The following is a 131,357-nucleotide window of genomic DNA, read 5'->3' on the forward strand; positions in this document are numbered from 1 at the left end:
TTTCTCCAAAAACTTCACTCGTACTGTCTTTATCCTGACCGTCGGTGCAAGTCTTAGGCTCCGAGAAGTTCACCACACCTACCAGCTCTGATACTTTGACCTCATTCACTTCCATTTCTCCTCCTGCCTCCAGCTCACTCTGCTTACACTTTCTACCATTCTTCTTTAACAAACCATCTCTTTTTTACACCATTTTTAACCGACTCAAGCTCACTGTCTTCCTCCCTCTCTCTCTTAGACCTCCTCTGCCTTTCTTTTTCCCTCCATTCCTCCTCTGTATTCCAGTATATGTCTCCTTATGATAATACTGCACTTCTCCTGACATACATCTGGTTCTTGCTTTCTCAAGGGACGTCATTTAACCAGCTGTCACAATCGCCGTACAATCAGCACAAACCCCTCGGGATCGGCGACCGGAGTATAGCTGCAGAATGGCATTAAAGGCATTGCATGGTCAATCTGATGTCTGAATTGGCCGTGCAGTATTTACGGTGATACGGCCTATGCAGAAGTCAGGGCATTCATCCTACTTGCGCTTCGCGGAGAGCCTCAATTTTCTTGGACTGACGTTCCTTGCCTGCAGTAAAGTTGATAACCATTACTATAAAATGCTAAAAATCCAATCTTACTGAAACATATATCACTTGTTGGCCTATCCCTCTGTACTGGTACAGATCTACTACTCACGCCCCTCCTCTCAGGATCCCTCCCCCTTGATCCATCTTCCTCTAGTTTCTTCACTGCCTCAGCATATGACAAAATCTGCACTACTCTAACCCTGGAAACCTCAACCTGCCTCTCTCGCACGGGACATTTCTTATCCCCAGCTCCATGGGCACCCCTACAATTAGCACATACCACTACTTTCCCCAAAGCTACACATTCCTTTTAGAGAGAAGTTGTCAAGGAAGTGAGTTTGTGTTTATACAGTACCTCCCGCCCCCACCTACCATCAACCAATCATTTCAATGCGGTAATATACGGAGCTATTGTAAGGGGTGCGTAACTGGTGGCAGCGAAGTCAGACGCAGGAGAGCAGAACTAGGTAATAACCGGAGCAGTTTTTTTATATATATTTTAAACTGCTCCGGCATCCAGAATAATAAAGAATGGGTACAAAACCCATTGCGCACCAGACAACAATGTGCACAAGCACTTACAACAAACAATACCACACAAAGACATGGGGGAAACAGAGGGTTAAATACACAACACGTAATGAGGGAATGAAAACCAGGTGTGTGGGAAAACAAGACAAAACAAATGGAAAATGAAAAATGGATCGGCGATGGCTAGAAGACTGGTGACGTCGACTGCCGAACACCGCCAGAACAAGGAGAGGAACCGACTTCGGCAGAAGTCATGACAGCTATACGGAGCCCTCCACATTGTTACAACATTTGGAGCTCAATTTGGCCACGTTTGTTGTTTTTTTTTCATTATAAAAAATCATCAACAAACAACAACTTACATCCCTGCATCAAACATGTCTAACAAAACAAAACACAGGTATAAACAAGAAAATACTAAATACATACAAAAAAAAGAAAAAATTCAAGTGCAATTGTATTCACTCAGAACAAAATCTCATTATAATGATTCAGGAAGATGTTATTCTTTTTGTTATTCACTATGGATAATGTCTTAACAAGATGATTAAATTCAATCTATTTTTTATTTTTTTAATTGGTAGAGAATTCTGGAATTTTTGTTTGTGTATAAAGTATTTGGCAACAAGAATAAAAAAAAAGTACAATCATTTCAATGGTCTTGTTATTTTTGCAATAGTAACATATATCCTTAATGTCAAAAACATGGGTAGTGTTCAAAAAGGTAAATAAGTATTCTGCAAGGTTTTCTCCAAAATCTATCACAGATTTAAATTCATAGAACAAGTGTGCAAGATTTTCACTTTTTTTGCGGAAAACACAGATATCATCAATATCAACAAATTTGAACAACATAGAATTACATAGATATATCTTATATCTTATTCTCTTACCTTACATTTGTTTGGTATACAATATTTGTAAGGCATCAACCAAGCTTTTTTTCCAGACACAACCAAGATTTTCCAGACATTGTCAGGAATAAGCATGTTCCAGAAACATTTTTCCTCTAGGTGTAAGTTGGTTCCGTGAATGGAAAATGTGTCTTATGTATTTGTTACAAGAATTCTCAATTAAGCCCACGCTTTCCAAGCTGAGTTCTGGATAAGTTCTGTGATCATCACCAAAGCTAAAATGAGTTTTCATTAGTGTAGTTAGACCACTGGGAATGGCTTTGATCACAGAAATAATTTCTCTGAAAGGTATTGGAAACTCATTCATTGTTATAAATTGTTCATATGAAAGAAAATTACCCCTGTTGTCGAAAACATCAATAACAAAGTCAATATTCCTCTCATGCCAGGTAGGGTAGAACAATGACTTATTCCTTACAGTTATGTCTGAATTATTCCATAAAATAGCTTTATGTGAGGAAAAGTTGTGCAGGAAACACATTTTCCAGGACATTAAAGCTTGTTGGTGAAACCTAGCCAATTTAGCAGGTAATCTTTCAGGAATATAATTACATTTCAGTAAAAATTGAAGACACCCCAACTTATTACACATTGTTTGGAATTAAATACTAAATTGATTCTTTATTTACCAAACATCTTTTCAACCAATTGATCTTGAAAATGTTATTTATGTCAACAAAATCCAACACTTCCAGACCTCCTTCAGATCTTTTATTTGAGAGGACTGACTTTTTCAGTTTGTGAGATGTATTTTTCCAGATGAAGTCAAGAAGGGTCTTGTTGATCTCTTTACAGGTAGAGGGATTTACAAATAAAGATAATGAGGGGTACAAAAAGCAAGACAGTCCCTCTGCCTTGAACAGAAGCACTCTCCCAAGTATAGATAGACCCCTCTGTAGCCAATTATTGAATATATTCTTGGTTTTCTTAATTTCAGGAGAGAAATTCATACGTTGTCTGACTAAGTGTTTTTTTGATAGATATATTCCTAAATATTTAACACAGTCCTTTACAGGAATAGTTTCTATTTCTTTATCATCAGAGTCATATAAACATAAGATTTCAGATTTAGAAACGCTCAGTAGTATTGTCAGCCAGATGGGACATTTTTATTTCTCTGTTAAAAATGGATAAGCCATGCAGAATTGCATTATTCAGAATTTCTAGAGATAGAGGTTCCACTACCAGAATGAATAAAAAGGGCATCCCTGTTGTACATGTAACATCTGCTTCCAACACACACTATCAAACACATTGATCCCCTGAACCCAGCTATCTCTCCAGATCCCAATCACCTGTTCACACACCTGGATGTCATTTACACACACTATTTAGTTCAGCTCTTTGCGAGGTATTGTTTGTTTTGATACACATTCTATTTGGAGAAAAAATAAATGAATGTTCAATTGTCTCAAAGGCTTTACAGAAGTACAAAAATACAATAACCGCATCTGAGTCAATTGCATCTGAATAATCTAAAAGGTCCAAGACTAAACAAATGTTGGAACTTATGTGACACATATCCTGTTTGAGTCTCATTTATAATGGTATCCATTCCTTTCTTTAATCTTTTGGCACAAACCAGAGCAATCTATTTGTAATCAATATTTAATAAAGTAATTGGTCTCCAACTGTCAATGAGAGAAGGGTCTTTATCAGGCTCGGAATCAGTGAAATAAGGCCCTGTTTCATAGCGGAGACCATTTCACAATTTTCAATTTAAGCTTGAAACATCAAAAAATAAAAAAATAAATAGGGTCTTCTGGCAACTCCCAAAACTCTCTATAGAATTCAACTGACAGGCCATCAGGGCCAGATGATTTTCCCTTTTAATAAAATTCAGAGCCTCCCTAATTTCTTCGATTGACAGGTGATTTGCAAACTGAGTGGAAATTATCCGCAATTACAGGGACATAATTCTGAATGTGGCAAATGTAGCTCTCACAACCATCTTCCTGAAATTGTGAGTTGTAAAGGTTTTCATAAAAGGAATTAACAAATGTTGATATTGTAATGATTCTTTGCATAATACATAATTATCTTTGAGTGCCGTTACAGATTTTCTTCTGTAGTTTCTCTTTTCAAGGGAAAATAAATAACTGTGTTTCTTTCCCCCCTCTTCAATCCATTTTGCTCTTGATCTGACAAAGGCACCCTGTGCCAGATCCGTGTAAAGCTGTTCTAAATCTAGTTGTAAAGATTTAATAAGAGATAGTTTTCTAAAGAAAGATAATCTGTCAAGGTTGCTCATCAAAACATTTTCTCTAAGGTTCTTCAGGTGCTTCAGCTCTTTGGCACGTTTAATGGCTACAGCTCTGACTTTATAATGGAAGAATTCCCCTGACCCAAGTATTTTCTTGCAGAAATATATCTGGCTAACGATTTGATGTTTCCAATGAAAATAGGATCTTTAAGAAGTGTGTTGTTTAATTTCCAATATCCTCGAATACCCTTAGATTTTTTTTAGCAGTTTGTAAATTCAGGGAAATCAAATGGTGATCAGAAAAGGGAGCCAACTGATTATCTACATCTACAACAAATTGTAACAAAAAGAAATTAGGAATAAATCTATTCTAGATTTTTGTGACATAGTTTTGTTGGTCCAGGTATAACCCTTTGCATCTGGACTGAAATAACGCCAGCCATCATCAACAGAGAGATCCTTGCATAATGTTGTGATTATATTGCTATTTTCAGAGCTTTGACTCATTCGAGGAGGAAAACGATCAGCAGTCATCAGGTGTATGGAATCAATATCATGCCAAATGTATTCGCAAATGTAAATCACCAATCCACAAATTATTAGTGACTTACAAAATTTCAACTCATTTTCACACAAATGAGTTCTGAAGAGAGGGTTACTCCGACGGAAAACTACGCTCAACAGTATAACAAACCCTTTTTTTTGTGGTTAGCAAGTTATAGTTCGAACGGTAAATTTACTCTTGGCAGTACTCACAGTTCAAGTGTGGTACAGTCTATGAGTTATACATACTTGTACTTTTTCGTTCCCTTCGCCGGGGAGGCTATTCCATAACACCTTGCAATGCAGTGAACAGTCCCTACATGGAAGAAAATGTTCCAGAGGAATAAGGAATAACTTTGTAAAATGTAAATATTACATTGATTTATTCACCAAATTATGTTAAATTATTCAACAAATGACTTTCATATGAAATCTGAATTCAGATGTTGAGTCACTGCTGTTTATCAACCCGCTAGCCAGCTATTGACGAATGTAGCAAATACTTTTTTTCTTTTTAAAATATTTGTATTCAGGGAGAGATAGCAACTGATGTGTCCATTTCACTCCATGGCATTGGCTTGGCAGGACAAAACAGTCGTGCCCGACTGGTTTGGATGTAAGACATTTGAACAACACCTGATTGGCTAGCCAGCCACGTTATTTGTGCATTCTTACATGATCAGTCAATACATGCATGTTTACCTAACGTCAGCTAACTTTCTTCTTGTCACTTTCCCCTCCCCTTGTGTTTCACCATTGCATATAAATAAAATGCTTTGAATAATAAATAAATCAGTGACAACTTGATCCAGCTTATGCATATTTATTTTACCTTTATTTAACTAGGCAAGTCAGTTAAGAACAAATTCTTATTTTCAATGACGGCCTAGGAACAGTGGGTTAACTGCTTTGTTCAAGGGCAGAACAACAGATTTGTACCTTGTCAGCTCAGGGATTTGATCTTGCAACCTTTCAGTCCAACACTAGTCCAACACTCAAACTAGTCCAACACTCTAACCACTAGGCTAAGCTGCCGCCCCATATGAAACTGCTTACAAAACCATTGCACATTAATAAAGGTAGTTGTGGTTCTCAGCAACTTAAACCAGCACTGAAATGTGAGCAGTGAAGATATCTTCTCCTCCCTTGGCCTTATGTTTACGCTCTGTTCTCCTCAGGTTGAAACACATCCCACCCAATCACCCAGACATGTAAAGAACTTGTGTTCTTTACATGTTGTTGCACCATGTGTATCTTGTACATTCTACAAAAAGAACTTGAAACGTTACTTATTTTGTACAATGACTGGTTCTAAGGATTCATGCACAGATACAGGAAAACCAATAAAAGGGTTAATATGTATTAAAAAAGATAAGTGTTGATGTCTCCCCAAGGTTCTGGTTTTGAGGCTTGGGCATCTGGGGGCTGCAGTTCATCTTTCTTATCCCCTGCAAGGAGAGAGAAAGGCATTAATAATATTACAATGGTGTATTCATTTAATTTAATACACACTGAACACAAATATAAAAGGAACATTTCAAAGATTTTACTGAGTTAGAGTTCATATAAGGAAATCGGTCAATTTAAATAAATTCATTAGGCTCTAATCTATGGATTTCACATAATTGGAAATACCTTAAAAATAAAAAGGTAGGGCCGTGGATCAGAAAACCGTATCAGTATCTTTACAGTGTATATTCCTGTTTGATATGCATGAATATACAATAATTAAATAGGACATGTTCTCCTTTATAATGTGCCAGTGTTTGTTTTGTATACAATGCATTTAGCTTACATTAGGATGAAGTATTCTTCTAATCTAGTTGTATTGCATCATTTTGTCTATCAATATTAGTTATCAATGCATAAGGTGAATATAAAACCAAGCTATCTTGAACATCAGTGTCATTTAATAATATGCATGGGTGTTATAGTTGTATGAATTTATCACAATGCAAGCCTGCTCATTGGAAATTAAACACTAGCAGTCCTATTGCAATGCAATATTAGCTTCACATTGAAACACCACTATTTTGGCTATTTAGCATTCTTCAGCTGTAAGCAAAATTATTTCGTATTTTCATTATTCTTTTTTGATTCAGCCTCTGTACAATGCATGAAAGCTTACCTGTCATACGTCCACAACGATGTAGCAGCTGTCACAACATCCACAGAAGGTGGCGCCTCTCCTCGGTCGAGCGGCGCTCGGCGGTCGTCGTCGCCGGCCTACTAGCTGCCACCGATCTGTGTTTCAGTGTCTATTAGTTATGTCTGTTTTTTGATTGCACCTGTTTTGTGTTTGTCATTAGTGGGGGGGTATTTAGTCTGTCTGTGTTTAGCTAGGATTTGTGCGGGATTGTTCGTTGTTACGTGTGGTGTTACTTCTATTATATAGGCATTAGGGTTGCCGGGCTGCGCCCCGTCTGCCTTTTGAGCGGAGCTTCTTTTAGTAATTTTTTCTGACTGTCATGCTCCCAGCTGTATATGAATCTTGCCCGTGGATTTATTAAATTAAGTTTGTTCCAACGGACCTCAGTCTCCTGCGCTTGACTCACTCCTTCATTCCGCTCGTGACAGAATCCCGCACCACTTATGGAGTCAGCAGGGACAGGAACATTGTCAATGGAGGAACAAGTCTCCCAACATGCCAGCCTCCTCCAGCGACTGGGCACGGCCATGGACCAGGTGCTGACCCGATTGGAGAGCTGGGAGCGAGTCGCTCCATCACCCCCACCAGGACCAATTCATCACCCTGCGCCCCTACCGAATCCAACCGAACCCAGTACAAGCGGGATACGGATAATGGCTCCCAGGGAGTTCGATGGGACGGCCGCTGGGTGCAAGGGGTTTTTGCTCCAGTTGGACCTGTACCTGGCGACCGTCCGGCCCTCTCCCTCCGATGAAGAGAAGGTGAGCGTCCTCGTCTCGTGCCTCACGGGGAGAGCCCTGGAATGGGCCAACGCCGTCTGGGAGGGCCCAGACTCAGCGAAGGACAACTACCCAGAGTTCGCTCGCCGCTTCCGGGCAGTATTCGATCATCCCCCGGAGGGCAAGGCGGCGGGCGAGCGATTATTTCATCTGAGGCAGGAGACGAGGAGCGCTCAGGACTTTGCTCTGGAGTTCCGGACTCTAGCCGCCGGATCGGGGTGGAATGAGCGGGCCCTGATTGACCACTACAGGTGTAGTCTACGTGAGGACGTCCGCCGGGAGCTGGCTTGCCGGGACCATACCACCACTCTGGACCAGTTGATTGATTTGTCCGTCAGGCTGGACAACCTGCTAGCTGCCCGGGGATGTTCCGATTGGGGCCTATTCATTCCACCTCCCATCCCTCCTGCTCCAACGGCCATGGAGCTTGGAGGGACTGCCGCTAGGAGGACCGGAGGGGGGGGCCTCTCCTGCACCCACTGTGGCCGTAGAGGACACACTGCGGACCGGTGCTGGAGAGGTTCTCCCGGGAACTCAGATGGCAGGCAGAGCACTCCATCGACCCCCCAGGTGAGTCAGCACCAGCCTCACCCAGAGCCCCCTGTCGACCACATGTATGTCTCTGTTTTCTTCCCTGAGTTTTCCCCTCACTCCCAGTATAAGGCACTAGTCGATTCAGGCGCAGCTGGGAGTTTCATGGACCGAAGTGTTGCTGATAAGTTAGGGATTCCCCTGGTTAAACTGGACAAACCCTTCCCCGTGCACGCGTTAGATAGTCGACCACTAGGGTCTGGCCAAGTGAGGGAGGAAACAGTGCCACTGGTCATGGTAACGCAGGGGGGTCATGAGGAACGTATCAGCCTGTTCCTTATTGATTCCCCGGCATTTCCGGTGGTGCTGGGACTTCCCTGGCTAGCCTCTCACAATCCTCAGATTTCATGGGGGCACAGGGCTCTTAAGGGGTGGTCGAGGGAGTGCTCAGGTAGGTGTATAGGAGTTTCCATCGGTGCAACCACGGTGGAGAGTCCAGACCAAGTCTCCACTGTACACATTCCCTCTGAATATGCCGATTTGGCTATCGCCTTCAGTAAAACGAAGGCGACTCAATTACCACCCCATCGACAGGGGGATTGTGTGATAAAACTCCAGGCTGGCGCAGCCCTTCCTAAAAGTCACGTGTACCCTCTGTCGCAGGAGGAGACAGTGGCTATGGAGACATACGTCACTGAATCCTTGAGACAGGGATACATTCGGCCATCTAAATCACCCGTCTCCTTGAGTTTCTTTTTTGTGAAGAAGAAGGGGGGAGGCCTGCGCCCGTGCATTGACTATAGAGGTCTAAATTCTATCACAGTGGGGTTCAGTTACCCACTACCTCTCATTGCTTCGGCCGTGGAGTCATTTCACGGGGCGCGTTTTTTCACCAAACTAGATCTCAGGAGCGCGTATAACCTGGTGCGTATCCGAGATGGAGACGAGTGGAAGACCGCATTTAGTACCACATCGGGCCATTATGAGTACCTCGTCATGCCATATGGGTTAAAGAATGCTCCCGCCGTCTTCCAATCCTTTGTGGACGAGGTTCTCAGGGACATGCTCGGGCAGGGGGTGGTGGTGTACATCGATGACATCTTGATCTACTCCGCCACTCGCGCCGCGCATGTGGCTCTGGTGCGTAAAGTGCTTGGGCGGCTGCTGGAGCATGACCTATACGTCAAGGCTGAGAAATGTGAGTTCTTCCAACAAGCCGTTTCTTTTCTGGGATATCGCATTTCCACCACAGGGGTGGTGATGGAAGATGACCGCGTTACGGCTGTGCGTAATTGGCCGACCCCTACCACTGTGAAGGAGGTGCAGCGGTTCTTGGGGTTCGCCAATTATTACCGGAGGTTTATCCGGGGTTTTGGCCAGGTGGCAGCTCCCATTACCTCACTGATGAAGGGGGGTCCGGTGCAATTGCGGTGGTCGGCAGAGGCGGACAGAGCCTTCCGTCGTCTGAAGGTTCTGTTTACCAACGCTCCGGTGCTGGCGCATCCGGATCCCTCTTTGCCATTCATAGTGGAGGTGGACGCGTCCGAGGCTGGGGTGGGAGCTGTGCTTTCGCAGCGTTCGGGCGCTCCTCCGAAGCTCCGCCCCTGCGCATTCTTTTCTAAGAAGCTGAGCCCGGCGGAGCGCAACTATGATGTGGGGGACAGGGAGTTGTTAGCCGTGGTCAAGGCTTTGCCAGTGTGGAGACATTGGCTTGAGGGGGCACGTCATTCTTTTCTCATCTGGACCGACCACCGTAACCTGGAGTACATCCGGGCAGCGAGGAGACTTAATCCTCGTCAAGCCAGGTGGGCCATGTTCTTTATGAGGTTTCAGTTCACCCTTTCGTACATTCCGGGTTCTCGGAACTGGAAGGCCGACGCACTGTCACGTCTCTACGACACCGAGGAGCGGACCATCGATCCCACTCCCATACTCCCTGCTTCCTGTCTGGTGGCACCGGTGGTGTGGGAGGTGGATGCGGACATCGAGCGGGCGGGTCGGTTCGAACCCACTCCACCTCAATGTCCCGCGGGTCGGAAGTTCGTTCCGCTGGGTGTTCGCGATCGCTTGATCCGATGGGCCCACACTCTACCCTCCTCGGGTCAGCCTGGGGTGGAACGGACAGTGCGAGGCCTGAGGGGGAAGTACTGGTGGCCCACCTTGGTAGAGGATGTAACACACTATGTCTCTTCCTGTTCGGTGTGCGCCCAGTGCAAGGCTCCTAGGCACCTGCCTCGAGGGAAATTACAGCCCCTCCCCGTTCCACAACGACCTTGGTCTCACCTCTCGATGGATTTCCTTACGGATCTCCCGCCATCTCAGGGAAATACTACAATCCTGGTTGTTGTGGATCGGTTCTCGAAGTCCTGCCGTCTGCTTCCGTTGCCCGGTCTTCCTACGGCCCTACAGACCGCGGAGGCCCTATTCACCCACGTCTTCCGGCACTACGGGGTGCCCGAGGATATCGTATCTGATTGGGGTCCCCAGTTCACGTCCAGGGTGTGGAGGTCGTTTATGGAGAGGCTGGGCGTCTCGGTCAGCCTGACCTCGGGTTTCCACCCCGAGAGTAATGGGCAGGTAGAGCGCATTAACCAGGATGTAGGCAGGTTTCTGCGGTCATATTGCCAGGACCGGCCAGGGGAGTGGGCGCGGTTCGTACCCTGGGCTGAGATGGCCCAGAATTCTCAGCGCCACTCCTCTACTAACCTGTCACCCTTCCAGGTCGTGTTGGGGTATCAGCCGGTCCTGGTGCCATGGCAACAGAGCCAGACAGAGGCTCCTGCGGTGGAGGAATGGGTCCAGCGCTCTAGGGAGACCTGGAATGCGGTCCAGGAGTGTATAAAGAAGGCTGGAGCACGACACAAAGAGAGCGCTGACCGCCACCACAGTGAAGCCCCCGTGTTTAACCCGGGGGATAGAGTCTGGCTCTCGACCCGGAACCTGCCCCTCTGCCTGCCCTGCCGGAAGCTGGGTCCGCGATTTGTGGGGCCATTCAAAGTCCTGAGGAGAATAAACGAGGTGTGTTATAGGTTACAACTTCCTACATATTACCGTATTAACCCCTCGTTTCATGTGTCTCTCCTCAGGCCGGTGGTAGCTGGTCCGCTGCAGGACGCTGAGGTGCGGGAGGTCCCCCGGCCCCCCCTGGACATCGGAGGGGCCCCGGCGTACACAGTCTGGGCCATCTTGGACTCCCGACGTCGGGTGGGGGGCCTACAGTACCTCGTGGACTGGGAGGGGTACGGTCCGGAGGAGAGGTGCTGGGTCCCGGCGAGGGACATTCTGGATCCAGCCATGTTGCGGAATTTCCACAACCTCCGCCCGGATCGCCCAGCGCCTCGCCCTCCGGGTCGTCCCCGAGGCCGGCGTCGGCGCGCTGCTGGAGCCGCGCGTCAGGGGAGGGGTACTGTCACAACATCCACAGAAGGTGGCACCTCTCCTCGGTCGAGCGGCGCTCGGCGCTCGTCGTCGCCGGCCTACTAGCTGCCACCGATCTGTGTTTCAGTGTCTATTAGTTATGTCTGTTTTTTGATTGCACCTGTTTTGTGTTTGTCATTAGTGGGGGGGTATTTAGTCTGTGTTTAGCTAGGATTTGTGCGGGATTGTTCGTTGTTACGTGTGGTGTTACTTCTATTATATAGGCATTAGGTTTGCTGGGCTGCGCCCCGTCTGCCTTTTGAGCGGAGCTTCTTTTAGTCATTTTTTCTGACTGTCATGCTCCCAGCTGTATATGAATCTTGCCCGTGGATTTATTAAATTAAGTTTGTTCCAACGGACCTCAGTCTCCTGCGCTTGACTCACTCCTTAAACTGTTCATTCCGCTCGTGACAGCAGCAGACAAGCAATTTGGTAGAGGACCCCACATAAAATTATTCTGTCGGTGTCAGCTTAATTCACTAACAGGTACTGAGAAAATCAATTCTGTTACTTATTTATTATTTGTGTTAAATATTCACATTCTGGGATCAGGGGCGGAAATCCCGGGGGGGACGGGGGACACACGACCCCCCCCTATCCTTGGAAAAATATGATTTGTCCCTCCCAATATATCACTGAAACATAACTATGTAATTTAAATAATATAAATAATACGCAATGAAAGCAATTGTGCTGATTATAGACACTTAGTAGCGCGTTTTTAAGTTTCAAAAGATTGCGACCCCCCCACCCTTTGCCTCACAATGTTTTGATCCACTGCCAGTTCCTTAGTTGGCAAGGTAACAGAGGGGTCATATCTACTGTCTGAAAGGCACTCAATGAACGTAACTGAAGTGAGGTTAATCCAGTCAATCGCGCACACACACTAGCTGAATATGCAGAGCTAGCGCGCAAATATTAACTATTAAGCTAGCTAGTACCTATTCCATTTATGTGGCCTCGTCAAAGATGGAATCTTTGCTATCGTCAATTTATTCCAAGATCAGCATGCAGATGATGTAAGTTAGTCGTTCAAAGTCCCTGCGATAAGGTTAGCGATAAACTGAAGTCCAAACTGAACAGAACTACACTCTCTTCTACCATTGTCTTAAATATATTTAATGGTCTCGTTGCAAAAGCTAAATTGTCGCAAGGGAACTTTTATTTCTTTATTTTATTTCACCTTTATTTAACCCGGGTAGCAAAGATTATAGCAAACACCACTGAAACAGAATTGGTGCTCGCTAGCTTTGCGAATTCAGCTATTGTTGGAAGCCAGCCAATATGAAACAAGCTATTAAAATTACAAAAGGTTGCAGCATGTGTTGTGTAAATGGTGAACTCATACAGCTGTCAACTCTTGTCATTTTAATCCGTTTCACATTTGCTAGCTACCTTTTAGATCGAAGCCCAAATAGAATGATAAAAGATAAGATGATAGAAGCCCATCTCCTACTGTAAATAACCTACACACTGTGTGTGTGTAGCCAGCCAGCCAGCCAGGTAGAAAAATGGCAGAAAAATAAAAGACAGACATCAGAGTATTTTTCAGTACACCAAAACGCAAAGTAAGAACCCTAGTAGCCTAATATCTCAAAGACTAGTTGATAAAATGTTCATAAGAAAGAAATTTAATTCTAATGGAAATGTTTCACAATGATGTCATTAGGCAGAGCAGGCAACAGATGGCACACAGACAGCAGAGTTGGGGACAGATATGCAGGGACAGACTGGCAGAGACAGGGAGTCTCAGGTAAGTTTGTTGAGTCTTTTTTTGGCAACATTATGAAAGGTTCTCCATTTTTTTTACTTGTAAAATAGGAACATAATTGGAAAATGCCATGGATACCCCCACTCTCAACTTAAACTGGTGACTGAACTAAGATTTGTTAAAGGCAATGGTATTGCTGTTGTGATTAGTTGTGTAGTTTTGGGTACCGGTAGTTAGGAGTACGGCAAACACCTTATTTCTTTGGTTCCTCAATATACATTTACCATATTACAATGTAGGCTATGTGTTACAGCACTACTTTTGGTGTCCCCCTCAGGAATTGCTCTTGAGACAATGTTATGTAATTGTCCCCTGCAAAGTTGATATCAGATTTTCGCCCCTGTCTGGGATAGTTGTTCACTGAATTGCTAGCACTAGTTGATCATGCTGCTACATTGAGTACAACGCAAACAGACGTAGCTAGCAAGCATAAAAGCCAGCTTGGTTGATTTCGGCTACGTGATGATGCAGTTTCCTGTTTAGGTGAGAAGGGTGCAATTGCGGCCTGCAATTCGGGGAGTTCCTCCATGTGGGCATTCCTGCATCTGCAGAAAGCCCTTTTTATACTTCTGTTGGTACATTTTTAAGCTATTACAGGCGGGAGACGGGATCGCTCCAGTACAGTAGGTGGCGTTAATGCACAATAACGTTGGATGCCAGCCGCCGTTAAACCCCACAGAAGGGGAGGAGGCGGCAATGGTAGCTAACTATATACGTATATACACACACACTGACTGTACAAAATATGACGAACATATTCCTAATATTGAGTTGCAGATGGTGCAGTTGCCATACCAGGCGGTGATACAGCCTGACAGGATGCTCTCAATGGTGTATCTGTCGAACTTTGTGAGGGTCTTAAGTAGGGCAGTTACCGTGGCCATATTACTGTCACACCAGCGGTCACGACTCATGATGTTAGTCAAATTCCACATGATCGTTTAGTCATGCTAATTAGGCATCTCCAAGCTCATTAGTAGCCTACCAAACTTGCTAACTGCCTGGTACTCAGCACTCCATTGTCCCTCTAATCACTCTGACATCAATGCAAATGATATCAAAAATCTAATCAAACACTTCATGAGAGCCCATGAGCTCATGTTGTGCAACATTTCTATAGGCTATGCAATTGTGTGAGAAAACTGAGATGATGGCCTCTATTAGAAAGAGGATCCCATCAGCTTTCTATAGGCTAGGCCTACTATATTTATTTCACAACTTGCCTAATATTAAGCACATTGCTTATCTTTACAACAGGAGTATAGCCTACCTGACTGACATGAAAATGAACCACGGGAAAAGTGTCCTCCATTCGCTATTTAAGTGCATAGATGACATGTATTTTTTCCCTGCTGCCCCTGTTTAGAGACAGGTGCATGATCATGGTCCATTTTAAATCAAAACAAATTTCACACATTATTTAGTATATGTAAAGACAATATTAAATCAAGAATAGTGTGATGTGTGACAATATTAGCCTATCACTTGTGAATTATATATTATCACTTGTGAATAATGCCCAGCTTAAGGAAATGAATAGCCCATGCTTTTTTTGGCGACTTTTTAAAATCATAGACACACACCTCATGTAGCCTAGCGCATAGGCCTATATGTTTTGTATCACAACTAAAGTGGCCAAAGAAATTATTGAAATGAAGCACTATAATTTTCTTTACAATGGGTGTAGAGCCTAACTTATCGGCTCTTAACCAACCATGCTATTTTGTTTGTTTTTCGTGATGAACTGAAAGCATGTATATCCTACCAACGGGACATTAAAAACTGTAATATCTTATGTTTCACCGAGTCGTGGCTGAACAACGACATTAAGAACATACAGCTGGCGGGTTATACACTATCGGCATGACAGCTGCCTCTGGTAAGACACGGGGAGGGGGCCTATGCATATTTGTAAACAATAGCTGGTGCACGATATCTAAGGAAGTCTCAAGGCTTTGCTCGCCTGAGTTAGAGTATCTCATGATAAGTTTTAGACCACACTATCTACCTAGAGAGTTTTCATATGTATTTTTCGTAGCTGTCTACATACCACCACAGACCGAGACTTGTTACGATGAACGAATGGGGGGAACCCAAGAGCGGACTCAGCAGAGGAAGCCAGGATGAATGTACAAAATGTTTATTGAACACAGTGAATGGGGAGTGCAGAACCGGGGCAACTCAGATGAGTAGCAATAACCAGGGGTGTAGAGTGAGGTTGGAGTTGGCAGCATGGAACAGGGGAACAGGTCCTGGGGGAATCCAAGGTAATGGTGGTGAGTATATCCAGAGCAAGGTGGTTGGTGGTGAGATAGGAGACAGGAGACAGAGACAGGACGGTACTTCAAGGAGAGGACAGACAGACAGACAGACAGACAGACAGACAGACAGACAGACAGACAGACAGACAGACAGACAGACAGACAGACAGACAGACAGACAGACAGACAGACAGACAGACAGACAGACAGACAGACAGACTGTTAAATTTCACTGCTATGCGGACGACACACAGCTGTACATTTCAATGAAACATGGTGAAGCCCCAAAATTGCCCTCGCTAGAAGCCTGTGTTTCAGACATAAAGAAGTGGATGGCTGCAAACTTTCTACTTTTAAACTCGGACAAAACAGAGATGCTTGTTCTAGGTCCCAAGAAACAAAGAGATCTTCTGTTGAATCTGACAATTAATCTGGATGGTTGTACAGTCGTCTCAAATAAAACTGTGAAGGACCTCGGCGTTACTCTGGACCCTGATCTCTCTTTTGAAGAACATATCAAGACTGTTTCAAGGACAGCTTTTTTCCATCTACGTAACATTGCAAAAATCAGAAACTTTCTGTCCAAAAATGACGCAGAAAAATTAATCCATGCTTTTGTTACTTCTAGGCTGGACTACTGCAATGCTCTACTTTCCGGCTACCCGGATAAAGCACTAAATAAACTTCAGTTAGTGCTAAATACGGCTGCTAGAATCCTGACTAGAACCAAAAAATTTGATCATATTACTCCAGTGCTAGCCTCCCTACACTGGCTTCCTGTTAAGGCAAGGGCTGATTTCAAGGTTTTACTGCTAACCTACAAAGCATTACATGGGCTTGCTCCTATCTATCTTTCCGATTTGGTCCTGCCGTACATACCTACACGTACGCTACGGTCACAAGACGCAGGCCTCCTAATTGTCCCTAGAATTTCTAAGCAAACGGCTGGAGGTAGGGCTTTCTCCTATAGAGCTCCATTTTTATGGAATGGTCAGCCTACCCATGTGAGAGACGCAGACTCAGTCTCAACCTTTAAGTCTTTACTGAAGACTTATCTCTTCAGTAGGTCCTATGATTAAGTATAGTCTGGCCCAGGAGTGTGAAGGTGAACGGAAAGGCTGGAGCAACGAACCACCCTTGCTGTCTCTGCCTTGCCGGTTCCCCTCTCTCCACTGGGATTCTCTGCCTCTAACCCTATTACAGGGGCTGAGTCACTGGCGTACTGGTGTTCTTCCATGCCGTCCATGGGAGGGGTGCGTCACTTGAGTGGGCTGAGTCACTGACGTGGTCTTCCTGTCTGGGTTGGCGCCCCCCCTTGGGTTGTGCCGTGGCGGAGATCTTTGTGGGCTATACTCGGCCTTGTCTTAGGACGGTAAGTTGGTGGTTGGAGACATCCCTCTAGTGGTGTGGGGGCTGTGCTTTGGCAAAGTGGGTGGGGTTATATCCTGCCTGTTTGGCCCTGTCCGGGGATTTCATCGGATGGGGCCACAGTGTCTCCTGATCCCTCCTGTCTCAGCCTCCAGTATTTATGCTGCAGTAGTTTATGTGTCGGGGGGCTAGGGTCAGTCTGTTACATCTGGAGTATTTCTCTTGTCTTATCCGGTGTCCTGTGTGAATTTAAATATGCTCTCTCTAATTCTCTCTTTCTCTCTTTCTTTCTTTCTCTCGGAGGACCTGAGCCCTAGGACCATGCCTCAGGACTACCTGGCATGATGACTCCTTGCTGTCCCCAGTCCACCTGGCCATGCTGCTGTTCCAGTTTCAACTGTTCTGCCTGCGGCTATGGAACCCTGACCTGTTCACCGGACGTGCTTGTTGCACCCTCGACAACTACTATGATTATTATTATTAGACCATGCTGGTCATTTATGAACATTTTAACATCTTGACCATGTTCTGTTATAATATCCACCCGGCACAGCCAGAAGAGGACTGGCCATCCCTCCTAGCCTGGTTCCTCTCTAGGTTTCTTCCTAGGTTTTTGGCCTTTCTAGGGAGTTTTTCCTAGGGAGTTTTTCCTAGCCACCATGCTTCTTTCACATGCATTGCTTGCTGTTTGGGGTTTTAGGCTGGGTTTCTGTACAGCACTTTGAGATATCAGCTGATGTACGAAGGGCTATATAAATAAATTTGATTTGATTTTGATTTGACAGACAGACAGACAGACAGACAGACAGACAGACAGACAGACAGACAGACAGACAGACAGACAGACAGACAGACAGACAAACTGAAGGTTATGACAACACCGGATGAACACCAGAGGGCGTACTGGGAGCAGATGTGACAAGGCTGGCACTAAAACCACACTCAATGAGCTGTATTCCGCCATAAGCAAACAGGAAAATGCTCATCCAGAGGTGGCGCTCCTAGTGGCCGGGGACAGACAGACAGACAGACAGACAGACAGACAGACAGACAGACAGATAGACAGACAGACAAACTGAAGGTTATGACAACACCGGATGAACACCAGAGGGCGTACTGGGAGCAGATGTGACAAGGCTGGCACTAAAACCACACTCAATGAGCTGTATTCCGCCATAAGCAAACAGGAAAATGCTCATCCAGAGGTGGCGCTCCTAGTGGCCGGGGAGTTTAAACTAAAATCAGTTTCCTCCACACACAGAGACGCTTACAAAGCTCTCCCTCACCCTCCATTTAGCAAATCTGACCATAACTCTATCCTCCTGATTCCTGCTTACAAGCAAAAATTAAAGCAGGAAGCACCAGTGACTCGGTCTATAAAAAAAGTGGTCAGATGAAGCAGATGCTAAACTACAGGACTGTTTTGCTAGCACAGACTGGAACATGTTACGGGATTCTTCCGATGGCATTGAGGAGTACACCACATCAGTCACTGGCTTTATCAATAAGTGCATCGAGGACGTCGTCCCCACAATGACTGTACATACCCCAACCAGAAGCCAAGGATTACAGGCAACATTTGCACTGAGCTAAAGGGTAGAGCTGCCGCATCCAAGGAGTGGGACTCTAAACCGGAAGCTTATAAGAAATCCCGCTATGCCCTCCGACGAACCATCAAACAGGCAAAGCATCAATACAGGACCAAGATGGACTCGTACTACACCGGCTCCAAAGTTCGTTGGATGTGTTAGGGCTTGCAAACTATTACAGACTACAAAGGGAAGCACAGCCGAGAGCTGCCCAGTGACACGAGCCTACCAGACGAGCTAAATAACTTCTAAGCTCGCTTCGAGGCAAGTAACACTGAAACATGCATGAGAGCATCAGCTGTTCCGGACAACTGCGTGATCACGCTCTCCGCAGCATATGTGTGTAAGACCATTAAACAGGTCAACATTCACAAGGCCGCTGGGCCAGATGGATTACCAGGACTTGTACTCCGAACATGCGCTAACCAACTGGCAAGTGTCTTCACTGACATTTTCAACATCTCCCTGTCGGAGTCTGTAATACCAACATGTTTCAAGCAGACCACCATAGTCCCTGTGCCCAAGAACACTAAGGTAACCTGCCTAAATGACTACCGACCCGTAGCACTCACATGTGTAGCCATGAAATGCTTTGAAAGGCTGGTCATAGCTCACATCAACACCATTATCCCAGAAACCCTAGAACCACTCCAATTTGCGTACCGCACCAACAGATCCACAGATGATGCAATCACTATTGCACTCCACACTGCCCTTTCCCACCTGGAAAAAAGGAACACTTATGTGAGAATGCTATTCATTGACTAAAGCTCAGCGTTCAACACCATAGTGCCCTCTAAGCTCATCACTAAGCTAAGGACCCTGGGACTAAACACCTCCCTCTGCAACTGGATCCTGGACTTCCTGACGGGACAGGCCCATGTGTTAAAGGTAGGTAACAACACATCCGCCACGCTGATCCTCAACACAAGGGCCCCTCAGGGGTACGGGCGCAACGTCCTCCTGTACTCCCTGTTCACTCATGACTGCACGGCCAGACATGACTCCAACACCATCATTAAGTTCACTGATGACACAACAATGATCACCGACAACGATGAGACAGCCTATAGGGAGGAGATCAGAGACCTGACCGTGTGGTGCAAGGACAACAACCTCTCCCTCAATGTGATCAAGACAAAAGAGATCATTGTGGACTACAGGAAAAGGAGGACCGAGCACGCCCCCATTCTCATCGACGGGGCTGTAGTGGAGCAGGTTGAGAGCTTCAAGTTCCTTGGCGTCCACATCATCAACAAACTAACATGGTCCAATCACATCAAGACAGTCGTGAAGAGGGCACGACAAAACCTATTCATTTACATTTACATTTACGTCATTTAGCAGACGCTCTTATCCAGAGCGACTTACAAATTGATGCATTCACCTTATGATATCCTAAAAAGATTTGGCATGGGTCCTCAGATCCTCAATAGATTTTACAGCTGCACCATCGAGAGCAGTCTGACGAGTTGCATCACTGCCTGGTATGGCTACTGCCCGGCCTTCGACCGCAAGGCACTAGAGAGGGTAGTGCATAAGGCCCAGTACATCACCGGGGCCAAGCTTCCTGCCATCCAGGACCTCTATACTAGGCATTGTCAGACGAAGGCCCTAAAAATTGTCAAAGACTCCAGCCACCCTAGTCATAGACTGTTCTCTCTGCAACCGCACGGCAAGCAGTACCGGAGCGCCAAGACTAGGTCCAAGAGGCTTCTAAACAGCTTCTGCCCCCAAGCCATAAGACTCCTGAACAGCTAATCAAAGGCTACCTAGACAATTTGCATTGCCCCCCCCCCCCCACGCTGCTGCTACTCTGTTATTATCTATGCATTACCACTTTAATAACTCTACCTACATGAACATAATTACCTCAACACCGGTACCCCCGCACATTGACACATTGACTCTGTACCGGTACCCCCTGTATATAGCCCCGCTATTGTTATTTACTGCTGCTCTTTAATTATTTGTTATTCTTATCTCTTACTTTTTGGGGGGATTTTCTTAAAACTGCATTGTTGGTTAAGGGCTTATAAGTAAGCATTTCACTGTAAGGTTATATTTGGTAGATGTGACGAATAAAATTTGATTTGATACATACACAGCGCGTGAGTTTCAAGTTTGGGGAAGATCATTTTCACCTTAAAAATGCACCTTTATAATAAAAGCATTACATACATAATCACATTTGTGGTCACTTCTGAGAATGGTGTTTTCCTGCTAATGGAACATTTGCGCTTATAGTCTGCTGCTGTGTGCACATTGCCCCACTTATATGTGAAGAAATAGCCTAATAGCCCAGCTAACAAAATTACGTTCCAGGACTTGACCACAAAGTTATTTTATTCCCCACATAAGTCATAATAACGTTATTGTGAAATGTGCCTTCTACGTAGCTGTGTTGTCCGCTGACAAAACTTACGTCCGACCTAAGTCTTTTCAGGACGTAGAAATGTGGTGGATTTTAAACAGCTAAATAACGTTATTCAGTAACGTTATAAGAGACGTCCCTGAATCTTCCTTGAACGTGCACACTTACGTGCCCTGTTGGTACTGTAGGTACCCACTGACGAAAGTTACGTTCCCAGTAGTTACCAGAAACTGTATTTTGTGGGGCTCTCAATGTACATTCTGGCATTTAGCAACATTATGAGGTTGACCTAAAAATAATGTTTTCATATAACGTCTCCTAGATGTACCTGTGGTGTCAGTTGACACAAGTTACGTCCCAAGTCACTTCAGGGCGTTGAAATGAGGGGACCCCTGAATATCTAATGACATTATAAGACACGTCATTTAATCTACCCTGAACATATACACAGTATCCTGTCGGTAGGTGTCCCCTGACGAAATATGTAAAATCCAGAAAATAAGTTTTCATACATTTTTCTTTTTTACTTAAACTCTATCACAATAGATTCGGAAACAAAATCACAGCAATAAGCTCACAAAATAACAAGTCAGTAAAAACATGAGCACTGCACTCCAATCAAGAAGTGTAAATCTGCTTGAAGCTAAAAGTGAATAACTATGTTATGTTTATTCAGGTGCTGCTGCTCCATCCTCATCTATTGTCGCTTCCTCGACCCGCTCCTGGAAGTCACAACAACACAAACTGGTCATTATTTTCAGAAAACAAATTATCTAAACGCCGGTTTAACGTCGACTCCCTACTACATTCCTTATGTACTAGCACAATAATTTAGCTATACTGACCGACTGAATTAAAGTGAAGTAAAAAATAAATAATAAAGTGCTCTTTTTAATCATACCTTTCTCTTACTCTTGAGCCGAGCTGGTGCATGTTTGACAGCGTCTGCTATTTTGTCATCTACCTCTTAGTAGGTAGCCTTGGGGTGTGCTTTCAGAAGAAAAAAAAAATATTATAATAATTATATATATATATATATAAATACAGTTGAAGTCGGAAGATTACATACACTTTAGCCAAATACATTTAAACTCAGTTTTTCACAATTCCTGACATTTAATCTTAGTAAAAATTCCCTGTCTTAGGTCAGTTAGGATCACTACTTTATTTTAAGAATGTGAAATGTCAGTATAATAGTAGAGAGAATGAGATATATATATTTATATATATATATATATATATTTTTTTTAAAACTTTTATTCCTTTCATCACATTCCCAGTGGATCAGAAGTTTACATACAGTCAATTTGTATTCGGTAGCATTGCCTTTAAATTGTTTAACTTGGGTCAAACGTTTCAGGTAGCCTTCCACAAGCTTCCCACAATAAGTTGGGTGAATTTTGACCCATTCCTCCTAACCTCCAGCTGGTGTAACCGAGTCAGGTTTTTAGGGCTCCTTTCTTGCACACACTTTTTCAGTTCTGCCCACAAATGTTCTATGGGATTGAGGTCAAGGCTTTGTGATGGCCACTCCAATACATTGACTTTGTTGTCCTTAAGCCATTTTGCCACAACTTTGGAAGTATGCTTGGGGTCATTTTCCATTTGGAAGACCCATTTGCGACCAAGCTTTAACTTCCTGACTGATGTCTTGAGATGTTGCCTCAATATATCCACATACTTTTCCTACCTCATTATGCCATCTATTTTGTGAAGTGCACCAGTCCCTCCTGCAGCAAAGCACCCCCACAACATGCTGCCACCCCCGTGCTTCACGGTTGGGATGGTGTTCTTCGGCTTGCAAGTCTCCCCCTTTTTCCTCCACACATAATGATGGCCATTATGGCCAACAGTTCTATTTTTGTTTCATCAGGCCAGAGGACATTTCACGAAAAAGTATGATCTTTGTCCCCATGTGCAGTTGCAAACCGTAGTCTGGCTTTTTTATGGCGGTTTTGGAGCAGTGGCATCTTCCTTGCTGAGCGGCCTTTCAGGTTATGTCGATATAGGACTAATTTTACTGTGGATATAGATACTTTTGTACCTGTTTCCAAGAGCATCTTCACAAGGTCCGTTGCGGTTGTTCTTCATTTCATTTTTTTCATTTTAGTCATTTAGCAGACGCTCTTATCCAGAGCGACTTACAGTAGTGAATGCATACATTTCATACATTTTTTTTTTTTTTCCTGTGCTGGCCCCCCGTGTTCTGGGATTGATTTGCACTTTTCGCACCAAAGTACATTAATCTCTAGGAGACAGAACTCGTCTCTGAGAGGCACTGAGTTTGAAGGCAGGCCTTGAAATACATCCACAGGTGCACCTCCAATTGACTTAAATGATGTCAATTAGCCTATCAGAAGCTTCTAAAGCCATGACATCATTATCTGGAATTTTCCAAGCTGCTTAAAGGCACAGTCAACTTAGTGTATGTAAACTTCTGACCCACTGGAATTGTGATACAGTGAATTATAAGTGAAATAATCTGTCTGTAAACAATTGTTGGAAAAAATTACTTGTGTCATGCGCAAAGTAGATGTCCTGACCGACTTGCCAAAACTATCGTTTGTTAACATGAAATTTGTAGAGTGGTTGAAAAACAAGTTTTAATGACTCCAACCTAAGTGTATGTAAACTTCCGACTTCAACTATATATACATTTGCGCTATTTGCGCCCATCTCGGTGAACTAATCCATTGCGGAGGCCTAGACTAAAAACCAATTTATGCTTGATTCTAAAATGTGGTGGGAGGCTCCATATGGAGGGTGTGACACAATTGCGGAGCCTCCAGATGCATGCACAGGCCAAATCCAGCGCTGTACCGCATTGCCATGCTCTGTATAGCTCTGCATTGACATGATTGGTTGATGGTAGGTGGGGGCGGTACATCCTGTATACAGCTCTGCACTGCTTTGCGAAGCGCAAGAAGTATGAATGCCCCGACTTCTACTGAGGCCATACCACCGTAAATGCTGCATGGCCAATGTAGACTTCTGATTGACCATGCGCCCAGATGCACAATGCACATCTCTCTCCAGAATGTGCTCTCTCCCCCCAATTTGTGCACATTCATTGTTTCACAACTTTATTGTGTAAATTATTTGTGTTTGTTAGTGGATATCAATTCCCCATTACATACAGTGGGGCAAAAAAGTATTTAGTCAGCCACCAATTGTGCAAGTTCTCCCACTTAAAAAGATGAGAGGCCTGTAATTTTCATCATAGGTACACGTCAACTATGACAGAGAAAATGAGGAAAAAAATCCTGAAAATCACATTGTAGGATTTTTAATGAATTTATTTGCAAATTATGGTGGAAAATAAGTATTTGGTCACCTACAAACAAGCAAGATTTCTGGATCTCACAGACCTGGAACTTCTTCTTTAAGAGGCTCCTCTGTCCTCCACTCCTTACCTGTATTAATGGCACCTGTTTGAACTTGTTATCAGTATAAAAGACACCTGTCCACAACCTCAAACAGTCACACTGCAAACTCCACTATGGCCAAGACCAAAGAGCTGTCAAAGGACACCAGAAACAAAATTGTAGACCTGCACCAGGCTGGGAAGACTGAATCTGCAATAGGTAAGCAGCTTGGTTTGAAGAAATCAACTGTGGGAGAAATTATTAGGAAATGGAAGACATACAAGACCACTGATAATCTCCCTCGATCTGGGGCTCCACGCAAGAGCTCACCCCCGTGGGGTCAAAATGATCACAAGAACAGTAAGCTAAAATCCCAGAACCACACGGGGGGACCTAGTGAATGACCTGCAGAGAGCTGGGACCAAAGTAACAAAGCCTACCATCAGTAACACACTACGCCGCCAGGGACTCAAATCCTGCAGTGCCAGACGTGTCCCCCTGCTTAAGCCAGTACATGTCCAGGCCCGTCTGAAGTTTGCTAGAGAGCATTTGGATGATCCAGAACAGGATTGGGAGAATGTCAGATGAAACCAAAATATAACTTTTTGGTAAAAACTCAACTCGTCGTGTTTGGAGGACAAAGAATGCTGAGTTGCATCAAAAGAACACCATACCTACTGTGAAGCATGGGGTTGGAAACATCATGCTTTGGGGCTGTTTTTCTGCAAAGGGACCAGGACGACTGATCCGTGTAAAGGAAAGAATGGGGCCATGTATCGTGAGATTTTGAGTGAAAACCTCGTTCCATCAGCAAGGGCATTGAAGATGAAACGTGGCTGGGTCTTTCAGCATGACAATGATCCCAAACACACCGCCCGGGCAACGAAGGAGTGGCTTCGTAAGAAGCATTTCAAGGTCCTGGAGTGGCCTAGCCAGTCTCCAGATCTCAACCCCATAGAAAATCTTTGGAGGGAGTTGAAAGTCTGTGTTGCCCAGCGACAGCCCCAAACCATCACTGCTCTAGAGGAGATCTGCATGGAGGAATGGGCCAAAATACCAGCAACAGTGTGTGAAAACCTTGTGAAGACTTACAGAAAACATTTGACCTGTGTCATTGCCAACAAAGGGTATATAACAAAGTATTGAGATAAACTTTAATTATTGACCAAATACTTATTTTCCAACATAATTTGCAAATAAATTCATTAAAAATCCTACAATGTGATTTTCTGGATTTTTTTTCTCATTTTGTCTGTCATAGTTGACGTGTACCTATGATGAAAATTACAGGCCTCTCTCATCTTTTTAAGTGGGAGAACTTGCACAATTGGTGGCTGACTAAATACTTTTTTGCCCCACTGTATATCACTAGTAGTACAGTCGTGGCCAAAAGTTTTGAGAATGACACAAATGTTAATTTTCACAAAGTCTGCTGCCTCAGTTTGTATGATGGCAATTTGCATATACTCCAGAATGTTATGAAGAGTGATCAGATGAATTGCAATTAATTGCAAAGTCCCTCTTTGCCATGCAAATGAACTGAATCCCCCAAAAACATTTCCACTGCATTTCAGCCCTGCCACAAAAGGACCAGCTGATATCATGTCAGTGATTCTCTCGTTAACACAGGTGTGAGTGTTGACGAGGACAAGGCTGGAGATCACTCTGTCATGCCGATTGAGTTTGAATAACAGGCTGGAAGCTTCAAAAGGAGGGTGGTGCTTGGAATCATTGTTCTTCCTCTGTCAACGATGGTTACCTGCAAGGAAACACATGCCGTCATCATTGCTTTGCACAAAAAGGGCTTCACAGGCAAGGATATTGCTGCCAGTAAGATTACACCTAAATCAACCATTTATCGGATCATCAAGAACTTCAAGGAGAGCGGTTCAATTGTTGTGAAGAAGGCTTCAGGACGCCCAAGAAAGTCCAGCAAGCGCCAGGATCGTCTCCTAAAGTTGATTCAGCTGCAGGATCGGGGCACCACCAGTACAGAGCTTGCTCAGGAATGGCAGCAGGCAGGTGTGAGTGCATCTGCACGCACAGTGAGGTGAACACTTTTGGAGGATGGCCTGGTGTCAAGAAGGGCAGCAAAGAAGCCACTTCTCTCCAGGAAAACATCAGGGAGAGACTGATATTCTGCAAAAGGTACAGGGATTGTACTGCTGAGGACTGGGGTAAAGTCATTTTCTCTGATGAATCCCCTTTCCGATTGTTTGGGGCATCTGGAAAAAAAGCTTGTCCGGAGAAGATAAGGTGAGCGCTACCATCAGTCCTGTGTCATGCCAACAGTAAAGCATCCTGAGACCATTCATGTGTGGGGTTGCTTCTCAGCCAAGGGAGTGGGCTCACTCACAATTTTGCCTAAGAACACAGCCATGAATAAAGAATGGTACCAACACATCCTCCGAGAGAAACTTCTCCCAACCATCCAGGAAGAGTTGTGACGAACAATGCCTTTTCCAGCATGATGGAACACCTTGCTATAAGGCAAAAGTGATAACGAAGCGGCTCAGGGAACAAAACATCGATATTTTGGGTCCATGGCCAGGAAACTCCCCAGACCTTAATCCCATTGAGAACTTGGTCAATCCTCAAGAGGCGGGTGGACAAACAAAAACCCACACATTCTGACAAACTCCAAGCATTGATTATGCAAGAACGGGCTGCCATGAGTCAGGATGTGGCCCAGAAGTTAATTGATAGCATGCCAGGGCGGATTGCAGAGGTCTTGAAAAAGAAGGGACACCACTGCAAATATTGACTCTTTGCATCAACTTCATGTAATTGTCAATAAAAGCCTTTGACACTTATGAAATGCTTGTAATTATACTTCAGTATTCCATAGTAACATCTGACAAAAATATCTTAAGGCACTGAAGCGGAAAACTTTGTGAAAATTAATATTTGTGTCACTCTCAAAACTTTTGGCCACGACTGTACATTTACTGTTAATTCCTTTCATTTCTAATCTACAATGTTTGTTACTTTGGTTACGGTCATTTATTTTAATGCAGTCAATATTATTATTCCAGTCTTCCTGTTCTCATTATCGGAGTGGACACATTGTTTGCAGAGTGCACAACCTATGCTACACTTGGGAGAAACAACTTTTGTTTTATTTAATTCCATTTAGGAGTTCTGTCAATTTAGTAATTATCTTTTGTTTGGAGAGCTCCTGTCAATGTTGAGAAAGGACGAGCATATAGGCTACCTGGCCTGCGTGCAAATGTAGGCATATACAGTGCCTTCGGAAAGTATTCAGACCCCTTGACTTTTTCCACATTTTGTAATGTTACAGCTTTATTCTAAAATTGATTAAATAAAACATTTTCCTCAGCAATCTACACACAATACTTCACAATGACAAAGCAAAAACAGGTTTTTAGACATTTTTGCACATTTATATAAAATAAAAAAAGTATTCAGACCCTTTGCTATGAGACTCGAAATTGAGCTCAAGTGCATCCTGTTCCCATTGATCATCCTTGAGATGTTTATACAACTTGATTGGAGTACACCTGTGGTAAATTCAATTGATTGGACATGATTTGGAAAGACACACACCTGTCTATATAAGGTCCCACAGTTGACAGTGCATGTCAGAGCAAAAACCAAGCCAGGAGGTCAAAGGAATTGTCTGTAGAGCTCCGAGAATGGATTATGTTGAGGCACAGATCTGGGGAAGGGTACCAAAAAATGTCTGCTACATTGAAAGTCCACAAGAACACAGTGGCCTCCATCATTCTTAAATGGAAGAAGTTTTGAAACACCAAGACTCTTCCTAGAGCAAGCTGGACCCAAGTTAATAGTTGATACAATGTTTCAAGTTCGTTGCAGACAGGCCATGTGTAGCCAATGTGATTAATAGGATATTTATTTTTATCAGGATGTTTTCTACCTGCAAGCTGCAATGTTTTTATTTGTTGGCTTTATGTAGGCTATCTTTACATAGTTGGCAATAAAAGTTACTTTTTAGGTTTCTATCATTTTCATGTAGATTTGGATAGAATTTTGATTAACGTCATGACAATGATTTTGAGATATGAAGACGTTATTATAAATTAAATGAAACCGTTTCACAAAAATGTGTATTTGAAAACCATAACTGGCACACAGATCGGTAGAAATTGTAAGATAAATTGACATTCCACATGAGAAAGGTTGTCGACTCCTCGTGTAGCCTATTACCGGCAACTTCAGGAGAGTAATGGCAGAATCTCTGAAAGCCAGCAGGAGCAGGAGGAGAACAGTTGGGTCAGGTTAAGGTTTTTTTCTTCTGGTTATCTAGATCTCTGGCATCAAACCATAAGCTTAAAGCATCAGACAAGCTCAATGTATATAGCTGATTTTATTAAAACACATAGGGTGTGTCTATATGTGGAAAAATACACATTTAAAAATGTAGAGTAATCGAGTGGTCGAAAGAACATAACTTTCGGTCGACAGAGATTTTATTTAGTTGGGGAGAGCCCTATTATATTCAGATGTGTCTCCTTGCCTACCATCTTTATACATCAATGGCTGTTGTTTGCGGTATAAGAAGTGTAACAATAAACATGTCAGACATGTTATTTCCAAAGAAATCTCCCCAGAACAGTTAAAAAATGATGTATCTGTAACCAAGAAAATAAGAAAAAAAATATTTGACTTTCCCTATACCACCCAAGGCCAAAGATAACCATTTTAAAATGATAAATAATATTTATTCATCAAAATAATTTTTAAGATTGAAATTCAATGTAGAGCGTAATTACTGTACATTTTGTCAGAATGACATTGACACTACTGAATATGTTTTATTTTGCTGTGATTATATTACCACTTCCTGGGTAGAGTTACATGATTTATTACTTTCAAAGAATATTAATATTGCCAATTTCACAGCCAATTTCACATACAATGTCATCAAATTTGGTTTATTCCAAGATGATTATAATTTCAATTTCATGGTCAATAATGTAATATTAGCCAAATTCTTTATATACAAATGTAGATTTTTGAAAACTACCTCTTTATTACAGATTTTTGAAAGAGAGCTTGATATTTTTGTGCAATCATAAAGATTTGTTAAAAACAAATGTGCCCCAAAACTCATTGTTGCCTTTGATACATACAAGCTGATATGATATGTATAATTGAATGTACAGTATAAGACCTGTGACATTTAAGTGTTTATATTGTCACAGGCCAGCTCATAGCCTGTGGCAAAAATGAGAGGACATCAACAACCGGTATAGGCCAATTCAAAAAGTTCTTTATTATAAAGCAAAACTATTAATTCTAAACAAAGAAAAAGGAATGAGTTGTGGAAATGTCATAATGTAGGGTGTATGTAGGGTGCATGGATGCGTGAATATGTTTAAACATGACTGAGAGGAAACTAAATACACCAACAACGGAACAAACAAAACAGGATCATACCCAGAGGAGCAGGGAGAGAGAGAGCAAGCCAAGCGAAGACAAGAGAGAGGTTAGTGGAGCAGTTTGTTAAATACCCTGAGCCCAGGTGGCTCCAATCACACCAGGTCCAATCACTAACGACCCTCCTCTGCCTGCAGGAGGAACCGCCCCTGCACTGCAGAGGAGGAGCCATGACAATATATTATATATATATATATATATATATATATATATATATATATATATAAATATATTATATATATATATAAATATATAAATATATATAAATATATTATATATATATAAATATATATATAATATATATATTATATATATATATAAATATATTTATATAATATATTTATATATATATATAATATATTTATATAATATATTTATATATATATATAATATATTTATATAATATATTTATATATATATATAATATATTTATATAATATATTTATATATATATATATATATATATTTATATATATATATATATATAATCATTATTTGTCTCTTTTTTTACCTTTCCTTTTTTTTTTAAACCTGTGTGCTTGGTTATGTTCTTTGCTAAATATGCATTTTGAATGTATAATTCAAGTTTCGTATATGTTTGTACAATTTGAAAAGTTTAATAAAAAAATAAAATACAATAACAGCAACAAAAATTAACAAACAAAAAAACGAATGTTCACATACGACGATTCATGGACCGTCTATATCGAGTTGCATCTGGTATATACCACCCAACATCACATGCGCACTAGCACTCAGTAAGCAGCGGCGAAGTCCACATATCATTCAAAAACATGGCTGGCATTGGATGAATATAAAATGTTAATATCTTCAGCTGTGAGTGATGAAAAATAAATCGTCCTCAGCGACAATTATTTTAAGAATTAAATGGATGTTTTGTGCACAAAGGTGATGAATAAAGCGTCTTCTCAATTTGACTGTGTGCGTGTATGGAAGTTGTCTTTCTGGGCCAAGCGTCAGTTAAACTGCAGTACCGAAGCAAAACTGTAGGAGCAGTTGAAACCGTGCCCCTTAAAGGCGCTACATGGTCAATCTGGTAGTTGCATTGGCCTTGCAGCATTTACTGCCATGCGGCCTCCGCAGAAGTCTGAGCAAACGGTGCAGTGCAGAACTGTTGTGAAGGAAGTTGTCAAGGAAGTGAGATGTGAATCTGGGCGCATGGTCAATCAGAAGTCTGCATTGGCCATGCAGCATTTATGGTGGTATGGCCTCAGTAGAAGTCAGGGCACTCATACTTCTTACGCTTCGTAGAGCAGTGCAGAGCTGTATACAGGACCTCCCGCCCTCACCTACCGTCAACCAATCATGTTAATGCGGAGCTATATAGAGCCCTCTGGATACGGCGATGCGGTACAAAGCTCAATGTGGCCTCTGCATACCTCTGGAGGCATAGCAATTGCGTCACACCATCCATACGGCGCCTCAGACCACATTTTTGGATGAAGCATAAATTGGCTTTTAGACGGTTCATAATTGGCGTATGCGAACGCGAGTAGATTACCTTTAAAACAACAGGTGGAGATGCTGGACACAGTCTCCAGTTCTAACTATACCCAGAGAGGAAGAGGCAAAGAGAGAGGCCTTCCAGCTGGTAGCGTTGTTTTTTGACTCACCAAACGAGTAGTTTTTGTATGGAGGTCATTGAGTGTCGAATATGGTCAACAAAACATGGAATGGCTTATTTGCTAGTGAGGTTTATTTAATCTAATAGAAGTTTCGTAATACTTAAGTAGGACACGTGACATTCCGGCAACTTTGAAAGAACACTTAATATCGGAGTTGTCTCGAGATAGCTATGCATATCCATGATATGAAAGGTAGTAGTATAGCATCTCTCGCCATTTTATACAGGGGGTTGACGTCAACAACCCTCATTGAATATTAAAATCATTAGACGTAACCACCAATCCAAAGAGAGAAATAGGCGGAGCCCACCATGCCGCTTTGTGGACAACGACTCCCATTGTTAGGGCGGGGAGACAAGTATCTTGTCAGTATATCCAAAATCTTTGTTATGCCTTAAGGTTTGAATACGCCCCGGCCGCGCAGTGCAGTCTGGGGCTACGGGCGGTGCTATCTGGGATCCTCGGTACGTCCCTACCTAATTGATGTTGACATTTCAAATGGTTAATGTAAGGGTTTGGGTAAGGTTAGGGACGACTTAAGGATTCTGCATAGCACTGACCGTGAGGCGACTGTCGCAACCATCTACTTGAAATGGTCAGTTTTCAAGAAAGCTTGCATGTAGTTTCTCGGAATATTTTTATATAAAGGAGACGGACGTTTTGGGGAATGTGGTATTATTGAATCAGCAGCCTTATTTTTGGTTTAGTTTACCGAATAACTTGATAGCTAGTTAGATAGCTTTTGCTAGGATAACGCTTTTAGCTAAAGCTAGCTAAAATTAAGTCAGTTTATTGTGGCAAACAACGTAACATTACAAATGTATAGTTAACTACTTTAAGTGGTCATGGCAAGTCTGTGTGGCTAGGCGAGATGCTAGCTAGGTAGTTGTATCAGGCTCAGGCTTTTAGATGACGGGAATCAAGGCTTTTGACCAAACAAACCAAGGCAGGGGTATCAACTAGAGAACGACTGCCGAGGGGGCATTGAGGATTTCAAGTTGAAGGCCGACGGTTGAACTGCACATATTCTTTCCTAAAACAGAATCCCCATTATAGTGAATGGAGAAATGACGATCTTCGTGGTCAATATTCGTGGATATATACAAAAACATCTAACATGATCATTTTTCCAAAAATTGTTTGTATTTCACCAGATGTATGTCATTGCAACGATTACTTTCAAATCACACAGTTAAGTATAATTTAGTTGCTAATTGCAGCCTGTAGTACCTTGTTCGGCCTTCAACGAGATCAAATCAATGTTGTCGCATGCTCCGAATACCTTAACGTTAAATATTTACTTACAAACCCTTAACCAACAATGCAGTTAAGAAAATATTTACTAAATAAGAACGTTTATATACAGGGGGTACCGAGTCAATGTGCATGTAGGTAGGGGTAAAGTGACTCAATGAGGGGGCAGCACTGGGCTAGCTTGCAACATCACTTCCTAGAATAGTTCAAACATTGCATGTGATGTTTCCAAGAACTCTGAGGGCGTGCATCCTAATTGAATACCACAGTATGAGTCATAACCGGGAAATGGTTCCGATTCTTTTTTTCGTTAAGGGTTTTTAGAAATACTTAATATAAGGTGTGTTTCGTGTAAGCTTACCCTGGCGTGACTCTTTGATAACCGTGCAAATCTCTATCGGACAAGGTCACTTAAATTTTTTTTTTTAAAATAAAATAAAATATATATATATATATATATATATATATATATATATGCCTGTAATTACCCCCCAAAAAACGAAATGCTAGTGTGGCTATCCTACTACACATCTTGTCGCAAGCTTTGACGTCAACCAAGGAACATTTCTCCATACATACTCATTAAGTAGCAAGTAACCTAGCAAATAACGTAGATATCGTAGCCTTTTTAGTTTCTCGTGTAAATAATTCATATTGTGCGTATTTTTTATTTTTCAAATTACCTAGCTAACTACCTTAGCATTTAAAAATTATAATTTTTCATTTTACCCTCTGCTTTTGTAGCGAACCTTTGGTCTCTCGGTCGATCAGAAGCATCTGTACAGGATTGTAACCACTATTCCAATAAGCATACATGCATTTTTTTTTAATCGTTTTCCGACCTCTAAGTGAAAGGAGTCGCTGGAGCCATGTGATAAGGTAAGCCCTGTTTGCTAGCTACTAACAAGCAATTTTGGTTAAATCAAAGATGTGTTTAGCTAGGTGCTTGTGAAAATTTGCTAGATAACCACCGACTGTAACGTTAGTTACTTGTACAATGCACGTTACCTTCATTACAAGTTAAAAATAAAACCAGCATAGGCTAGCATAATGACTGTTGTGACCATTTTATTGACATGTCTTTAGTGAGCTAGCCAGCTACTTTTTTTCACGTGGTGACATGCTAGCTAGCGTTAGTCCACAAGGGAAGGGATATTCAGCTAGCTGAGTCTTGAATTCACCGTTCATGTAGTTAGACTTTCTAGTTAACGGTAGGCCGGCACCGTGGCAAGAATAGTTGCTTAGCTAGCATATCACCACTTAAAACACTGCCTACATGAACAGTAAACTGTTAACTATCTAGCTAAATATCGCCTGGTGGGCTAGCTAGTTGGTAGGCACCTGGTTGGCTACAGGGCCTAAAAGTAACTTTTTGGTCCCCCAGCTACTGTGGCAGGTAGATTAAAAATAATGGTTTTGTTGCCATAATTACATAAAAACGAATGACCATGCTATTTAAAGTTTCTAAAACAATATGTATAATAGTAAGAAGTAATGTGGTATATAGCTCAATTTCATTTTTTTTGTCACCTGAGTCTTTTAATCAAAATAGCAGACAACGTTATGCTGCCCATTTTAAGGGCGGGAGGTTACCGTGGTAACGAGGCCACTCAACAAGTCACGTGTGAGTTTTGGGATCTACACTCTTTTGAAGCAGCAGATTCAAACTAATGTTGAAAAACGACCAAGCTTGTGAACAAAATAATGTAATTAGCCGAGAAACACGATGACAGTCTCACTTTGTAGACTTTTGAGTAAATTAGACCAACTTTTTCTCTGTGTGCAGCGCCTCCCAAAAATGAATCAATCAGTACTTCACTCATTGCGCACAGCTCCCCTGCCCGGCAATGATTTAGGATTCTTTGTGCAATTTGCAATTTGCAGCTATTAAAGAAAACAGCAGAAATACTTAAAACAGCTACTGCAGCGTTTTTCTAACCCTAAAACTCACACGTGCTCATACTTTTCTTTATTCGCTAATGTAGAGCCCTATTTTCACTGTAGAGCCCTGCAAATTGAACACCCGCCAACGTGGATGGTGAAATAGACATTCTTACCTGCCAATACTTAACTTTACCCGCATTTGGTGGGTGGACAGTTTTTAATTTTACGCTCTAGTAAGCTAGTTAGCTCCATTAGCTAACGTTGGCTGGCTGGCTCACAAATTACTTGTGACCTCAATGTTTTCACCATACGAAACACAAACGGTTTTGTTCAACGAGTGCATCTGCTGTACATGACTAATCATATTGCTTGTGAAGTCAGTTAAATGTCAGCAGGGATGGAAATTAAGCTAGCCCAATGCTATTACTTTTCAGACTGGGTAGTAGACAATGTGCCAAACTAGCCTGACACAGCAGTGACATTTTTCCTTTACAAACATCACATGCCACAGATTTAGGCCCTGAATGTAGAAATCACAGCTGGCCAGTGCCCAAAATCCTTATGTTCCATCCCTCAATGTCAGTCCCTTTTAGATGATCCCCCTATCACTGTTAGTCCTCCTTAGTGACTGTACGGCTGAGGGTTTTAACTTGCCTCTTGAGAATTACAATCACGCATACAGCCCTATAACTCATCGCAATACTTCACCTCTTCGGGCAAATAGTACCATAGACTGTCCTGATCATCTAGTTGAGCATTCCAGATAATTCCTCCATCCCAGTAGAAATGTCCCATCCACATAGTAGGATTTTAGATGTCCAGATAGACCAAAGCCCAGTCTATTTTAGTGTAACTATAGTCAAGTCTGGGTTATGGTATTTTAATATACACTACATCACCAAAAGTATGTGGACACCTTCTCATTGAACATCTCATTCCAAAGTCATCAGCATTAATATGGAGTTGGTCCCCCCCCCTTGCTGCTATAATAGCCTCCACTCTTCTGGGAAGGATTTCCCCTAGATGTTGGAACATTGCTGCAGGGATTTGCTTCCATTCAGCCATGAGCATTAGTGCAGTCAGGCACTGATGTTGGACGATTAGGCCTGGCTCGCATTCAGCGTTCCAATTCATTCCAAAGGCCTTCGATAAAGTCCAATTGGTAGTAGCTAATACAGTGAAAGAATGCCATGCTATTGTTTGAGAGTGCATAGTTATTAAATTAAATGTATTAATAAACCAATTAGGCACATTTGGGCAGTCTTGATACACTTTGAACAGAAATGCAATGGTTCATTGGATCAGTCTAAAACTTTGCACATACACTGCTTCCACACTGATCCTTTTTTTTAAACTGTTGCCATACAGTTGGAAGCACAGAATCATATAGAATGTCATTGTATGCTCTAGCGTTAATATTTCCCTTCACTGGAACTAAGGGGCCAAGCCCGACACATGAAAAACAGTCCCCTCCACTAAACTTTACAGTTGGCACTATGCATTGGGGCGGGTAGTGTTTCCAGATTCGTCTGTCAGACAGACAGATGGAGAAGCGTGATTCATCACTTCAGAGAAGGCGTGTCCAATGGCGGAGAGCTTTACAGCACTCCAGCTGATGCTTGGCATTGCACATGGTGATCTTAGGCTTGGGGGCTGCTGTTCGGCCATGGAAACACATTTCATGAAGCTCTCAAGGTTGCTTCCAGAGGCAGTTTGGAACTTGGTAGTGAGTGTTGCAACCAAGGACAGATTGTTACGCGCTTCAGCACTCGGCGGTCCCGTTCTGTGAGCTTGTGTGGCCTACTACTTTGCTGCTTAGCTGTTGTTGCTCCTGGGGGTTTCCACTTGAAAATAACAGCACTTACAGTTGACTGGGGCAGCTCTAGCAGGGCAGAAATGTGGTGAACTGACTTGTTGGAAAATTGGCATCCTATGACGGTGCCACGTTGAAAGTCACTGACCTCTTCAGTAAGGCCATTCTACTGCCAATGTTGTCTATGGTGATTGCATGGCTGTGTGCTCGATTTTATACACCTGTCAGCAACAGGTTTGGCTGAAATAGCCGAATCCACTCATTTGAAGGGGTATCCACATACTTTTGTGTATATAGTGTAGATATCATTTTAGTAATCAACCTAGCTAGTAGAAGTAAGTTAACTTGTATCGTTTTTGTCTTTCAGATGGACGGACTGGAAACCCAGTGACAATACTCTGCTATGTAGCTGCCATTTTCTGGTGGGAAAGAGAAATGGCCCTGTATTTACCAGAAAAGGTAGCATATCCACCATGGCAGAAGAGGAAGATCCTGTTGATTGGGAAACAAGAACAAACGATGATGAATGAGTATTATAAACAATACGTTTTCTGTCCAGATAAAGATGGTGATACAGCATTGGAAAAGACCTACCACTGACAAAATGTCTCTTTGTTTTTCAGTCTAACAGGATTGCATCCCTCAGGCCATCCGGTGCATGGACATCCTGTGCCAGTGTGATCCGATTGTGGAGACTCCAGTAAATCGAGCCTGTGGCCGGACAGGTCTGTAACGCATCAAATATGATACAATATTGTGTAAAACATTGAATTTGTAGACGCATCAGAATGTTACTGTTGTACCCATTTTTAAACATAAGGCGTGGCATGCAGAACGTCAGACTCACTCCACGAGAAGCAGTGCATGATCAACGCCGCCCTCGGCAGGGGGATCTGCTAGAAGTGATGTAGTCTCTCACTCTGGGTGTAAGACATAATTTAAACATCACAGATATAAATTCTGACTGTGCCCATGATAAAATGTAATGTGTGTTATGAAACTGTGGAGATGCATTCAGACCAGCCTTTGTGATTTGAACTTATGTTAACTACATTACTTTAGTTTGCTGCTTTGAGGAGAACTTGAATGTAATATAAACTATTCTAGTTGCCTATTGTTTGTGAATGATCTTTGTTCATTGTTAACTTCTTTTTCAACAATATCAGATAGTCAGGGATGACCGGGGCCTTCAGCAAGTAAGACACGGGGTAAGAAATCATTTGAACATCACAGAAACAGTATAAATTCCCACTGTGCCCATGATAAAGTTAACCACTACCTGCCCTCCAGGACACCTACAACACCTGATGTCACAGGAAGGCAAAAAAGATCAAGGACAATAACCACCCGAGCCATGACCTGTTCACCCCGCTTCCATCCAGAAGGCGAGGTCAGTACAGGTGCATCACAGCTGGGACAGAGCGATAGAAGCTGTTTTTCAATCTCAAGGCCATCAGATTGTTAAACAGCCACCACTATCACAGAGAGGGTCAGCTGCCTACCTACAGACTTGATATCATTGGCCACTTTAATAAATGGAACACTAGTCACTTTAATAATGCCACTTTAAGCATGTGACAGGTAGCCTAGTGGTTAGAGCGTTGGACTAGTAACTGGAAAGTTTCAAGATCGGCTCCTCGAGCTGACAAGGTAAAAATCTGTCGTTCTGCCCCTGAACAAGGCAGTTAACCCACTGTTCCTAGGCCGTCATTGAAAATAAGAATTGTTCTTAACTGACCTGTCTAGTTAAATAAAGGTTAAAACAATATATATGATTACTCATCTCATATGTATATACTGTATCCTTGAGCATCTATTCTTTACTATTTATTGCATCTTAGCTGCTCTCATTGCTCATCCATATATTTTATACTTATATATCCTCATCACATTCCTTTACTAGATTGTGTATTAGGTTTTGTTGTGGAATTGTTAAATATTACCTGTTAGATACTGCTGTACTGTCAGATCTAGAAGCATAAGCATTTCGCTACACTCGCAATAACATCTGCTAACCATGTGTATGTGACCAATAACATTTTATTTTACATTACTTTCATTGGCTGCTTTGAGCAAAACTTGTATGTAATGCAACTTATTTTGTGAGCTGTGTGTGTATGAACTATGTGAAATATTTTTGCTCTAAACAGGTACTGACAGGAGGAGCAATATGAGTTTGGCATGTTATGGAGGCTTTGGTGGTCCACTCAATGAAGCAGGTGTCCCTTCCAGTGATGTGGAGCTGACCTTGGACCTGGTGCCAGTAAGGATGGTTTTCAGAGGCTGTAAGTTCCCCCTTGATATAGAAATCCTTTGACTTCACTGCCTCCTCAATGGTAAGGTCCCTTGCACCATTGGGACACTACCTCACCACTGCTGTGGTGCACACTAGACCATCTGGTGAGGATCCCAGACCCTGTGACCCATAGCCCTGACTCCTGCACATCCATCCCTGTGGCCATTTTTAATGTATTGATGTGCTCTTCGTTATCTGTGGCCCACTGTAGACGACACCCCATCCAATGACTGTGAACACCTTGAAATGCATTTGTTGTAAGGAATGTGCTTTATAAATAAAGTATGATTTGATTGATGACATTACAGCTGTAGAATATTTAATAAATTGTAACTTTCACATGAGGACAAGTTAAGTTTTTCCATAAACTTTTTAATTGATAACTTGGGATTTTATCACTTGACATATCGGTCATATAGTGGGAAGGATCCTATAAATCAAGATTGTTAATACATGTACCACTCTGAATAAATCAATACTGTGCCTGTTTGTAGATTTGTCTCTGGTCATGAAAATACAGGCTAGATGTCTAAACAAAGTTAAATCCTATTGCCATTCAAAATTTAGATATTTATATTGAGTTATTACAGTCTGATATCTGAGGTAATCTGGTTAATGATTATATAATTAAATGGCTCTTTCCTTGAATGTTGACAGCTGTATAGAACACATTGTATTGCTAAGATGTACTTCTCCACATGGCAACCCTTTATAGTGGTCTTCTCCCCTTTTAATGTTCTGATGCTCATCCTTGAAAAATGCTATAAGGTCTGAAATAGACACCAAAGTCGACATACTGTATAAACAATTATCTAGGCTAAGTAAAACAATTGTTTAATCTACTGCTCTGCTAACTAGCTAGCTAAAGTATAGTCCGTGGCTAAATAAAGGTAAATAAATAAGAAGGTAGTGGGTTGGACACAGGTCTCTGATCTTGCTGGTGAACTTGCTGGTGAACGGTAGCTGACAGTGTCGGCTAGAGATGACGTGCAGGAGCTTCCTGCAGGAATTTGTAGTCTTGCTCAGGTCTTGTCTTGGTAATTAGCGTTTAACTTTTTTTTAAATTGAGGCAAATATATTTATACAACTCACCTTGTCTGAGAGAGATGTTAATGGTTATCAAAATGTCACACTTGGGTAAGCCTACACGAAATAGACCTTTTTAAATTAAGTAGTTCTAAAATCCCAAACGCAAAAACGATTGGAACCATTACCGAGTTTTAACGCTAGGTTTTATGTGTGTGCTGGACTATATTGCAACCAGAGTATGGGTGTCAAAGAAAGTAGTTGGCGTGTGGAAAGTGTGGGTGTGTCGAAGCACTTTGCTGCAATAGGTTAGATGGTTTTCATTGAAGATTTTTTTATTATTCCGTTTCTTACCGCGCAACTACAGTACATTGAGCTACTGTACCATGAGAGTTTGGCCTTTTAAACCAGCGGATGTCTGTCATGTTTCACTGTTTTACCCAAATTTGTAAATGCTCAGTTATAAAACTGACGATTGTTTATTTTGTATTTGTTTGGTGTACTCTTGTTTCATGCGTTGAGTGTGTGTGTGCTTACTATGACTGTAACCCTGATATTGGTTACTTGGGATCACACCATTGCAGGACAGTAGTGCTTGTCAAGTGGGAGTGAAGGGCAATGTGTCCCGGTGTTGCTATTCATAACCTCCCCATTGAGTAATAGACTGTATGTTGGCTATTTATCAAGGTGACATCTAGATAGTTATCAATATTAGTTGTTTCTTGTGTAGGCTGCTATCCTACTTGAAATCAAATCGCGTGAGAGAACAAAATCGCCACATTGGCTACTGCTGTCGACACGACCGTGATACCAAGTAGTAAGGGACTGTCCATTTGCCATATGGAAATTCTCACCGATCATACGGGAAATGCCGCAGAGGTCCCTACAGGTAAGGAAGCACTTCAAGTCGGCAGGCAGGCCGATACAACACTGGTGCACTGGTCGCCGCCGTATCTACTTGTTGTGCAACTCAATCAGCCACGCAAAACATTGAGTGGCTACAAATCTGCCCAGTTAGCTGATAAGCTTTCCATAAACCCACTCCTTTCGACATGCCAATACTGTGGTTGCAATATTGGGCTACAGCTACCCATACTTGAAAGCTCTGCCATGGAGCAAGATGGTGACGTGCTGAAATGACACTTCCTGATCTTCAAATGCACCACTGAGAATTATCATCGGAAACAATGGAGTGATGTCATCAATGGCTTCGTCCATATTTTTTTTAGAGTTAAGTGACAAGCTAGCCAGCTTGATAGACTTGACACTTGGCTAGTATTGCCAATTATTAAATAATGATCAAACATCTTGAGTGTAGGCAGGGCAAACCCGTTTTGGTGATTTCTGGTATATCATTAAAATATATCAATCACTGCATGTTTTTGGACTGATACAGCTGTTTTCACCTGATTAAGTACAATACCATTGGAAATTAATGTTGAAAGTTCAATTTATATTTCAGAAACTTAGGTTGAAAATGATGCTGTTTCTACTTCCTGTTGACAAGACATTATGAAAAATAGCCCAACGTCAAAACAGTTTTAAAGTGTACAAATCATTAACTAATATGCAGGAATAGTTTGAAGTATTGAAAACCTAAACATAAAATGTGCTATCTACACATATAGTGCATTCGGAAAGTATTCAGACCCCTTGACCTTCTCCACATTTTGTTACGTTATAGCCTTATTTTAAAATTATTTGGAAAGGCACACATCTGTCTATAAAAGGTCCCGCTTTATAAGGTTCCACAGTTGACAGTGCATATCAGAGCAAAAACCAAGCCATGAGCTCAAAGGAATTGTCTGTAGAGCTCCGAGACAGGATTGTGTTGAGGCACAGATCTGAGGAAGGGTACCAAAACAAAACATTTCTGCAGCATTGAAGGTCCCCAAGACCACAGTGGGGGACCTTCGGAGCTCTACGGACAATTATAAAGACAGGTGTGTGCCTTTCCATATCATATCCAATCAATTGAATTTACCACAGGTGGACTCCAATCACGTTGGAGAAATAACTCTAGGATGATCAATGAAAACAGGATGCACCTGAGCTCAATTTCGAGTCTCATAGCAAAGGGTCTGAATACTTTTGTATATATGATATTTATTTTTAATAAATTAGCAAAAAATTCTAAAAACCTGTTTTCTCTTTGTCATTATGGGGTATTGTGTGTAGATTGATGAGGATTTTTTTATTAAATCAATTTTAGAATACGGTTGTAACGTAACAAAATGTGGGAAAAGTCAAGGGGTATGAATACTTTCCGAATACGCTGTGTGTGTGCATCCTGGAGTCGCCTCTTCACTGTTGACTTTGAGACTTGTGTTTTGCGGGTACTATTTAATGAAGCTGCCAGTTGAGGACGTGTGAGGCGTTTGTTTCTCAAACAGCTCAAATAAGCAAAGAGAAACGACAGTCCATCATTACTTTAAGACATGAAGGTCAGTCAATCCAGAAAACGTCAAGAACTTTAAAGGTTTCTTCAAGTGCAGTCACAAAAAACCATCAAGCGCAATGATGAAACTGGCTCTCATGAGGACTGCCACAAGAAAGGAAGACCCAGAGTTACCTCTGCTGCAGAGGATAAGTTCATTAGAGTTAACTGCACCTCAGATTGCAGCCCAAATAAATACTTCACAGAGTTCAAATAACAGACACATCTCAACATCAACTGTTCAGAGGAGACTGTGTGAATCAGGCCTTCATAGTAAAATTGCTGCAAAGAAACCACTATTAAAGGACAACCAATAATAAGAAGAGACTTGCTTGGGCAAAGAAACACGAGCAATGGACATTATACCAGTGGACTGTCCTTTGGTCTGATGAGTCCAAATGTTAGATTTTTGGTTCCAACCGCCGTGTCTTTGTGAGACGCAGAGTAGGTGAATGGATGATCTTCGCATGTGTAGTTCCCACCATTAAGCATGGAGGAGGAGGTGTGATGGGGTGGAGGTGCTTTGCTGGTGACACTGTGTGTGATTTGTTTAGAATTCAAGGCACACTGTTAACCAGCTTGGCTATCACAGCATCCTGCAGCGATACACCATCCCATCTGGTTTGCGCTTAGTGGGAGTATCATTCATTTTTCAACAGGACAATGACCCAACACAACTCCAGGCTGTGTAAGCGCTATTTGACCAAGAAGGTGAGTGGAGTGCTGTATCAGATGACCTGGCCTGTACAATTACCCGACCTCAACCAATTGAGATGGTTTGGGATGAGTTGGACCGCAGAGTGAAGGAAAAACAGCCTACAAGTGCTCAGCATATGTGGAAACTCTTTCAAGACTGTTGAAGAAGCATTCCAGGTGAAGCTTGTTGAGAGAATGCCAAGAGTATTTAAAGCTGTTATCAAGGCAAATGGTGGCTTCTTTGAAGAATACATTATGATTTGTTTAACACTTTTTTGGTTATTACATGATTCCATGTGTTGTTTCATAGTTTTGATGTCTTCACTATTATTCTACAATAAATAAAGAAAAACCCTTGAATGAGTAGCCTACAAGTGCTCAGCATATGTGGGAACTCTTTCAAGACTGTTGAAGAAGCATTCCAGGTGAAGCTTGTTGAGAGAATGCAAAGAGTGTGCAAAGCTGTCAAGGCAAAGGGTGACTACTTTGAAGAATCTAAAATCGAAAAATATTTTGATTTGTTTAACTTACTTTTTACTAAACACTTTTCTTTTTTAAATGCATTGTTAAGGGCTTGTATGTGAGCATATCTGTAACGGCCGTCGTAATGAGTAGACCAAGGTGCAGCGGGAAAATGTATGCTCATCTTCTTATTTATTATAAAAGAAGGAAAAACCAAAAGAAACACATATACAAAAACGAACGCCACTAAACAGTCCCGTCAGGTGCTACATACACTAAACAGGAAATAACTACCCACAATTCCCATTACCAAAACACCCCTATACATAGGACCTTCAATCAGAGGCAACGAGGAACAGCTGCCTCCAATTGAAGGCCAAATCAATAAACTAAACATAGAACTAGAAAGACTAGACTAGAACATAGAAATATACTAACATAGAACATAAACCAAAACCCCGGAACACTCTAATCAAACACCCCTCTACAAAACACATAGCCCAACAAACCCCGAAACACTCTAAACAAATACCCCCTGCCACGTCCTGACCAAACTAATATAACAAATACCCCTTTACTGGTCAGGACGTGACAATATCACTGTAAGGTCTACACCAGTTGTATTCGGCGCATTTGACTTACAATGTAGAAAATAGTAAAAATAAATTCATAATAATAATAATAAATAAAACCCTTGAATGAGTAGGTGTGTCCAAACTTTTGACTGGTACTATATATATATATATATATATATACAAAATATACGATAACTTTGAAGAGCTCGGTTTGTTAACATCTGCTCAACTCCGAGGCATCATTTGCTCCTGTTTAATCAGCTTCTTGATATGCCACACCTGTCAGCTGGATGGATTATCTTGGCAAAGGAGAAATGCTCACTAACAAGGATGTAAAAAAATGTTTGCACAAAAATTGAGATAAATATGTTTTTTGTGCATATGGAACATTTCTGGGATCTTTTATTTTAGCTCATGAAACATGGGGAAAACACTCATATTTCTGTTCAGTGTAGTATTGAAAAAGTACAGAAGTTTAGATATGCCCTTTAGATTCTTCAAAGTAGACTAGAGCTCCATAGTTTCTGTGCGGCAGCCTGAACATTTTACATCCCTACTGAGTGTAGTTAGTCAATAACAGTAGACATAAGACAATATTGTGTTTGTCAGCCTAAAATTGTATTTTATGGGCTGTATCATGAGCCATATTTGGGTCACTCAATTCTGAAATAACTCTCTCCAGGCTTACTAATTGCTAACTTGTTGATGTGCACTGTATTTGTGTGTATACTTAACACCTTCTCCTGTGGTGTATTCATTACGCAGATTCTGTTGCAAAACATTCTGTCTGTTGCAAAACGTTTTGCAACAGAAACCGTTTACTCCAAACATTTTTTTTTTTTAATTGGAAAAATTCAGGTAGGTCCCTCACAGTTTTGTTCTGTTTGCTCTGTTTGCTTCCGTTTGGCTCATAAATGGTAAACGGTTTGCATTGCAAGACATAATTTATACAGCCCTATTCTTTCCTCTCTCTCAGGATGTGTTCCTTATGATCCGGCGTCAGAAGACCACCATTTTCACAGACGCCAAAGAGTCCACCACCGTCTACGAGCTGAAGCGCATTGTCGAGGGAATTCTCAAGAGAGAGCCTGAGGAACAGAGGCTCTTCAAGGTATCACAGGTTCTACCTTAGTAGTGAGTTGGGTTGAGTTACGCGATTGTTAATACACTACACCTGCTCGTCCAACATCTCATTCCAAAATCATCAGCATTAATATGGAGTTGGTCCCCTTTGCTGCTATAACAGCCTCCACTCTTCTGGGAAGTCTTTCCACTAGACGTTGGAACATTGCTGCAGGGACTTGCTTCCACCGAACCTCTTGAGCATTAGTGAGGTCGGACACTGATGTTGGGCGATTAGGCCTGGCTCGCAGTCGGCATTCCAATTCATCCCAAAGGTGTTCAATGGGGTTGAGATCAGGGCTCTGCAGGCAGTGGCGTAAAAATACTTTAAAGTACTACTCAAGTAGTTTTTTGGGGTATTTGTACTTTAGTTCACTATATTTTTGACTACTTTTACTTCACTACATTCCTAAAGAAAATAATGTACTTTATACTCCATACATTTTCCCTGACACCCAAAAGTACTCATTACATTTTGAATGGCTAGCAGGACAGGAAAATCGTCAGATTCATACACTTAACAAGAGAACATCCCTGGCCATCCCTATTGCCTCTGATCTGGCATTGCGCACTAATTGTTTGTCGGGAGCTTCATGAAGCTTGTTACGTACGCCTCTAGGAAGAGGGAACGCAACACCCTGCTACAACTCAACTCCCCGTGGAGTGAAAGAGGTATGGGACTGTAGGTGGAGTGAAAGAGGTATGGGACTGTAGGTGGAGTGAAAGAGGTATGGGACTGTAGGTGGAGTGAAAGAGGTATGGGACTGTAGGTGGAGTGAAAGAGGTATGGGACTGTAGGTGGAGTGAAAGAGGTATGGGACTGTAGGTGGAGTGAAAGAGGTATGGGACTGTAGGTGGAGTGAAAGAGGTATGGGACTGTAGGTGGAGTGAAAGAGGTATGGGACTGTAGGTGGAATGAAAGAGGTATGGGACTGTAGGTGGAATGAAAGAGGTATGGGACTGTAGGTGGAGTGAAAGAGGTATGGGACTGTAGGTGCGAGTAAGGATGACAAAGGCAGAGAATTACCGTTTACTGGGAATTTATTCCTTCCCACGGTAAATTTGGGGAAAAGGGGCTGAAAGGAACCAAAGAAAAGAAAGTAAATGTCAAAGCCCCCTCTCCTACCTTACCTGCCTACCCACTACTTACCTAACTTAGCACCACCTGGTGCACTAACCAAAATACAAAGGGGTGGTCCGCCCAGGTCTTACCTAGTGTGCATAGACAGTGAATACTACAGGTTATGTATCCCCTTCCCCCTGGGAACAAATGATACAGAAAACTACAAACAAGTTCAATAATCAAAACAGTCCTTTGGACATAAACATACCTCCGCAGGACCGCTACAAAATACTTCACAAAAAAAAAACTCTGAGAAACAACTAACTCAGGACATAACCATCATCTCTCTCAGAAACAACCAACACAGGACATATCAATCATCCTCAACTCTCTTAACAACAACCAACACAGAACACACTAATCATCCACAGCTCTTTCTAAGAAACAACCAATACAGGCTATCACCCTCAGCTCTCTTCTGAGCAACAGAACACTGGCTTATATAGCTGGAGAAGGAGTCTAACGGGATACAGCTGTATCCTGACGAGGGGGAGGGGTCAGCTCTCCAATCATCGATGTGGCCGACCAATCAGCTGCTTGGGGGGGAATTTCAGGAAGCCATCCTGAAACACACACATACAAACAAAACCACAACACAGAAACTGGGGAACGTAACAAAGCTCCCGACAAACAATTCTTGTACTGACGTTGCTTCCAGAGGCAGTTTGGAACACGGTAGTCAGTGTTGCAACCAAGGAAAGACGATTTTTATGCTCTACACGTTGCAGCACTCGGCGGTCCCGTTCTGTGAGCTTGTGTGGCCTACCACTTCGTGGCTGAGCCGTTGTTGCTCCTAGACGTTTCCACTTCACAATAACAGCACTTACATTTGACCAGGGCAGCTCCAGCAGGGCAGAAATTTGACGAACTGATTTGTTGGAAAGGTGGCATCCTATGATGGTGCTACGTTGAAAGTCACTGAGCTCTTCAGTATTGGCCATTCTACTGCCAATGTTTGTCTATGGAGATTGCATGGATGTGTGCTTGATTTTATACACATGTCAGCAATGGGTGTGGCTGAAATAGTCGAATCCACTAATTTTGGCCATGTAGTGTGTTTTTGTTAGCTATATTAGTTTTCAAGAGGGATCTCCATCTCACCAGAAAGTTAACTTCTCTGACTTATATCAAATGTGAGCTAGCCTCAGTTTAAACAGTCAAGTAAATGTTTAAAAAAATTATAATTCTGCATTTGGGTCCACCACCAACAGTGTCAGATTTAGTCAAGACTTTACAACATAATTTAGTGTCTCACGACTTTCAGTAACATTAGCAAATGTAATCATCTCTTTCTTCCCCCAGGATGACCAGTTGCTAGAAGACAGTAAAACTCTTGGCGATTGCGGCTTCACCAACCAAACTGCAAGACCTCAGGCCCCAGGCACTGTTGGACTGGCTTTCCGAATGGGCGGTACATCCATTTACACTAACTACTCCTCCAGCTACTTTACTGTCACCAGTCCCAGTGTAGTCCCCCTCTATTGGATTTGGATTATTTATGCAAGATTTGAAAGCTTCAGGCTCCTCTGGTTTTTAAATATTCTTATCTAACAAAGTACAGGCTTACAGGGTGCTTCCGAACAAAATGCGTTTAAAAAAACAGCAACTCGATTGTTTTCGATGAGAGCAGCACGTTTGGGGAGGGCCTAGGATTGTGTTGTGCTGTCCTTCAGGAAAGTTGGGGACGTTAAGGGTCTTCCAATTGAAAACGAAGATTAGATACAGACAGGTGTGCTATGACTGTTTGATTCGTCAGTTGACCAGTGAATGAATTTGCAGCTACTACTGACCACCGTTTCAGTCTGTTGTCCTCAGTAGGCTGTAATGTTAGTACGCTGTGTTATTGAGCCCCCTTTCTTTCTCCCCTCCCCTCTTCAGATGAGATGTTTGAGCAGCTGCAGGTGGAGGAATTCTCCAGTCCTCCAGAGCTCCCTGACGTCATGAAGCCCCAAGACTCTGGCAGCACTGCCAACGAACAGACTGTGCAGTGATGAAGGGAGGCATGGAGGGATCGGGGATGGGGAAAGGGCTGTCTACAAAAACAGCCAAGGAGGTATAGGTGGCAGGGTAGAGGATATGTACCATAATTGTGGGTTAAGATGGGATGGGGCATGTGTAACCAAACCAGGTTACTACCAACCACCTTCACCTTAACCGGACACTCCTGGATCCCTGTGAATTCTTTGCAAACAGCAGTTACTTTATGATAAGAACCCCCCTTCCTTGCTCCCCAGCCTTCTTGTCAGGTGCACCATTCTGTTCAAACACATTGGGAATGAGTCTGACACATGAGTGTCAGGGTCAAATGCTCTCATTTGAATGAGTGACTCTGTTGGTTTTGAGTGTGACTCTGTGTGTGTGTGTGTGTGTGTGTGTGTGTGTGTGCAGGGTGTGAAATTAACTTTGGTCCACCAGACGTAGTGGTTGGTGGCTGCCCGAATTTTACCACCCCTCACATTTTTCACCAGCCACATTTCCCCCTGAAAAAATATAAATCACCGAAAAGACTGTACCCCATCATGCTTTCACCACTGTAGCACTGAGATTCTATTTTCCAGAGTTGACACGCATATTCACACTTAAATGTTTTTTTTTTACATGTGGGCTTTGGATTTAGAAAATAAAAATGCACTCAAATGCTCTGTATGACCACCTGCCAATGTGTCTGGTAAGAATAGACATTATTTGAGGCAATGCCAAACTACCAGCATGTGGTTGGTGTTAATTTACCACCCTGTATAAGTGTTAGATAATTATTGTTCTTACTATTATTATTCTTAAAGGAAAAACCTACCCAAAACCGCAAATTCCTATAATTTACAGTGTTAAAAGAACACTATGTGAGAACAATATTTTTCATTTTGTCGTTATAATAAGGTTGGTAGCAACATGTGAAAATCGTTGTGGAAATCTGTTGCAGCTCAAGTCGACTACAAAACCCCCAATGGAATGGTCTCTATGGGCTGGCTACAGTAGCTAGGTAGCTAGGTAGCTAGGTAGGTCTAGCAAGCAAGCAAATGTAGCTACACACAATAATACCAAAGTCAATATCAGCATGTGAAGTAGCTAGTTATCTGTAAATTCGCCTAAAGAAACTGCACTATCAATTTAGGAGTCTACAATCTCACCATGTTCAACATGCAGATCGATGTGCCTCGCAGAGGTCTCACATTCGCAACGGCACCATGCAATGCTCCCTGGACTGAAGAGGCAGACAAATATGAGAAATGTGCTGGATGCACAAAAACATTATAACAGTCAAAATGGGTGAAACTTTCCTTTAAAATGGCAAAGTGGCATTTGTGTGTAACAAACAATGTACTGGAAAAAAATGTGCATGGGTTAGGAGTCAAACGTTAAAACGTGCAAACATGCATGAGAGAATCCCATTGTAAAGAACAAGAAAAAAGACTAACACTAAAATCTCCACCATCGGATAGTCTTTCATCATAAATGATCTTCATGTTCCCCAGTTCTCTTCCCTGGGCCACATTCAAAATAGTCAAATGTTGTGGAACGGTTGCAGATAGAAATGTCATGAATAGATCTGACGTGATTGCTTATTTTACACAAAGAGCACCATGTTTGTTCCACATCGTATATTCTTATCTGAACACTCCACAATGTTGTGTGCCGCTAAATGCAGCTCAGGTTAAGCCAGTTCCAGTGTGCATTTCTGAATAGATTTCTTTCCACACTTCGACCTGGAAGGAAAACTCCTTTACACTGTAAGGTAAATGCTGTTCTCCTTCATTATAGCATCGTTCTAGCTTATTTTAATTTGATGTAATGTGGAAATTCTTCCATTTTCAGCCCCTTCACTCTTGTTTGTTTGCACTGAGACCAAAGGCTTGGAACTCCTGGACTAAGCAGGAGAACCGGTTGGTTGAGGACATCTTTTTGTGACGTTTAAAACAAAACTTGGCAAAAGATGGTATCGGCATTGGACTGGTTTTGGGGTGGGCATGCCATACATCAGGTCATGTGACAAAAAAACGGTGTGACATCAGTTTCCCCCCAAATGAAAAAACATAGCCTGTAACTGTGAGCTTAAATAAATATTTGTTTATTTTTTAAAACATGTTGGTTGCTCTATTCAATTGACAGTATTTCAGTGTTTATAACTTATTAGTGGCATACCTAATACATGACTAACATTTAGTTGAGGAATGTCATTGTAAACCATAGTCAGTCATGCTCATTGCTTAGTCAATTCAGAATTGAAATATTGCTTTTTCAATGTTTTTGGTCAAATCCACTATTGAGGAGAAGAGTGACATTCTCAGTTCTGTAGCAACAATTCCCGTACTTATTCCTTGTGAATGAAGCTTGACATCTCTAACCAAATGTGTTTTCTAGATTAGATTAACTGTCACAATTTGTATCCTGGCAGACACGATGTGAAGGACCCCAATTGGAAATAGATAGTGCAAATGCGCAACAACACCATTTCACAGCTACATCATTACCGTTAGTTTGGCGCTTGCCAAAAATCTAAAATGTTCTATCCCAAATATGGACTAGGAATGTAAAAGGTGACCTCATTTGTCGGGTAAATGGGGGGGTTGTAACAAGTGGTGTATATAAAACCTGGATTACAAATACTATGTATTTGCCAATGAAAGGTTTTTAAAGCACCGGGCGGCCATATTGGCACTCCCCAGAAGAAGGAATTCTCCATTATTTCAATTAAATGGACAAAATAACATGTATTTAAGTAAAAAATAATAATAATTGTAGTGGGGACAATAACATAACTTTAAAAAAAGTATACTTTAAGGAAATTGTTTTTATATTTGTTCATTTTTTATTTATATTTTTAGCTCACAGAATATACTTTGAAAGTATGCATTAAGGTGTCTATAATATAATAAACGTGTCAAAAACAAATGTTCACATTAATTAATGCATTTCTATTGCTTCCAAAATATGTTTAACGCCGTTAGGGGAGTGCCAAAATGGAGGCGCGGTGGCTTCAAAGCATCGCCCTCTTGTAGTCATCTAGTGTGTATATATAGCGTGTTGGTTGTAACCGCAGTAATTTAACTACGCCTTCTCCAGTCTGTGGTACCAGTAGGCATAATACAGGAAGAGAGTCGTGGAGGAAAAGAAACGGGACGCCCTTTTTTTTATACTCGCATAGTTAGTAGATAACGGAATCCAAAAAGTTATTCGGGGCCAACGCAGACAATAGCCCTGTTACAGAGATAATATATCCAGCCATACCATGGACGTTTGACGACCTAGGTTCAATAGAATAAACCATCCACTACAAGCCGATGCTGATCATATTAATCTTTTCTCACATCAAGAGGAAAAAAAGCTAATTTTAGAATTTACCATGGATGATTTGGGTATGTATTGCAAATTGACCCTCTTTGAAACATTGTAGCAACGTGCTTCGCTATCTAATGGAATTGAAGAACGATGGTTGTAGTACTGAGGCATTGAAAAAAGTAAATTTTTTGTTTTCTTGAAAGAGATCTATCTTTGCTGGAATTTGGAGCAAAAGTAAAAGGACATGGAAATGGAATAGTTTAGAAAACAATGTTTTCTCATAATCTATGATAATAGATAGGAACATGATTAGGCATAAGATATTACCTATAAATAGTACGATGTTTGAAAATGCATCTGGGGTCCTATTCCTATTAAAGAAGCAATATTTTACTTATAGCAGTTCATTTTAGACTTGAAAGAAACAGCCCTTATCCTCAAGTCTTTGTTATTGTGCCTATAGAGTTAGCTTTTGAACTTATCAGTATATCGACTACATTAGATGTAGGCCTAGCTAGTAGGTACTGTATGGGTGGTCTCTTATAATCCATGTTTATGAGAGATCGTTATCTAGTGAAAATCCGCTGGTCTCAATTGAATAACATTTTTAACCATAGAACAACTCAAACATTATCTTCCAACTCAAATCTTGCTTTCTCTACATTGTGCTCCTCTTTTGTAAGGGAGGGAATAAGATCCTGGAAAAGCTTCATTTTGTGACATTTTTGTTTTACCACTCCAGCAATGTAAAACATTATGCTCCCTTAACTCTAAGCCAGGAAAACAAGGAGTATACTAATGTAACTGTGTCCTATGTCAACATGCAGTGCTTCTAGCTCTAACCACAAATTCAATCAAAATTAGATCTTGGACATCCTCTGTAGGAGGATGTCTATAATGCTATCGATGAGTCAGAGATGGACTTTAGTGAGCTTCATAACATAATAAAGATCTCAATGTAATTCATTCAGCCATCAGGGGAAAAGAGTGTGACTATCATTAGTGTTAGTAAACTACTGGGTGGATTTAATAGTTAGAAGAGCCCCTTTCGAATGACTATTGATACAGAAGTTGAGGAATACATATATCCCTCTTTTCTTAAAAATGGTGGCAACTTTCAGAATGGAAAGCAATGTCCCAGCCCTCTACATCTAGCACTGAAATAGCCTAGGGCCTCGATGGCTCACCAAGACTCATGAAGTTCAGTGAAAATAGGAGGGTTGTGTGCTGCACCAGACCAGAGAACAAAGCATTTGCTCTTGTGGCCTACTCGCTCGAAGAGTAGTGTGTGCAACATATTTCAAAACGGAGGGATTTTATGCTTAGCAAGCACGAGGAAGAATGTCTGCATCTGGTTCAGCACATCTGGATAGGATTGCACTTCAAGGTTCAGTTGTTGCTGGGTGACTGGCGACGTGTTTCTCAAATAGGGGGACAGTGTTTATGTCAGTGTGTTTATGCTGTAGTGTTGTGTGTTATGTTGTAAGTTGATCTCTTTGGTTGGTGTGACTTGTGGGGTTTTTCAGCGAGATCACTTGTTAAGAGAGGCTATGGCCAAGTCAAACAGTCAGCAGGCAGAGCTCTAAATATGGTCATATTTCACATTGAGAGAATTTCAACTCCTTATATGAGCAGTCCAGTCTAAGTGTGTGTGTGTATAAGAGAGGGAGAGAGTGAGAAAGAATGTGTGTGTGTGTGTGTGTGTGTGTGTGTGTGTGTGTGTGTGTGTGTGTGTGTGTGTGTGTGTGTGCGCGAGTGAAGAACATTCTCTCCACATGTTTGTACCAGTGTGAATCATCAGTGGGAGAAATGACCACAGACAGTGATGATAAAAGGCAGTCTCACCAGTCTTATGTAGGTTTAATATGTCTAACTCTTACCAAGAAATTATGAATGTGGCGTACATATAAACACCAAATAAATACACTGACCTCAACTAAATATTACATTTTGAGAATGTAAAGCAGTCATTTTCCAAAATATCCTTATTTTGCTCTGAAATTGCTTCAAAGTTGCTCAAAAGTTGCATGAAGTGATGCTCTGTGCATCTTCCACAAATATTATTGTCAAAATAGATTTTCCTGGAAATATGGTTTGATAATTAATGTATTGTTTCAGATTCTGCATGGTTTGCAAAAGTAAACCAAGTTAGGAAAAAAGCTTGTCTAATAATCCAATAAGACACATTGTCCTGGTTTTGGCCATAAAAGGGATACATCCATTATGTCAATCATGTGTTGTTAAATGCAGAATGCCATGGAGGAATACTAAAATGGCATGTACTTCTCGTGAAAATGAGGTTTGAGTTCGATATCAGTTGACGAACACCCTTCCTCCACTGCTTCCTTATCACTTTGGCATGTCCAGAAAGGTCTACATGTGACTTTAGCTTTTTTGCACATTTGATGTCCCTTGCTTTGATTGGTCAATGTGTTATTCTCGCTCTAATTGGCCCGCCTCTCTGTGTCCTCTCTGCTGCCTGCGTCTGATTTGCATCTCTCTGATTGGTCACTGAGTCCGTCTGTCTACCCTCAGGAGATCCTGATTCACCTAACTACCCTCTCAGTCCTCGTATTGTTGTGTTTGGTACGTAACTGTCTGTATGTATGTTTGTTTGTGTGTTTCACCCTCTTTCTGTAGTGTCTCAGTGTGTCAAAATACTTTGCTTCTATGTCCTCACCTCCTCCATGTGTCCCTTTGTTATTCCATCTTTTTTTCGCTCCTATTTTCCTTCTATAATTTCCATTCCCATTCCCATTTCTCCAATTTCTTGTATTTAACCAGCATTAACCATCAACATAGGTATCAGCCAATACCTGTGTACTAACCACCCTCCGAGGCAAAATGAATGACTGCACAGTATGAATGACAACATCTTGAATTCCTCTACAAAGACTCCCATTGAAATAGAATCTCAAAAAATCGATAGATTATATTTCTATGCACACTCCCATCCTCTCTGACTCTGTAGACGCCCTCCTCGCTGACCTAGAGAGCACCAGCTCTCCCCTGGCCAGGTGCCCAGTCCTGCTTACCTCTGATCCCCCGGCGACATCTGACCCCACGCCTGCCAGCCCTCAGGACAACGCCCAGACCAGGCCACCGCCTCCAGCTTACACACCCCAGCAGGTAAGAGGTTTGAGATAGAAAACATTTTAAGAGTTTTGAGGTAGACTTAACAACTTGGATCAGATTACCTTAGCCCCAAACCTTAACCATTAGGAGGGTTGGAAATATATCCGAGCCTGAATCAGTGGTGAGGGCCAACTTCTACCTACTCTAGGTGAGGTAAAAGAAAGAAGTCAACATAGAACAGGCTGTTGGAAGTGTCTCATTCTGTAGATAATTATAAAATGCTAAAAGAGGATAGGTAGTAAGGCGGGATCAGACCCTGCTTAGAAACTCAACTTGTCAAAGTTAAATGTTTTTATAGAATAGTTATGAAGTACCATAACTCGTATTGTGTTGATGGGTGAGCATTGAGTTCAGAGCAAAAGTGAAGATTGACTTTCTGGTTGAAAAACAAGTTAATTATATTTATAATGTGCCAAACTTTTCTTTTAGACGGTGTCTGCTGCAATGAAGTCCAATGGTTCTCAGAACCCAAACCCAGACAAACAACTATACAGGTACTATTTTCCTTTATTATTAGTTACTTTACTACGTAAAACAGAGTGGTCAAAGCAGCAGCGATTAAGCTGGTTCCACCAGGCCATTATTTTACCTGCCCTATATGAAATAATGTTTATGGCCCTGGCTTTTTTTGTAAATTCTACATTCTTATGCAGTGGGGGGATATGGTCGAGGCTGGGGGGGGTCTCAGTTCTACATTCTTATGCAGTGGGGGGATATGGTCGAGGCTGGGGGGGGGTCTCAGTTCTACATTCTTATGCAGTGGGGGGATATGGTCGAGGCTGGGGGGGGTCTCAGTTCCACATTCTTATGCAGTGGGGGGATATGGTCGAGGCTGGGGGTCTCAGTTCTACATTCTTATGCAGTGGGGGGATATGGTCGAGGCTGGGGAGGGTCTCAGTTCTACATTCTTATGCAGTGGGGGGATATGGTCGAGGCTGGGGGGGGTCTCAGTTCTACATTCTTATGCAGTGGGGGGATATGGTCGAGGCTGGGGGGGGGTCTCAGTTCTACATTCTTATGTAGAAGGACTAAGGAGCTCAGTTCTGGACAAAAAGGACATTCTACTCCAAAATGAATGAAAATAAGTATGCTGACAGCATCTAAAATAGAATTTCCTCCTCCAGAAATTAGCCCAATAACACATTGGTAAAATCATTTGCTAAAATGATTTTAACATATTGGACCATGTACAGTATATAGCCTATGCATGGTCTATATTATCAGGTATGCTATTAGCAATAAACATGATCACCTTTAGCCCAACTGATGCAGCAAAGTGCAATTAAATAGGCTGAAGCATGGGGTTGCCTATCTGCATTTACCCTATTGGGCTAATCATTAGCCAGATCTCAAATGTGATCTTTTAATTAGATATTTTCATATCAATGAATTTTATGTCCCAAAAACACTTGCATAAACACTGAATATAATGTAGGCCTACCTGTTAGGGTAACTTGGGGTAACTCGCCACCCGGGTTCTCACAGAAACCACTTTGTCACAATTTTTCCCCCAACACTTTCCCTGTTTATCTGTCTCATCACAATTTTTTAAGTCATTCCAAATAAACTATTTTGAGGTAGAAAGGCGTTGTACCCCAAGTCACCCTACAATTGACCGGTGTTACATTTAGTCCCACTCTCCCCTATACACTCACTGTAAATTGTGGAGCGGTAATGTGCTTTAAAACATGCTTCTGCTAAAATCCCGGGTTTAAAATGGTGCAGTTTGCGCATATTTAGGAGTTGAGAAATAAAGTAGGAATGGAAAGCTGGGATTCCCCTCTTTTCAACAAAAGCAATTAAAACTGCTGTTTTCGCGATTGCAAGAATTGTTGTGCATTGTCCTGCTCAGAATGCATGTTTCCCTCCCTATGGCACTTATAACATGAATGCGCCACGAGAGGAATACAGTGAGGGAAAAAAGTATTTGATCCCCTGGTGATTTTGTACGTTTTCCCACTGACAAAGAAATGATCAGTCTATAATTTTAATGGTAGGTTTATTTGAACAGTGAGAGACAGAATAACAACAACAAAAATCCAGAAAAACGCATGTCAAAAATGTTATAAATTGATTTGCATTTTAATGAGGGAAATAAGTATTTGACCCCCTCTCAATCATGAAGAGTTCTGGCTCCCAGGTGTCTTTTATACAGGTAACGAGCTGAGATTAGGAGCACACTCTTAAAGGGAGTGCTACTAACCGCAGCTTGTTACCTGTATAAAAGACACCTGTCCACAGAAGCAATCAATCAATCAGATTCCAAACTCTCCACCATGGCCAAGACCAAAGAGCTCTCCAAGGATGTCAGGGACAAGATTGTAGACCTACACAAGGCTGGAATGGGCTACAAGACCATCGCCAAGCAGCTTGGTGAGAAGGTGACAACAGTTGATGCGATTATTCGCAAATGGAAGAAACACAAAATAACTGTCAATCTACCTCGGCCTGGGGCTCCATGCAAGATCTCACCTCGTGGAGTTGCAATGATCATGAGAACGGTGAGGAATCAGCCCAGAACTACACGGGAGGATCTTGTCAATGATCTCAAGGCAGCTGGGACCATAGTCACCAAGAAAACAATTGGTAACACACTACGCTGTGAAGGACTGAAATCCTGCAGCACCCGCAAGGTCCCCCTGCTCAAGAAAGCACATATACATGCCCGTCTGAAGTTTGCCAATGAACATCTGAATGATTCAGAGGACAACTGGGTGAAAGTGTTATGATCAGATGAGACCAAAATGGAGCTCTTTGGCATCAACTCAACTCGCCGTGTTTGGAGGAGGAGGAATGCAGCCTATGACCCCAAGAACACCATCCCCACCATCAAACATGGAGGTGGAAACATTATGCTTTGGGGGTGTTTTTCTGCTAAGGGGACAGGACAACTTCACCGCATCAAAGGGACGATGGACGGGGCATGTAGCGTCAAATCTTGGGTGAGAACCTCCTTCCCTCAGCCAGGGCATTGAAAATGGGTCGTGGATGGGTATTCCAGCATGACAATGACCCAAAACACACGGCCAAGGCAACAAAGGAGTGGCTCAAGAAGAAGCACATTAAGGTCCTGGAGTGGCCTAGTCAGTCTCCAGACCGTAATCTAATAGAAAATCTGTGGAGGGAGCTGAAGGTTCGAGTTGCCAAACGTCAGCCTCGAAACCTTAATTACTTGGAGAAGATCTGCAAAGAGGAGTGGGACAAAATCCCTCCTGAGATGTGTGCAAACCTGGTGGCCAACTACAAGAAACGTCTGACCTCTGATTGCCAACAAGGGTTTTGCCACCAAGTACTAAGTCATGTTTTGCAGAGGGGTCAAATACTTATTTCCTTCATTAAAATGCAAATCAATTTATAACATTTTTGACATGCGTTTTTAATTTTAATTTGTTTTTGTTATTCTGTCTCTCACTGTTCAAATAAACCTACCATTAAAATTATAGACTGATCATTTCTTTGTCAGTGGGCACACGTACAAAATCAGCAGGGGATCAAGTACTTTTTCCCCCCACTGTACATATGAGATGAGTATAGTAGGGTATGAAAACATATAGAGCGGCATTATTTAAGGTGGCTAGTGATACATTACATCAGGATGTTATGAAAACATTATATAAAGTGGCATTGTTTAAAGTGGCTAGTGATACATCTAATACATCAAGATGGCAAGATGCAGTAGATGGTATAGCGTACAGTATATACATATGAGATGAATAATGTAGGTTATGTAAACATTATCTAATATAAATAATATAAAGTGGCAAGTGATAAATTGATTACATCAATTTTCCCATTATTAAAGTGGCTTGAGTTGAGTCAGTATGTTGTCAGCAGCCACTCAATGTTAGTGATGGCTGTTTAACAGTCTGATGGCCTTGAGATAGAAGCTGTTTTTCAGTCTCTCGGTTCCAGCTTTGATGCACCTGTACTGACCTCGCCTTCTGGATGTTAGCGGGGTGAACAGGCAGTGGCTCGAGTGGTTGTTGTCCTTGATGATCTTTTTGGCCTTCCTGTGACATCGGGTGGTGTAGGTGTCCTGGAGGGCAGGTAGTTTGCACCCGGTGATGCGTTGTGCAGACCTCACTACCCTCTGGAGAGCCTTCCGGTTATGGGCGGAGCAGCTGCCGTACCAGGCGGTGATACAGCCCGACAGGATGCTCTTGATTGTGCATCTGTAAAAGTTTGGTTTTTGGTCAAGCCGAATTTCTTCACCTCCGAGTAAAGGGCTGGGCTTCTTCACCACGCTGTCTGTGTGGGTGGACCATTTCAGTTTGTCCGTGATGTGTACGCCGAGGAACTTAAAACTCTCCACCCTCTCCACTACTGTCCCGTCAATGTAGATAGGGGGCTGCTCCCTCTGCTGTTTCCTGAAGTCCACGATCATCTCTTTAGTTTTGTTGACATTGAGTGTGAGGTTATTTTCCTGACACCACACTCCGAGGGCCCTCACCTCCTCCCTGTAGGCCGTCTCGTCGTTGTTGGTAATCAAGCCTACCACTGTAGTGTCGTCTGCAAACTTGATGATTGAGTTGGATGCATGCATGGCTACGCAGTCGTGGGTGAACAGGGAGTACAGGAGAGGGCTGAGAACGCACCTTGTTGGCGACCCAGTGTTGAGGATCAGCGGGGTGGAGATGTTGTTACCTACCCTCACCACCTGGGGGCGGCCCGTCAGGAAGTCCAGGACCCAGTTGCACAGGGCGGGGTCGAGACCCAGGGTCTCGAGCTTAATGACGAGTTTGGAGGGTACTATGGTGTTAAATGCTGAGGTGTAATCGATGAACAGCATTCTTACATAGGTATTCCTCTTGTCCAGATGGGTTAGGGCAGTGTGCAGTGTGATGGCGATTGCGTCGTCTGTGGACCTATTGGGTCGGTAAGCAAATTGGAGTGGGTCTAGGGTGTCAGGTAGGGTGGAGGTGATATGGTCCTTGACTAGTCTCTCAAAGCACTTCATGATGACGGAAGTGAGTGCTACAGGGCGGTAGTCATTTAGCTCAGTTAGCTTTCTTGGGAATAGGAACAATGGTGGCCCTCTTGAAGCATGTGGGGACAACAGACTGGGATAAGGATTGATTGAATATGTCTGTAAACACACCAGCCAGCTGGTCTGCGCATGCTCTGAGGAAGCGGCCGGGGATGCCGTCTGGGCCTGCAGCCTTGCGAGGGTTAACACGTTTAAATGTTTTACTCACGTTGGCTGCAGTGAAGGAGAGCCCGCAGGTTTTGGTAGCGGGCCGTGTTAGTGGCACTGTATTGTCCTCAAAGCGAGCAAAAAAGTTGTTTAGTCTGTCTGGGAGCAAGGCATCGTGATCCGCGACGAGGCTGATTTTTCTTTTGTAGTCCGTGATTGACTGTAGACCCTGCCACATACCTCTCGTGTCTGAGCCGTTGAATTGCGACTCCACTTTGTCTCTGTACTGACGCTTAGCTTGTTTGATTGCCTTGTGGAGGGAATAGCTGAACTGTTTGTATTCGGTCATGTTTCTGGTCACTTTGCCCTGATTAAAAGCAGTGGTTCGCACGTTCAGTTTTGCGCGAATGCTGCCATCAATCCACGGTTTCTGGTTGGGGAATGTTTTAATATACGCTGTTGGTACGACATCACCGATGCACTTGTTAATGAACTCGCACACCGAGTCAGCGTATTCGTCAATGTTGTTGTTCGCAGCAATGCGGAACATATCCCAGTCCACATGATCGAAGCAATCTTGAAGCGTGGAATCCGATTGATCGGACCAGCGTTGAACAGACCTGAGGGCGGGAGCCTCCTGTTTTAGTTTCTGTCTATAGGCTGGGAGCAACAAAATGGAGTCGTGGTCAGCTTTTCCAAAGGGAAGGCGGGGGAGGGCCTTATATGCATCGCGGAAGTTAGAATAACAGTGGTCTAGAGTTTTACCCGCCCTGGTAGCACAATTGATATGCTGATAGAATTTGGGGAGCCTTGTTTTCAGATTAGCCTTGTTAAAATCCCCGGCTACAATAAATGCAGCCTCGGGATATGTGGTTTCCAGTTTACATAGAGTCCAATGAAGTTCTTTCAGGGCCGTCGATGTGTCTGCTTGGGAGGGATATACACGACTGTGATTATAATTGAAGAGAATTCTCTTGGTAGATAATGCGGTCGGCATTTGATTGTGAGGAATTCTAAGTCAGGTGAACAATATGACTTGAGTTCCTGTATGTTGTTATGATCACACCACGTCTCGTTAATCATAAGGCATACACCCCCACCCTTCTTCTTACCAGAGAGATGCTTGTTTCTGTCGGCGCGATGCGTGAAGAAACCAGGTGGCTGTACCGACTCGGATAGCGTGTCTCGAGTGAGCCATGTTTCCGTGAAACAAAGAACATTACAGTCTCGGATGTCTCTCTGAAATGCTACCCATGCTCGGATTTCGTCTACCTTGTTGTCGAGAGACTGGACATTGGCGAGTAGTATGCTCGGGAGCAGTGCGCGATGTGCCCGTCTACGGAGCCTGACCAGAAGACCGCTCCGTCTGCCCCTTCTTCTACGGCGTCATTGTTTTTGGTCGCCTGCTGGTATCCGATCCATTGTCCTGGGTGGTAGGCCAAACAGAGGATCCGCTTCGGGAAAGTCGTATTTCTGGTCATAATGTTGGTGAGTTGACATTGCTCTTATATCCAATAGTTCCTCCCTACTCTATGTAGTAAAACATAAGATTACCTGGGGTAACAATGTAAGAAATAACACATAAAAAAGCAAAATACTGCATAGTTTCCTAGGAACGCGAAGCGAGGCGGCCATCTTTGTCGGCGCCGGAAGAACATCCAAACTAACCTACTATGGGGTTGATATATTTTTCTATTATAATTACTTGTTTTGTTTGTAGAGGAAAAATACACGTGGAATGTTCTAGCATCTTCAAAATGCGCCTCAGCAGAAATATTTGTTAATGTTCCATATTTTTTGTTGTTGCGTAGGGTCAATGATTTTGCCGTGGCACACCTTGAGTGCAGCGGAAACACTGGATGTGTAACGACCGTCGCAATGAGGGGACCAAGATGCAGCGTAGCACGTGTTCATGATTATTTATTTAAATCAGAACACTTAAACAAAATAATAAACAATGGAAACGAAAGCGCACAGTTCTGTCAGGTAAAACAGAAAACAACTACCCACAAAACACAGGTGGGAAAAGGCTGCCTAAATATGGCTCACAATCAGAGACAATGATAGACAGCTGCCTCTGATTGGAAACCATACCTGGCCAAAACATAGAAATAAAATACATAGAATGCCCATCCCATATCACACCCTGACCTAACTAAACAGAGAAAAACGGCTCTCTCAGGTCAGGGAGAGAGCCCCCAAAACATTTTTGGGGGCTGCCTCTCGTGCTTCCTTCCTTGCCTCCCCGGCAGGCTTCTATGTCTGTCCAATACTTGCCCCCAAGTCCAGTCTATTCTCTCCTCCCACTCTTCCAGAGACCAGGAACCATCTCCTCCCGGGCACGCTGCTTGATCCAGTTGTGGTGGGTAGTTCTGTGACGACCATCGCAATGAGGGGACCAAGATGCAGCGTGGCACGTGTTCATGATTATTTATTTAAATCAGAACACTTAATCAAAATAATAAACAATGGAAACGAAAGCGCACAGTTCTGTCAGGTAAAACACAAAACAGAAAACAACTCCCCACAAAACACAGGTGGGAAAAGGCTGCCTAAGTATGGCTCCCAATCAGAGACAAAGATAGACAGCTGCCTCTGATTGGAAACCATACCTGGCCAAAACATAGAAATAAAATACATAGAATGCCCACCCCATATCACACCCTGACCTAACTAAACAGAGAAAAATGTCTCTCTCAGGTCAGGGCGTGACAGAATGATTTTACAAGAAAGATTGACATTAATATTGGTGATAAATTGTTGCTCTCTCAGAGTCCAAGTTGTAACAGTCAAGAGAAGAAGTTGTAACAGTCAAGAATTGAGTGAACGATATTAAATAAAACACATAATATACCAGAAAAGTCTTACTTGTAAGTAAGTAATGAAGGAATAGGAGTAGGATGCTTGCAGTGCATACTACTTTTAGATTTGTTTTGGTCTGTAGAGTCAGCATTCTTTCTTCAGTACTCTTGGTCTTTGAGAGAAATCATTGCTATTAGTTCCAGCCATACTTTACTGTAAAGAAATATCCAACTATCCCTCACTTACTGTCTTTTAAAAACATCCTTATCTGTCTTACACCACAGCTTAAATCTTAATGAATTTACTTCTGTAGATTGTTGTCAAAAAGGCTGCGGCCAAACTTTTGGTGACATACTGAGCGTGTGCCACAGCTAAAGCACTGATGGGAGTCTGAACGTTACCAATAAATATGTGTTAAAAAAAGTGGGAGCTTTCCTTAGCTCAACAGCCCATTATGTTCAATTTTTATTTTATTTGCTTTGGTGCTATTTTCACCAATAGTGTGCAGCTGCAGCCTGCAATTCTGGGCGTTCCTTCGTGTGGGCATTCCTGCAGGAACGCCCTCCGCTCCCCCTCGAGCATCCCATTGGTTCTTTCATTGTCAACAAACTACACAAAATACTGTAATGTCAAAGTGGAAGAAAGATTCTAACATTTGTAAAAAAAAAAAATAAAAAAAAAAGATGACAAATAAAACACGAATATAGCTTGATTAGGTAAGTATTCAACCCCGTGAGTCAATACATATTAGAATCACCTTTGGCAGCGATTATAGCTGTGAGTCTTTCTGGGTAAGTCTCTAAGAGCTTTCCACACCTAGATTTTGCAACATTTGCCCATTATTCTTTTCAAAATTCTGTTGCTGATAATTTTCAGGTCTTGCCATAGATTTTCAAGTAGATTTAATTTATTTTAATTGTATTTAACCCATATACTTCAACAAAGTATTGACTCAGGGGTGTGAATACTTTTGTAAATTACTTGTTTCTGTATTTAATTTTCAATCACTTTGTAAACATTTCTCAAAAACATGTTTTCACTTTTGTCATTATGGGGTATGGCAGGGTTCCCCAACTGGTGGTTTATTTGGCCCCCAAAGTTTTCTGACCCCCCCCCCCCCCAAAGAAATATATCCTCTCTGGGCTAGGCGGGACGAATTTGTCCCACCTACGTAACAGCCAGTTGAATCCTGTGGCGCGATTTTCAAAACCTTTGAAATGCTATTACTTCAATTTCTCAAACATATGACTATTTTACAGCTATTTAAAGACAAGACTCTCGTTAATCTAACCACACTGTCCGATTTCAAAAAGGCTTTACAACGAAAGCAAAACATTAGATTATGTCAGCAGAGTACCAAGCCAGAAATAATCAGACACCCATTTTTCAAGCTAGCATATAATGTCACAAAAACCCAGAAGACAGCTAAATGCAGCACTAACCTTTGATGATCTTCATCAGATGACAACCCTAGGACATTATGTTATACAATACATGCATGTTTTGTTCAATCAAGTTCATATTTATATCAAAACCCAGCTTTTTACATTAGCATGTGACGTTCAGAACTAGCATACCCCCCCAAACTTCCGGCGAATTCACTAACAATTTACTAAATTACTCACGATAAACGTTCACAAAAAGCATAACAATTATTTTAAGAATTATAGATACAGAACTCCTCTATGCACTCGATATGTCCGATTTTAAAATAGCTTTTTGGTGAAAGCACATTTTGCAATATTCTAAGTACATAGCCCAGGCATCACGGGCTAGCTATTTAGACACCCGGCAAGTTTAGCACTCACCAATATCAGATTTACTATTATAAAAGTTTGATTACCTTTTGTTGTCTTCGTCAGAATGCACTCCCAGGACTGCTACTTCAATAACAAATGTTGGTTTGGTCCAAAATAATCCATCGTTATATCCGAATAGCGGCGTTTTGTTTGTGCGTCCCAGACACTATCTGAAATGGTAAATCAGGGTCGTGCGCATGGCGCAATTCGTGACAAAAAAATCTAAATATTCCATTACCGTACTTCGAAGCATGTCAACCGCTGTTTAAAATCCATTTTTATGCCATTTTTCTCGTAAAAAGCGATAATATTCCGACCGGGAATGTCCATTTAGCTAAACAGAGGAAAGTAAACAAAGCTTTCGGTCGACGCGGGCACGAGCCTGAGTCTCACAGTACTGTAACCAGCCACTACCCAAACGCGCTACTTTTTTTCAGCCAGAGCCTGCAAAGCCACGATTCAGCTTTTTACCGCCTTCTGAGACCCTATGGCAGCCGTAGGAAGTGTCACGGGACAGCTAAGATCCTCACTCTTCAATAAACAGAGACAAGAAGAACGACACCTTGTCAGACAGGCCACTTCCTGCATGAAACCTTCTCAGTTTTTTGCCTGCCAAATGAGTTCTGTTATACTCACATACACCATTCAAACAGTTTTAGAAACTTTAGCGTGTTTTCTATCCATATGTAATAAGTATATGCATATTCTAGTTACTGGGTAGGAGTGGTAACCAGATTAAATCGGGTACGTTTTTTATCCGGCGGTGTAAATACTGCCCCCTAGCCCTAACAGGATATACAGTACCAGTCAAAACCAGACACACCTACTCATTCCAGGGTTTTTCTTTATTTTTTACTATTTTGTGAAGACATCAAAACTATGAAATAGCACATATGGAATCATGTAGTAACCAAAAAAGTGTTAAAACAAATCAAAATATATTTTGTATTTAAGATTCTTCAAAGTATCCACAATTTGCCTTGATGACAGCTTTGCACACTCTTGGCATTAATTCAACCAGCTTCATGAGGTAGTCACCTGGAATGCATTTCAATTAACGGGTGTGCCAATCAGTTGTGTTGTGACAAGGTAGGGTTGGTATACAGAGATAGCCCTATTTGGTAAAAGACCAAGTCCATGTTATGTCAAGAACAGCTCAAATAAGCAAAGAGAAACGACAGTCCATCATTACAATTACAATTACAATCCGGAAAATTTCAAGAACTTTGAAAGTTTCTTCAAGTGCAGTCGCAAAAGCCATCAAGCGCAATGATGAAACTGGCTATCATGACGACCACCATAGGAAAGGAAGACCCAGAGGTACCTCTGCTGCAGAGGAAAAGTTAGAGTTATCAGCCTCAGAAATTGTAGCCCAAATAAATGCTTCACAGAATTCAAGTAACAGACACATCGCAACATCAACTTTTCAGAGGAGACTGCATGAATCAGGCCTTCATGGTCGAAGAAACCACTACTAAAGGACACCAATGAGAAGAAGAGACTTGCTTAGGCCAAGAAATAAAAGCAATGGACATTAGACTGGTAGAAATCTGTCCTTTGGTCTGAAGAGTCCAAATTTGAGATTTTTGGTTCCAACCGCCATGTCTTTGTGAGATGCAGAGTAGGTGAACGGATGAGCTCCGCATGTGTGGTTCCCACCAGGAAGCATGGAGAAGGAGGAGTTGATGGTGTGGGGATGGTTTGCTGGTGAGACTGTCTGTGATTTATTTAGAATTCAAGGCACACTTAACCAGCGTGGCTACCACAGCATTCTGCAGCGATACACCACCCCATCTGGTTTGCGCTTAGTGGGACTATCATTTGTTTTTCAACAGGACAATGACCCAACACACCTCCAGGCTGTGTAAGGGCTATTTGATCAAGAAGGAGAGTGATGGAGTGCTGCATCAGATGACCTGGCCTCCACAATCACCGACCTCAACCCAATTGAGATGGTTTGGGATGAGTTGGACTGCAGAGTGAAGAAAAAGCAGCCTACAAGTGCTCAGCATATGTGGGAACTCCTTCAAGACTGTTGTAAAGCATTCCAGTTGAAGCTTGTTGAGAGAATGCAAAGAGTATTTAAAGCTGTTATCAACGCAAAGGGTGGCTTCTTTGAAGAATATATTATGATTTGTTTAACACTTTTTTGGTTATTACATATGTGTTGTTTCATAGTTTTGATGTCTTCACTAGTATTCTACAATAAATAAAGAAAAACCCTTGAATGAGTAGGTGTGTCCAAACCTTTGACTGGTACTGTATATATTTTTTTGTATTTTTGTAAAATGTTGTTGTTGGGCATAAAAGAGTGTAAAAACACCAGGAAATCAGGTCCAAGTGATTTTAATTTAAGAGAACTGTTACCAAGTATTCCCACACGTAATATAGAGACACGTGATCGTATACAAATGTAAGTAAGTTTTGAAATGATTATGTTTTAGTCAAACATTATATCTGTTTGGGCTTCTTGAGGTCAATTTGCAGTCTACAAATTATTTCTAATTATGTTCCAGCCCTTGACCATCCACTCAAGAAAAAATATTCTGGCGGCTGAATCTAGTTGATGATCTCTGGGGTATTGTGTGTTGATGGGTGAGAAAAAATATAAACTCAAGATTTAACACTTTCAAATATTTTACTGAGTTACAGTTCATATACGGAAATCATTAAATAAATAAATTAGGCCCTAATCTATGCATTCCACATGACTGGGCACTGGTGTAACCATGGGTGAGCCAGGCCCAGCCAATCAGAATGAGTTTTTCCCCACAAAAGGGCTTCATTACAGACAGAAATACTCTCTCAGACAATCCCACAGGTGAAGAAGCCGAATGTGGAGGTCCTGGGCTGGCGTGGTTACACGTGGTCAGCGGTTGTGAGGCCGGTTGGACGTACAGCCAAATTCTATAAAACGACGTTAGAGGCAGCTTATGGTTGAGAAATTAACATTAAATTCTCTGGCAACTGCTCTGGTGGACATTCCTGTAGTGCGCATGACAATTGCACGCTCCCTCAAAACTCAAAACAATTGCACTGTGGCATTGTGTTTTGTTACAAAAAGTGGTCTTTTATTGTCCCCAGCATAAAGTGGCCTTTTATTGTCCCCAACATAAGGTGCACCTGTGTAATGATCATGCTGTTTCTTGATATGCCACACCTGTCAGGTGGATGGATTAACTTGGCAAAGGAGAAATGCTCACTAATAAGGATATAAAACATTTGTGCACAAGATTTGAGAGAAATAAGCTTTTTGTGCATAAGAAACATTTCTAGTTTTTTTTATTTCAGCTCATGAAACATGGGACCAACACTACATATTTTGTTTATATTTTTGTTCAGTGTTCTTTCTGAAGGCACTGTAGGTGCACTGTAATCAAATGAAATAAATGAAATAATTGAAAGAAACAAGGTTTAAAATAAATAAATAAATAAATAATGTTTATTAGCAGGCACTAGTTTGGTTCAAGCCTGTCTTGAGCATTTGGGCGTAGGTTCTCATCGACGTCACAGTAAATGTCCTCATTGTTCATGCATCTGGAGAAAAAACTTTTGGCATGGAGAATCCAAGCCTGACACAGTAAGTCGGGATTGATGTCATTGCATGCCTCATCCATGGCCTGAAGGAGGTTGGCACACTCATGGGGACCTTCTACCTGTATTGTATTTTAGAGTATTGTATTGTACTTACGTATTGTAGTGGTCCTGTGTGGCTCAGTTAGTAGGAGCGTGGCACTAGCAACACCAGAGTTGTGGTTTCGATTCCCACTAGGGTCACATACAAAAATGTGTGGATTCACTGTTGTCACTGGATAAAAGCGCCTGTTACGTAAATGGCACATATTATTGTATTTGAGTACTGCGTTGCCCAACGCAATTTTAGTACATCAGTGTGGACCCCCCCCCATCAAAAAGATGCTGGTAACTTCATTTTGGATACATGTTTACTGTAATGGGGTTTGCCTTTGTGACATACATCTCTAATCTTGTCAATATCAGATTTTTTAAAAACTTAATGTGAAATAAGATCATAATAGTCGTCATCATAATAGTACATTACCCTGTTTAAACCATAACTTGTTTTTACTGTAACTTACTGGCAGCCGTTACCTGTAGGTTACTGTAAAAACGTTACAGTATGTTGCTGTAAATTCCAAAGAAACTTGGTTTAACAGTATATTACTGTAAAAATGTGCATTCTTAACTGGTCAAAGGGCCTCCAGACATAGCTCCACCTCATTGTTTGTTGGTGGAAGGGTCTCTAGCTGGTGGTCCACCTTGTTCTTCGCTGGTGGAAGAGCCTCCAGGCAGAGCTCCACCTCATTCATTGCTGGTGCAAGGGCCTCCAGCCGGAGCTCCACCTCGCTGTTGGTCGGAGGAAGGGTGACCAGCTGGACACATTTTTTATTTCCAGGGGGTATTGAGTTGATGATTCTGTGGTGGTTGCTTCACTGTCAGTCCAAAATTGCCAAACTGTGTGGTTACATGTAACAAAGCATCATTTTACTATTATCATTGGGCTACTGCCGCTTTCTTCAAATGTTACTTTTGGTAAGCTTTGGCCTTTTGGTGGTCTGCCCTGTCTGACGCAGTAGGATACATAACCTACGATTGGCAACAGTTGGATAGAAGCATGCAATGAAGCAACCAACACACAATCCTCAACTCAATAGCCCTTGCAAATAAAACATGTCCCTTCAGTTTTTTGGTCTCTGGATATGCTGCTAATATTCTCAAATCTGGATCATTTGAGATCCTGCCAACCCTATCTCTCTTGAAAATGTATTTGCTTCGATAGGCCTTGCATGAACCCATGTTATCCACAAATTATAATAATCCATTTAGGTTCACATGGGTATGATATCAGATTAGATAGACAGCATTGCATGATTTCCCCCGAACTTGATTGAATTACTTGGATTGATGGTCTTTTGTTGATGTGAAAAACCAGCCAAAGACTTGCTTCCGAATATTGGTTTTGCAGTGTCCCAATGTAAATACTACATTGTGGAGTTTACACTTTATACATGATAGGGTTATTTTTCAGTAGTTTTACCCTAAGAGGGTTTGCAAACAGGGCCCGGATTATTCGGGTGCCAAGAATGTACATTCCTGTAACAAACCAGCAGGGCATCAGGTACATTTTTATATACACTATATTTATGAATGTTAGTTTGGGGTCACTAAGAAATGTCCTTGTTTTTTAAAGAAAAGCACATTTTGGTCCATTAAAATAACAACAAATTGATCAGAAATACAGTGTAGACATTGTTAATGTAGTAAATGACTATTGTAGCTGGAAACGGCCGATTTTTTTTGTAAATGGAATATCTACATAGGCGCACAGAGGCCCATTATCAGCAACCATCACTCCTGTGTTCCAATGGCACGTTGTGTTAGCTAATCCAAGTGTATCATTTTAAAAAGCTAATTGATCATTAGAAAACCCTTTTCCAATTATGTTAGCACAGCTGAAAACTGTTGTTCTGATTAAGGAAGCAATAAAACTGGCCTTCTTTAGACTAGTTGAGTATCTAGAGCATCAGCATTTGTGGGTTCGATTACAGGCTTAAAATGGCCAGAAACAAAGAACTTTCTTCTGAAACTCATCAGTCTATTCTTGTTCTGAGAAATGAAGGCTATTCCATGTGAGAAATTGCCAAGAAACTGAAGATCTCGTACAACACTGTGTACTACTCCCTTCACAGAACAGCGCAAACTGGCTCTAACCAGAATAGAAGAGGAGTGGGAGGCCCCAGTGCACAACTGAGCAAGAGGACAAGTACATTAGAGTGTCTAGTTTGAGAAACAGATGCCTCACAAGTCCTAAACTGGCAGCTTCATTAAATAGTACACGCAAAACACCAGTCTCAACGTCAACAATGAAGAGGCAACTGCGGAATGCTGACTTTCTAGGCAGAGTTGCAAAGAAAAAGCCATATCTCAGACTGGCCAATAAAAAGAAAAGATTAAGATGTGCAAAAGAACACAGACAGTGGACAGAGGAAGATTGGAAAAAAGTGTTATGGACAGTGAAATCTAAGTTTGAGGTGTTCGGATCACAAAGAAGAACATTTGTGAGACATAGAAGAAATAAAAAAATGCTGGAGGAGTGCTTGACACCATCATGGTGGAGGCAATGTGATGGTCTGGGGGTGCATTGGGGGTGGTAAAGTGGGAGATTTGTACAGGGTAAAAGCGATCTTGGAAGGCTATCTCTCCATTTTGCAACGCCATGCCATACCCTGTATGCCAATTTCCTCCTATAACAGGACAATGACCCAAAGCACAGCTCCAAACTATGCAAGAACTATTTAGGCAAGAAGCAGTCAGCTGGTATTCTGTCTATAATGGAGTGACAAGCACAGTCACCGGATCTCAACCCTATTGAGCTGTTGTGGGAGCAGCTTGACCGTATGGTACGTAAGAAGTGCCCATCAAGCCAATCCAATTCGTGGGAGGTGCTTTAGGAAGCATGGGGTGAAATCTCTTCAGATTACCTCAACAAATTGACAACTAGAATGCCAAAGGTCTGCAAGGCTGTAATTTCTGCAAATGGAGGATTCTTTGACCAAAGCAAAGTTTGAAGGACACAATTATTATTTTGAGTTATAACATTCTTTCCCCATCTCTCTCTCTCTCCTTTTCACTCTCTTTTTCTCTCACCCTCTCTCTCCCTATCTCCCCTCCAGCACAGTGAATAAGCCTCGCTCCCCCCGCACGGCGGACCCTCCCCCTCCGGCCTTCTCCTCCTCCTCTGTGTTAGGAGGGGGTCTCAGCGAACTGGACCACCTTCTGCAGGAGCTCAACGCTACCCAGTTCAACATCACAGGTCAGTATAGGCTTGCCCTCACAAGCCTCCACTGGACAGTGTTTGCTAAAGGTCATCTTCATACTATTGTGTGTGTGTGTGTGTGTGTGTGTGTGTGTGTGTGTGCGTGCGTGCGTGCGTGCGTGCGTGCGTGTGTGTGCGAGCAACATTTTCTCAACATGTGGTATTCATGCTTTGTGTGCTCATCTTTGTCTTTGGTTGGTAGATGAGATTCTGGCCCAGTTTCCCACCACTAAAAAGGATGAGAGGGACAAGATAAAAGAGTTCCAGGGGTCCAAGGACAAGGTCACAACACCCTACCCCAGGTACTCATATACACCCTCCAGATACCCTAAAGCAGTGATCATCAACTAGATTCAGCCGCAGGCCAATTTTTTTCCTGAACGGATGGTCGGGGGGCCGGAATATAATTTGTAGACTGCAAATTGACCGCAAGATTCTCAAACAGATATAATGTTTGACTAAAACGATCATTTCGGACCTTGCTACCATTTGTATATGATCATGTCTCTCTATTATGCATTCAATACTTGAGAACAGATTTTCATAATTAAAATTACTGGTAGTTGAATTTCGGGTGTTTTTAGAGTATTTTATGATATTAAAAAAATATACAGTACCAGTCAAAAGTTTGGACACACCTACTCATTCTAGGGCATTTTTTTGTTTTTATGATTTTCTACAATGTAGAATAATAGTGAAGACATCAAAACTATGAAATAACACATATGGAATCATGTAGTAACCAAAAAAGTGTTAAACAAATCAAAATATATTTTATATTTGAGATTCTTCAAAGTAGCCACCCTTTGTTTTGATGACAGCTTTGCACACTCTTGGCATTCTCTCAACCAGCTTCATGAGGTAGTCACCTGGAATGCATTTCAATTAACACGTGTGCCTTGTTAAAAGTAAATCTGTGGAATTTCTTTCCTTATTAATGCATTTGAGCCAATCAGTTGTGTTGTGACAAGGTAGGGGTGGTATACAGAAGATAGCCCTATTTTGTAAAAGACCAAGTCCATATTATGGAAAGAACAGCTCAAATAAGAAAATAGAAATGACAGTCCATTATTACTTTAAGACATGAAGGTCGGTTTCTTCAAGTGCAGTCCCAAAAGCCATCAAGTGCTTTGATGAAACTAGCTCTCAACATCAACTGTTCAGAGGAGACTGCGTGAATCAGGCCTTCGTGGTCGAATTGCTGCAAAGAAACCACTACTAAAGGACACAAATAAGAAGAAGAGACTTGCTTGGGCCAAGAAACACGAGCAATGTACATTAGACCGGTGGAAATCTGTCCTTTGGTCTGATAAATCCAAATTTGAGGTTTTTGGTCTTTATGAGATGCACAGTAGGTGAACGGATGATCTCCACATGTGTGGTTCCCACTGTGAAGCATGGAGGGGCAGGTATGATGGTGTGGGGGTGCTTAGCTGGTGACAATGTCTGTGATTTATTTAGAATTCAAGGCACACTTAACCAGCATGGCTACCACAGTATTCTGCATCGATACACCATCCCATCTGGTTTGTGCTTAGTGGGAATATAATTTGTTTTTCAATGGGACAACTTACCCCCAGGCTGTGTAGGGGCTATTTGACCAAGAAAGAGAGTGATGGAGTGCTACATCAGATGAAATGGCCTCCACAATCACCCGACCTCAACCCAATTGAGATGGTTTGGAATGAGTTGGACCTCAAAGTGAAGGAAAAGCAGCCAACAAGTGCTCAGCATATGTGGGAACTCCTTCAAGACTGTTGGAAAAGCATTCTTCATGATGCTGGTTGAGAGAATGCTGTCATCAAGGCAAAGGGTGGCTACTTTGAACAATCTAAAATCTAAAATATATTATTCCATATGTGTTATTTCATAGTTTTGATGTCTTCACTATTATCCTACAATGTAGAAAATAGTAAAAATAAAGAAAAACCCTTGAATAAGTAGGTTTGTCCAAACTTTTGACTGGTACTGTATACAGTGCCTTGCAGAAGTATTCATCCCCCTTGGTGTTTTTTATATTTTGTTGCATTACAACCTGTAATTTAAATTGATTTTTATTTGGATTTCATGTAATCGACATACACAAAATAGGTGAAATGAAAATAGTCCAAGTGAAACGAAAAAAATAACATTTTTCAAAAAATTGTGTGCAAGGAGAGCATTAATCAGAGAGGCAACAAAGAGACCAAAGATAACCCTGAAGGAGCTTGAAAGCTCCACAGCAGAGATTGGAGTATCTGTCCATAGGACCCCTTTAAGCCATATACTCCACAGAGCTGGGCTTTACGGAAGAGTGGCCAGGAAAAAGCCATTGCATAAAAAAAGAAAGAATCAAACACGTTTGGTGTTCGTCCAAAAGACATGTGGAAGCCTCCACAAACATATGGAAGAAGGTACTCTGGTCAGATGAGACAAAAATTTTGCTTTTTGGCCATTAAGAAAAACGCTATGTCTGGCGCAAATCCAACACCTCTCATCACCCCGAGAACGCCATCCCCACAGTGAAGCATGGTTTGTGGCAGCATCATGCTGTGGGGATGTTTTTCATCGACAGGGACTGGGAAACTGGTCAGAATTGAAGGAATGATGGATGGCGCTAAATATGTACATTCTTGAGGGAAACCTGTTTCAGTCTTCCAGAGATTAGAGACTGGGACGGAGGTTCACCTTCCAGCAGGACAATGACCCTAAGCATACTGCTAAAGCAACACTTGAGTGGTTTAAGAGGAAACATTTAAATGTCTTGGAATGACCTAGTCAAAGCCCAGACCTCAATCCAATTGAGAATCTGTGGTATGACTTAAAGATTGCTGTACACCAGCGGAACCCATCCAACTGGAGCAGTTTTGCCTTGAAGAATGGGCAAAATCCCAGTGGCTAGATGTGCCAAGCTTATTGAGACATACCCCAAGAGACTTGCAGCTGTAATTGCTGCAAAAGGTGGCTCTACAAAGTATTGACTTTGGAGGGGTGAATAGTTATGCACACTCAAGTTTTCTGTTTATTTGTCTTATTTTTTGTTTGTTTCACAATAAAATATATTTTGCATCTTCAATGTGTTGTGTTGTGTAAATCCAATGATACAACCCCCCCCAAAAATGAATTACAGTTTGTAAGGCAACAAAATAGGAAAAATGCCAAGGAGGGTGAATACTTTCGCACGCCACTGTATATATATAAAAGTGTTCATAAAACTTGGGGGACCAAATAAAATCTCCCGCGGGCCGCCAGTTGGTGAACCCTGCCCTAAAGGCATAAACACTGTGTTGTGTCCCAAATGACACTCTATTCCCTTTATAGTACATTGCTTTTGACCAGGGACCCTAGGGCTCTTGTAAAAAGTAGTGCACTATATAGGGAATAGGGTGCCATTTGGAATGCATTCTATTTTGTCCAGAATACTGTCTTTTTAGTGCTCCTACTATAGTTGAAGTGTGTTTACTGCTATGTGTTCAGTTAAACGACCAATCAGCAGTTGAACCAATAACAAAGTTTTGGTAAAAAGCTGAAGGATGGGCCTGGAGAAATGTAATCACTCTTAAATTCTTAGACTGAGCTATAGATGCAATCACTGACCATCCAAGATATAAAAATGATAGTTTTAAGCATGTTTTGAAACTCTATAGTATTTGTTTACATTTACAGTGTTTTCAAACATTGGAGTAACACAAGCTTATATTGTGGGTACTAATGGGGTACAACAGTTGAAATAAGCTCATGAGGCATTAATAAATTAGATTCTCTTCAAGAATCAATGGGTATATATGATTAATGTATAAGTGCAAATATGGATGTAGCAACTGCCGATTGCCCCTTTAACTCCTCCCAAAGTTGTGCTCATTAGGGAATGCTTTTACAAATGTTTTGCAATGGAAAATGAATGTTTATTATTTTCTTAAGTCAAGGTAGTCTCTCCCTGTTTCAGTCCATTTTTTTCCATTTGACTAATGAACACGATCCTGTACTCTAGATGTGCTCATCCTTTATCATTTTTTATGTCTGAAATGTTGTCTCTCCAACTGGAAATGCTTAACCTGTGTTTTAAATGATAAAATAAATGTATTAATTCATTCAGTTCGGTGAAGCCGTCAGCCACCTCAGCTACACTTGAGCTGGACAAACTCATGGCCTCTCTGTCTGACTTCAGAGTCCAGAGCACAGTAAGAGTCCCACTACCAACCTGTACACTTCACATTAAACACTACAGCCTGTACGCTACTGCACAGTTTAGTTCACTACGGGCAACATTTTTGTGACGCAAAAGAGCACAGATTTGTGCAAAAATACTTTAAACCTCATTATAATCTGGCAGTGTAATTGAACTTTGAACTTTCTTTCAACAAAGTGTGTGATAAGGTGACATCTCTTCATGCATTGGGGGGAAAGGGGGGTACCTAGTCAGTTGTACAACTGAATGCCTTCAACTGAAATATGTCTTCCGCATTTAACCCAACCCCTCTGAATCAGAGAGGTGCGGGGGCTGCCTTAATCGACATCCACATCTTCGGCGCCCGGGGGACAGTGGGTTAACTGCCTTGCTCAGGGGCAGAACGACAGATTTTTACCTTGTTAGCTCGGGGATTCGATCCAGCAACCTTTCGGTTACTGTCCCAACGCTCTAACCACTAGGCTACCGCTCAGTTTGCTGAACACACATTGTTGTAGAAAAGTAAAAAATGAAATCCCGCTGCCAGATTATAATGATGTTTACTGTATTTTTTTTCATAGATCTATGCTCTTTTGCACCACGAAAATATTGCAGATCATCTTATAATACTGTATATACAGTACAATGTTCTTGATGCATTGCATTTATATATAGTCCTCTTTCTCTCTCTGCTTGTCTATCGTTATCCACTCATGCTCTACGCATTAAGAACGCTACAGAGTTCAAAACTGTGGAGCCGCAGAGCCATGCGGTCTATTGTGACGTACGTCGCCCGCGACTTGATAACAGCCAGTTAAATGAGGTTCGTAAATGGGCCGCGCGGACTGTCGCGTCTCTGCGGCTGTGCACTCTGAATTGAGCTTTACTCTCTGTTTACAATTATATGCTTGTCTGTCTCTGTCCTTCCCTGTCTGCTTGCCAGTGTCAACGGTTGTGTTCCAGGTCGTCTTTATTGCAGTCGATGAGTCGGAATGACTCAGAAGATTGCCATATCATATTGATTTAGTTCCCTGAGATGTTACTCACAAAGCTTCCCAGAGTAGAAGTGCTGATCTAGGATCAGATCCCCCTCTTATTCATTTTTATTTAAAAGGCAAAACCGATCAGAGATCAGCACTCATACTCTGAGATGCTATGTGAATATGGGTTCAGATCTCACAATGCCTGATGACTTCACCAGGTATTGTGAGATCTAATAATCAGTGCAGTGCGACTGCAACATAGACGACTCGGAACGCCCGTTCAGTTCAACTAATTCAAAAGCATGACAAGAATCACCGTGCACTCTCTGGTCCTAATGCATCCTAATCACATTGACATTTGTGTCACAGGTGTTCATTGGTATGTTATGTAACTCTCCTTCTCTCTTATTAGCCAGCTCCAGCTGTCACACCAGTGATCACAGTACCACAGCATCCGGTCCCGCCCCCACAAGCCTCTTCCGGCGGCTCATTGGACAGCATGCTGGGGCTCCTCCAATCGGATTTAACCAGGCAGGGAGTCCCCACATCCTCCAAGGGTAGCTGCTCGGCCTGTCAGAAACCGGTTGTAGGACAGGTGATCGCTCAACACTGTCCCATTGTGGAGATTCTTCCTGTACCTTGTAGAACATAACCATTTTTACTAAGAAAGTTCTTAACTTTGTTCTGTTTCACATGAAATGCACCACATTTGTGCTTAATCTATGGGCAAGCCAGTACCCTTTTCACACTTGTGCCAACCCAAACCCCACTGTGCTGGCTCGAATGTTTTCTTTTAATACTGTGCAACATGGTTCCAGTAACTATGGTGGATGCGTAACCAGGCCAGCTCAGTACAGTTTGGCTTGGCTCGATTCGGTTCAGTAGTGCGAAAAGCCATTAAATGACTGACCTTTCACCTTTGACCCTCCAGGTGGTGACTGCTCTGGGGCGGGTATGGCACCCGGAACACTTTGTGTGCTCGGAGTGTGAGACAGAACTGGGCAGCCGGAACTTCTTCGAAAAGGACGGTCAGCCGTACTGCGAATCGGACTACTTTACCCTCTACTCTCCCCACTGCGCACACTGCAACAAGCCCATACTCAATGTAAAAGCTCCACCTGACACTGTGTGTGTGTTTGTTTGTGTGTGTGCAGGAGTGTGTGTGTGCGTGCATGTGTGTGTATACTGTCTACTTCACCACAAATGTCTATGTACTTACATAAAACGGTGTCACAATTAATACATTGTGTTTACCTACTGTATATATCTAATTTCCTCCATTACACTCCTTCTCATTTTCATTAACATGTCCAGTGATATTAGCCTTAGTTATATAGCCCTTACAACGTGTGTATGCCACCTGAAGCCATAAAAAATGTTTTCTGTGTTGCCTGTGTAGAAAATGGTCACCGCCCTGGACAAGAATTGGCACCCGGAGTGTTTCTGTTGCGTCAAGTGCAGCCGGGCATTCGGAGAGGAAGGTAATAAACCCACGCTTCCTGCCAAGGGCCACACTGGGATGTAGACAATAATGAACTATCGGTTGTTTTGTTCCATGGTCCTCAGCAATACAACACCAGAAAATACAATTACTTTGATGTTCCAAGAATAGAGTGCCTTTTGCAGCCCTTTGATATTTGAAAAAGAAATTGTGCACCAATATTGAATTTTAAAAGCCTGTTGTATTAAATGAAGTGTCTTTTAATAATATAAATATATTTTCCTGTTTTTCTGACTTCAAGGAAGATTTTAACCCACTTAGCCCCTATATTTCCCCAAGTATTCACCATCTTCTTTTGTTCTCATCTTTTTTTTGCCCTAGTTCTTTTGTTGCTTTGACAAAGTAATTTTTTAAGATTATTATTTATTTTATATGATAAGTGATTCATTTACATTTGTCCCTCATTTTAAGGTCAATCCTGTTTCGTGAACTGAACTCTCATTTTAATATAGGGAAACCATTCCTTTTAAAATAAATATTCAAAAGAAACTTTGAACAGGTAAGAGTCAAATCATAGTGTTAAAGCAGGTGAGCTGGTTCTACTCTTTTTGGCCATTTGCGTTGAGCATAACACGTCAAACCTATTACCCATTGATAGATGGGATAGAAATGTTTGAACAACTTTTGTATTTTTGTTAAGCTTGCTTTCTATCACTATAATGGGAACGAGAAAGCATGTGCATGCTCCCATACGGAAAACTATCGCTCAAGTCCAACAAAATGGAATATAACATTACGGATAAAGTTCGGAATGACACAATTTCATGTGTACAACATCTAAAGACCTGCATCACTATACAGAGAGCGTTGCCGTTTCTAAAATTATGTATTTGGGTGTTTGGGTATTTGGTTAGTGTTTTTTTATGAAGTTTACCATTTTTATAACAATATGTTAAAATTACGTGAAGGCCCTCTTTTCATGGAATGACCCTACTACTGAGGCTTACACACACGTATTACTTCATTACTTCCAATTTGGCATGTATTTTGGCATATATTTCAATGAGTGAATGTAAATGTACTACCATGTATTTGGAATACATTTTCTATATGTTTCTTGATTTGTTTTACGTAATACTTAACCGCCTGTGTCTCCTCCCCTCTCTGTAGGTTTCCATGACCGCGAGGGTCAGCAGTACTGCCAGCAGTGCTTCTTGTCCCTCTTCGCCTCCCGTTGCCAAGGATGCACCCAGCCAATCCTGGAGAACTACATCTCTGCCCTCAACTCCCTGTGGCACCCGCAGTGCTTTGTGTGCAGGGTAAGTGTGTGTGTGTGTCGGGGGTGGGGTCTGTGTCTTTATGTCAATAAGGACAAAGATTGGCCTAACAAGGACACTTGTTACGAATGTGAATTGAACACCACACAAACCACGCACCACACTTTTTTTTTATCACATGTTCATCTCCAACTCAACTCCATTTGCCTTTTGTCGTGTCTGCAGGAGTGCTACTGCCCCTTCGTCAACGGCAGCTTCTTCGAGCACGAGGGCCAGCCGCTGTGCGAGGCCCACTACCACCAGTCGCGCGGCAGCATGTGCCAGGCATGCCAACAGCCCATCCTGGGCCGCTGCGTCACCGCCATGGGTGCCAAATTTCACCCGCACCACCTGGTGTGCCACTTCTGCCTCAAGCCCCTCAGCAAGGGCTGTTTCAAAGAGCAGGAGAACAAGCCCTACTGCCACCCCTGCTTCATCAAACTCTTTGGCTGAGCACCGAGAAGGACGCTGCCCATCCTATGTTTTCTTCTTCCATAACTCCCATACCAGGTGTATGTCGTGTTCATTAGGGCACATAACAATTTAAAATGTTTTGCAACAGAAAACGTAAATGAGCATTTCTTATTGGACAAGTGCAAGTCCGTCCCTGTTTCAATGCGTTTGGTGCCTAATGAATACGACCCAGCTCTTTTCTAGTTGCGAAGTTGAACAAATATCTGTCAGCCATTTTGTTTTGTCGCAGAGAATGAGAGAGAGATCAGAGCTGGACTCTTTCTGGGTTATAAGACAACATTGGCGACTAGAAAGAGAAAGGGAGAGAGAGAAAAGGCTAAGACAATCCAATTCTCTATTAGACTTGTACTATGCAGGCAAAACTGGTTGAAATTATGTCATAATGAACATTTCAACTAGTTTTGTCCGCAAGGTACACAGAAATCTAAGCGTGACAGAGGCCAACAAAAATATTTGAGTGAGAAGGGAGCATAGATCTCCAAGACACATAGATGACCAATGCAGAAGCCATAGCTAAACGTTTGAGGAAGTTTTCCAAAGAGAAAATAATTGAAAGTTGTTATCACATGGTGTATGTAAATCCATGACCTATCAAATGGAATATTGACCACTGAATTATTTGAAATTTACATTTTTGATGGTATCGAATGGAACCTTTTTATGAACATTTTGATTAAGGATTTTTAATAAAAACCCATTTAATATATTTGCTTTACATTGCAAAGTATAATTATCACTGCTATTGCATTTCTATATTGATATATTGTCTATTTTAAATTTGAGGCTACCATGTATCGGGGTTGTAGAGCCAAAGATTTTACAATGTTTTTTCACCATTGTGCTATGCAATTATGTATAAAGAATACCAAAGAGTAAAATAAACACAATTTTGTTCTGCCCTGACTTTGGTGTTGAGGGAATTTATTCTGTTTCAAGAAATAAACATCCATTCTAATTTGCACGTAGAAACAAGCAATGGACGTGATTGTCATTTTGTTCTGACTGTTGTTTAACATCCTTATTACCAGTAATATTTTAGACTGCACCATAATTACGGATCTTGCATGCAAACATGCATTTTGTAATCCACAGAGGGAATGCGCATGTATAGTTTTTTTTCCAGAGGCCCCCGCCCCCGACAGGTGTGGTCATTTAAAACGCTAATGACCATACAAAGATGTCCAAAAAGAGAAAGGTAGCAGAAAGGTAAACCGACGCATAGAAGTGTAATATTGTCCGAAAAATATTCAAATGAGTGACTCAGAACAACAAGTAAGTTGACCGTTTTTGCGCTTCTTCGTGTGCAAAGCTGAGATACACAAGTATTGTTTTAAGTACATTCTCAAAACAACTCGCCTACACGTTGCTGCATCACATGCGTCGAAGTTGTAGTAGCCGCCGAGTCTAGTTCATTCTGAATTGTATCTTAAGTTATTCAATGGCGGTAGCATCGACAGCAGATGTCACCCTTGTATTTTCCTCCCTCCGTACTTTCTTTCAGGAGACTGAAACCGCAGTCTCTCAACCTCAGTGGCCAGAGAACGGAGGCCAATGGAGCGATGAAGAAGGGGGGGCAGGCATGGACGAGTGTGGATTGGCAGAGATGGCAGAGGAGGATGAGGAAATAGATATCTACAACAATGAGACGTTTGGAATGGGTATGTTTTAAAAAAATATATTAGTAGTATATTTTTTATTATTGTTTAATGATGCACCCATGCATCATTATAAGTCACACAAAACATCCCCATCAATCTGTCAATTTAAGCTATATATATATATATATAATATTTTTTATGGGCTGCGTCTCAAACCTCCGCATCCGCCCATGTCGGCCTTCCGCATGTGCGGTGGCTGTGTGTGTCAGACCATGAGACATCTTGAAAATCTGTCTTCTCACGAAAAACGTCTGTAGCGTCCAAAGGGGAGACTCTCACGAACACGGTGCTCTATGACCCCCACAAGTGTCACGGGACTCCTCTGAATGTTACCCATACAAATGAATGGAAGTATGGAGCTAGATTTGTGCCAACAAATGGGTTAAATATGTGGCCAAATAAATTTCCTGATATTGCCAAGAATAAAACTAAATGGGTTCAGCTATGATGTAAATTATTATATTTAAATGTTTTACAATGGGCCTCTAGATATAGATACAGAGGTGGGGGACACGGAAGGGGATCCCACCAACCCTCTGTTCCAATTTGGAGAGAAACCACCTGCCCCACCTGCCTTGCCTGCCTTGCCATCCCTCTCCCCCAGCTCCCCCTCCTTCTCTCCCAGGGCCCGGCCACAACTCCGGGTCCAGGGCCCTCCGGGCCGACGAGGAAGGGGACAGAGGGGCGGTCAGGCCATGGCGCAGATGTTTGAAGACCCAGCTGTGGTGAGGACTGTGGAGGGGCGACCAAGTTTGCAGGTGATTACTACTCTTGAGAGGTCAGTTGTATCCAGTAGGAAGAAAATGTTTTGAAACTGGATGTAATACCTGAACTTGTCCAATAAAACACGTTTTCTATTGCAAAACATGTCCTCATTCAACCATTTTAGTCTACGTTCTCTAGTTTACACATTACCATTTGTTATTTCCTCAGAGCTTGGACAGCGCTATAGTGGACGTTGGGAGCGTCTCCTACTGGGATGATCTAGATCCAGATGCTGTGAGTCATTTGTCACAACCCCATTCTGATGACAAAATATATTTACTGTCATTTGACCTACTCTGCTCCTCTTTTCTCTCACAGTGGATGTTGTCATCTTATGAGAGAACCAGACACGCCTCTGGATCAGTATTGCAGGTAGTGGGTGTTAAATGTGGAGGACTACCAACACAGGATAATATCACTTTTTCAAAAGAATCTGATACTGAAAATGAAGGGGATTATGCCATGTTTAGTAGCATTAGACCCTAATGGTTGGTTTGGCACATTTGGGTGATCTCTTTCGACAGGACCCGGCCATTGTGTGTGTGATGGACAGTCATGCCCCTGGCAGAGGACCAAACTACCTGGACTCTCACTACCCATTCTCCAACTCAAGTGGGAGGAAAGGGGGCCTAAGAGGGTCATACTCAAATAGACCATTTGGGCAAAGATGCCCATCTCAGGTAATTGACTGGTGGAGTAGTTGTCTGAAGGACTAGGGCACAAGGGAGAGATGGCCAAAGATGGTCTATTGCTGGGTAGTTGACCTGAATCTTTGGTAAATATTTTTTTAAAGACTATGTAACACACTGCCCAGTCTATGGCCGATGGCAAATTTACTTGTATTTGTTTAACTTCTCTTGCAGATTAATACCATGTTGCCCAGCTCTCCCATCGTCTCCCGGCGACCTTTCACCACACAACAGCCATATAACCAGGTTCCTGCCTTCCCATCAATTGTGTACATTTAAAGTCATCTGCTCACAATTTGTATGAATTTGTTAATGTATCTGCATACCAGAAGCATGTAGGGAGATGTAATTCTCTAGTTCTGTTGGTGTGAGTTGTAATGGAGATGTTCTGTTCACTGAGGCGGGGTGCTTCCCCTCGCCACGTCCCTGCCCCTCCACCCATCAACCTCTGACCCCGAAAATGATGCAGCTTCGCTTTGGTGCAAACTCCCCAAGACCCTCTCCCTTCTACAGCCCCTCGTCAAATCGTGTGCAGCGATTCAGGTCTGTGTCGTAATTAGACTTTTTTCCCGTATCTTTCTGAGTGAAGAACCTACAAGGACAAGAGTTGGACACCTGCTCTGGTTCTTTTGTCTCTGACCACAATCTGTTGAGAGAATGTATCTCACTATTCTATAAAATGGCTTCTAATTGTACTGCATATTCTTAGAGATGAATAGGGTTTGACCTATAGTTATCACTTATCTCTCCCCCACAGGTTCCCTGGTCCAGTGACACAGCTTCATCCCCAACACAGACGGCTGTTGAGTCAAAGGCAACAGAGATCCCAAAGGTTTGGCACGTGCTTCTACTTTAAGTTGACTTATATTTGATATTATTACCCTATGTCTACAATGTGGTTGCTTGACCAGTCCTAGAGTGAGTTATGTCCAGAGATCAAAGAATCTCTTATCATATTCAACATGGTTGCGCTTAATATTTCTGCAAATGTGTTGCTTCTTGGATGCATTAGTTTAAACACTAACCTATTTCCCAGACCCTATTCCTGGAATAAAGCGCTTTCAATGGAGATTCTCTATTGTACTAGCTTTTTAGGACAGGATATGCTTGAGCCCTATTCGGACGGTGTTCATTTTACTGGGGGAGGTCGGGTAATTATGTGCATGAGCATAAAACGGCACATTTTAATTTCAATCCCGTGCAAATCTGCCATGTCAGTCATTTTTACATGGCGGAATAGAAACAAGTCCAGCCAGAATAACCTACTGTTTTTCGTTGAACTCAAGTCCTCTGATAATACTAGGCCTGTGCGCATCAACATCCCTGTGTTTTCTGAGGCATTTGAGTTTGACAGGTGCTGCTAGCAGTTTGAGCAAGAAAATAAGAACTGATTTGATAAATTGATTCTTAAAACAAAGTGCTGCGCGTATATTTCATATGAATGGCATGCATTATCAACTTGCACTGTGAATACTTTTGTTTAAACGTTTTGTGCCAATGTATTGAAATTCAACATCGCCAAATGCGTCAGTTTAGTAAGGCCTAAATGTGCAATAAAAAAGTATTGTGCCCATGCCTATTTAATGAAACCCTGGCTGTTGATGTAGGCAATGGATCGCAAAGCAGGGCATCCCTGACTCACCACTGAGAAACATTTTGGAAATAGCAATTTCTCTTTCATCCTTAAATGCGTCTCGTTTGCTTCTGAACAGTGAATTTGCACATCAGCAGGATGGAGGGATTTTTTATTATGAGGGACTACCATGGATCGCTAAAATGGCCCTAATGATTATGATCACAAAATGTAAATATTATGGACACCTTTACATTTGACAGCCAAGCACAAGTTATCAGTGTAGCCCATTATCGTCTAGACACAGCTAGAATAAGAACCTCCAGGCTTCCGTCTTTATTCAAAATAAAAAAATTACAGGGGGAAGTTTGGAAAAACAAGTCCTGTGTGAATCGTCCTCTGGAATAACGCGCATGCTGGAGTAACAATACTAGTCCTGTCCAAATGGGGCTTTAGTTTGTCAGGATTGCGGTCAATTCGGAACTTAATTAAATTCCATGCATGAATTTAAATTCGAATTGGACACACCGCACAGGAAGCAGAATTAATTAAATTCTACATCATTCTAATTAAAACTGCGACATGATTCATGAGTCTCATTCCTTTGACAATTATTTTACCAAAAGCATCTGTCCCTTAATGCAAAGAATACAGATAGCACTTCAAATATATTAGCTTGATTGCAACTCGGATGTCACTGTATTTGTTTGTATTTTTGTCACGATATTAGGTTTGATGCATTCTGGGAATAGTTTTTTTCCTTCATATTTAACATGTAAGTGAATTATTATTTATCATTATAGAGATCTTAGAATATTTCCAGACTACTGTAATGATTTAATTTAAGGAGAATGTCTATAAATAAAATGTATTACATAGTATTGGTCACCAAATGTCAAAATACAAATGTTTTTAGTGATGTATTGAAAAAATTGGCCTGTTTGAATTTCATTGAATTAAATTCTACCTCCTTTAATTCCAATTCTGCTTCCTGTGGGGTGTGGTAAATTTGAGAATTGAATCCGAATTAGAGCTATTTGCTACTTTAATTCATGATTGGCCTAAACCCTGCTCGCTCCCATAAACCTGCCCCAAAGGAATTCGAAGGTACTGTATTTTATTTTTATATATAAAAGCTTTGCTTTGATAATTGAAGCTTATGACTTGTTGATCTCTCTAGAAAACCAGACAGCTGGGACCCCTACTCTAACCTCATGTCGGCTAAAGAGAAAGAGTGGATCATTAGACTACAGATGATTCAGCTCCAGAGCGAGAATCCCCACCTGGACGACTACTACTACCAGGTACTGTAGGTTGGCTGGCACTTCTCACTCCTCTCATTCTTTGTTGTCTTTAACCTTCAATCCTCCGAAATAGGATTTTAGTTCCCCACATATTCCTCCAATGGCATTTTAGTTCCACATTCTCCTCCAATAACTTGGTACCCAATTCTCTACTAAAACCCCCACAGCAATCTTTCTGCATGTTCTTTCTTTTTATACCATAACCACAGTTTACTTTTGGAATAATTTCCAGAAAGGGCTGTTGCATGATGGCTCTCCTCTCACATTGTGCTGTAGGAGTACTATCGGCGAATGGAGGCCAAGCTGGCAGAGGAGGAGTTGGGCATGCGAGGCAAGAGGGAGCCACCCAAACTCACCACCCCCTACGTCACCAAGATGGACTCTTACACCCCAGGTTTCTCCATATATCCCACATGCACTTGTCTTTATCTGTGCATGGTGCTGAAGTGTACTTTGGAAGGGGTCATTGTTTGTATACGGCTGAATGTTTGCATTTTCTTTAACCTGAGTGATGCTGTTGCTATTTCAGTGGTGCACATCGAGGGTTCCCTAGGCCAGGTTGCCGTGTCGACGTGTTTCTCTCCTCGACGAGCGATCAATGCAGTTGCAGCCCACTGTCCACACGAGGTGAGGACATGCTTTGGGCACTTTTTGAAACCCTTTTTGAAGAATGTATAACAGTTAAACTGAACTGTACGTTCTCTGAATGCTCTCTTCCCGCAGGAACTAAAAGACATCAGGCAACAGCGATTGGACGTCCTAAAGAAAATAGAAAAGGTAAAATACAGAAAATGGCATGTTAAAGGAGTGTTCCACTTTATTTTCATCCCAAAAATGTATGTATACACCACCGTTCAAAAGTTTGCAGTCACTTAGAAATGTCCTTGTTTTTGAAAGAAAAGCACTTTTTTTTTTGTCCATTTTAAAATAACTTGAAATACAGTGTAGACATTAATGTTGTAACTGACTATTGTAGCTGGAAAGGCAGGTTTATTTTAATGGAATATCTACATAGGCGTACAGAGGCCCATTATCAGTAACCATCATTCCTGTGTTCCAATGGAACTTTGTGTTAGCTAATCCAAGTTTATCATTTTTAAAAGGCTACTTGATCATTAGAAAACCCTTTTGCGATTATGTTAGCTCAGCTGATAACTGTTGTTATGATTAAAGAAGCAATAAAACTGGCCGCCTTCAGACTAGTTGAATATCTGGAGCATCAGCATTTGTGGGTTTGATTACAGGCTCAAAATGACCAGAAAAAATCTTTCTTCTGAAACTCATCAGTCTATTCTTGTTCTGAGAAATGAAGGCTATTCCATGCGAGAAATTGCCAAGAAACTGAAGATCTTGTACAATGCTGTGTACTACTCCCTTGACAGAACTGCGCAAACTGGCTCTTCCCAGAATAGAAGAAGAGTGGGAGTCCCCGGTGCACAACTGAGCAAGAGGACAAGTACATTAGCTTGTCTAGTTTGAGAAACAAACGCCTCACAAGTCCTCAACTGGCAGCTTCATTAAATAGTACCCGCAAAACACAGTCTCAACGTCAACAATGAAGAGGTGACTCTGGGATGCTGGCCTTGAGCCTCTTCACTGTTGACGTTGAGACTGGTGTTTTGCGGGTACTATTTAATGAAGCTGCCAGTTGAGGACTTAAAGCGTCTGTTTCTCAATCCAGGTAGTCACTCCCGGTTTAAGTAAAATTTATTCCGTTGGTGCCTAATGAACATCACCCAAGACAAGCGTCATTATGATTCCACTATTTATAAGGTAACTCCTATATGTGTCGTTAACACCATACCTGCTATAGTTCCTGAGTATTATCACTATCATCCAAAAACTTAATTTCGTAATGGAAATAAATCAAGTAGATTAGGATAAATTTCACTCTCCTCATTCATACATTGGCAGTGTACATTTATATTAACTTACAGTATACTTATCCTATAATTCCAGTATTAACTTATAATGATTGATTATAATTGCAGATCAGTTTCTCAATGAACTCTTAATCTAAATTACTATAAATTTCACAGTGTAGACCTCTACAGTCAACCTGATACCCCAAAATGAAAAAGGCAATCAATTTTGGGCACAGTTGAACCCCCCCTCCCCCTTTCAGGCACTGATTGTCCTGGCGTCTTCATTGTCTTCTTCAGATAGCTTTACAGTTCAAAGTGGATGGCCCATGATAATGTGCCACCGGTTGTCTTGTCCATTCATCAACCAGTATACCAGCAACATCTCTCTTAGGAGTGTGACAGGAGTCCACGTGGAGTGAGCATGGGGAGAGAAGACATGAGAGAAGAAACTGTTGATAGTTTAGATTGGATGCTGTAAACGGTTGCTGGCTCGGTCTCGGTAGAAGTGGTGCGGACAGGGCCATATTGAACGCCTTTGTCGCTTTTCTTCAGCAAGTTACACGGGGTTTTGCGGTTCACGCACTGTTCTCGTGGTCAAATTATCCCTTCCATGCATTAAGACACCAACTGTGACCTCGAGAGGAAAGATCAGAATAAGAGTTCAGTTCCGATTCAGGAAATCCAGACAAGCATTGACTTTAAATGATTACGTTTACCAATTATTCTTAATACCAATGTCTAAACATATGTCAAAGAGAATAACACATGCTATTGAAACAATTTTTTTCAAATGGGCTTATCCTCACAATCACACTGTTATTAACTTCATCACAGAGCCACAGGATCAGGAAGTTAGACCTCTAACCCGTCGGGAGAAATCCCAGCAGTCCTAATCTGGTAAGATTTGTATAAAAACAGAATAAGCAACACGACAATATACTCCTTCACATATCTCTCAATACATTCCTTACATTTCACACAAGGTGTGTGAACTTCAATCCAAAACTTGTACCTCCCCCATTTGACACATGACTCCCAATGTGAGTAATGTATAAAGAAAATATGGGGGAAAATCGACTACTCGTCAAAATAGAACAATAAACACTACCCTCAATAATTCCATTAAAAAAAAAATTGAGTTGCAAAATATACATCCACTTAGGTTGGAGTCATTAACTCGTTTTTCAACCACTCCACAAATGTCTTGTTAAAACCTCTTGCATCTAGACGTTCCGCTAGCGGAACGCCTCGCCAAATATCCAATGGAAGAACGTGGCGCGAAATAAAAATGCCTCAAATGCAATAATTTACATTTTTCAACCATACGACTATTTTACACCATTTGAAAGATAAGACGCTCGTTAATCCAACCACATTGTCCGATTTCAAAAAGGCTTTACAGCAAAAGCAAAACATTAGATTATGTCAGGAGAGTACACAGCCAAAAATAATCACACAGCCATTTTCAAAGCAAGCATATATGTCACAAAAACCCAGAACACAGCTAAATGCAGCACTAACCTTTGATCTTCATCAGATGACACTCCTAGGACATTATGTTATACAATACATGCATGTTTTGTTCAATTAAGTTCATTTTTGTATCAAAAAACAGCTTTTTACATTAGCATGTGATGTTCAGAACTAGCATTCCCACCCAAAACTTCCGGTGAATTTACTAAATTACTCATCATAAACATTGACAAAATACATAATTATTTTAAGAATTATAGATACAGAACTCCTTTATGCAATCGCTATGTCAGATTTTAAAATAGCTTTTCGGCGAAAGCACATTTTGCATTATTCTGAGTACATAGCTCAGCCATCACAGGCTAGCTATTGACTGAAGCGTGCTAGCTCAACTGAGTTTTTATGGATATAAAGGAGGACATTATTGAACAAAAGGACTATTTGTGATGTAACTGGGACCTTTTGGAGTGCCAAGAAGAAGACCATCAAAGGTAAGACATTATATCGCTATTTCTGACTTTTGTGTCGCACCTGCCTGGTTGAAATATGTTTTGTATGCAGATAATCGCATGGTGTGCTTTTGCCGTAAAGCCTTTTTGAAATCTGACTGGATTAACAAGAAGTTAAGCTTTATTTTGATGTATTACACTAGTGATTTTATGAAAGTGAAATATTTATAATTCTGTAGTTTGAATTTCGCGCTCTGCAATTTCACTGGATGTTGGTCAGGTGGGACGCTGCCGTTAAAGTTAACTATTTTCCAAGGTGGAGCTACCACTTCCCCGGAGAATAGTTATGGTATTTGTGCCCATTAATTGGTCACCTTGTATTAGAATCAATACTATAGCATCTGCAAATGTTTTACTGGAGAATACGGAAGACCTAATCTTATTCCAGTGTTGTTCCTCAAATATCACTGACACGCGTTACCAAAATTATTCACACTTGTCTTCCTATATCCATATAATCCCCAATAGGGCATAAACCAACCTCTCTCCTTATTGCTACTTTCTTTTAACCATGAATATAGCTTTCCTTCAGAATTGATAAGCAACTGTCTATTTTAAGATTAACCTGTAATGTGCCACATGTAGACAACACAGCCAATTCTTAAAATACATTTGTGGGCACAATACTACAGCCATTTTCTACCCACGACTTTGATTATAGCCAAGTTTATTCATGCAATAATTAATAACCATGTTTAGTTATCAATTATGATCATAGAGCTGTGACAATCACAATTACCTATCCACTTATTAGATTTAGGTAACTGTCTCATCTGATCACACTACAGGTAATTAAACAATACTTGTTGTTGACAAGCATATTCAATTCATAGCCATATTATTCATATTTGATTGAGTTATTTAAATACGACACCATTCTGTTATTCCAGCAGACCATTTTGGCAACAAAGCGTATTGCCTCAAAATAGCCCCGCCATTCATGTTGAATAACTTAGCCTTTTTAATTCAAACTAAGCAAGCTGATAAAATGTTGAGTTTATATCTTAAACAAAACTGTCGGCAGTATCTGTCTAGGCAAAACATACCAATACTTGAATAACAATCAGAAACCCATATTTTAGTCAATACTATAGAGCCAATGCTACTGAAATGACGAAGAAATCCTGCTATTAACCCAATTACAATGGTTTGTAATCTTAACATCTGGCACATAATGACACAATTACCAGAAAATAGCCTTAGTTCCACGCGTTTCACCGCAGAGATTCTCCCATGCGCAAAAGGAATAGATTTAAATCGACATTCATTGATTTAAAACCAGATCTTGCGCCTTGTAATAAAAGTGACATATTTAAATTATTTTACCACGTCACATTAGCTCCGTAATGTTGAGTAGTTTGATGGCGACCCTAATTTGGCATTGCACGATGTTACATATTATGTAGAGATTCCACCTTAATTCGCTCTAACTTGATGGAAAAACTCCTCATGCGGGGAAAAAAAGGCCTTAAGGGCAGTTTTATTTCAAATGTTGTACCCGGACTGAGGAAATCCAATAAGCGTTACATCGTAAGGGTAAGTTAACCAAAAGTGGACACACCAATCAGTTTGAGACAATTTCCCAGACTTAGTCGACAGTTTAATAATGCTTAAACCTCATATTTATCAAATGATCCATTAAAGGGACCAACTCAATCTATGTACGTCTACATATGGGTTGTTTAAGTTACATCTCATTATATTCCCAGTATTACTTTATCAAATCTCTAGTAATCAATTATATACACACAATTCATAATTTTCATATCGTCACAGAATCCATATAGAACGTTAGGTATTCACAGCAACCAAATCCATCGGCTCAGCAAACATTCTCCCAGCAGAAAACTGAAGTTTCCCGGACACTGCCCTGCGGGTTATAGGATCCTAAATGGTTCTCTATCCTCCCAGAAACTATAGACTTGCTGATAACGTCCCGCTCTCAATACCACCCTGAGATATTCTATGATGGGTAGTTACGGAACCCCAAGAGAACATATCAACACTTATTATCCAAATTTCAATCATTTTATTATGCAAATATCTATCTTATTTCCACACTCGCACAACTCTCATCACATTCACACAGTACTGTTCCCAAACACACTTCAATCAATAATTTTATCACCTGCAGGAATATTTTCGTACATGGGTGGATTTTGTTTATAGCTTTCACATATGTACCTAACTATTTTAAACCACTGCATATCATTAACTGATCTACTAATCATTATTTCTCAGGATCACACAGAACCTTAATGATCACCCACACAGGATTGATCAAATGCTCACACAGAATTGGTCAGATGTCCACACAGAACATCATTGAAAAGGTTAACCACAGAGTCAACCTACCGCGCCCACACAAAGCTTCTACAAAGATTACCCACAGGATTTCAAACCATGTCTATATGAACAGGGAAACCCATAACATTTATCAAAATATTACCTAATTAGTGGTCCCAAAACAACTCCTAATAGTAACCCAGGTCATACCTGTTTACCTCATTTATCAAAACATTACGTTATAATTTGAACTTCACTAAGCCAAATGCCCTCGCAAGGCGTCACCTGCACTCTCGTTCCTGGTTCAATACGTCAACCTCACCAGTCCTACTGTGATCAACCCAGTACCACAGATCTGGACTTTTGGTAGCCCGCAACTGGCTAATTAACAATCATTTCCAAGGATACCTCACTTAAGAACACTCTTATTAACTCAACTCAGTCCTGCTAGTTACCCCAGCTGTGTCCCTCTTCAGGAAGACCTCGCTCTGAGCATACCCTCAACAGGGGCATTTATGGCTTTTGTTTTTTTTCTTAGCACTTATTGATTGTCCAATTAGTACTATCAATTCTGTGCACTTTCAAGTTCAATTATTGAAAGAAACCAGTCTCACCCTTAATCCAATTCTGTTAGAAATTATTAATCCATTCAGCTGACGCTCTCAGCCAGATGGGGATCCGATCATCTCCGAAAAGGGGAGTGTGGCTTTCTCCAGCTGCATCTAATGCAACTCCATGTGCACTGTTAACCTGAATTTCACTGGGAACAATCAGAAAAATGAAGTTCATTATCCCATCCTCGTTGCCAAAATTGTCGTGGAATTATTGTAATCAAAATACATTTTTAAATTTCTTCAAAACAAACTTTATTATTTAATTACTGCAGTAATGGAGCTGGTCAACGACTCTCCCATAGGTGATTCATTGAGCCCAAGGAGTGGATTTGAGCCACAGCATTTCATAGCAAAGTGGATGTTCATGACAAACGGATGTATGGAATGGGTCACAAGGTTAGGATTCGTATGAAAGATGCTAATAATTCACACTAAACAGTATGTTGTGTAAAGACTGTTCTCGTTGTGTAGAGACCAGGGTCTGGTCCTCAACTCTATACTGGAGCCATCTCCCCCTGGTACCCCAGTACAGAAACATTAACTCATGCTATGGAATGCGGTCTTTTTAGGCTTATCACAACAAAGACATCGTAAATCTCCTGTCAGAATGAAGCAACATTTTATTTTCGTGTCAAATTGGCAACCCATCCCTTATGGGATTAATTGACACATAAACAAACATTATGTGTTCGCTGCATTGCGCATCACATAAAGAGTGGAAAAAAATACAAAATTATACATAATAGTAAATAGGGTTATCCAAACAATAATTCATCCCTGGAGCAGTAAAATAATATATGTATATAAATTCAGCCAAAAAAGATGTCCTCTCGCTGTCAACTGCGTTTATTTTCAGCAAACTTAACGTGTAAATATTTGGATGAACATAACGAGATTCAACAGACATAAACTGAACAAGTTCCACAGACATGTGACTAACAGAAATGGAATAATGTGTCCCTGAACAAAAGGGGGGGTCAAAATCAAAACTAAGTCAGTGTCTGGTGTGGCCACCAGCTGCATTAAGTACTGCAGTGCATCTCCTGGACTGCACCAGATTTGCCAGTTCTTGCTGTGAGATGTTACCCCACTCTTCCACCAAGGCACCTGCAAGTTCCCGGACATTTCTGGGGGGTAATGGCCCTAGCTCTCACCCTCCGATCCAACAGGTCCCAGATGTGCTCAATGGGATTGATATCCGGGCTCTTCGCTGGCCATGGCAGAACACTGACATTTCTGTCTTGCAGGAAATGCTGGAGGGTCATGTCAGGATGAGCCTGCAGGAAGGGTACCACATGAGGGAGGAGGATGTCTTCCCTGTAACGCACAGCGTTGAGATTGCCTGAAATGACAAGCTCAGTCCGAGGATGCTGTGACACACCGCCCCAGACCATGACGGACAGGCCTCGGGTGTAACGCACATTCCTTCGACGATAAACGCAAATCCGACCATCACCCCTGGTGAGACAAAACCGCGACTCATCTGTGAAGAGCACTTTCTTGCCATCCTGTCTGGTCCAGCGACGGTGGGTTTGTGCCCATAGGCGACGTTGTTGCCGCTGATCTCACAGTACGGACGTTGCAATTTATTGCCCTGTCCACATCTTCAGTCGTCATGCCTCCTTGTAGCATGCCTAAGGCAGGTTCATACAGATGAGCAGGGACCCTGGGCCCCTTTCTTTTGGTGTTTTTCAGAGTCAGTTGAAAGGCCTCTTTAGTGTCCTAGTTTTCATAACTGTGACCTTAATTGCCTACCGTCTGTAAGCTGTTAGTGTCTTAATGACCGTTCCACAGGTGCATGTTCATTAATTGTTTATGGTTCATTGAACAAGCATGGGAAACAGTGTAAACCCTTTTACACTGAAGATCTGTGAAGTAAGTATTTGGCTTTTTACGAATTACCTGAAAAAGGGACGTTTCTTTTTTTGCTGAGTTTACATGCACTGTGTGTGCGCAGAAAGAAATAGTCACTTGAACCCAGTCTGACAGATTCATATGGTAGACAAGCATATACACACCATTAACCACATAGAAGCTACAATTGTTTTACTATTATAGGTAGACCTTTTTTCTTTTATTCCAGGCTTTATCTAAATATTCCGCAAATGGAAATACACAATATACAAAAACATTTCAATTTCTCATCACTCAGCCACATAAGAGCAAGCGTTTATCGTGGTAGAAAGAGCAATGTAGGTTTAAATGAGTTTCGTTCTCTATTTCTTCGAAGTCATAATTTCGTTTCACCACAATACCGACCTGTTTCAATACGCAATAATCCCTGATCTTACCTGTGCACATAGTGATCTCTTTTTAGGTAGGTTATACGTAATGTATATCTCACAAACGAATTCGCCCTTAAACAAACAAAAGGTTCTCAATTTATTTGTGCTAAATCTCCGAGGCCCACTTTCATTCACACAGAGTGAAGAACCCTCTATTCTGTTGCATAAAACAACCATTTGATGCAATTACAGTATTATAACATAGTTGTGCAATTTTCTCCATAACTTCTATAACACCCTTTTACATAAAGGTTAAAAAAAAAGTGAACCACTCATTTAATTTCAATATGCCATCTTGTTGGATATGGTGGTTCCCAAAGTGTATCATTTTGAAATGGGGGGGGAAGAAGAAGAAAGTGACTGTTTGTGGGACATTACCCCCCCCCGTCTCCTGTAGTTGTTCATGGTGCTGCTGGAGGTAGAAGAGCAGCAGAGGATGAAGGCACAGGTGCTGGGGGAGGATGAAAAGGGGCTGATGGAGAGAACTGAGATAAAAGTGGAGTACATCTACTCCCAGCTACAGCATCCTGACCTGTGAGTCCTGCTCTGCCGGTTGTATCAAGTCACCTTGAGCGAAAGTTCATTCAAAGTATTCATACCTCTTGACTTATTCCACATTTTGTTACAGCCTGAATTATGGATTAAATAGAATTCTCCCCCATCTACACACAATACCCCATAATGACAAAGTGAAAAAAAACATGTTTTCAGCATTTAATTTTCAATAAATCTAATTTACATAAGTATTTACACCCCTGGGTGAGTACTTTGTAGAATCACCTTTGGAAGAGTACAGATTTGAGTTGTCTTGGGTATGTGTCTTCCACCTTTGCACATCTGGATTTGGGTATTTTATCATTCTTCCTTGAACAGCAATCAAGTCTTTCCACAGATTTTCAATGGGATTCAAGTCTGAGCTTTGGCTGTGCCACTCAAGGACTGTCATGTTCTTTTTCTAAAGCCAATCCACTGATTTGGCTGTATGCTTGGGGTCATTGTGCTGTTGGAGTGTAAATCTTCGCCCAGGTCTGTCATTTGCACTCTGAAGCAGGTTCTCATCAAGGATTTGGTTCCATTCATTGTTCCTTCTATCCTTACCAGGCTCTCAGTCCCTGCTGCTGAAAAGCATCCCTGTAGCATGATGCTGCCACCACCATGCTTCATGGTAGGGATGGTGTTAGATGGGTGATGAGCTATGCCTGATTTCTCTCCAGACATGGCGCTTTGCAGTCAAGCCAAAGAGTAAGTTTTGTCTCATCAGACCACAGTCGTTTGACTTATCTCTCTCACGTGCCTTTTGTGAACTCCAGGTGAATTGGCATGTGCCTTTTTTTCTCAGGATTGGCTTCAGTCTGGCCACTCTCCCGTAAAGCCCAGATTGGTGAAGTGCTGTAGAGACTGCTGCCCTTCTGGCAGGTTTTCTGATCTCAGCCAAGGAACTCTGTTCTGTCATTGTGTTCTTGGTCACCTTCTTGACCAAGGTCCTTGCCTGGTTGCTCAGTTTGGTCAGACAGCCAGCTCTAGGCAGAGTCTGGGTAGTTCCACTTTTTTTTTTTTCAATTTCCCTTTGCTGGAGACCACTGTGCTCTTGGAAACTTTCAACACTCAAGAAATTGTTTTATACCCTTCCCCAGATATACACTACAAGTCAGAAGTTTTAAAACACCTTCTCATTCAAGGGTTTTTCTTTTTACTCTTTTCTACATTGTAGAATAATAGTGAAGACATCAAAACTATGAAATAACACATATGGAATCGTATAGTAAACAAAGTGTTAAACAAATAAAAATATATTTGAGATTCAAAGTAGCCACCCTTTGCCTTGATAGCTTTGTACACTCTTGGCATTCTCTCAACCAGCTTCACCAAGAATGCTTTTCCAACAATCTTGAAGGAATTCCCACATATGCTGTGTGCTTGTTGGCTGTTTTTCCTTCACTCTGCTCTCTAACTCATCCCAAACCATCTCAATTTGGTTGAGGTCGGGTGATTGTGGAGGCCAGGTCATCTGATGCCGCACTCCACTTCTTGGTCAAATACCCCTTACACAGCCTGGAGCTGTGTTGGGTCATTGTCCTGTTGAAAAACAAAGGATAGTCCCACTAATCGCAAACCAGATGGGATGGTGTATCGCTGTAGAATGCTGTGGTAGCCATGCTGGTTAAGTGTGCCTTGAATTCTAAATAAATCAGTGTCACCAGCAAAGTACCCCCACACCATAACACCTCCATGCTTTACTGTGTGAAATACACATGCGGCGATCATCCGATCACCCACACCGCGTCTCAAAGACACGGCGGTTGGAGCCAACAATCTAATTTGGACTCCAGATCAAAGGACACATTTCCACAGGTCTAATGTCCATTGCTTGTATTTCTTGGCCCGGGTAAGTCTTCTTATTGGTGTCCTTTTAGAAGTGGTTTCTTTGCAGCTATTTGACTATGAAGGCCTGATTTCACGCAGTCTCTGAACAGTTGATGTTGAGATGTGTCTGTTACTTGAACTCTGAAGCATTTATTTGGAATGCAAATTCTGAGCCTGGTAATTCTAATGAACTCTGCAGCAGAGGTAACTCTGGGTCTTCCATTCCTGTGGCGGTTCTCATGCATGAGAGCCAGTTTCATAATAGCGCTTGATGGTTTTTGCGACTGCACTTAAACTTTCAAAGTTCTTGAAGTTATTTTTCTGGATTGACTGACCTTCATGCATTAAAGTAATGGACTGTTTCTCTTTGCTTATTTGAGCTGTTCTTCCCATAATATGGACTTGGTCTTTTACCAAATAGGCCTATCTTCTGTATATCACCCCTACCTTCTCACAAAACAAATGATTGGCTCAAATGCATTAAGAAGGAAAGAAATTCCACAAATTAACTTTTAACAAGGCACACCTGTTAATTTAAATGCATTCCAGGTGACTACCTCATGAAGCTGGTTGAGAGAATGCCAAGCGTGCAAAGCTGTCAAGGTAAAGGGTGGCTATTTTGAAGAATCTCAAATATAAAATGTGGTGTTTTTAAAGCTTTTTTTTGGTTACTACATGATTCCATCTGTTATTTCATAGTTTTGATGTCTTCTATTTTACAATGTAGAAAATAGTAAAAAAATAAACCGTTGCATGAGTAGGTGTTCAAAAGTTTTAGAACGGTAGTATATGCCTCGTCATTTCTCGGAGATCTATGGCGATATAGTTATGGTAATGTTTCTGATCTGACATGCACTGTCAACTGTGACCTTATACACTGATTGTATAGAACACCTGCTCTCTTTATGACCTAGACTGACCAGGTGAAAGGTACAGTATAATCCTTTATTGTCACTTGTTAAATCCACTTCAATCAGTTTAGATGAAGGGGAGGAGACAAGTTGAAGGATGTTTTAAGCCTTTAGACATGGCTTGTATGTCTGCCATTCAGAGGGTGAATGGGCAAGACAAAAGATTGTCCGTTCAAGTGCCTTTGAACGTGGTATGGTAGTAGGTGCCAGGCAGTTTGTCAAGAACTGCAACGCTGCTGGGATTTTCACGCTCAACAGCGTGGTCCACCACCCAAAGGACATCCAGCCGACTTGATTCAACTGTGGGAAGCGTTGGCGTCAACATGAACCAGCGTCCTTGTAGACTCCATGCCCTGATGAATTTAGGCTGTTCTGATGGCAGGGAGTCCAACTGTGGCCAATTGTTTGGACATGATTTAGAAACACCTGTCTATACAGTGTACAAAACATTAAGAACACCTTAATATTGAGTTGCACCCCACCTCCCCCTTCTGAAAACTTTTCCATTGAGTTTTCACCCACACCCATCTATTTTAATCTGTTTTGAATTCATGCTCGAACACAACAAAATGTGGAATAAGTCCAGGTGTATGAACACTTTCTGAAGGCACTGGTCTAATTTAAACACCAAATTCAACAAGTAATCCCTGCATCCATTTTAGAGATTCTTAACTTTCAGATTTTACAACATTATTATGTTGTACAGTGATTCAGCCCTTGTCATATTTCACCCTAGAGAGGCAGGGGAAGAATTTCTGCCATGTCTCCTGGTGTCCAAAGGAAAGCAGCTACTTGCTCGACTCCTCCCCTTCCTGTCCCATGACGCCGCATTGAAAGTCTTAAGCATGGTGACATCTCACCTGCCTGTACTCATGAGCAGAGACGCAGATGAGGTCAGTTAAAAAATAAAATGTAAAAGTAATGTTCTGGTGTATCGCACCGTGTTACTTAGGGTTGTGGAATGTTTAAATATATTGTGTAGAACAAACATGCCTCTGACTTGTAGAGTAAGGAATCAAGTCGGTTATTTTAGTTTTGCCTACTGAACATGGCACTGTTGATTTGTATGAAGTGCTGCCTGCTTGACTGAAGAATAATCCATACTCTCACTTCCACACAACCGTGGCGTTCCACACATCCCTGCAGTCTCTTCCGGTTTTGTACCCATCTCTTCGAATTGTGATCGGAGGCATGACCTTCAGTCAGCTTATTGGGGTCCTTAAAGACTTTACGGCATCACTTCCCGACTCCAGCGATGGCAGCATGTGCCTCTCACTTGTCTGCCAAAGCAAGGTTTGTTACACTTTTCACTTTCTCACATACAAAGAATGGTATGCTAGGCTGCAATATTTGACTATCCAATATTTGACTATTGTGTGTTGCGCTGCCCTGTTCGTCATGCTCCCGTTTTACCTTTCAGTTTGGGCTCTCCTTACTCTACGCCCTGCTGTCCCAAGGAGAGAAGCTACTGTCCTCTGATGTTCCTCTGGAGCCCAGCATTGGTGACTTTGAGACCTGGTACAACTGCCTTCATTCCTAGCAATGTCTTTGTCCACATGCAACACTGTCCCTAAGTTGTAAATGGACATACTCGTAGGCTACAGTTAAATGTGTCTGTACATGGTCCTTGCCCCTTGTTGTTCATATTGACCATTTTGTCATTCTTATCTCCAGGACAGACACAGTCTTCCTGGTGGCATCGCAGCTATCCCAGAGTGCTCTGGTGGAGCCCCTTATCCTACCCTCGAACCTTCTCACACTCTTCTGCCGCTACCTGGACAAGCGTACCATCCACCAGCTGAAGAGCAATATGGAGTGAGTGTCAGAATTGACAGCACTTTCTTTTTTTAAATTGATGTTCTATGCATACATTGCAAAAACAATCGTTCATCGTAACCAATCCCAAGGTGTGTTCAATCAAAAACATTCTCTCATCTAGATCTGCGACTGGATACCTGGCTCTTCCGTCATAGTAGGCAAGGACATCTGAAGCAGAGACTGTGTTTTGGCTAATGTACAGAATGTAATGAGCACCAAAATGAAAACGAGTGGGCATGCATACCCTGAGGTATTCCCTCGGCCTAGACGTACCACAGTATGGATGCGTTTATACACACAGCCCAATTCTGACTCTTTTTTTTTTTATTATTTTTTTTTCAATAATTGGTCTTTTGACTAATCAGATCAGCACTGAAAAATATTTGATGTGAAAAGATCTGTGATTTGTCAAAAGACCAATTAGTGGAAAAAATCAGAATTGGCCTGCCTGAGTAAACGCAGCCTATGCTACCCATGCATTGTTCTCCTTGTATGCAAAATGTGTTGTTTTAGAACACATGAATGCCATTCTTCTTATTCCTTCCTTCTTTTCTTCCCTCATTCCCTCACTTTCTTTGCACCATTCTGTTGTCTCGATCTGTTTCCTTTATCTGCTCCTTTTTATTTCCTACTTTCCTCTTAGTCTCCAGTCCAGCAATTCAGATTTGCTCTCTAGTCACCAAAATTCTCTTAATTTTTAACCTCTATAATCCAGTCCATAGTTTTAACTGCTACAGTACCATAGTACCACAATGTGGTGTAATGGACATAAGTTAGTCCTATGATGTAACACAGCCAGTAGATGGGGCTGAGCGATTGATACGTCAGCTCTCTCTCCAGCTAACCTGCCTAATATTCAAGTCAAAATGAAAATATCAATTGATGTGTAATATCATTTCGGGAAGAGTAAGCTGTCATTTATCATTTTCATGATTTAAACGGTCTTCTCCAAAGAAATTGGTGTCTGAATCATGGAGGATTGTGCAGTTGCACTTTGTTAGTAGGTGTGTAGGTTACATTTTGTCATGGAAAAAATGTGTTTTCGGAAAATCAAATTGACTTCAAAAAACTATTTGGAAGTTTGGTTTCTTTCTAAAAGATAAATGTATATGGTTTTCCAAAGTGTACCCTCTATGCATATGTGCCATATGCTTTCTTCAATATTTATTTGAATATTTAAGTTGTAACTTGATCAAATTTAATCAGTTTAGTTGGAAACAGAATAATCACTCTTGTATAGCACTTGCAAAATAAGAAATAAAATTCTTTAAAAATAATTTGTCTTTAGTTTGAACAGTGTACACACCCCAACCTGCTCTGCAAGAGTAGACTTGGGTTGATGATCCTTGTGTTGTCTGTTAGATATGGATCTCTTTGTGTAGGCTACTGGACAATTTTCTGTAAATATATTTTCAACGTGTGTGTGTGTGTATACCCCAACAAATGAGTGGCTTTGGCTATTTCAGCCACACCTATTGCTGACAGGTGTGTAAAATCTAGCACACCGCCATGCAATCTCCATAGACAGACACTGTCAGTAGAATAGCTGTACTGAAGAGCTCTTTCCATGTGGCACTGTCATAAGATGCCACCTTTCCAACAAGTCAGTGTCAAATTTCTGCCCTGCTAGAGCTGCCTCTCAACTAAGTGCTGTTAGTGTGAAGGGAAACCTAGGAGCAACAACTGCTCAGCCGTGAAGGGGTAGGCCACACAAGCTCAGAGCGGGACCACAGAATGCTGTTGCGTGTAAAAATGGTCTGTTCTTAGTTGCAACACTCACTACAGTTCCAAACTGCATCTGGAAGCAACATCGGCTCAAACTGTTCATCGGGAGCTTCATGAAATGAGTTTCCGTGGTCGAGCAGCCTAAGATCATGTGCAATGCCAAGCGTCAGCTGGAGTGGTGTAAAGCAGTGGAAATGGGTTCTCTAGCGTGATGAATCACGCTTCACCGTTTGGCAGATGCCAGGAGAACGCTACCTGCATAGTTTGGTGAAGGAATAATTGTCATCATGGTTCTGGCTAGTCCCCTTAGCTCCAGTGAAGGGAATATTAATGCTACAGCATAAAATTACAATCTAGACTGTTCCAACTTTAAGGCAACAGTTTGGGGAAGGCCCGCCCTTGTTTCAGTGTGACAATGCCCCCATGCACAAAGCGAGGTCCATACAGAAATGGTTTGTCGATCGGTGTGGAAGAACTTGACTGGCCTGCACAGAGCCCTGACTTTAACTCCATTGAACACAGTCAAACTGCCAGGTCCTCTGGTTGCTTTTGACAAGCACAACCTTTTTACTGTTTTCTCACGCCCCTCAGGTGAACATCATGGACACATACTCTTAGGTACTTTCACTGACGCCATATTGGTGTTGAACCAGTGCAATGAGGAGTTGACAAGTATTACAAAGCTACTTTCAGAATGTCCGCTGATGGATGTTGAAGGACACATTGGCAAGTTATGACAATATTCAAGACTAGATATACAGTGAAAGCGAAGACTTTACATGAGGACATTTCAATCTGTTAAGCCCTTCAAAGTATTAATTTGAGAAATAACCCATTGCATACTTCCTTTCTGTGTAGTTCTTGGTAAATTCCTTGTGAAGATGTTTTATATATAAACTCAGCAAAAAAAGAAACAGCCCTTTTTCAGGACCCTGTCTTTCAAAGATAATTTGGAAAAATCCAAATAACTAAACAGATTCATTGTAAAGTGTTTAAACACTGTTTCCCATGCTTGTTCAATGAACCATAAACAATTAATGAACATGCACCTGTGGAACGGTCGTTAAGACATTAACAGCTTACAGAGGGTAGGCAATTAAGGTCACAGTTATGAACACTTAGGACACTAAAGAGGCCTTTCTACTGACTCTGAAAAACACCACAAGAAGGATTCCCAGGGTCCCTGCTCATGTGTGAACATGCCTTAGGTATGCTGCAAGGAGACATGAGGACTGCAGATGTGGCCAGGGCAATAAATTGCAATGTCCGTACTGTGAGATGCCTAAGACAGGACGGACAGCTGATCGTCCTAGCAGTGGCAGACCACGTGTTACAACACCTGCACAGGATCGGTACATCCGAACATCACACCTGCGGGACAGGTACAGGATGGCAACAACAACTGCCTGAGTTACACCAGGAACGCACAATCCCTCCATCAGTGCTCAGACTGTCCGCAATAGGCTGAGAGAGGCTGGACTGAGGGCTTGTAGGCCTGTTGTAAGGTAGGTCCTCACCAGACATCACCAGCAACAACGTCGCCTATGGGTACAAACCCACCGTCGCTGGATCAGACAGGACTGGCAAAAAGTGCTCTTCACTGACAAGTCGCGGTTTTGTCTCACCAGGGGTGATGGTCGGATATGCGTTTATCGTCAAAGGAATGAGCGTTACACCCGAGGCCTGTACTCTGGAGCGGGATCGATTTGGAGGTGGAGGGTCCGTCATGGTCTGGGGCGGTGTGTCACAGCATCCTCGGACTGAGCTTGTCATTTCAGGCAATCTCAACGCTGTGCGTTACAGGGAAGACATCCTCCTCCCTCATGTGGTACCCTTCCTGCAGGCTCATCCTGACATGACCCTCCAGCATTTCCTGCAAGACAGAAATGTCAGTGTTCTGCCATGGCCAGCGAAGAGCCCGGATATCAATCCCATTGAGCACATCTGGGACCTGTTGGATCGGAGGGTGAGAGCTAGGGCCATTACCCCCCCAGAAATGTCCGGGAACTTGCAGGTGCCTTGGTGGAAGAGTGGGGTAACATCTCACAGCGAGAACTTGCATATCTGGTGCACTCCATGAGGAGGAAATGCACTGCAGTACTTAATGCAGCTGGTGGCCACACCAGATACTGACAGTTACTTTTGATTTTGAACCCCCCCTTTGTTCAGGGACACATTATTCAATTTCTGTTAGTCACATGTCTGTGGAACTTGTTCACTTCCTGTCTGTTGTTGAATCTTATGTTTATACAAAAATGTACATATGTTAAGTTTGCTGAAAATAAACGCAGTTGACAGTGAGGACATTTCTTTTTTTGCAGAGTTTTTATACACTGCGCAAAAAAATAAAGGGAACACTTAAACAACACAATGTAACTCCAAGTCAATCACACTTCTGTGAAATCAAACTGTCCACTTAGGAAGCAGCACTGATTGACAATACATTTCACATGCTGTTGTGCAAATGGAATAGACAACAGGTGGAAATTATAGGCAATTAGCAAGACACCCCCGATAAAGGAGTGGTTCTGCAGGTGGGGACCACAGACCACTTCTCAGTTCCTATGCTTCCTGGCTGATGTTTTGGTCACTTTTGAATGCTGGCGGTGCTTTCACTCTAGTGGTAGCATGAGACGGAGTCTACAACCCACACAAGTGGCTCAGGTAGTGCAGCTCATCCAGGATGGCACATCAATGCGAGCTGTGGCAAGAAGGTTTGCTGTGTCTGTCAGCGTAGTGTCCAGAGCATGGAGGCGCTACCAGGAGACAGGCCAGCACATCAGGAGACGTGGAGGAGGCCGTAGGAGGGCAACAACGCAGCAGCAGGACCGCTACCTCCGCCTTTGTGCAAGGAGGAATAGGAGGAGCACTGCCAGAGCCCTGCAAAATGACCTCCAGCAGGCCACAAATGTGCATGTGTCTGCTCAAACGGTCAGAAACAGACTCCATGAGGGTGGTATGAGGGCCCGATGTCCACAGGTGGGGGTTGTGCTTACAGCCCAACACCGTGCAGGACGTTTGGCATTTGCCAGAGAACACCAAGATTGGCAAATTTGCCACTGGCGCCCTGTGCTCTTCACAGATGAAAGCAGGTTCACACTGAGCACATGTGACAGACGTGACAGAGTCTGGAGACGCCGTGGAGAACGTTCAGCTGCCTGCAACATCCTCCAGCATGACCGGTTTGGCGGTGGGTCAGTCATGATGTGGGGTGGCATTTCTTTGGGGGGCCACACAGCCCTCCATGTGCTTGCCAGAGGTAGCCTGTCTGCCATTAGGTACCGAGAGGAGATCCTCAGACCCCTTGTGAGACCATATGCTGGTGCGGTTGGCCCTGGGTTCCTCCTAATGCAAGACAATGCTAGACCTCATGTGGCTGGAGTGTGACAGCAGTTCCTGCAAGAGGAAGGCATTGATGCTATGGACTGGCCCGCCCGTTCCCCAGACCTGAATCCAATTGAGCACATCTGGGACATCATGTCTCGCTCCATCCACAAACGCCACGTTGCACCACAGACTGTCCAGGAGTTGGCAGATGCTTTAGTCCAGGTCTGGAAGGAGATCCCTCAGGAGACCATCCGCCACCTCATCAGGAGCATGCCCAGGCGTTGTAGGGAGGTCATACAGGCACGTGGAGGCCACACACACTACTGAGCCTCATTTTGACTTGTTTCAAGGACATTACATCAAAGTTGGATCAGCCTGTAGTGTGGTTTTCCACTTGAGTGTGACTCCAAATCCAGACCTCCATGGGTTGATAAATTGGATTTCCATTGATTATTGTTGTGTGATTTTGTTGTCAGCACATTCAACTATGTAAAGAAAAAATTATTTAATAAGATTATTTCATTCATTCAGATCTAGGATGTGTTATTTTAGTGTTCCCTTTATTTTTTTTGAGCAGTGTATATATATATATACACACACACACACACACACAGTTGAAGTCGGAAGTTACATACACTTAGGTTTGCGTCTTTAAAACTCGTTTTTCAGCCACTCCACAAATTTCTTGATAACAAACTATAGTTTTGGCAAGTCGGTTAGGACATCTACTTTGTGCATGACACAAGTAATTTTTCCAACAATTGTTTAGACAGATTATTTCACTTAATTCACTGCATCACAATTCCAGCGGGTCAGAGGTTTACATACACTAATTTGACTGTACCTTTAAACAGCTTGGAAAATTCCAGAAAAGGATGTCATGGTTTTAAAAGCTTCTTATAGGCTAATTGTGATCATTTGAGTCAATTGGAGGTGTACCTGTGGATGTATTTCAAGGCCTACCTTCAAACTCAGTGCCTCTTTGTTTGACATCATGGGAAAATCAAAAAAAATCAGCCGAGACCTCAGGAAAAAAATTGTAGACCTCTACAAGTCTGGTTCATCCTTGGGAGCAATTTACAAACGCCTGACGGTAACACGTTCATCTGTACAAACAATAGAACACAAGTATAAACACCATGGGACCACACAGAAGTCATACCGCTCAGGAAGGAGACGCGTTGTGTCTCCTAGAGATTAACGTACTTTGGTGCGAAAAGTGCAAATCAATGCCAGAACAACAGCAAAGGACCTTGTGAAGATGCTGGAGGAAACAGGTACAAAAGTTTCTGTATCCACAGTAAAACGAGTCCTATATCGACATAACCTGAAAGGCCGCTCAGCAAGGAAGAAGCCACTGCTCCAAACCCATCATAAAAAAGCCAGACTATGGTTTGCAACTGCACATGGGGACAAAGATAGTACTTTTTGGAGAAATGTCCTCTGGTCTGATGAAACAAAAATAGAACTATTTTGCCATAATGACCATCGTTATGTCTGGAGGAAAAAGGGGGATGCTTGCAAGCCGAAGAACACCATCCCAACCGTGAATCACGGGGGTGGCAGCATCATGTTGTGGAGGTGCTTTGCTGCAGGAGGGACTGGTGCACTTCACAAAATAGATGGCATCATGAGGATGGAAAAGTAGGTGGATATATTGAAGCAACATCTCAAGACATCAGTCAGGAAGTTAAAACTTGGTCATAAATGGGTCTTCCAAATGGACAATGGCCCCAAGCATACTTCCAAAGTTGTGGCAAAATGGCTTAAGGACAACAGTCAAGGTATTGGAGCAGCCATCACAAAGCCCTGACCTCAATCCTATATAAAATTTGTGGGCAGAACTGAAAAAGCATGTGAGAGCAAGGAGGCCTTCATACCTGACTCAGTTACACCGGCTCTGCCAGGAGGAATGGGCCAAAATTCACCCAATTTATCGTGGGAAGCTTGTGGAAGGCTACCTGAAACGTTTGACCCAAGTTAAACAATTTAAGTGTATGTAAACTTCTGAAAACTGTACATTTTTACTAGGATTACATGTCAGGAATTGTGAGAAACTGAGTTTAAATGTATTTGGCTAAGGTGTTTCACAATTCCTGACATTTAATTCCAGTAAAAAATTCCCTGTTTTAGGTCAGTTAGGATCACCACTTTATTTTAATATTGTGAAATATCAGAATAATAGTTGAGAGAATGATTTATTTCAGCTTTTATTTCTTTCATCACATTCTCAGTTGGACAGACGTTTACATACACTCAATGTGTATTTGGTAGCATTGCCTTTAAATTATTTAACTTGGGTCAAGCACACAGTTTGAGCTTCCCTGAGGCGGTTTCTGACAGTTTGTGCAGAAATTCTTCGGTTGTGCAAACCAACAGTTTCATCAACATTTTAGAGTGGCCTTTTATTGTCCCCAGCACAAGGTCCACCTGCTTAATGATCATGCTGTTTAATCAGCTTCTTGATATGCCACACCAGTCAGGTGGATGGATTATCTTGCCAAAGGAGGAATGCTCACTATCAGAGATGTAAACACATTTGTGCCATTAGCTTTTTGTGCGAATGGAACATTTCTGGGATTTCAGATCATGAAAATGGGACCAACACTATAAAAGTTGCATTTAGATTTTTGTTCAGTGTGTGTGTACATATATATATATATATATATATATATATATATATATATATATATATATATATATATATATATATATATATATATATATATATATACACACACACACAGTGCACATGAGTGTTTTGTACGTCAGACCATTTGGACCACTACCGCCATGAAACTACTGCTTGTGTCTTCTGTCAAGAACAACATTTTAAACAGGGCTCCGCTTGACTCCCCTGACCCCTATAAAATGAATTGTTTGTTTTTGAGGGGAAGCGAGAGAGGAGTTAAAGGCTATATATGGCACTAGGTAAAATATCCCCTCTATGCTCATGTTCGAACTATAACATTCCGTTTGTTTTGGCATGATGCGCTAGTCCTCTATCACCACTGTAACACATTGACGTGGTTAGGTCATGTGTAACGCGCGGTCAGTCATTAACCTTCTTCCCATCTTTACAAGGAAAGCTCAACTTGTTCCCCTCTTTAACTTGGTCCGCAAGCAGTTTTTCTGTAAACCATTAGTGACAGAATAATCACATGCTTGGAGTGAATCTCATCAACTCAATGCTGTCTTGTGCCCTACAAGTCCTCAGTCACTCTTTCTCTTGCTTTTGGCAGAGAGGGTCACTAGGGGGGGGGGGGGCTAACCAATATGATAAGCCTGCACTGTGCAGAAACGCCACGGTGTGAAATTCCTACTGGGGGAAGTGGTGATTGGCAGGACATGATGTTGCCCTAGGATGGGATATGAAAGGGCCAGGGTGATCCATGGGAAAGATGTGTAGACTGAAGTAGGTACATGGCAGTTTTTTATTGGCCACATGGTTGAGCCATGCCTGTTCAGTGAAGTAGGCTACTGTGTTAACACACTCCTAGCTTTTCTTGTAAGATATACCCGTTGAGATTGCTCAGGACATAAGAATGTACATAGTGTCTCTCCCATTTTGGTGTGTGTGTGTTACATCTACAGACAGTCTAGATCAATTCCAAAGTTGGCAGACAGAGACAATATTGTCCCATTGTCTGGAAATGAGTTGGAATGTGGGACCGGGGGACAAACTGTGTGGGTATCTGTGTGGAATGTTTAAATTGAACAGATGGGAGAAACTGGAATGCTGGGGGATAGGCAGGTACAGCAGAGTGTCAATGAACATGACATATCCTGCAGTCCATTTCAAGATATCACATTTTTGATATTCTCTTAATCCCTGCTCTGCCATGATTGAAAAGTATTGTGTGTTTGCTGTTGTCCAGATTTCTCTTGTAGATGCACAAAGTCTTTTCTAACAGTTATCACGGGAACATATCGTGTTCATACCAAATGTTTGACAGATGCATAGCGTGAGGTTTGAGGTGCTAGCGGTTGACACGCTCACAAACACAAGTTGCTCTGGGTTCGAGCATTTGCCATTTTTGTCATTTAGCAGAAACGTATCTAAAGTTACATAGTGACTTCATCATAAGGTAGCTAGATGAGACAACCACATTTAGCATCTGCTAAATGGTTAAAATGTCATATGTACAGTATGCTTGGCCTTCATGGCATTCTGGTCACTGGTCTTTGATGTAAGAACTTCCCTATCAATCTATTGTATTTATTGACCAGAGCTATCAATCATGGCTGCTCTCACCCCTGGATCTCTGTGTTTTAGCTAGCTATCCCATCATCTCACACCACCCTGTCTGGACGATCCTATAGGATTGTTTGTTCATGGAGGCCCTCTGGCCCCAAATATGACCCTTCACTGAAAAGGGCACTCTGGGTGAGTGACAATGGATGGTGCTTTTGTGGCCTTCCAGACAAATAGTTGGGCCTATATCACCAACTTGACATGACTGTACTGTAATGGATCGAGATACCCAAGCTCTGGTCTTTTTTAAGCAAGGTTTAGACAAAATGAACAAATGTCTTTTAAAATATGATATGTGAATCTGCGTAAGGGACGATGAAATGTAAAGTTTGTACAAGAAAAAGGATTCCTTTACATGATTTGTTGAGCAAGTAAGTTGCAGGGATAACATGATCTGAACTTCTTTTGTACTTCTCAAAGCACGTCCTCTGATCATCTGTGTAACAGAACTTCAAGGTATAGTCAGCGATGCATAAACAACAATATTGGGCTTGACTTCTGCAACAACTAAAAATGAATCGCCAGGCTAAACTTCTCTGCCGTTTTTGGGCCTGCAGCTATCACATTGTAGCTGCGTGACACACACCCGTGCACATGCAGTGATATTTGTTAACGATTGCAATGTCTTGCATCGTGCTCATCTGCAATATCTGCTGTTCATCCTGCTGCTTGCGCCAATGTCATAACGCTGAGTCGTTTGTCTATTGACGCACCCGTTCTACAATTTAAGTAACATAATCAAAAAAATCCCCATCAAAATCTGTCAGTTTAAGCTAGAAATGTTTTTTTTGCATGGGCTGCGTCTTCATCCACTGCATCCCTCTATGTCAGCCTTCCGCATCTGCGGTGGACGGTGGCCGAGCTACAGCAGTGTTTGTCAGACCATGACACATCCCGAAAATCTGTCATCTCACGAAAATGTCTGTACGGTTTGGTCTAAAAACTAATACCACGCTATGGAATGATGAGATTCTTGCGAACATGATGGTGTTCTCCGATTTTCTCTATGACCCCTACAAGCCCCATGGACTCGTCTGAAGTCGGTAAAGCTGATGTGCCAACTTATGTCTGTAGCTTCCAAACCGTTTGAACGACAAACTAATATGACCCCATTGTGGAAAGGGGAGACTCACGAACACGATAGTGTTCTCCATTGCTCTAGGACCCCCACAAGTGTTACGGGACTTGTCTGAAGGTAACCCATAAAAATGAATGGACATATGGAGGTAGTTTTGCGCTAACAAAAATAAGGGGTTAAATGTGTCCAAAAATATTTATAACCCTGAGCTTTCTTATACAGCATCTCTTAGATATAGGACAGATACTTCAAAACATTATTCCTTATAATGAACTGTTTGACTGTTTATTTTTTTGCATTTATGAATGTGTTGTTGGCCTTGTAAAGGCCAAATTCAATATTTTATCCCCTATTTTTTTTTTTTTTTATGTATACCTAAATATACCTAAATTGAAAATAAAATACCTAAATTAAAAATAAAAATGCTAAATGATCCATGGTATGACCATCTTACCAAGGTTCACTTTTAGGGGAAATACCATGGAAGCCGTACTGACTTTGTTTCCAAATGCTTGCCAAATCTCCTATGGCGCTTTCAAAGCCATTCCTGCAGGCTTGTTTGCAATGAATTTTAAAGGATCTCAGGCTAGTTCAACTGATTCTGCGATGCCATTTAGCGTCAGTCTCAAAGAGCTGGCAGACTGGACTGGCCCAGAACCAAATGGTTCTGGGATCAGAGCTTAGTCAGCAGCCCCACCACCAGTGCCATACAAGCCCTACACCTGGCTTTATATACAGAGCGAAGAGACCGAAGTGATGAGTTGGCGAATCCCTTTCCAAACTATGGTAACATTGTGTTCTCTGGACCAATTTTTTTGGTACGATACACAGAGCGATACATTAACATCCTGTCACCCACAGCCTCAACCCACCACACACTGTAGTTCAGTGCAGAGAGGGTATGTCAGGGAGAAGGAATTTGGCTATAATTATTTGTCTTTACTGTGCCTGAAAAGTTTCCATAGTGACAACACGTGTGTCTGAGGTCTGCATAAATGTCCATGATATGTTTATGTATATGCATACCTTATTGGAGATGTATGTATGCAACCTGTATTCAGTGGTAGACGTAACATAGTAACGGTAAATCCGAGATACTCCAATTAGTATGATATGTTACGTTTCGTATGGTGTGTTAATTTATTTTTTATGTGTTACGAATTGCAATTCTCAAAAGGAGATAATTCAGGGAGGATTTCAGGCCGTCAATGGAAGAATGAAGTTCAGCCAATTTCTTGTCAATTTTCAGTGAAAGACCTTTTTACATCTTGAATTTCTAGGAGGAGAGTAACACGCATGACTCGGAAGAGGCTGCTGAGAGGAACAGTGTGGAACTGTCATCTGAGTTATCAGGGCTAATGCTAATCTTGCTAGCTGTGGCGTTATCATTATCTTGGGATTCAACAAAGTTTTGGTCATCCTTCTTGCCTCTCGGCCGGAGGTCCATGGCTCTTTGGGAAGGTAAGTACTTATCAGTTTATGAGCCAATGTTAGAATATTGTGTCAACGTTGTTATTTAGGATAATATATATATATACACTGTACCAGTCAAATGTTTGGACACACCTACTCATGCAACGGTTTTTCTTTATTTTTTACATTGTAGAATAATAGTGAAGACATTGAAACTATGAAATAACACATATGGAATCATGTAGTAAGCAGAAAAGTATTAAACAAATCAAAATATATTTTATATTTGAGATTCTTCAAAGTAGCCACCCTTTGCCTTGATGACAGCTTTGAACACTCTTGGCATTCTCTCAACCAGCTTCATGAGGTAGTCATCTGGAATGCATTTCTATTAACAGGTGTGCCTTATTGAAAGTTAACTTGTGGAATTTATTTTCTTCTTAAAGCGTTTGAGCTAATCAGTTGTGTTGTGATAAGGTCGGGGTGATTTACAGAAGATAGCCTTATTTGGTCAAATACCAAGTCCATATTATAGCAAGAACAGCACAAATAAGCAAAGAGAAACGACAGTCCATCATTACTTTAAGACATGAAGGTCAGTCAATCCGGAAAACTTCAATAACTTTGAAAGTTTCTTCAAGTGCAGTCGCAAAAACCATCAAGCGCAATGATGAAACTGGCTCTCACGAGGACCAACACAGGAAAGGAAGACCCAGAGTTACCTCTGCTGGAGAGGATAAGTTCATTAGAGTTAACTGCACCTCAGATTGCAGCCCAAATAAATACTTCACAGAGTTCAAGTAACAGACACATCTCAACATTAACTGTTCAGAGGGTTTTGCGTGAATCGGGTATTCATGGTCGAATTGCTGCAAAGAAACTACTACTAAAGGACACCAATAATAAGAGACTTGCTTGGGCCAAGAAACACGAGCAATGGATATTAGACCGGTGGAAATCTGTCTTTTGGTCTGATGAGTCCAAATTTGAGAGTTTTGGTTCCAACTGCCGTGTCTTTGTGAGACGCAGAGTACGTGAACGGATGATCTCAGTGTGTGTGGTTCCCACCGTGAAGCATGAAGGAGGTGTGATGGGGTGGGGGTGCTTTGCTGGTGACACTGTCGTGATTTATTTCGAATTCAAGGCACACTTTTAAACAGCATGGCTACCACAGCATTCTGCAGCGATACGCCATTCCATCTGGTTTGCGCTTAGGGGGACTATCACACCTCCAGGCTGTGTAAGGGCTATTTGACCAAGAAGGAGAGTGATGGAGTGCTTCATCAGATGACCTGGCCTCCACAATCACCCGACCTCAACCCAATTCCAAATCAAATTTGATTTGTCACATGCGCTGAACAAAACAGGTGTAGACCTGACAGTGAAATGCTTACTTACAAGCCCTTAACCAACAATGCAGTTAAGAAAAGTACCTGAAAAGAAAGGAAAGTAACAAATAATTAAAGAGCAGCAGTAAAATAACAATAGAGAGGCTATATACAGGGGGTACCTGTACAGAGTTGAGGTAATTGTTATTAAAGTGACTGCATAGCTAATAACAGATAGTAGTAGCAGTGTAAAAGGGGTAGCCCTTTGATTAGATGTTCAGGAGTCTTATGGCTTGGGGGTAGAAGCCTTTAGAAGCCTCTTGGACCTAGACTTGGCGCTCCGGTACCGCTTGCCGTGCGGTAGCAGAGAGAACAGTCTATGACTAGTGTGGCTGGAGTCTTTGACAATTTTTAGGGCCTTCCTCTGACACCGCCTGGTATAGAGGTCCTGGATCGCAGGAAGCTTATGTTGGGAATTCCAATGTGACTAACGTTAGCTAGGTGGCTAAAGCTAAAATTCGCTAGGTGGCTAACATTAGCTGGGCTAGGGTTAGGAGTTAGGTTAAAGGGTTAGCTAACATGCTAAGTAGTTGCAAAGTAGTTGCAAAGTAGCTCATTAGCTAAAATGCTAAAGTTGTCCATGATGAGATTCAACTCATGTAACCATACCAAACGTAACAGACTAATTTAAGTGTCCTGGATTTACATTTACTATGAGGGGCTCCCGAGTCGCGCAGTGGTCTAAGACACTGCATCTCAGCGCAAGAGGCATCACTACAGTCTGTGGTTCGAATCCAGGCTGAATCACATCCGGCTGTGATTGTGAGTCCCATAGGACGGTGCACAATTGGCCCAGCGTCGTCCAGGTTTGGCTGGGGTAGGCCGTCATTGTAAATAAGAATTTGTTCTTAACTGACTTGCCTAGTTAAATAATGGTTAAATATAATAATAATGTTACGTCTGGTCTTTGAGACCAGGCTGATATATGAACATGTGAATGGCTCTTAGTTTGAAGGACAATGTTTTTTCAAACCCTCAACATTTTGGCATATATTCATTTGACCAAACTGTCATTGTAGGACTACTTTGTCTAAAAATCCTATTTGTTATGTTAATCTTTAATTTAACTGTACACAGGATTAACTTTAATGTCTTCAAGGTGAAAATGGTATTAGATACACAGTACAGTAGTCTTCAGAGTTGGGCTGTGAAAGACAAGATTGTCAGATACACAGAGCCAGGAAAAGCCAGACAGGCCTTCTCCAGGACACCAATAAAAAAGGACCAACACTCCCAGCAGCAGGTATGTGACAGACTTGGTTTTTGTCGGACATACAGTATTTCGAGAGTCGAGTGGAGACCAACTGATTCAGTTCAGTCAGTCGTCCTGATGAGCACTTCCCAGCTAACTTGTTTATGCATGTGGCTAGAAACTTTATTGAGAATTTTAAATTTGTCTGCCGATGCTGGGACATGGGAGATTGTTTAGGATCATTCAGTTGGAATTGTTTATTTTTTTTTAATGGAGACGTTAATGTCGTAGTTGTACATTTTCGGTGAAAATAACTATAATAAATATGCATTAGCGGTCACCCTGGCCTGATATTGCCTATCTAGTTACTTCCCTCTCCTTACTCTGGCAACTGGGAGCGAAGGACACTGTGCCCGGTGTTGTTGTGTTGCCGGCTTGCAGCGCAAACTCTCTCCATTGAGCAGTAGACTGTATCACGGTGACATCCAGGTGGTTAATACCAATATTACAAAATATGTATTGTGTAGGCTTCTATCCTACTCAACTGGGATAGAACAAAATTACATTGGTACCACTGTGTCTTGAATAACAACAGTGTAAGCAACAATAGTGGAATCGACAGTTCACCTTCAAAATAAAAGTCCCCAATTTGAAACCTATTCAAAAGGATAGAAATTGTCGAATCATGCCACAATTGGACTATATAATGCTAAACAAGTTTGGAATGTTCAACAGAAGACACTTTAGTTAATTTGACAAAAACAAAGCTGAAATGGCACTGTGGATATATTAGACTTCAGAATTACATTGGGGGCATACCTGTATTCACTGTACCGCCTTACTTATGGATCTTGGGTCCACAAAATGGGGTATAAGCCTACTTTGTGACACCCCCTGATTACAATTCTGAAGAGTTTACACAAATATGGCCGTCGTAGCTCTTATTGCAGGACTTCAACTGTGGGAAATCGCCTAACTATTCAGATAAAATTGAAAATGAATTTGGCAGTCAGCCTTACCCCATTTCATGGACCCAAGATCCATAGGTATCAGCCTACTAAGTGACACCCACATTTCATGGACCCAATATCCGTAGGTATGGCTGTACAGTGCATTTCAGTATGCCCCCAATGCAATTCTGAAGTCTAGTACATCCACAGTGTGATTTCAGCTGATTTGTACCTTTTTGTGTCAAATTAACTAATTATTGTATTTTGTTGAATTTATATAGCATTCTAAACTTGTTTAGCATTATATATTCCAATTGTGGCATGATTCCACTATTTTTTTTATCCGTTTGCATGTTTCAATTGGGGACCTTTATTTTGAAGGCACACCTTCGATTCCACACACATCAAATTGGCCACGTTAGCTACAGCCGGCGACGGGATAGCTTCCAGCTGCGCAGTGGGAAGCGAGACACAACATCGGCAAGCACCTAGCACCAGCTTGTTATGTTAGCTAAAATTGGCATGTCACGGTGACATCTCGATGGTGACCAATACTAAGTTATTTCTCCCACGCCCGTCGAAATATGAACATTACTTTCTTTTAAAAGTTTTAACTAGCGCTATGCTGTTGTTGATGCGTTTCCCAAATCCACACATGTAAATCACTTTCCACAAATGTAAATCACCAATCCACACATGTAAATCACCAATCCACAAATGTAAATACCAATCCACAAATGTAAACATCAATCCACAAATGGAAATCACCAATCCACAAATGTAAATCGCTATCCACAAACAAACACCCTTTGATTTGTATTTGTAAATCGATATATTGCATTCGTTTTTTTTATAACTGCAGATATGCCGGTCATTTCCAAGGGCCTTAAGTAAAATGACTGCCATAAAGATTAGCATATAGGAGAGATATGGCAAACCTGCAACTCCATATTTGGAAGCGCTTAGGTCACCTGACTTTTGGCAGTGATTTGATGACAAGAAAAAGACAAGATCTGTGTTCGAATACCCACACTAACATACTGTATACTGCATACTTAATGAGTACATACTGTAATGACCCGGCTGGGTCATAAAGGAAAAAGAGACGGACTCTAGGTGTGCAGGTCAGAACACAGGTTTATTCCTAAACTGGGCTATTGTTCAGGCCACAGCCCACGCCGCTAAATGCCGAACGTACACAATTATACCAAGTCTAATTAAGGGTTACTCCCATAGGAACAGAGCAAGGCCCCGAACAGAAAGAAAGAGAAGATGAGACAGTAATCCCTATTTATGCATTTCCAAATCCCGCGGGATTACCCATCATACCCCCCCAACCTTTCCCTCTGTCCTGACATATTTAACCCCTGCTAGTAGCCATGAGAACCATAACACACCCACAAACACAGAACACAATACCGGGTCGTTACATAGCCCCCCCTTTCTAAACCCTAGCCCCTAGGGTTACACAACAAAATCCTTAAAACGACCCGGAGGTCGCATTAGTCTCTTGGGCCTCCCCGTGGCTCTCACCGGTGAACCCCCAGAACACTCATCTGCCCCAATGTCATTTCCAGCGCCCTCCGAAGAAGCAGCCCCCATCCCAGGCTCAGGTTGCGCTAGAGTCTCCTCGTTAGACTGTTCCCGTGGGCTCACATCAGAGACCTCACTCCCATTTCCTACTGTTTTCCTCCCTCTGTAGGGTGCCAATCGGTCCCGGTGGACCACCACCTTCCTGCTCTGTGGGGGGACCTCCACCCGGTACGTCACCTCCCCCACTCTCTCTATCACCAGACATGGCCCCACCCATGCACTGTCCAGCTTTGGGCACCGCCCCTTCTTGCGCGTGGGGTTGTGAAGCCACACACATTCTCCCGCTCCAAAGTGCCTCCCCCTAGCGCGCGAGTCGTAGTGGCGCTTTTGGCGCACCCCTGCGTTCTCGAGTTGCTCTCTTGCGAAGGTGTGAGCCGCTTCTAACCGGTTCTGCAGACGACACACATAGTTCGGGCCAGGCAAAACCCCGTCGTCATTATCAGGAGGGTGGCCAAACGTCAGTTCGGCTGGGGTGCGCAACTCACGACCTAACATTAGTAGCGCTGGGGAGCACGCAGTCGACTCTTGAACAGCCGACCTACATGCCATAAGAATAAACGGTAAGTGGGTGTCCCAATCTCTCTGGTGTTTTGAGGTAACGATGGCCAGCTGCTGTGCTAACGTTCTGTTAAATCTTTCCACCAGCCCATCACTCTGGGGGTGAAGCGGAGTAGTGCGCGTCTTCTCCGCGCCTAACCGTCTACACAACTCTGAGAACACCCGTGACTCGAAGTTTCTCCCCTGGTCGCTGTGAATAGACTGTGGCACCCCAAACCGACTGATTATTCCCCCCACCAACGCATCAGCTACTGTCTCTGCCTCCTGGTCTGGGAGAGCGTAAGCCTCCGGCCACTTGGTGAAGTAGTCCATAGCGGTTAGAATCCACCTGTTACCTTTGTCTGTGGTTGGAAACGGCCCCACTATGTCTACTCCCAGTCTCTCCATGGGCTCCCCTACTGGGAATTGTTGTAGGAGGGCGTGTGACTGACCTGGAGGTCCTTTTTTAGCAGCACACTCGTCGCACTGCCTACAAAAGTCCTCAACATCCCTCCTGTGCCTGGCCCAATAGAAGCCTTTACGCACGCGCTTTAACGTTTTGGAGACCCCAAAATTCCCTGCGCCAACTCCCCCATGAAGCTGCTGTAACACGCTCCCCTGCAGCCTTTTGGGCACCACTACCTGCCACGTAATTTCTCCAGTCGCTGGCTTTTTCCACCCCCTCTGGAGCACTCCCTCAGCCACTCTAAGGACTGTGAATTTAGCCCACAGTCCCTTGGTGACTGGTGATAGAGGGGCTACTTCCCCCCACGGCGGTCGTCTTCTCTCTTCCACCCACCGCAGCACAGGACGCAGCTCTGCGTCCTCCTCCTGGCGACGCCTCCACTCCCCAACGTCCACAGCCTCAAGCTCCCGGCACTCTGTCACACTCAGCTGACTCACCGTGGCGGTGACTCCCTCCTCCCTGCACAGTTCTCTCTCTCGCTCCACCCGTTTGGCGCAGTACCCACAGCCATCCTCAGCACACGGGCGGCGGGACAAGGCGTCTGCATTGCTGTGGCGAAGGCTGGCTCTGTGCTCCACCTGGAAGTCGTAGGGTTGTAGCTCCTCCAGCCAGCGGGCAATCTGACCCTCTGGCTCCTTGAAGGAGAGAAGCCACTGCAGGGCGGAGTGATCCGTCCGGACCACAAACGGCAGGCCCCCCAGGTAGTACTTGAAATGGCGTACTGCTGCCACGACAGCCAAAAGCTCTCTCCTTGTCACGCAGTAGCGTTTCTCAGCCTTATCAAAAGTCCTGCTGTAATAAGCTACTACGTGTTCCCCATCAGGACCACGCTGAGCCAGCACAGCCCCCAAACCCTCATTGCTTGCGTCGGTGTCCAGGATGAACGGACGGTTCGGGTCTGGTGAGGCCAGGACAGGGGCCTCCATCAGGGCACGTTTGAGAGCCTCAAACGCCCGCTGGTGCTCTTCGGTCCACTGAAAAACAGTGTCCTCCTTGAGAAGGTGGTTCAAAGGAGCCGCTACCCCTGCAAACCCCTTCACAAACCTACGATAGTAGGATGCCAGCCCCAGGAAGCTCTTAACCTCTTTTTTCCCCCCTGGAACTGGCCACCCCCTCACAGCCTCTACTTTGTCTGGCATCGTGCTGATGCCCTCACCACCCAGCTGATGCCCCAGGAACGCCACCTCCCTTTGCATGAAATGGCACTTTCCCGGATGTAATTTTAGCCCCGCCCCCGAGATCCTCTCCAACACTCGCCTAAGTGCCCCCAGTGCCCCCTCAAACGATGTGCCGTGCACCAATATGTCGTCTAGGTACACAACACACTCGTCTCTCGGAACCCCCGCCAGCACTCTGTCCATGAGCCTCTCAAAGGTGGCAGGAGCATTACAGAGCCCGAAGCACAGCACCTTGAACTGCCAATGGCCCCTATCTGTGGAGAAGGCCGTTTTTTCACGTGCCCCTGGCGAGAGGGGCACCTGCCAGTAGTCACTGCGCAGATCAAGGGAGGAGAACCACGAGGACCCTCTCACGTGGTCTAGCGACTCATCAATCCTCGGTAGGGGATAAGAGTCTTTAGTGGTGACAGAATTTAGGCCCCTGTAGTCAACACAAAACCTAAGTTTACCCCCTTTCTTAGGCACCATGACGACCGGCGCGGACCAATGGCTATCTGATGGCTCAATGAAATCAGCCCGCAACATGTCAACAATAGCTGTGTCTGCTGCTTCCCTCCTGGCAAGGGGAATACGACGGGGCCGAATTTTAATGGGTCGGGCGTCCCCAGTGTCTATTTCGTGGTGAACTAGGTGCGTTTGTCCTACCTCATCTTCCCCCCAAGCGAAGCTATCTTTAAAGTCCAACAGCAGCTGCTTTAACTGTCTCTGTTGTCTCTCATCCAGACCCTGACAGTTCTTCAGCCACACAGCCTCGACGGCGTCGATAGCTTCCTCCTTCCCCCCGTCGGGCTGATGGGGTGAAGGAGCCAGTGTGTTTTGGGCTACTGAGCTGCCTGTGCTTGCACCATGATGGGGAGTGAAGGCCGTCGCCGCCGGAGACAGCTGCTGGAATGGCACAACGACCAAGGGAGCAGCCGGGATGACCAGTGGAGTTTCTGCAAGCTTGGAGGAAGACGGAGGGACAGCCCTGCCCCCTGCTGGCTCTCCCGAAGGCGACATTCCCACTGTGGGCCCCCCCGACAGCCTCAAAGTGCCCGACGCTAAGTCCAACTGAGCCCCACAGTTTTTCAAAAAGTCCATTCCCAGTATACAGGGGTCCTGCACCGCTGCTACCCACGCCAGACACCCCACAGTTCTCCCCCCCACAGTCACAGATAGCTGACACTTCCCTAACATGGGGGCTAGCTCCCCCGTGACAGTCTGTAGCTGGACAAGGGTCGGCTCCACCCGCACCCCAACAGGTAGTATGTCTGGTCTCACCAGGGTTACTGTAGAGCCCGTGTCGACCAGGGCCAAACATTCCACCCCCTCTACCTTGACGATGACATTGCAGAAGTCCCCAACGGTGGTACGTCCCACCACAACTACCGGACTAGGAAACACGGCGGCAGCTACACCCTGGGGGAGCAGGTCCCCACCCTCTTGTCTGCGCTGCTGGGTACCTCTTTTGCTTACAGTGGGTTCCGGGGCGGGGGGGGTGGGTCCGCGCTGCCCCCTGCGCGAGAACCCGCCGTCGTTTCCCTGGTGACGGGGGAATCTGCCACACTCCCGCTGAATGTGGCCAGGCTGGCCACAACCCCAGCAGACAATAGGAGTTGAGCTGACACTGCGACGCTGCCTGGAGCCCCTCTCCATGACAAGTGAAGCAGTCTTGACTAGCCCGCCCAACTCGTCGACCCACTCTGGTTTCGTGACCCCTGGCACCCCAGCCACCACTGCTCTCACCTCTGGTTGACTGGCGACATCCACTCTCACTCCCTCACCCCAGATCAGCTCCCTCTTCCTGGCTATCTCCACTGCAGCCCGCAGAGATGGTGGGTCTGCCATCTGAACATGCTTACCCAGTTCGGTGGAAGAGAGCGCTCTAATAAAACTGTCCCGTGCCAGCTCGTCTTGCACCCCAATCGGCATAGTTGCATAAGCCCGCCTGGTCAGGCTCAGAATACCACTTGCCAACGCCTTTAATGATTCCCCCTGAAGTCTCTTTTTGTTACTCAGTTCAATCCGCAGCATGTTGGACTGCGCGTCGCTGCCGAAACGGCCCCCCAATGCCTCCACTAGCGCACCGTAGTCGCCCCTCTCGTCCGGGGCTAGCGTTAACAGGCATTCCGACGCCTCCTCTGTCAGGCTCAGGGCAAGCTGTAACGCTTTCGTCTCGTCAGACCACCTCCCGGCTCTAGCCAACAACTCGAATTGAGTGAAAAAAACTTCCCATTTACCTTGTCCATTGAACTTTGGTAGTTTAGCCGCTACCGTGGCTAATGGCAATAGGCCGCTGCCATCTCTGTTTACATAAGCAGGCCCCGCCATTTCCGCACCCGGTGACGTCGATATCCCCGTCGCCGTGACGTCTGCTCTCGAGCGGTGTGAAGGAAAACCCGCCAGTTCTGCCATCTTGCTGACTGACAATTTAACTCCCGCCATGTGGCCCTCCAGCTCTTCTACGGCAGTCGCCGCCCGACCCTCCCGACCGGGTACCCCCGAGCCCACAACGGACACATTGTCCGACTCTTCCTTAATTTTCCGCCTCGCCCCAAGCATCATGACCGTAGATGTGAGTCACGCTAAAGCTAACCCGGCCTATACTGAACAGCTACCTCGCCTAGTCTTGATCCCGTAGTTCGAAAGCACTTCTGACGCCAATGTAATGACCCGGCTGGGTCATAAAGGAAAAAGAGACGGACTCTAGGTGTGCAGGTCAGAACACAGGTTTATTCCTAAACTGGGCTATTGTTCAGGCCACAGCCCACGCCGCTAAATGCCGAACGTACACAATTATACCAAGTCTAATTAAGGGTTACTCCCATAGGAACAGAGCAAGGCCCCGAACAGAAAGAAAGAGAAGATGAGACAGTAATCCCTATTTATGCATTTCCAAATCCCGCGGGATTACCCATCATACCCCCCCAACCTTTCCCTCTGTCCTGACATATTTAACCCCTGCTAGTAGCCATGAGAACCATAACACACCCACAAACACAGAACACAATACCGGGTCGTTACAATACTATATACTATTAGTTCATTTTAGTATACAGTCGTGGCCAAAAGTTTTGAGAATGACACAAATATTAATTTTCACAAAGTCTGCTGCCTCAGTTTGTATGATGGCAATTTGCATATGCTCCAGAATGTTATGAAGAGTGATCAGATGAATTGCAATTAATTGCAAAGTCCCTCTTTGCCATGCAAATGAACTGAATCCCCAAAAATCATTTCTACTGCATTTCAGCCCTGCCACAAAAGAACCAGCTGACATCATGTCAGTGATTCTCTCGTTAACACAGGTGTGTGTTGACGAGGACAAGGCTGGAGATCACTCTGTCATGCTGATTGAGTTCGAATAACAGACTGGAAGCTTCAAAAGGAGGGTGGTGCTTGGAATCATTGTTCTTCCTCTGTCAACCATGGTTACCTGCAAGGAAACACATGCCGTCATCATTGCTTTGTAGATAAAGGCTTCACAGGCAAGGATATTGCTGCCAGTAAGATTGCACCTAAATTAACCATTTATCGGATCATCAAGAACTGCAAGGAGTGCGGTTCAATTGTTGTGAAGAAGGCTTCAGGGCACCCAAGAAAGTCCAGCAAGCGCCAGGACCATCTCCTAAACTTGATTCAGCTGCGGGATCGGGGCACCACCAGTACAGAGCTTGCTCAGGAATGGCAGCAGGCAGGTGTGAGTGCATCTGCACGCACAGTGAGGCGAAGACTTTTGGAGGATGGCCTAGTGTCAAGAAGGGCAGCAAAGAAGGCACTTCTCTCCAGGAATAACATCAGGGACAGACTGATATTCTGCAAAAGGTACAGAGATTAGACTGCTGAGGACTGGGGTAAAGTCATTTTCTCTGATGAATCCCCTTTCCGATTGTTTGGGGCATCCGGAAAAAAGCTTGTCCGGAGAAGATAAGGTCAGCGCTACCAGCAGTCCTGTGTCATGCCAACAGTAAAGCATCCTGAGACCATTCATGTGAGGGGTTGCTTCTCAGCCAAGGGAGTGGGCTCACTCACAATTTTGCCTAAGAACACAGCCATGAATAAAGAATGGTACCAACACATCCTCCGAGAGCAACTTCTCCCAACCATCCAGGAACAGTTTGGTGACAAACAATGCCTTTTCCAGCATGATGGAGCACCTTGCCATAAGTCAAAAGTGATAACTAAGTGGCTTGGGGAACAAAACATCGATATTTTGGGTCCATGCCCAGGAAACTCCCCAGGCCTTAATCCCATTGAGAACTTGTGGTCAATCCTCAAGAGGTGGGTGGACAAACAAAAACCCACACATTCTGATAAACTCCAAGCATTCATTATGCAAGAATGTGCTGCCATCAGTCAGGATGTGGCCCAGAAGTTAATTGACAGCGTGCCAGGGCGGATTGCAGAGGTCTTGAAAAAGAAGGGTCGGCACTGCAAATATTGACTCTTTGCATCAACTTCATGTAATTGTCAATAAAAGCCTTTGACACTTATGAAATGCTTGTAATTATACTTCAGTATTCTATAGTAACATCTGACAAAAATATCTAAAGACACTGAAGCAGCAAACTTTGTGGAAATTAATATTTGTGTCATTCTCAAAACTGTTGGCCACGACTGTACTGTAAATGGAACAGTAGTATCCTTTCAGTTGAGCAGGCTAGCTCTTCGCCGGTCTACCGGAAGTTAATGCTGTTGCTATTTTTTATTTTTTTATTTCACCTTTATTTAACCAGGTAGAACAGTTGAGAACAAGTTCTCATTTACAACAGCGACCTGGCCAAGTTAAAGCAAAGCAGTGTTAATTAACCAGGTAGGCCAGTTGAGAACAAGTTCTCATTTACAACTGCGACCTGGCCAAGATAAAGCAAAGCAGTGCAACAAAAACAACAACACAGAGTTACACATGGGATAAACAAACGTTAGTCAATAACACAATAGAGAAATTTGTATACAGTGTGTGCAAATGAAGAAAGGAGGTAAGGCAATAAATAGGCCAATAGTGGTGAAGTAAATACAATTTAGCAATTTATACTGGAGTGATATATGTGCATATGAGGATGTGTAAGTAGAAATACTGGTGTGCAAAAGAGCACAAAAACAAATATGGGGATGAGGTAGGTAGTTGGTTGGATGGGCTATTTACAGATGGGCTGTGTACAGCTGCAGCGACCGGTAAGCTGCTCTGACAGCTGATGCTTATAGTTAGTGAGGGAGATATAAGTCTCCAACTTCAGTGATTTTTGCAATTTGTTCCAGTCATTGGCAGCAGAGAACTGGAAGGAAAGGTGGCCAAATGAGGTGTTGGCTTTGGGGATGGCCAGTGAAATATACCCGCTGGAGCGCGTGCTACGGGTGGGTGTTGCTATGGTGACCAGTGAGCTGAGATAAGGCGGAGCTATACCTAGCAAAGACTTATAGATGACCTGGAGCCAGTGGGTTTGGCGACGAATATGTCGTGAGGAACAGCCAACGAGATCATACAGGTCGCAGCGGTGGGTAGTATATGGGTCTTTGGTGACAAAATGGATGGCACTGGGATAGACTGCATCCAATTTGCTGAGTAGTGTGTTGGAGGCTAATTTGTAAATGACATTGCCAAAGTCAAGGATCGGTAGGATTGTCAGTTTTACAAGGGTAAGTTTGGCAGCATGAGTGAAGGAGGCTTTGTTGCGAAATAGGAAGCCGATTGTTGATTTAACTTTGGATTGGAGATGCTTAATGTGAGCCTGGAAGGAGAGTTTACAGTCTAGCCAGACACCTAGGTATTTATAGTTGTCCACATATTCTAAGTCAGAACCGTCCAGAGTAGTGATGCTGGTCGGGCGGGCGGTTGCGGGCAGCAATCGGTTGAAGTTGGAGGACATGGAAGGAGTGTTGTATGGCATTGAAGCTCGTTTGGAGGTTTGTTAACACAGTGTCCAAAGAAGGGCCAGATGTATACAGAATGGTGTCGTCTGCGTAGAGGTGGATCAAAGAATCACCCGCAGAAAGAGCGACATCATTGATATATACAGAGAAAAGAGAATTGAACGAGAATTGAACCCTGTGGCACCCCCATAGAGACTATAAACGATCAAAATAAAGAAAGTCGCACACTCCATGTATAATCTACCAGCAATTTAATGGGTATTTATGTTTCGGCATGCCGAAGTATAGTTTATTCGCCGTTAGTCAGCACCTCCACACAAACTTAGCCTTCCCTGTAGCTCAGTTGGTAGAGCATGGTGTTTGCAACGCCAGGGTTGTGGGTTCGTTTCCCATGGGGGACCAGAACGAAAAGAGAAAAAAAAGAAAAAATGTATGAAATGAAAATGAAATGAAATGTATGCATTCACTACTGTAAGTCGCTCTGGATAAGAGCGTCTGCTAAATTACTAAAATGTAAACTATTATTCTGGGTGTGCGCCAGCTCATGTTTTTTAACCCCTATAGAGACTGCCAGAGGTCCGGACAACAGGCCCTACGATTTACAGTTGCTGCGGGGGGTGCAGAGCTGTGGCCGGGGTTGGGGTAGCCAGGTGGAACGATGGCCAGCCATAGAGAAATGCTTATTGAAATTCTCGATTATCGTGGATTTATCAGTGGTGACAGTGTTTCCTAGTCTCAGTGCAGTGGGCAGCTGGGAGGAGGTACTCTTATTCTCCATAGACTTTACAGTGTCCAAAAACTTTTTGGAATTAGTGCTGCAGGATGCAAATTTCTGTTTGAATAAGCTAGCCTTTGCTTTCCTAACGGACTGTGTGTGTATTGGTTCTTGACTTCCCTGAAAGTTGCATATCTCAGGGACTATTCGATGCTAGTGCAGTACGCCACAGGGTGTTTTTGTGCTGGTCAAGGGCAGTCAAGTCTGGAGTGAACCGAGGGCTATATCTGTTCTTAGTTCAACATTTTTTGAAAGGGGCATGCTTTTTAAGATGGTAAGGAAAGCACTTTTAAAGAACAACCAGGCATCCTCTACTGACGGGATGAGGTCAATATCCTTCCAAGATACCCGAGCCAGGTCGATTAGAAAGGCCTGCTCGCAGAAGTGTTTTAGGGAGTGTTTGACAGTGATGAGGGGTGGTCCCATAACGGACGCAGGCAATGAGGCAGTGATCCCTGAGATCCTGGTTGAAAACAGCAGAGGTGTATTTAGAGGGCAAGTTGGTCAGGATGATATCTATGAGGGCGCCCATGTTTCGGATTTGGGGTTGTACCTGGTAGGTTCTTTAATCATTTGTGTGAGATTGAGGGAATCTAGCTTAGATTGTAGGATGGCCAGGGTGTTAAGCATATCCCAATTTAGGTCACCTAACAGTACGAACTCTGATGATAGATGGGGGACAATCAATTCACATATCGTGTCCAGGGCACAGCTGGGAGCTGAGGGGCGTATATAACAAGCGGCAACAGTGAGGGACTTATTTATGGAGCGATGGATCTTTAAAAGAACAAGCTCGAACTGTTTGGGCATAGACCTGGATAGTATGACAGAACCCTACAGGCTGTCTATACAGTGGATTGCAATTCCGCCCCCTTTAGCAGTTTTGTTTTGATGAAAAATGTTGTATGAGTATTCGAACACAAATAAGAAGTTCTCACGCGTAGAAAAAAAGTTCTCACAATCAGAAAAAAAGTTCTCACTGTTAGAAAGTGATTTGTAGTAGTATAAAACAAGTTCTCACGCGTAGAAAGCGATTTCTGTAAATCGCTGGCAGCCTCTCGTTCGGCCATGTTGATGCCTGCCTTTTAATTATAGAATGGTAACCATAATATGTTAACCATATGTGTAATAGAGGTCGACCGATTAATCGGAATGGCCGATTAATGAGGGCCGATTTCAAGTTTTCATAACAATCGGTAATCGGTATTTTTGGCTTTTTTATATTTTTTGTATTTTTTATATTTTTTTGTATTCTTTTAAAACCTTTAATTAACTAGGCAAGTCAGTTAAAGAACACATTCTTATTTTCAATGACGGCCTAGGAACGGTGGGTTAACTGCCTTGTTCAGGGGCAGAACGACAGATTTTTACCTTGTCAACTTGGGGATGCAACCTTACGTTAACTAGCCCAACGCTCTAACCACCTGCTTTACGTTGCCAAGGTAAGTTGCTAGCTAGCATTAAACTTATCTTATAAAAAAACAATCAATCAATCATAAACACTAGTTAACTACACATGGTTGATGATATTACTAGTTTATCTAGCCTGTCCTGCTTTGCATATAATCGATGTGGTGCGCATTCGCGAAAAAGGACTGTCATTGCTCCGACGTGTACCTAACCATAAACATCAATGTCTTTCTTAAAATCAATACACAAGTATATATTTTTAAACCTGCATATTTAGTTAACATTGCCTGCTAACATGAATTTTTTTTAACTAGGGAAAATGTGTCACTTCTCTTGCAAACAGAGTCAGGGTATATGCAGCAGTTTGGGCCACCTGGCTTGTTGCGAACTATGAAGACTATTTCTTCCTAACAAAGACAGCCGACTTCGCCAAATGGGGATGATTTAACAAAAGCGCATTTGCGAAAAAAAGCACAATCGTTGCACGACTGTACCTAACCATAAACATCAATGCCTTTCTTAAAATCAATACACAGAAGTATATTTTTAAACCTGCATATTTAGCTAAAAGAAATCCAGGTTAGCAGGCAATATTAACCAGGTGAAATTGTGTCAGTTCTCTTGCGTTCGTTGCACGCAGAATCAGGGTATACAGAATCTGGCTCGTTGCGAACTAATTTGCCAGAATTTTACGAACTATGAAATAACATTGTAGGTTGTGCAATGTAACAGGAATATTTAGACTTATGGATGCCACCCGTTAGATAAATACGGAACGGTTCCGTATGTCACTGAAAGAATAATGTTTTCGAGATGATAGTTTCCGGATTTGACCATATTAATGACCTAAGGTTTATTATATTATAGTTAAGTCTATGATTTGATATTTGATAGAGCAGTCTGACTGAGCGGTGATAGGCAGCAGCAGGCTCGTAATAGTCAAAGGTATATGGTTTAGAGAGAAATAGTCGACGCGTCATAATTCCTGTAATAACTTGCGGCTGAACTTGAAAGGGGTTCCTTCGTTATTTTACCGTTCATGTCTTCCATAGAGAATGTCTTGATCTACTTCAAATAAGGTCTGTGTTTTGTGCTTAAACCGCCTCGGCATTTTGATACCCGTGTAAATCTCACTAGGTAACGTTTGTCAACATATTTTCATAAATCCACTCTATAAAAAAAATGATCTTCGCTTATATTGATCAGAGTTATATCCTATGGATATCTACACAGTTATAAAATTGGCAAGGTGGTGTAAGCCTAAACCAAACACAGACCTTATTTTAAGTTCATCTAAAAATATCCTATGGAATAAATGAAGGAACCGCTTTTCAGATTTTGCTAGAAGGTGTCATGGGAATTAGGACTCGCACTTTGGTAGTCAATTCTTACCATTCCCATTATTAAAATAGGATTTCCTGCATATAGAAATTACAGTTTTTGTTTTCAGCATTCATCACAGGTAACTTAAACTCTATTTTTATTATTCAAACAGTTGAGAGTATTTGTCTCCTAAGCAGACTCTTCAGTGTCGTTGTCACTTCAGAGCTGTGTGTGTGTGTGTGTGTGTGTGTGTGTGTGTGTGTGTGTGTTATATATACATCCAAAAGAAATCAGAATAATAATCGGCCGATTAATCGGTATCGGGGCTTGTGGCCCTCCAATAATTGGTATCGGCAGTGAAAAATCATAATCGGTCGACCTCTAATGTGTAACCATAGTATGTCCAACGTCAATATTCGAAATCCTAGCCATAGATTACTCTATATTTGCAACACTATTGCGGTGTACACCCGTTCATCACCCAAATAGTTGAATTAGCTGGCCAGTGTGATAGCACCATTAAATGTAAGGATATGTCATACATTGTACATTATTATAATCCATCCGCTGTCTCATGTTGCACAGACGATGAGCATTAAGGAGACATAAATATTCCTGAGGCCTCTAACTGTTTCCTCAGGAGAGGCATGCAAAAGGTAGAGGGGAGGTGTAGGATATGGGATCAGACTTTGTAACAGTATTGCTTCCGTAATTCTCCTCGCCTCAAACTGGGCTTGAACCAGGGACCCTCTGCACACATCGAAAACATTCACCCATCACTCCACAAAAGCCACAAACAACTAGTTCAAGGTCTTAGAGCGAGTGACGTATCCAATTGAAACGCTGTTACTCGGTACCACTAACTAGCTAGTCAATTCACACTCGTTACACTTACCCCCTTTGACCTCCTCCTTTTCCGCAACAACCAGTGATCCGGGTCAGCAGCATCAATGAGATCAACTTTTATTTCTACGACTACAAATTGCTTTCTACGTGTGATAACTTTTTTTCTATTTGTGAGAATTTCTTGTCTTTTTCTTGTCGTCAAATCCCTGCCAAAAGTCAGTTGACCTAAGCGCTTCCAAATATTGAGTTGCAGGTTTGCCATATCTGTAATGTTTGCGCATATCTCTAATATGTGCAAATCTTTATGGCAGTCATTTTACTTAAGGCCCTTGGAAATGACCTGCATATCTGCAGTTATAAAAAAATGACAATGCAATATATCAATTTACAAATACAAACCAATAGGTGTTTGTTTGTGGATAGTGAATTGCATTTGTGGAATACCTATTTACATTTGTGGGTTGGGAATTTAAATTTGTGGAAAGTGATTTACATTTGTGGATTGGTGATTTACATTTGCGAATACATTTGGCATGATATTTATCCCATACATCAGGATGATTGACTGAAGTCAACCAAATCCATTCATCTCCAAACTCGACTCTCAGCTACACCACATAATCATCAATTTAGGCACCAAGTGTGTCCATATAGCCTCTCCCGTCTCAGTAACCAGGTTTCCATCCAATCGTAATTCATGTGGCTGAATTACCTGATGCAGTGGCGGATTTAGGTATAGGCGACATAGGCAGCCGCCAAGGTGCCGCCCCCAGCAAAAGGTTTTCTATCGCTCATTTGCCCGTCACGTCAATGATATGTCACCGTGTTGGACTGTGGGTCAATTAACCTTGTCGGAGTGGGCGCCCTGATTCTAGTTTGTGAGCTAGGCAGGCTACTGCCTGGGAAGGTCTCCCACTCAGAAGTATGAGATGGGGAGGGGGGCAGGGGTAGGTTGACCTCAGGTCTCCCCACTGGAAGCCCGAGGTAGGGGGAGCGGGGGAATCTATCAAATAGCGCACCTCTAATTTTGTACAGTACTAATGCAATTAGTAAAATGAGTCACACTATGAAATGCTACCAAATAAATCACACTTCATTCATAATACTGTGAATATATAGTTTCACAGACATATTGTTGCATTTTTTCTGGTTTGTGCGAAATTGCGAAATCCATCCATCAGTGCTCAGACTGTCCGCAATAGGCTGAGAGAGGCTTGTAGGCCTGTTGTAAGGCAGGGCCTCACCAGACATCACCGGCAACAACGTCGCCTATGGGCACAAACCCACCGTCGCTGGACCAGACAGGACTGGCAAAAAGTGCTCTTCACTGATGAATCGCGGTTTTGTCTCACCAGGGGTGATGGTCGTATTTGTGCTTATCGTCGAAGGAATGAGCGTTACACAAGGCCTGTGTTCTGGAGCGGGATCAATTTGGAGGTGGAGGGTCCGTCATGGTCTGGGGCGGTGTGTCACAGCATCATCGGACTGAGCTTGTTGTCATTGCAGGCAATCTCAATGCTGCGTGTTACAGGGAAGACATCCTCCTCCCTCATGTGGTACCCTTCCTGCAGGCTCATCCTGACATGACCCTCCAGCATGACAATGCCACCAGCCATACTGCTCGTTCTGAGTGTGATTTCCTGCAAGACAGGAATGTCAGTGTTCTGCCACTCCAGCTAAGAGCCTGGATCTCAATCCCATTGAGCACGTCTGGGACCTGTTGGATCGGAGTGTGAGTGCTAGGGCCATTCCCCCCCAGAAATGTCCGGGAACTTGCAGGTACTTTGGTGGAAGAGTGGGGTAACATCTCACAGCAAGAACTGGCATGTCACATGTCTGTGGAACTTGTTCAGTTTATGTCTCAGTTGTTGAATCTTGTTATGTTCATACAAATATTTACACATGTTAAGTTTGCTGAAAATAAATGCAGTTGACAGTGCGAGGACGTTTCTTTTTTTGGTGAGTTTAAAACCAGTCTGCACACCACCAAGGTGAATTGGTTTCGTCTTGACTCTTGGTTGACAGTGTTGGGGGATGGGTAATGTGCCAAATCAACACATTTGTTTCTATTTGTCTTTGTTATTTATTTTTGATATTTATTAGTCTAATTTTTGTATATATTTTTATATTTAGATAGTTTTAAATGTAATGATTATTTCTTTGTGTTGTTCCAAATGTCTGAATAAAAATTACAGTTAGGGCAGACTGGCGCTGAAGGGGAGGTTTGCCCAGGGAGCCATACTAGGACCGCCACTGACCTGATGCATGAACAAAGTCACAACCCGGGCTGATGGAAACAGGAAATGTCGGTACAATTTCCTACATTTTGACAGGCAATTTGTTCCTTCGACTTGGTGGGATCTTTTTGTGTCAGTAAAATTAATATTATGTGAGAAATGGCGGTGGAAATACATTTTTTTGCAAATATTGATATAATAACCATCATATTCGAAGTAAACTTGG

At 42.5% G+C, this 131,357-nt stretch overlaps 3 protein-coding genes across 22 annotated transcripts; all 3 read left to right on the plus strand.

The window, feature by feature from the left end:
* Window positions 1–31,279: 31,279 nt before the first annotated feature.
* Window positions 31,280–50,210, plus strand: LOC106579072 (elongin B). Of its 16 annotated transcripts, none has more exons than XR_006760764.1 (8): window positions 31,292–32,038; window positions 33,442–33,576; window positions 36,762–36,853; window positions 37,018–37,119; window positions 37,215–37,320; window positions 37,561–37,602; window positions 37,685–37,784; window positions 38,545–39,034. XR_006760764.1 is itself a non-coding variant. In XM_014158599.2 (4 exons), exons 1-4 carry the CDS (start codon window positions 32,036–32,038, stop codon window positions 48,120–48,122), a joined length of 360 nt encoding a protein of 119 aa, XP_014014074.1. In that variant the 5' UTR covers window positions 31,887–32,035; the 3' UTR covers window positions 48,123–50,210. The 16 variants fall into 16 exon arrangements, 1 of the variants encoding a protein (XP_014014074.1); XR_006760760.1 differs by having other exon boundaries at window positions 31,760–32,038; window positions 36,762–36,924; XR_006760763.1 differs by having other exon boundaries at window positions 31,291–32,038; window positions 37,215–37,602.
* A 978-nt stretch (window positions 50,211–51,188) lies between these two features.
* Window positions 51,189–80,377, plus strand: tgfi1 (Transforming growth factor beta-1-induced transcript 1 protein). Of its 3 annotated transcripts, XM_014158489.2 has the most exons (13): window positions 51,189–51,485; window positions 53,944–53,994; window positions 54,380–54,537; window positions 54,973–55,037; window positions 70,971–71,110; window positions 71,316–71,415; window positions 75,189–75,273; window positions 75,991–76,083; window positions 76,656–76,838; window positions 77,175–77,348; window positions 77,643–77,724; window positions 78,855–79,003; window positions 79,187–80,377. In XM_014158489.2, the coding sequence occupies exons 1-13, from the start codon at window positions 51,473–51,475 to the stop codon at window positions 79,451–79,453; spliced, it is 1,560 nt and encodes a 519-aa protein (XP_014013964.1). In that variant the 5' UTR covers window positions 51,189–51,472; the 3' UTR covers window positions 79,454–80,377. The 3 variants fall into 3 exon arrangements, with proteins under 3 accessions (XP_014013964.1, XP_014013965.1, NP_001133443.1); XM_014158490.2 differs by lacking the exon at window positions 75,991–76,083 and having other exon boundaries at window positions 51,190–51,485; NM_001139971.1 differs by lacking the exon at window positions 53,944–53,994 and having other exon boundaries at window positions 51,314–51,485.
* A 225-nt stretch (window positions 80,378–80,602) lies between these two features.
* patl2 (PAT1 homolog 2) lies at window positions 80,603–100,851 on the plus strand. 3 transcript variants are annotated; one of them, XM_045702591.1, is made up of 19 exons: window positions 80,603–80,746; window positions 80,976–81,132; window positions 81,622–81,890; window positions 82,066–82,131; window positions 82,216–82,269; window positions 82,422–82,577; window positions 82,761–82,832; window positions 82,987–83,129; window positions 83,344–83,418; window positions 85,340–85,463; window positions 85,740–85,857; window positions 85,993–86,090; window positions 86,187–86,240; window positions 94,893–95,029; window positions 98,507–98,663; window positions 98,917–99,063; window positions 99,191–99,288; window positions 99,445–99,585; window positions 99,710–100,851. In XM_045702591.1, exons 1-19 carry the CDS (start codon window positions 80,726–80,728, stop codon window positions 99,741–99,743), a joined length of 2,121 nt encoding a protein of 706 aa, XP_045558547.1. In that variant the 5' UTR covers window positions 80,603–80,725; the 3' UTR covers window positions 99,744–100,851. The 3 variants fall into 3 exon arrangements, with proteins under 3 accessions (XP_045558547.1, XP_045558549.1, XP_045558548.1); XM_045702593.1 differs by having other exon boundaries at window positions 83,056–83,129; XM_045702592.1 differs by lacking the exon at window positions 99,710–100,851 and having other exon boundaries at window positions 99,445–99,589.
* Window positions 100,852–131,357: the final 30,506 nt, after the last annotated feature.

The sequence above is a fragment of the Salmo salar genome, chromosome ssa19 (assembly GCF_905237065.1).
Source record: "Salmo salar chromosome ssa19, Ssal_v3.1, whole genome shotgun sequence".
Classification (NCBI taxonomy): Eukaryota; Metazoa; Chordata; class Actinopteri; order Salmoniformes; family Salmonidae; genus Salmo; species Salmo salar.

What these genes read in the sequence shown, in the direction of transcription:
- patl2 (XM_045702591.1), top strand. Translation starts at nt 80,726, where the DNA reads ATGAGTGACTCAGAACAACAA. An exon ending in TGAGTGACTCAGAACAACAA is followed by an intron (nt 80,747 to 80,975) that starts GTAAGTTGACCG and finishes ACTTTCTTTCAG; the next exon opens with GAGACTGAAACCGCAGTCTC. An exon ending in CAGCCCACTGTCCACACGAG is followed by an intron (nt 86,091 to 86,186) that starts GTGAGGACATGC and finishes CTCTTCCCGCAG; the next exon opens with GAACTAAAAGACATCAGGCA.
- tgfi1 (XM_014158489.2), top strand. An exon ending in TCCTCGTATTGTTGTGTTTG is followed by an intron (nt 53,995 to 54,379) that starts GTACGTAACTGT and finishes CTGACTCTGTAG; the next exon opens with ACGCCCTCCTCGCTGACCTA. An exon ending in GTCACAACACCCTACCCCAG is followed by an intron (nt 71,416 to 75,188) that starts GTACTCATATAC and finishes TAATTCATTCAG; the next exon opens with TTCGGTGAAGCCGTCAGCCA.
- LOC106579072 (XM_014158599.2), top strand. An exon ending in AGGAACAGAGGCTCTTCAAG is followed by an intron (nt 44,998 to 47,433) that starts GTATCACAGGTT and finishes TTCTTCCCCCAG; the next exon opens with GATGACCAGTTGCTAGAAGA. An exon ending in ACTGGCTTTCCGAATGGGCG is followed by an intron (nt 47,543 to 48,009) that starts GTACATCCATTT and finishes TCCCCTCTTCAG; the next exon opens with ATGAGATGTTTGAGCAGCTG.